Genomic DNA, 144179 nt, shown 5'->3' on the forward strand with positions numbered 1-144179 from the left:
ACCCCAAAACTTAACAATTGTAAATATTTCCTCAGTCCTTTTGAGATGTGTGTGTTTCTGCTGCAACCCAGGACGATTTTTCTCAAAGACCTCAAAGCCATTCCTTTCTTTTTTTAATTTTATTTATTTTTTTATATAGGCGGTTCAAAGCCATTCCTTTTAAGTGTCATCATCAAGAAGGACAGGGCCACCAGCTCCCATTCGCTGTAGGAGGGCAGAAGCCTCACTGAGAACTGCCGATTAGTGGACACAGCTGGCCTAATGGCGTTTACACTGACTCTCTCACCAGCTTTTTTTTTTTTTTTTTTTTTTTTTTGCGGTACGCGGGCCTCTCACCGTTGCGGCCTCTCCCGTTGCGGAGCACAGGCTCCGGACACGTAGGCCCAGCGGCCATGGCTCACGGGCCCAGCCGCTCCGCAGCATGTGGGATCTTCCCGGACCAGGGCACGAACCCGTGTCCCCTGCATCGGCAGGCGGACTCTCAACCACTGCGCCACCAGGGAAGCCCTCACAGCTATTTGTAACGTTTCGCTGCCCTGACTCTGCTTGAGCCCAGCCTGCCGCTCCCCCGCACTCCCGTTCTCCCTTGACAAGGCGCAGTCATCCCTGGCAGGTCGAGAGGAGCTCAGCTGTTTCCCCTTGATGTGGGAAAGCGGTTAACCAGATACGCTGTCTACTGAGAGAAGCCAGGCGCAGAGCTGCGGAATACCATCATTTGTTTAAAGGGGGGAGGGGCAAGTTTTATATACAGATTTCCCTGTGTACACAAAATCTGTGAAAGTCACGCGAGAAGGTACTATAGCTCTTAAAGTTTACGTTTGGAGAGGGGAATTGAGTAGCTGGGGGGATGAAGGGGAGTGAGATATCCTTTCAGATCTTTTGAATCTTGAAACATGTGACTAATAATATTTCCAGGGGGAAAACGTTTAAATAGAAACAAAACAGAATGAGTAGGGCCAAAATTGAGAAGGGAAGTCACAGAAATGCAAAATTCTTTTATCTTTTTAATTGAGATATAATTCACATATCTTGAAATTCACCATTTTAAAGTGTACAATTCAGTGATTTTTAGTATACACAGAAAGTTGCGCAACCATCACCACTGTCTAATTCTGGAACTTTTTCATCACTCCAGAGGGAAACCCCTTATCTGTTAGCAGTCACTCCCCATGTCCCCTCCCCCGAGTCCTTGGTAACCGTTAACCTGCTTTCTGTCTCTGGATCTACCACCTATGGACATTTCAGGTAAATGGGATCATACGATATGTGGTTCTTTTCGACTGGCTTCTTTTACTCAGCAAAATGTCTTCAGGGTTCATCCATGTGGTAGCATGTGTCAGAATTTCATTCCTTTTTACTGCTGAAAAATATTCCATGGTACGGACATACCTATTTTGTTTACCCACTGATGGACAGCTGGGTTGTTTGCACTTTCGGACTATCATGAATAATGCTGCAGAAATGCAAAATCTGATCCATACTGAAGTCCAAGATTTCCTAATACTCAGTATAAAAGCTGGGCAGCGTGTCCAGCTACAAAGTGGATGTTTTCTGTACGCATTTTAATACACATTTACAATACATTCTGGCGCAACTGTGAAAAGGTCAAAATTTCATTTAAGTCAAATCTTCCCTTTCCCATCCCTTGCATTCTCACCCACCTGCCTTGTTTCTTCCGTCCTTTCCTTCCCTCCTCTGTCTGCTGCTACCCTCTCTCTCTCAGAATTCCCAGTCCCTCCCCGTTCTCCCTCCCGAATAACCAACCTTTCTTCCTTTACTGGGCATTTTTTCATTCCCCCTCTTTGCCAACATGTACAATCATCGTTTCCAAATTAATTCAACCTGGAAAAAAAAATCTAAAAGCTGGCACCCGGGAGCTTTCTTTGAATAGTCACATTTGCCATTAGCGCTTTATCTGCAGGCCAAGAGGTTTGCTGAAACCCACGCTGCTCCCGCGAGTGTGAACTGTGGTCTTTTTAAGTCCAGGTTTACTGAGCTCCAGAGACTCTTGTAACAGAGATTACGATCAGCAGCAACTGGACAGTGTTTGGCTGCAGATAAGATCTGGAGAAGCCGGAGGGAGGTCTCACACACACACACACACACACACACACACACACACACACACACACACCCTCCAGAGCAACCTCTGTGCCTGGAGTCTCTCCTGGGAGTCAGAGTAAACACCAAAGATAAGGGCTCAGACTCTTCTACCGCCATCTCTGTCCCTCCGGCCTCCAGAGAGAATTCCTAGGAAGACAGGCCTTGTTTACCAGAGAGGCGTCCTTGGGAGTCAAAGGTCAGAGCTTCAGGTCAATCCTTGCTCAGAAGCTTAGGTCATTCTGGTAAAGCCTGAATAAAACTTGTTTGGAGTTTAAAATTATGTCACTGTCCCCTCAGTGGCTAAAATGCTCTTTAGGGGAACACAGACACATATCTCTTTAAACTGTATCCCTGCCTCTGTATTCGCCCTGTGGGAGCGGCCAGCATCCTACCCCCCGGAATCCTGTTACAGTGCTCACTGCTCTCTGCCCCCTCCCCTCGCCCTGTCCCCTCTCCCACACAGCGACCCAGGCTGACCTCTGCCCCACATCTCCCTGTCAGTCCCCTCCCCCTGTCCGCCACCCCCCACCCCAACCTGGTATGAGCAGGACAACATCTCGAGCCTCAGCGTGATGCACGGATATGTAGGACGTGGCCCAGTGGGGTCCGCATCTGCCCATCACTGTTCTCTCCCTCAACGCCCTCTACCCCAGCCAGGCAGGTTGACTCGCTCTCTCCTCTGAGCACCCCAAGCGCTTTCCAGCCTCTGCTCAGCCCACACTCTACTCTCTGTCCACAATGCTCTTTATTTCCTCATTCAACAAATATTCACAAAGTCCCCACGACGTGCCACGGTGGGACTTCACGGGGACGCAGCCAGTGAGGGCGGCAGGCAAGGATGCAGGTTGTTGCAAACGCAGTGTGAGCAGGGGTTTGGGGTGGGGGGACAGGGAAGAACATCAGGCACACTTAACTTCGTGCTTTCAACAGCTGTTAGGGAGACAGAGTTACACCCGTTCCAGAGCAGAGGAGGCCGAGGGCTAGCACACAGCAGAGGCCACTCTGCTGTATCTCGCTCCCAGGCCGTCTTCTCCACCAGCCTCCCCAGGCCAGACAGACCTAACACCAGGAGCTCCTACCTTCTGCCTTTCGCTTTGAGAACAATGGCCTAAGCCTCGTCTCGGCAGCGTTTTTAAACTTTGTGCGCATGGCACATCTCGTCTCCCCGGCTGGCTGTGTCCCCGAGGGCAGGGCAGAATTTCATATACACGATTTTGTACAGGGTAGGCAGCCAATAAATATCTTCTGAATCAATAAGTGAGTGAATGTACTCCTAGCACCTGATTATCTATCCAAAATCATCTGTCCAAAAAAAATAGCTCCACAAAACGGAGAGGATTGCTCTTCCCTACTTTACAGGGAGCGCCGAATAGATTAACTCATTTGTGTCCCTAATGAGGCCTGGAATCTTCAGATCAAAACTACTAAATCTTTAGCAGACTCACAGATATAGAACACAAACTAGTGATTACAAGTGGGGAGAAGGAAGGGGGGAGGGGCAAGATAGGGGTAGGGGTGTAAGAGGTACAAACTATTAGGTATAAAATAAGCTACAAGGGTATATTGTACAACATGGGGAATATAGCCAATAGTTTATAAAAACTATAAATCCTTAAAACTGTGAAGCACTAAAAAAGTCGTGAGTCACTATATTGTACACCTGTAACTTATATTATACAGCGACTGTACTTCAATAAATATATATATATATGATTAAGAACCCCCCCCACTAAATCTTGGTGGCTGAAAAGAAAGCTTAAAAAATAAAATATATTTTATCTCATAATAGGGGGCCTTGATTACCCTCCATTAATAACCATAAAGGCCCATTTAAACTGAAAGCACAAAGAGCGGAGAGCATAGGATATGGGGAAAAAATGTATTTTTTTCCCTTTAAATGTCATTTCTCTTTTTCGCAGTGTCTAGAATGATTACTGAGCCCTGGGCGTATCCTGCCAAAATCAGAAGAAATGTATACGGCAATGCACAGCTCAGAGCTGGCCTCTTCCCAGAGGCTGGAAAGCCCAGTTCCTTCAAAGCCAGGACACCAAAGCTTTGCAGGAGCTTCTCACTCAGCAAAAGGCTGAGGGAGCTCCACCCAGACCCCAAGCACCTGCCAGCTTTTGTCTCTGGGAGAAAATGCTGCTGAGTCCTGACAGAATCTGCAAGGAGATTAAAAATAATTGAGGGAGATGCCCAGCTCTGCTCTCCTCCCTTCCCCTCTGGGCACGTGGCCACCCGCTCCCAGGGGGCCTTGGGGGAGAGCGGGGCTTGGATGAACACACCCTTCTCCTTCCAGGCTGTCCTCGTCTGTTTGGGGGACACTTAACCCTTCATCTTCCTCCCGTCCCTCTGGTTGCTCCTGCTTGCCACGGTTCCTGTGTCCTCCACCTTCTTCCACCCCACGTGCACTGTCCTGCCTGCCTTCAATGTTGAAAGCAATGTTCTCTTCCCGCGTCTACCCCTCACACTCTGTTGGGCAACTCACTTATTCCTATCATGTCAAACCCTCCTCTTTGCCCCTCCCCCAAGTGGCAACTCCCACATCGCCACATCGACTTACACACTTGCAAACTCATTATTCCCCCAAAGTATCTTGTTCCGTCTCCCCAAGCCTGATCGTGTCCTGATTCTCCATCTTGGTGGCTTGTGCCGCTGTCTCCCCTGGCACCGTCAGCGCTGGAAACCTGGGAGTCAGTGAGTTGCTCTCCTCCCATCCCTATGGCTGCATCTTCATGGGCTGTCAAGTCGAATCCTCTCCATCCCAAGTACCACTGCCTCCGAAAGGCCCACTTTCTCGTTAGCCTCCAAAGTGGCTTTTCTGTCTCCAGTCTCTTGCCCGGTCCAACTTCCACATTGTGGCCAAAGGGATATTTCTAAAATGCCAATCTGTTATGTTCTCTTTCTATTTAACATTCCTTCAGTGGGACTGCACTGCCTAAAGCAGTGGTTTCTAAACCTGGTTAATAGACCTGAGAGCTTTTTTAAAAATGGAGACTCAGAGGACCCAAGAAAGGCCAAGTCAGGATCTCCAATGAGTGGTAAGAGGGTAGCCCTGCCATGGACCTGATTTTGAAATCAATTTAAATTCTTTTGAAGCACCTTGACACCAGAACTCACCCTACTCTTCAGCATCCTTAATGATTTCATTTCTCACCGGGATGCCCCTTCTCTGAGCTATCTGGATACCCTCTCCAGACAAAGGTTTCCTGTGCCCCCAGGCAAAATCGATACCATCCTTCTCTGGGCCTCCTATGGACTGTGTAGTTGGGAAAACCCCTACTATATCACGTTTCACATGGTACCTCTAGTGCATTTTTTAAGAAGATGTCTCTCTCTCCAGCTGGACTCCAGACTAACTCCCCGAGACAAGTCTTAAGATAGCTTTGCATCCCTCAAGTCCCAACACAGGGCTGGCACACAACTGGTTCTCAATAAATATGTATTAAATGCATGACTAATTGAAGAAGAATACAAGGAAACACATTCTTTCCACGTTCAGAATTTTATAGAGATGAAATAATATGAAGAACCGCCAACAATTTTTAGTTCCTGAAGTTTTAAAATTTCTGAAAGCCCAGAAACTTGCCATTTTCTGCCTGAAGTCTCAAATCTCCACATCATCACTACACGTCTCTTTTCCCAGGATCCTCAACCAGAACCTCCAAGCAGTGGTTGTCCTAGGAGAGGGAGACATTAGCGAGGGTACAGACAATAAGGGATGGGTTTGCCTGCAGACTTTAACGACAATAATAAGCCAATTAAAACTCCCTCTGCTTTTTATTACCAGCATGTGCTGCCAATTCTAAGCAATGTGAGTGATAAAATTCAGCTGGTCCTTTGCCCACCAAGTAACCCTGTCCTCTTGTGATCCTTTTTTTCCATTGTCGTAAGTGAAAATATGTATGATCTTTAAAATTTTATCAATTAAAAAGAGAGAGAGAAAGAGACCTGAAATCTGTCCATGATGAATGAATACTACCTCTCCTTGACCTTCCCTGGCCTGCTTTGAAAAGATTCTTAAGATAAAAGAATCACGCATTCATCGAAATGTAATATTTTTATTTCCTTTTCTCGTAGGGGCTCACACCAACGAAATAAAAGATTTCCAGGCCATCTCTGCTGTTCGTATATCCTTCATTAAGCAAACAGTTCTGTTAGAATCTGAGATGCAGTTCAGGGTAAAGATACATGATGAGCACACACAACTCATTTCATTCCTCCTGAAGTGCTAAAAACCAAAGAAACAAAACCGGCACATGGTCAGGGAGAACGAGAGAGGAGACAAAATAAAACTCTGGAAGCTGGAAAACAGATGGACGGTGGTAAGTGACTTTGCCGACCTGAAAAGACTGAGTAACCAACGGGGGAAGCCGAGAACAGCTTGACTTACAGCCCAGAATCCTTAAAAGATGCGGGGAGTGGCAGCACCGGGGGTCCCAGGAGCCAGCAGTAAAGAAGGTGTGACTTCCCTCCTCGGGAGGTCGAGAATGAAAGCTGTTTAAGAAGCAGTCAGATCCACGGATCCCCTCCCCCACTCCACGACTGCTCCTCCCCCATGGCAACAGCGGGGAGATCTATTGCCAGGGGAAGGTGAAGGAGAGGCTCTCTGGACCGGGGGACACCAGGCACAGTTAGGGGTCAGGAGACTGTACTGAGGGCAGAGGATGGCTTGAACGTTCACACACTGAGGGATGAAGCAATCAAAGCTCCCCCCTTGCGCGAGGCTTCCCGATGCTGGCAGCCAGCGTGTGTGTTTTATTCCATAAGAAAGCAGTAACTTTAAGGGCAGGAGCTATAGTATAAATCCTGTATATCTCTCAATAGCATATCATCAGTAGGTTTAGAATAATATTCAATTCAGAAAAAAAAAAAGAGGGAGAGAGAGAATGAACTCTATGGTTAGTGTTGATTTTCACTGACTTTCTATTTGCAGGAAGATTCGTTCGATGGGGGCATGGATGTCAGAAAGAGAATCCAAGGTATGCAAATCTCTGTTTATTGTAAAAATTTACTGCCCTCTGTTGGGACCTCAGACTGGACTCTGTGTGGTCAAGGCCTCCCCAAGAATGGAGCTTGAAAGGTCATAAACCAGAGCAAGGAGGGCCCTGGATGGTGTTTCATTCAGCTGTTTACATTTCCTACTTCAAAAACCCAACACCACACAACTCAGAACAGACTCACGGATGCCTCAGAGGCCTCTGAGCAGCTGCGTGGCCTGCGGAGGCCGGGAAGTAGCCCCAGAGCAGCCCAGACACTCACGTGGGAGGGACAGTCAAACTGCCGCAGCTGGACTGTCGTCCTCAGAACCAGAGCAGGGCTGACCATCACATCTAGGACTTTCCTCCTTCCTCTGGTCTTCTTGGAATTGTGTGTGGCAGAGAGCATCTAAAACCCCTCCAAGAGGGCTTCTCTGGTGGCGCAGTGGTTGAGAGTCCGCCTGCCGATGCAGGGGACGCGGGTTCGTGCCCCGGTCCGGGAAGATCCCACGTGCCACGGAGCGGCTGGGCCCGTGAGCCATGATGGCCGCTGAGCCTGCGCGTCCGGAGCCTGTGCTCCGCAACGGGAGAGGCCACAGCGGTGAGAGGCCCGCGTACCGCAAAAAAAATAAATAAATAAAACCCCTCCAAGAAAGATCCTTACAGGCCATGGGAAAGTGGATCCAGTTTCTACATCCAGGGTATAGAGTCTACGACAGCCCCGCCCGGAGCTGGGGATGACAAAGTGGGCCTTGGCCAGGAGGTGTCTCAAAGCTCTTCCCACGGCCTGATCTTCCTCATCTTTCTTGCCTGCTTCAAGGAGCTGGTCTGAAGAAGGGGAACACCACCACTAAGAGCAGCCGGAGAGGACAGACAACCAAATCCCAGACTGCCTGATCCTCAACCACCTCCATCCACCTAGCGGGCAACCCCAGCTATGTCGGGCTGGCCTCTGTCTGCAGGTTCTGCTACTGGGAACGTCCACAGACACTGGCCTCGCACATTCCTAAAAGGCCAGATGGATCCTGCACCACCCCCGTCCACAGGCACTGGGTGCCCTTCTTCATTGTCCTCTATTTTCTGGGGACACATGGGTTTCCATCACGTGCAGGCGGTGCTCACGCTGCCTCAGTGTGATGTAGCTCCGGCCAGCATCCAGCTCCAGCGGCCTCAGGCAGCCTCACCCACACCCAGCCTCCAACAGCTGTAGCCAAAGCACCCCTAATGTGTCTACTCGGATTCTTCTCCCCCTCGATCCTCACGGTCTGGAAAACAGACTCCTCTGCATGCTGGGATGCTGATACTGGCTGGCAACGTGCCCAGCATAAGGTGTTTGGACTAGGACAGCCCACTGAGGCTGGGTGGGGCCTCCCTTGGGCTTGAAGATAGAAGCAGCTGAAATTTCAAACCCCAAATACAACCATTCGGAGATCTTTTCTGTTGCTTGCCTTCTTGTAGGGACTTGCCCTTTCTTTGTTACAAAAATGTTTTCCCATTGTTAAGATCCTTGAAGGATTTTTTTCTTTTTTTCCTGGACTAACAAGCCCATTCCAGTCAGAGAGCTGGATTTCCATCTCTGTGACACCTTGAGAAACTGCCTCATCCTGGAGAACTGTCCCCAGAGAACCTGCTCTCTGTTCCCTGAGCCCAGACTCCAGAGGCAGGAGGATTTCAGCCCCCTCTGGGCCATCCCAGGGCCACAGAACCATGCCCCAAGGTCAAAGGTATTTCAGAGAGATGCTGGGAGAGTGAATCCAGCTAATAATGGCCGAGACTGCTCACTGCTTTTCTGGCCACTTTCTTCCCTGGCGAACACAGGCTAAAAGCAGCAAACAAAGCAGACTCGTTCATAAACTGGGGAAGAAGCAGCGAAGTTCCTGCAGGAGGGGACAGAGAAATCCTAACCAGAGTGGGCTTCCCGGTGAAAGCAAGGGCCACCGGCTTTCCACTTTCCATTAAGCCGGGTAACTAGATGCTCCACAGGCTGCCATGAACCTAAAACCAACCAAACCAAACAGAAAGCAGCCAAAAAGGAACACCAGAAAAACGACCATCCCCCAAATCAACCCACGGCTCTCCTGCAGAATCCTAATTACAACATGGCCGGCCTGCCCAGAGACGCTCGGGTCCCGGGGGGCGGGGAGTCCAGCGCTCAGCTGATCTCACAGCCGCAGCCCCAGCCCTGCCCCTGGGGTGAGCACGCACCCCTTCACCTAGCTGGGAAGGCCGGCCTCTCCTGCTCAGGTGCTAGGGTGGGTGCCGAACCAGCGCCACCTGAGCCTCCCAAGCATCACGCAGAGATCCCAGGCCCCAAAACAGGGAGTGGTGATGAGGCCGACTCCGCCCACCCTTTTAAGCTAGGGCGGGGCTGGCACAAGTGAAACTGTCCAGGCTGGGAGTTTGGCTTTCGGACTCCTCCACCCTCCCCTTTCTACCCATCGCTGCGCTTCCCACCTCACCCCTCCGGCAGTCCCCTGCCCTCCGCCTCGTCGAGGTTCCTTTCACAGAAATTCACCATGTACATTTGGTCCTCATCTGCTCCTTTTCCAGTAATTTGCTTATAACTAGATTCCCCTCCCGCATCCCCCGCCCTCTCGCTGGCCAGGGATGGAACCCGTTCCCCCTGCAGTGAAGGGCGGAGTCCTAACCACCGGACCACCAGGGAATTCCCACCCCTCATCTGCTCCTAAAACCCTATTCCAGAAGCAACCTGTTGGTGGTGAAGGTCATTTTCTCCTCACTTCTCCAAGGGCTGTCCATGGACTTAGACGACTCGCTCTGGAATTCTCTGTTTTTAAGTTCCCAGTTACCCTGTCGGTAAAATAAAACGTATTCCTTCTGGAAGAGGGAAACGGAGCAAGAAAGTGACACTGCGAGGGAACTTGCCTTAGCATTTCCTCGAATTCTTAGGGGAAACCAATATTAATTGAGTACCATGCTCGTTTCAGATGAAGGAGCGAGTTCAGAAAGTTTGGCTTGCCCAAGTTTGTCCAACTAGCAAATAGTGGAGGTGGAATGTGAAACTAGGCTGACTTCACATGCCAACCAGGTGGCATTTGAAGTCAGGCTGTCTGACTTGTAAGTTCAGTGCTTAGGCCTTAGCAATCACCCTCGTTAAGGAGATGAGACAAGGGCTTATGTCAAATGACTTTTCCAAGCCCAACACACGAGGAAATTCAGCCAGGCAACAAGTATATCAGCCTATATGTTGTTGCTGTATTCACTTCTCCTTTCCTCCAAACGGCTTTGTTCCTTTTATCGATAGTATTGAATATGCTGTTTACTAAAGACCATTTAACAGTTCTTCATAGACAGGGTATAAGTTATAAATAAAAAGGAGGGCTTCCCTGGTGGCGCAGTGGTTGAGAGTCCGCCTGCCGATGCAGGGGACACGGGTTCGTGCCCCGGACCGGGAGGATCCCACATGCCACGGAGCGGCTGGGTCCGTGAGCCACGGCCACTGAGCCTGCGTGTCCGGAGCCCGTGCTGCGCAACGGGAGAGGCCCCAACGGTGAGAGGCCCGCGTACCGCAATAAATAAATAAATAAAAAATAAATAAACAGGAGTAGCAGATCCTGGACTAAATTTCAGGGTTTCTTAATTCAAATCTGAGACTTTTTCAGTTAGGACACATGGGCTCCTACTAACACCTGCGTAAATGTGAACAAAACTGTAAATGAAACCTGTATCCCACTGGTATAATGGCAGTCCTGATACAATGTTGTAACTCGATGTGAGCCATCCCAGTGCAGTCAGCATCCTCTAAGGAAACGGCTTTAGCCTCTGTCCTTCATTTTACGCGGAACGGCACCTATTAGGAACCAAATGAGAATAATAGCCAATACTTATATTTTGGAAACATTTAGTGTGTACTGAATGACTTGTCTGCATTATATCTCATTTAATCCTTACTGCAATATAATGGACAATTTACAAGCAATAATCCTGCTACACTATCCTCACTAACAACTGACTTTAAAATGAAATATGATTATGATGGTCCTGATGTGGACCAAGGAAACCTCGGGTTACACGTGAGGCACCACTTCCTGGAGTATCGATATTACTTGATGGTAATTTAAAACTTTTCCCCAAAGTTCTTAACAGAAATTCATTATGAATGCAAAACTCACATGGATTTTGTCTTTTAAGCTAAAATCTCTTAAGCTTTAAGAGATTAAAAAACAAAGGACTGCCTGGAAGTGGAGTGGAAGGCATCCTGGGGCCGTGTTCTTCTGTCTCGGTGAATCCCTTTCGGTAGGAAAGTTTGAGGAGCAAACCAACAAGCGCACAAAATACTGTGGGGAGAAAACAAGTATTTAACGTCTCCTTTTTTAAGTTAATTAATTAATTAATTAAATTTTGGCTGCGTTGTGTCTTCGTTGCTGCTCACGGGCTTTCTCTAGTTGTGGTGAGCGGGGGCTGCTCTTTGATGCGGTGCGCGGGCTTCTCACTGCGGTGGCTTCTCTTTGTTGTGGAGCACGGGCTATAGGTGCACGGGCTTCAGTAGTTGTGGCACGCGGGCTCAGTAGCTGTGGCTCGCAGCCTCTAGAGCTCAGGCTCCGTAGTTGTGGCGCACGGGCTTAGTTGCTCCGCGGCATGTGGGATCTTCCCGGACCAGGGCTCGAACCCGTGTCCCCTGCATTGGCAGGCGGATTCTTAACCACTGCGCCACCAGGGAAGTCCTAATGTCTCCTTTTACTTGTTTATTTTTAAAAAGCCCTATTGTCCCTCATACACCGTATATACGATCTGTATTTAAGCCAATTAGAATGGCAATTTTGCCCTCAGAAATAATATATTTTTGAATGTGAAATATTAAAACCCTCTTGTAGAAGAAGGGTTGAGATAGATTCTGGGGAACATCTTGCTCATTCCTTCCTTTGTATGTTCCTGTGTCCTATACACCACATAGTCACATATGTCATTTAAAATTTTCTACCCCACAAGAAAAGTAAACATAGGTGAAATTAATTCTAATTTATTTTATTTGACCCAATACATGCAGAATATTATTATTCCAACAAGTAATCACTATCAAAAAAATTACAAAGTTACTTTATATATATATTATTTTCATACTAAGTCTTCAAAATCCGGTGTGTATTTGACACTCTCAGTCCAGACTAGCACCATTGCAAAAACTTAACCGTCACACGTGGCCCGTGGATACCACGTGGAAAATGCAGCTCAAGAACGATCACAGGCTTCATCTCCCCGATGTCATCGTTCCACAGATGAGGAAACTGAGGCCCAGAGAGATGAAGTGAGCGTCACAAGTTAATAACAGGTCAGATTTCCAGTCTAAGGCTCTTTAGGAGTCTTTTTGTGTGTGGTTGATATTCTTTGCTTCAAGTGTGTGTCTAATTTTAAAGTAAAACGAACAACTCCTGATTAAATGAATTACAGCTTCTAGGAAATGTTATTGAGGCGCTTTCTTCAGGAGCTCTTGCGAAGGATTAATTTAAACATCAACCACCAAACATGCACCTGCTGTCATAAGGATCCATTCATCTAATCCTTTAAGGAGAAGGTAAAGACATGAACTTGACTAGTCTTATGCCTCCTGTGCAATCAGTAGTCCACGGGCCATTATTCCTGCAGCTCGCAGGACATTAATAAGAACTTAGGCAAATATCTCCCTCCAGAGGAGCAAAAATTATTGCAGGACAATGAACAGAATTCCCATCGTTAAATTCAAACGGCACATGGTAAAGAAAATAAAATTGCCTTATGAGACTATGATACAGGTAAAAAGCAAACCTGGCCTGTGGGATATAACTGGCACCTTAAACACACTTATTGTATTTTAATAACCAAACTGTTTTAAGAGATGTAATTCTAACCTGGTCCTTTGGCCTCTGAAGGGCCTTTTCTAAATCATTGATATGCTACTTTTTTTTTTCACTGTCAGTTGCTTTATTAACTTTATATAAAGCCAGAAATCATAATCAGAAATAGATAACACACAATGTGCAGTATCCATGAGAAAAACTTCTTTGAGCACGAAATTTGAGGCCTTTGGGCATCCTGATAAAACCACAGCACTTTGTTTAGCAATACCCAGGACTCCTGTAAAACACAATTTTTTTTTTTTTAACGATCAATGGCTGTTATTTGCCCTCACACGTGCTTTCTTTATTTTTCATTCTGTATTCTTCTTCAAGCCTTCATCTGAGACCCCTTTCCTTCTCTCTGAAAGTTTTTTTTCGTTTTTTCATGCCATGCCTCGTAGCTTGCGGGATGTTAGCTCCCCGACCAGGGATTAAACCCGGGCCCTGGCAGAGAAAGAGCCGAGTCCCAACCACTGGATGGCCAGGGAAGTCCCAAAAATACCTACTGGCAACTCCTTTCAATAAGAGTCATCTGTGCTACACGGTTTTTTTTTTATTTTAATTATTTATTATTTTTTATACTTATTTTTGGCTGCATTGGGTCTTTGTTGCTGCGCGTGGGCTTTTCTCTAGTTGTGGTGAGCGGGGGCTGCTCTTCGTTGCGGTGCACGGGCTTCTCATTGCAGTGGCTTCTCCCATTGCGGAGCATGGGCTCCAGGCTCGCGGGCTCCAGAGCACAGGCTCAGCAGTTGTGGCACATGGGCTTAGTTGCTCCGCGGCATGTGGGATCCTCCTGGACCAGGGCTCGAACCCGTGTCTCCTGCATTGGCAGGCGGATTCTTAACCACTGAGCCACCAGGGAAGTCCATGCTACACGTTTTAGAATAATAGAATTGTAAAGCAGAAATTTGATGGCTATCTGGTCCAATTCCCGCAATCCACAGACGAGAAATCTTCCCCCAACAGCAAGTGCCTTATCCATTCCTGCAACTTGCCCCGGCTAGCCTTGACCATGTTCACGTGCCCAGCAGCAGGAGGGAGGCTCCCAACATCACCGCCAATATTGGTATCATCTACTGAAAAACCAGGTTGGGCCAGACCAAGCACCTACTGACAATCACGCCCACCCCTGGGGCTGGGGTCCTGTTTTATGCCCTGTTGACTGTGCTTCTCTGTGGGAGTTGGTCAGCTTCTCAAGGAAGCAGAGGCCTAGTTCAAACTCAGAACCATCCCTCAAGGAGGAGGTCAAGATGGTGGAGTAGGAAGTGGAGCCCACCTCCCCCCACAAATACGTCAAAAATACATCTGTTGGGGCTTCCCTGGTGGCGCAAAAAAAAAAAACCGCAAAAAAAAAAAAAAAAAAAAACAAACATCTGTATCTGGAACAGTTCTCACAGACCACCACCAGAACCATCTCTTAAGATCAACTTGTTTTCAAAACTTTCAGTCCATATTTGGGAAGAGTTGGCAAAATGCGTGACATAAGCCTAGGCTTCTATCAGGTCTCCCATTCTCCCACATTATGGTGATTTGGGATTGAAGAACTCATCAGTCAATGCACTGTTGCCCAAGCACTTTGGATAACAGTCAAATGGTCTCACGTGGTCAAAGTCAAAACAACAATCCAGTTTAAAATGCACCCGTTCCATTGGCTGGAGAGCTGCACTGATGCCGAGGGTCTGAGGACAGAGGGCTGTGCAGGGGCAGCGCTGTAGCCCCCAGGCGTAGGTCGGTCACCTTACAGTGGGCACCCCCGGTCACTGAAGGGAGGGCTAGAGGGCACAAGTCAATGCACATCAACCTCTAGTCTTCATTTTTATCCTCATGGGGTGGTGGTGGTGTGTGTATCCAGTTGATGTCACAGCTCCACCTTTAAAAACACAATGTATTATTCCCTTAAATATTTATTGAGCATTTATGGTATTTCAGACACAATTCTAGGTGCTGGGATACAAGACTGAACCAAGATAAAAATCCCTGCCCCTGTGGAGCTTACATTCTAGGAAGAGGTTGGGAGGTGAGGGAAGACACACAATACGTATGAGAAAACTCAGCATGTTAAGTACAGGCAGAGCTCGGACATACCGTGGGCTCGGCTACAGACCACCAAATAAAGCGAGTAGCGCCGTAAAGCGAGTCACATGGATTTTTTGGTTTCCCAGTGCATAAAAAAGTGATGTTTACACTAGACTGTAGTCTATAAGTGTGCAATAGCATTGTGTCTAAAAAAGGTGATTAAACAATCCTTTATTGCTAAAAGAAGTTAACCATCATCTGAGTTATCAGCGAGATGTAATCTTTTTGCTGGTGGAGGGTTTCAAAGATTTTGAGAACTATCAAAATATGTAACACAGAGTCACAAAGCGAGCAAATGCTGTTGGAAAAATGGCCCAGACACGTGATCAACAGAGGGTGCCACAAACCTTCAATTTGTAAAAACCGCAATTACCTGTGAAGCGTAATAAAACGAGGTCTACCTGTACGTTAGTGAGAGGAGCTTTCGAAAAACTATGCAAAGCAAAGGCAATAAGGCGTGTAGGGGCCTTAGTTAAGGGGGCAGACTGCAAATCCAGACAGAGTGGTTAGGACAGGCCACTGAGAAGGTGACATATGTTAAAACAAGGGTCAGGCTTGGCAGCACTAAAACTTCTGTCAGCATTTGTTCAATATACAAGTTCTCGAACTGCCTTCACATTCAAGTGACATTTCAAGTGACACTGCCGAGCTGGGCCAGTACCAGAAGCCATCACAGTTCTACCCTAGACCTACTTCTTTGGCCCAGATGATTAAACCTTGATGCCTGGGCAAAAAAAGTTACTTAAGAATAACGAGTAAAATAAAAATATAGATACTTGTGTAATACGGTAACTACTACGTGACAAGCCCTGTTTTAAGTACTTACTATATTTACTTTGACTCAGTAAAAAAAACAAACCCTTCTTTCTTACAGAAACTGTTACAGAGACAGGAGTAGAGTAAATCCCTACATACCCATTCCTCTGCTTTAGCAACTACTGACCTCCTGCTATTTCTGCTTCATCCACCACTTTCCTTTAGGAGCTGGTCAAGGATGGAGAATTTTGAAACAGTCACAGGCTTTCTATCCATCTCACCCATAAAGACTTCAGTCCATACTCTGAGAGAACCACTTTTAAATATAATACCACTATCACATCCAGTAAAATGAACAATCCCTTACTATCATCTAACACCTCCTCCACTTTTAGGTTTCCCTATTTGTCTAAAAAGAAAGCCCCAAACAGTCCATCTTTTTGCAGTTGGTTTGATCTAATCAGGATCCAAGTGAAATCCACAGCATTGGGAAATATGTCTCTTAGACCTCTTTATCATAGCTCTCCCTCTTCTTTTTTTTCCCCCTTATTCTGAATTCGGTTGACTCTATCCTCCCAGCATCATTTATCCTGTTCCTGTGAGCTGTATACTTTGTAAACTGCTGACTACAGCTGGCGGCGACATGGGTTGAGGTTCAACGTTTCTGGGGGGAGGCAAGATACCTTCTAGGTTCTGTGAACCTCTTTTCACATCACTGCAGGAACACCAAGGGGTCGGACTGTTCCATCTTGAATGTCTGAGTCCGGGTTCACCAACCTGATCCAGCCCTTGCCAAGCTCCCCGTAGCTCTCCTGTGTCCTTCACAGTAACTCCACGAGGCAGGCACTACTCTTTATCTCCATGTGCTTGTGGCATTTGCCTACTTAACGGGGTCAGGTCCTCAGACCCAGAAGCATCCAACCCCACAACGGGGCTTTTCCTACTCTTCTCCATCCTGAAACACTCCCCCCAGTGCCGTCTGGAACCCACGTGGGGTCAGACACCAGCAAGAAGCCTTGTATCCTCAACGTCTTCTCTGAGGGTTCCCCTCTCCTTGCCCCATTTAAACCCTGGCTCTCCGGAGGGCACTGACGTCGTCCGACACCACTCACCTCCCCACTACATTACAGGCGTCCGCGTCACCTCTCTCCCAGCCCACTGAGGATTCAGGCATGTCACTCACTGACACTCTAAAACTAGGCCCTGTCCTAACATAGATGGTTCTTCCAAAACCCTGGCCTCAGTTCCCTGACCTAAGCCTCTGATGCTCCCCTATGCAGCCACTCAAGCCCACGGCTGTAGTGCAGTTGCTACCCTCAAGGGCAACCCCCATGCATACTTTAAACAGCCCATCCTCTGCCTGCCCGCCTCTCCAGATGCTGCACTGGGACCCCAAGGACCCACCACTTTTTCACTGACAAGTTTAGGACTCCAAGGCAGCTATGCAGAAAATGTGTAAAGGTTAACATTTCACCCCGAGATGATTACGTTGCTCGGCCTTAAAATTATTAAGGTGCGTTGATAAGGGGTAGAAAGCTCTCAGAGAGCTAGAAATAGCTGTGCTCACACACAGATGATGCCCTTGCCATTCTGGGAAAAAAGGAGAGAGAAAGGATTTTGTGGGTGTGTGGCTATTCCAGGCGGTACGAGGGCCACCTCCTCACGATCGCGGCCTGCCAGCAGTCAAAGCAGGATGTGGAGTGACACAGAAAATGAAGGAAAGCCAAAAAGCAAAAATTCCGCGAGTTCATGTCTCCATTCTCCAAGTTCAAGCCCAGAGGTTCCCACAGCACCACCAACCGTGACTAAGATCTCTGGAGAACACAGACGCAAGAAAGGTACTTTTTCTTTGGAAACTAGCTTAAATGATTTCAGACACAACACTATAATTTCCCCTGGAGCACTAATAAAAGCCCTGATGTCCAAGGTAACACAAACCCAAAGGATATGGAAGTTAAAAACTCCAACCAAGGGCTTCCCTGGTGGCGCAGTGGTTGAGAGTCCGCCTGCCGATGCAAGGGACACGGGTTCGTGCCCCGGTCCGGGAAGATCCCACGTGCCGCGGAGCAGCTGGGCCCGTGAGCCACGGCTGCTGAGCCTGCGCGTCCGGAGCCTGTGCTCCGCAACGGGAGAGGCCGCAACAGTGAGAGGCCCGTGTGCTGCAAAAAAACCCCCAAAAAACAAAAAAAAACCCCAAAACTCCAACCAAAATGGATTAGGAATGTAATAACCTAATCCAATTCAAGAGACAGAACATGGAGAGCTCTTGTTTTATGATCACCAAAGGTTGAAAATCTTAGCCATTTGATGTGGTCACAGGAAATCTTCACAGGAGACCATATGTACCTTGACCATACCAACAGACCATACCTGCTGATTCATGCGACCCTTTCATCATCAAAAAGTAAACCCCAGAAGTCAAAGTCAAGCTCTGAATGAATGTTCCTGGTCTTTACTTACATGTGTATAAACAACTAAAAATTAGAAAATCTGTCAAGCTCTTGAAAACCAAAAGGATTTTTAGAAATGTCAACATTCAGAGCCCATGACATTTGAGATGTCCTTCAAGTGAATTTTTACCAGCTTCTAGAAGAACATCTTCATCTCTTCATTTTGAGCCAAAAGGTGAATAAAATCATAGCCACAAAACAGGATAGGCCTGCAACCAAGAAACAAGCTGCTTGCACAGAATTCAGCAGAAACCCATGAAAAGGAGAGCTCTTCTCCAACAAGTCTTAGTACCAAACTACAAAGTTCTTCAACCGATTGAGTCCGTCTTCATCAAGGAGTAGAGAAAGCTAAAGAAAAAGTGAAGTCAGCCCCAAACGTGGATTCGCATTTGATCAGACCTAGGCAGCCAGCTGCCACTGTGCCCACCTGTTCACTCCAAGGCCAGGCTCAAATGCTGGAGCTCCTGGGCCAGGGCAAGTTCTGTTCCTAAACTGCTTCATCAAAGGAAGAGTAAGTAGAGGCGCAGAGGAAATAGCTGTGATTTTGTGCTTCAACGAAATCAACCAGATTCCTCACAGTAAACTTTTAGAAACACCTGCATTTTTGTTTTTGTTTTGTTTTTGTTTTTGTTTTTTTTTCCGGTACGCGGGCCTCTCACTGCTGCGGCCTCTCCCGTTGCGGAGCACAGGCTCCGGACGCACAGGCTCAACGGCCATGGCTCACGGGCCCAGCCGCTCCACGGCGTGTGGGATCTTCCCGGACTGGGGCACGAACCCGTGTCCCCTGCATCGGCAGGTGGACTCTCAACCACTGCGCCACCAGGGAAGCCCACACCTGCATTTTTGAAGGGATTAGAAAATCAACAAAATAGGACAGAAAACCAGATACATCAGTAACCGACAAAATGATGTCCCAGCCTTTGGATCAAGAGACCCCAAAGCTCACCTCTCCAAATGGAAAGTCACTGCACAACCAATAATCCAGGGACACTAAAACCTGTCAAGTGCTCAAAATTCTATTGCAGTCAAAGCCAGAAAGTAGCCCTGTTAAGTTTGCCTACAAAGAGGCTCCTCCAGACCTCCTGGCAAGAAACAAACAAGGCAAACGGTTTCAGACCAGTTTGGCAAGAATGCTACGAGTGGTTCCCACTCAGCCACAGCTACAGCCCAGAACCCAGACGGGGAAACAGCCACATGAGCAAGCTGTCAGAAAAAGGCTCCTCAAATTAGAATCCCCCACAGTCCCAAATCCCGGCACGTCACAAGCCACTTCCTCCCGGTAGCAGGTAATGAGTGTCCGTCCTGCCGACACCACTTTTGCCCCGTGAAACTGAATCCAAGCCTAGTGATTGCATTCGATTCACAAAAGATGGCACTGCGGAGCCCGACAACGTGATTCAAACACGCCTGGCTGGAGGTAAGACCCAACCCATGAGAGAACCGGGGGCTCCTGAAGATGAATCCCCCAAGGTGTACTGGATTGCTCCGCCTAATTTTTAGTTTTCTCTTTGGTTGTGTTAACTGTAGAATATTTTAGAGGACATACAATTGTGTTTCACTGAAATTATACTTCGTATTTTGAACTTGTTTCAAGTCAGGAGGAGAGGCTATTATGAACGTAATAAATTTGACTTAAAACTTTAAAAGCTCAATTGACCCCCACCCCCCCTTCAATAACCCACAGATTCTCAAACAAGCAGGTGCAAGCTTCAGTTTAAGGGAAACTAGGTTTATCTATGGAAATTGCCTTTGATTCAAGGACTAAAATCGGCACTTCTCATGGCACATCCAGTTCACCGTGCCTGCTTTACCTAGAATCCAACCGCTTCTCTCCATGTCTACTGCTACCATCCTGGACCGAGCCTCCGTCACCTGTCACGTGGGTACCACGGTACATACCCAGCCGCCTGCCCATCCCCACCCGTCCCATAGTCCATTTTCCCTGGAAGCCAAAGGGATCGCGACCCTTTCAAAACAGAAGTCAGATTACACCATTCCTCTGCTCAAAACCTTCCAGGCACATACCACCACGTGATCTACTTCCCCCCGTGGTTACGATGCTCTAGCTCCCTGTTTCTGGAACATTTCAGACACACTTCTGCCTCGGGGCCTTTGCACTTGCTGTTTGCTTTGCCTGGAATGCTCTTCTCTCCCGATATGCACATGACTCACATCCTTCAAATATTTGCCCAAATATGGCCTCTCAGCGTGGCCTGTTTTAAACCTGCACTCTCCCACCGCCCCAGGCATTCTCTTCTCTACATTATTTCTTCCCCTCTCCTGGAATATATTACCTGCTGATAGACTACTTTTTACTTATTTTAATGCCTTGTCTTCCTATTAAAACGCAAACCAGCTGAAGGTAGTAACTTTTGTCTGCTTTATCCAGTAGACCCGCCCCTCCCTCAATAACCCACTGACTCTCAAACAAGCAGGTGCAAGCTTCGGTTTAAGGGAAACTAGGTTTATCTATGGAAATTGCTTTTGATTCACTGCTGTATCCCTCGCACCTAAAATACTCAAATATTTGATGAATGAATGAACAGATCTCATAGTTGAATGTGAAATAGCTTATAAACTAGGAGGTCCTAGCTCAAAAAAGAATATGAAAGATGAAGAGTAACTTATTGTAAATAATCATCAATATACATAGAACAAAGTCGTGATGAACGATTATATCAACAACTGAATTCTCTAAATCAGTGAAACCCCCTTTTATAGAAACCGTGGCCTTATGATCAAATGATTTCATATGGGTCTTTGGCACGTTACAAACAAAGCAAAAACAATTTGCCCAAGTTTGTCCAAAGTGCCTTTACATAACTGCTCAATACATTTAAACAGTTACGATGCTTCAAAACCCAAACTGCAGGAGAAAATATATACAAAAGTGAAATTGTATGAAGTTCTTCATTAAAATAGTAGCTTAAACAGTCCTCTATCAATACCATAAAGAGCTAGGGACTAGACCTAGACACTAGAGCTTAGAGCTGTTTACATAATTACAGGAAAACACGTGAATCCGTCCACGAGGACACTGCAGTAATAACCATTCAGTTAAAATCAATAACCCATCCTCCAGATGCAGCTCAGAGAGCAGGTGATGGGAAATCACTGCATGTCATACAGTTCTGGTTCTATTTGCCCCTTTTCGTCTTGGCTGTCTTCTCCTTTCTTTTTTTCACATGTTTAGGAACTTTGTTTTTTCTTTTCTCTCTCTGGGCTTCCTTGACCATCTTTTTTCTTTCCTGTAAAAACAAAAACAAAAAGTAAAAAAATTTGCAAATTTAATTCACTCTGAGTATTCATATTATTACAACTAAATTTTTTAACAAATTAATTAATTTATTTTTGGCTGCGTTGGGTCTTCGTTGCTGCGTGCGGGCTTTCTCTAGTTGTGGTGAGCAGGGGCTACTCTTCATTGCGGTGTGCGGGCTTCTCACTGCAGTGGCTTCTCTTGCTGCAGAGCACGGGCTCTAGGTGCGTGGGCTCCAGTAGTTGTGGCACGTGGACTCTAGAGCACAGGCTCAGTAGTTGTGGCGCACGGGCTTAGCTGCTCTGCGGCATGTGGGATCTTCGCGGACCAGGGCTCGAACCCGTGTCCCCTGCATTGGCGCAGGTGGATTCTTAACCACTGTGCCACCAGGGAAGCCCCAGAACTAAATTTTAAAATATATGTAAAAAGGTAAAAAGTGAGCATCACAGAAAAAAAATTGAAAATGATAATGGTTTCGTGGTAGAATTTGGGATGAAAGTTATCTTTAAGATTTCTTAATAGAAATTTGAAGAGAGCCAAAGAGAACGTGTGCTAGGGAGTTGGGTATGTCTCTCAGAAGTCTTGGAACCCTCACTCTATAAGGTTTAAAGGATCAGGCTAAGACTAAAGAGTAACAGTTAGCCATTATGGACTGTTTCATCAGTAGCATCTCTTATATCCATGGCCAGGAGTGGAAGAAACAGATTCTGGAAACAGGGAGCTGGGCTGTAACGCCCCTGAAATGGTTTTTTGGTATTTCACCATGGGGCAACTCCAGCATCATTTGTTCTTCAAGTGCATGACCATCACTTTTCATCAATGCACTGAAACTAGTGTGCCCTCTCTCTAGGCAGTGCCCAAGGAGCTTTTAGTAGAAGCCCAATCTCTAGCTGATGTTACCACCAAAAGCAAAGTTCACGCTTGGGAACTAAAACTTCAGGTGGAGGGACTTACTGACCAATGTGTTCAGCAACTATGATCCAGGTATCTGAGCAGAGAGCCTTGAGGGGCTGTGCTGTCGTACTGACAAACAAGGGAATCTAAATTTGTGGCTAACCTTTTTATCAACTTCAAGGTCAGCGGTGGGCTTTCTGGAGCAGGCGTTGTCTCCCTGGTCTTCAGAGTCTGTGTCAGAACACTGAGAGCTTCTGGCATCTTCTGAATCAGAACAAGTCTTTTCCTTAACTTGACTTTCCTTAATTTGATTTTCTAGGAGTGCAGGGACCTTGAAAATATCAGAGGACCATGTTATTCTAAACCAGTCAGTTATCTATTGGTATTAAATGTGTTAAGGCCAAAAATCAGATTTTAGCCTTACAGACAGACTTTGAAAAATGACATCCTGTATTGAAACATCAAAACAATGGAATCAACATCAGGGAGGACGCCTCAAGGAGCCGTTCCCGGACGGCTCAAGGACGTACCCAAACACAGGGACTGGGGCTTCACTGGGTGACCTAGATCAACAATAGGACCGCTCTACCTCCTGCAGGATATCAGGAGGGTCGAGCTGGGATTTGGAAAGAGGCGAAATACACATAGAAGTAAAAAGTGAAGTTATTTGGATAACTTCACAGTCGATTTCCTACGAATTAAATTTCATTTAACACTTGTTAATCCAATCAAGAGGGAACACGATATTTAAACAAGAGAAACATTCACTTTTTCCCTGAAATTTAGCAGTTTCTAAAATAATTAATTAATTAAATTTTTGGCCACATTGGGTCTTTGTTGCAGTGCACGGACTTCTTATTGCGGTGGCTTCTCTTGTTGTACAGCACAGGCTCTAGGCGCAGAGGCTTCAGTAGTTGTGGCACACGGGCTCAGTAGTTGTGGTTCACAGGCTCTAGAGTGCAGGCTCAGTAGTTGTGGCGCATGGGCTTAGTTGCTCTGTGGCATGTGGGATCTTCGCGGACCAGGGCTCGAACCCATGTCCCCTGCATTGGCAGGCGGATTCTTAACCACTGCGCCACCAGAGAAGTCCAAATTTAGCAGTTTTTAAAGCAGGAGGAAGCATTTTTAAAACCACGAGGTTTTCTTTTCATAAGGAAAAAAACAGATCTTTAAAAGGCGATTGTACAGAAAGGCTTTCCAGCCAGTTATAGCACCATCTTCCTGCTCTGGAATTCAAAGCACACCTACCCCATCACACCTGCTGCATAAAACCCAAAATTCTCCTAGTCCAATTCTTCCCACCAAAAAAACACACTCAATTTTCAGAATGTAAACCGTGATCCTTCATGTTCAAGCCTTTCATTAAGAATATTAAAAGTGGGACTTCCCTGGTGGCCCAGTGATTAAGAATCCGCCTTCCAATGCAGGGGACGTGGGTTCAATCCCTGGTCGGGGAACTAAGATCACACATGCCGCGGAGCAACTAAGCCCGCGTGCCACAACTGCTGAGTTCACGCGCCTCAACCAGAGAGCCCACATGCCGCAAACTACAGAGCCCACGCCAAAACAAAAGACCCCACATGCTGCAACTAAGACCTGACGCGGCCAAATCCATCAAACAATCGACTATTTTTCTTTTAAAAAAAGAATATTAAAAGAAGTAAGAACTACCTTTATTATTGCTTAAATAAGAATCAATCCCTGCCGTTTGAAACTGTAAGACAAAACAAAGTTGCTTTAAGAGAAAAACACTACAGGAATCTGCACTGGGAGACAGCATGACTAGCCCTTCAACAGCCTGTGTGCTGGGATGAGACCAGACCTCACTGTTGCTTTAAGTTGGTTGTAGAAACATCAACAAGCACATGGTTATTTGTTAATAACTTCACAAATGAAGAACAGGATACAAAAGAATCGATGCCTCAGCTACAATAACAGAGCAATTCAGGGGCAGAATGAAGAATAAACCACGCATTCCCACATTTCAGTCTCATGGTTAAGAAGAGCGAACATACAAAGGGCATTTCTGAAGATGCCCATGGGCTTTGGAAGCATCTGTACTAGTAACATCACACCTCTTGTTAATCCAATAATACCTGACATGAAATTTTATATCCTTCGAAAGAGTTTTCAAGTAAATGAACAGTAACACATGTTCTGCATACCTTCTGAACTCCTGACAAATCCTTCTTCAGTCCCGTGACAGTTTGGTATAGAATCTTGAAACCAAAAGGAAAAAAACAAGAATCAACATAAAACTGGACACGGAAGTACACGGCGATACGAAGAAAGAACACTGTGGTCTAAATGATACCTTGTGTGATTATAAAAAGGTGCCTAACATTTATCTCATGGGACACAGAGAGTGTGTAGCATGGGTGTGGTTCTCACCCACAGGCACAGCGGGCGTCAGCAGACTCTGGCCCACAGGCCAAATCTGACCTGCGGCCTGGTGGTTTGTAAGGATAAACAGTTGCAATCAATTCGATGATAGAAAGCCCTAACTCTGAATCTCAACTAAATGTAATGTTTTCTCCTCTCCCCCCAAATAACTCCATTCTTCTCTCATTAGTAGACCTGTATCATGAAAAGTTGTGTGTTTTCAATTATTATTAAAGTATTTTTAATTTCATCAAAAATTTGGGGGAAGTTTTTTCTCTCTTGTTATATAACAACCCACATAATAGCCTCAGTTTTGCTTCTTGGCCTGCGAAGCCTTAAATATTTACTATCTGGCCCTTAAGCAGAAAAAAATTTTCCAGACTCTGAAACACGTGTTAGTGAAGCTAGTATAATAACCATTTATAGCCTAGACTTCTATACAAATCTTCCTTTTCCTGCAATTATAGTCTGTTGGACTCATTCAAGTGTGTCATTTCCTTTCACAAAGACCAGGGGATTGATTCCCTTTACAAGCAATGTGCGCAGAGGGTTTGCTAATGTGAAGGGAATGAGCCGTCGCGCTAGCTTAGAGGCCGACACTCAAGACGGCAGGTCTGGGCTGGCAGCTTCCGCGGTGAGCTTACTTGCTGAAGACAAACCAGTGACTCACGTTGTCCTGCTGGGCGTTCATGGCCATGTCCTCTTCCTTCAATTTCATCATTATATCCACATCCCTCTCATAATTCTTCACTTCATTCAAGGTTCTAGGAATATAAGCTCGCTTAAACACCTAACAGACGCAGAGGAAAAGTACAATGGAGACTTATTCACATACTTCTCCCGTGCACTCAGCATCCTCACCCCATCAAGTCACAGAGGAACTTATCACCGTCGTCACCCTCAGCTCTGATATACGGTTACCCTTAGAATAACACTGCTCTCCCCTCGTCTGTATTCCATAAAGCCTTTCTGATGGGAGAGAAAGGAGTTGCCGTGAGCAAGCACTCCCTGGCTATGCCTAACAAAGGAAGGGGCTCTTTCATGGGAGCACCATCTACCCTGCGCCACAGCTGATGTGTATCGGGTATCTTATATTCACCCATCACACCACACACGATAGCTGTGAGAATTATTATTTTTTAAAAGCCTACTATGGATCACCTTCACAAAAAAATATACTGACTCCCAAGATTTTAAAAAAGTCTTCCTTTTTACCAAACATGAGTCTTTAAAATCTACAGTGTTACTGAAAGCAACATTTAAATCACTTAAAAATTCACATTAGCGGGCTTCCCTGGTGGCGCAGTGGTTGAGAGTCCGCCTGCCGATGCAGGGGACGCGGGTTCGTGCCCCGGTCCGGGAAGATCCCATATGCCGCGGAGCGGCTGGGCCCGTGAGCCATGGCCACTGAGCCTGCGCGTCTGGAGCCTGTGCTCCGCAACGGGAGAGGCCACAACAGTGAGAGGCCCGCGTACCGGGAAAAAAAAAAAAAAAATTCACATTAGCAAACTAAAACAGGCTCTTCCTTCTTGAATCACGTCCTCCAAGGGGTTCTGTAAAAATGTTCTCCACGCAGGACGAGGGGCTAACAGGTCACTGAGTGGAAGGATGTAATGGGATGTAAGTTACACAACCTCGTGCGGCTGAATCGTGTAACATGTTATGTCTCAAGGAAATACCATCATTTAAAAAAACTGCTTATCTATTAAAATTAAGATCATGCCCCAGCAATATAAAAAAAGACCTCAAGACACAAGTGTTTCCTAAGTCAGTAAACAGATAATACATCTTACCTCTTCATCCACATGATCTTGGCTGGACCTTTCCTCCTTGGTCCTTTGAGATGCTATTTCCATAGCCTTGGAAAGAAAACAAAAATCACTTTCCTTTACTTTCAACCCACATCCATTCCCCAATTTTAGTGGAAAGCTGTTCTAGCCTCTCTGGGTACAGCCCTTCACCCTCCGTGTCCTCCAGTGGTACAGGTTAGCTCTCCATGGTAGAGCTCACCAAAAAGGCTGTCATCGAACCCAGAGCTTAACAGTATAAATCAAACTCGTCTAGCCTCAGGGCATCCCTAGACTCTTCCTCAAGAGTAATACCGTTTTGACTAATTTTTAAACGATCAACAAAAATATTTATTAAAGGAAAACTGACACCGAAAGCAAGAACCCTTCCTCAATTCTTGAGCTGTCCACGAAGGGGATCACAGAGGAACGGGAGGGTCCGCTCACCTTGAGTCCACGGCTCTAATGCCGCCGCACGACAGAACCCCAAAGAAAGCTCTTTGAGCAAACAATGACTGACACTAAGAAGGTGACAAAGATTCTATAGATTCTTTTGGCTTGTAAAACTTAAGATTTGTTCTCTAACCTATTTAGAATACACAGAGGAAAGCAAACAACAGTGATACTAGAGTTTTTTAAGTTCACACATTAAAATTAGTGCTAAAGAGTTTAAGAAGGGGGCTTCCCTGGTGGCGCAGTGGTTGAGAATCTGCCTGCCAATGCAGGGGACACGGGTTCGAGCCCTGGTCTGGGAAGATCCCACATGCCGTGGAGCAACTAGGCCTGTAAGCCACAACTACTAAGCCTGCGCGTCTGGAGCCTGTGCTCGAGGCCGCGGTAGTGAGAGGCCTGCGCATCGTGATGAAGAGTGGCCCTCGCTTGCCGCAACTAGAGAAAGCCCTCGCGCAGAAACGAAGACCCAACACAGCAAAAATAAAATAGTAAATAAATAATAAATAAATTTTTAAAAATTATATAAAAAGAAAGTTATGTTTAAAAAAAAAAGTTTAAGAATAAAAGTGACGTGATATTTACTTATTCAATTAACGTGATTATTTCCTCTGTGCCAGGTACTGAGTAGCTACCAGTGATACAGAATAAAATCTTGTCCCTTAAGAGTTCATAGCCTAGCAGAGGGTGACAAAATTAAAAAGAACTTAATGTGATAAGCAGGATACAGTGTGACTACGTCTGTTACAGAGTTAGATAATATAGAAAATATACCTATGGAAACAATGATTTCTGCCTGATTTCTCCTCGAGAGCTTTCTGAATTGAGCTTTGAAGTTCCCTAGGCAGAGCAAGACAAGCAAAGGTAGAAATGGGAAGGCGTTCCAGGGAAAGGGGAGAGTGTGAAAAGGTGGGATGAACCTGAACACCTGTTCAGGGGCCATGTGTTCAGTATTCTACGATTGAGAGGCAACAAAAGCAAAAACAGATAAGCTGGACATCAAAACTAAAAACCTCTGTGCATCCAAGGGTGTGGTCAACAGAGTGAAAAGGCAGCCCATGGAACGGGAAAAAAACATCTGCAAATCATATATCAGACAAGGGGTTAATAATCTCCTAAATATATAAAGAACTTCTATAATTCAACAACAAAAAAACAATGTAATTAAAAAATGGGCAGACCTGAATAGACATTCCAAAGACATACAAATGGCCAACAAGCACATGAAAAGATGCTCAACATCACTAATCATTAGGAAAATGTCAATCAAAATTGCAAGACCCCACCTCCCATCCATCAGCTACTCAAAAAACAAAACAAAAAATAAAACCAGAAAATAACGAGTGTTGGTGAGGATGTAAGAACATGGAGAAACTGGAACCCAGGCAGCCTGCTGGTGACAGTGTAAAATGGTGCAGCCACTAGGGAAAACGGTATGGCGGTTCCTCAAAAACTAAAAGTAGAATGACCATATTATCCAGCAATCCCACTTGCAGGTATACACCCAAAAGAACTGAAAGCAGGGTCTTGAAGAGATATTTGCACACCCATGTTCACAGCAGCGTTATTCACAACAGCCAAAATGTGGACACAACCCAAGTACACATCAAGGGATGAACAGATAAAATGTGGTCTATACACACGATGGAAGATTATTCAACCTTCAAAAGGAAGGAAATGCGGTGCCATGCTACACCATGGATGAACCTTTAGGGCATTACGCTCAGTGAAATAAGTCAGCCAAAAAAAGACAAATACTGTACGATTCCACTTATACGAGGTACCTACAGTAGGTGTCATACACGAAGCAGAAGGGGCTTGGGAAAGGGAGGGACTGAGAGTTAGTGTTTAACGGGGACAGAATTTGTTTTACAAGATGCAGAAGGTTCCATGGATGGATGGTGGTAATGGACACACAACAGTGTACTTAATGCCACTGAACCACACACTTAAAAATGGTCAAAATGGTAAATTTTATGCTGTGTGTATTTTACCACAGTTTTAAAAGTTCTGGGATGCAAAAAGACCTCTGAGAAACAAGGGAAAGGAATGAATGACCCAAAGCTAACAGGTTTCTTACTATCCATTCACAAATTTGACAGCCTGTGTATCTTGCTGATGGTTAAAGTCAAGAAACCTGGCTTTACCAACGGCTTTTTACTACAGCTTGATTCCCCACCTGTGAAATCAGGAGACAGTCTCTGGAAGCTGTCATGATGAATAAAAGTCATGCCTAATAGCCCTGAGTCCCTCAGAAGTGCAATCGTTACCGCTATTGTCTGTTCCTCCCGTCCTGGCCCCACCTCACCTTTGCCAGATATGCGTCCACGTTCTCGTGTGTAACTGATGGATCCGTGATGAATTCAAAGAGCTCTCGCACAGTCATCACGGCGACCCCATGCTTCAGAAAGAAACCTGTCACGGGAAGACATTCGTGAGAGCTTTGCGAGGGAAGAGGTTGTTAATCCAGCCCCTTCATAGAAAAACAGATAAAAATACCCCATGACCCACACTGGTGTCAGTATCACTGCATCAAACGATTTAGTGCTAAGATTCTCTATCAACGGTTTACCAGAGTGAAAAGCACCGGCGCAAACAAGTTGGGGGACAATCCCAGTGTCCGCTCACCGTTGACGTTGGCGCAGTCCTTCCTCAAGAACTCCAGGGCATGCGGGTGGTCATGCTCCACGGACTGAGAAACGTCAATGATGCACACGCCTCCGCCCTGGTACCTGCGGGCCAGGCGCGCCGGGGGTGAGCTGCATGCTGCCTCCAGGCTGGCATGAGGGCCGGGCACGCGGGGCTAGGGCGCACCACGGCTCGCCCACACTCTCGTTTAAACATTTCTACTTTAGTAGCAATGGAAATAACTAATAAAATGAATGAGGTGGGTAAGAAGAGCCACTTTGACTAACAAGAGATGAAAACTGAGAAAATTTCCCAAGTCCTTTAGCTCTGCTAACCATCAGAGTGGTCAATTCTATGACTGAGGCCACCAAAGGCAGGGAACACATCCTATCCCGTGACCCCGTGGAAGCCAACTCTACAACTGGGGAATTTAGCAGGACTTCTTGGACGGGGATTTAGTTCATTTCCCCAAAGGACATGAGGTGACTGCTGGGAGGTGCGCGTGGGCCACACACTCACAGCATGTTGAATTCACTGAGATCCGCGTGCACGAGCCTGGCGTCCTGGTACATTCTCCTCATGTACTCGATCACCTGCGCATACAACTCCCGAGCCTTGGATTCTGATAACTGGACGTTTTTCAAGAGCGGCGCTGGCCTTGAACAAAAATAAAGTGAACAACTCAGATAAACGGACCCAGAACAAGTCTTCTTGCTTCCTAACATTGTTACCCGTTATTTTCTTCTACCAATCATCACTGAACAATGTGCTTCGCTCCAGAGATACGGTTCTATCAATAAAAAGCTGTCCACAAACAGATGCTTTTCCAGCTGACTGTATGAGACATTCCCCCAAAAACAAGGTGAGCTTTGTTATTCTGAAGCATTTTGGGACTTAGAAACAGTAGAACAAATTAGTGACTCTATGCACTAATAGAGTGGGAAAGATTCATTAAAAATATTACAAGATGCAAGGAGCTATTTAAATGGGAAATATTCTCATGTTGGATAATTCAAAGCTCTTAAAAATACAGTTCTGGGCGTGTAATTATTAGGTGTCCTACACACTCACATGTCGTCTTTGCCGATGAAACTCATGACGAGAACGTGACTTCGCAGCAGGATAGGTTCTGGGCACGGGATCTCTGCCGTGTTTAGCCTGTGATACAAAATCAGATAAACGAAAAGCTGAAACAAGTCATCGAAGACGACTTACAACAGCTGCAGTGCACAAGACTAGCAGTGCCGTGAGGAAACAGCACCCAGGCCTCTCGACCGTATTATTTTATTTCATAAACTCTAAGGCACCCGTGATTTTAAGCGGCACCGTTGCGCGTCACCAAGAATGGCAAAACACCAGCAATTCAACTAGGACATCCCATAGCCTCCATGGCACAGTTCGATGCCAGAGATGTCAAACTGTGAAGAAACGGGCACCTTAGAACCGATGAAATACAGCAGATATGTCTGCAATTATCTTTTGAGTTGATCAGTGTCAACGATGATGAATAAAAATCGTGAACTCATAGCCAGTCGCAAACGGAGCATAAGGAGATTTCAGAAGGACTTTCAAAACAAGTGACCTTTGCTGAATACTACTACAATATCCAACGTAGGGCACCTATGTATAGCATATAAAAAGTTAAAAGATATCTGAAAGGGAGAAAAAAACCTTCCAATTTAACACTTCAATTGAGGAAACTTGATCTCAGATGCCTTTACTTGATACAAAGGTGCCAATGCAAACAAAGAATATAGAAATGTGTCCAAAATGGGACTGAAGAAGAGGAAACTACGATAAAGAGCTTAGGGCCTAACAAAATTGCCTAAAACTCCAACACCTATAAAAAAAATGACACGTTATTCTCACCACCTGATTGTGTCACTTCCCTGCTTCAAATCCTGTAACGGCTATTTATCATCCTCAGTATGAATTCTAAACCTTTTCACACGGCTCCCAAGGCTTTTCACATGACCCAGCCTTGCAGAATAAATGTAAGTCGGGGCACGATTCTCCTGTAATGGGTTCGTAAAACAGGAGAGAGAAGGTAGCTCCTATTCGCTTGGAAATGCGTTTCCTCTGCTCACCTCCGCAGATCTAACGGAGCTCTGTAAGACCCTATCTTTGGACTGAACCACACCAGGACCTGCTGGGAGGAAAGCTCTGAGGCTGACATGCAGACACAGCACAGACACACACGCCCCGGACAGTCACCTGATTAAGTTCCTCATTTCCTTTTCCGCCCACGTTTTCACCATTTTCCTGGGGTTGCCTTTACAGTAGCCATGACGAAACCTTGAGTGAGAAAAATATTTGCTATTTCAATCATTCCATTATTCTAGTTTTTATTTTTAGGATACAGAAATCAAGTCACCTGGGGAAGAAAAAAAAGAACCCTGAGCTCACCTGAATTCCCCACTGACATACTTATCCCGGTCTTTGAACACCAAAATAGAAGTTTTATAAATTTTGATTGCTCTGCTCTCTCCGTTTGCTGTGCGAGCATGATATACATTAGCCTATTTTAAGTCAAAAACAAAGAAACTTAAGTTTGTGTTAAATAGCTCTAAGTAGTATTTTACTTTTGCAATCTATTTGAGTCTATCCTCAAAGGTTAAAAAAAAAAAAGTCAAGTGAACCGAAATTCTGTGCGTAAGGAACTGAAATTCTGTGCGTAAGGAACACCATCCTCTTCTGAATATGTGAATTAAAACATAAAACATCACACCAAAAGGTACAGTAAGTATACCTCCAACTTGCATGTATAGTAAAGGCCGATTTAAACACACGTGAGACAGACACAGAAAACAAACTTACGGTTACCAAAGGGGAAAGGTGGGGAAGAGGGGGATAAATTAGGAATTTGGGATTAACAGATACACACTACTATATATAAAACAGACAACCAACAAGGACCTACTGTAGAGCACAGGGAACTCTACTCGATATTTTTAATACCCTATATGGGAAAAGAAACTGAAAAAGTATATATATAAAAATATATATAAATATATGTGTGTGTGTGTATATATAACTGAATCACTCTGCTGTACACCTGAAACTAGGACAACACTGAAAATCAACTATACTTCAATAAAAAATAAATAAATATACACATACATACATACATACACGTGAGAAGTGCTTTCAAACACTTCTGTATTTCAAGTACGCGGAAAATATCTGAAGACATTCTTACATCTCATGATTTGTAAAGTGAATTTTACTGAGAACTGCTTCCCACAGAATGAGTTGCTAATAGAAAAGCAGCATGACATACATAAAGAAAACAATGAGAAGGACATTTCTTGGCTAACAGAAACTAGACCATGACCCCCTGTCCCAGCAGTAACCGTCTGACCATCTGAACTCACTGCTGGGAACACCTGGATGGACTCCATGACCCAGGACCAAAGTCCTTACACGCCCAATTTCCTACCCGGCCATAAACATTAATAAAGCCATTTAAAAAAGATTTTTATTGGAGTATAGTTGACTTACAATGTTGTGTTAGTTTCTACTGTACAGCAAATTGATTCAGTTATACATATATCCCTTTTTTTTAGATTCTTTTCCCATATAGGCCATTATAGAGTATTGAGTAGAGTTCCCTGTGCTATACAGCAGGTCCTTATTAGTTATCTATTTTATATAGCATGTAATAAAGCCATTTTTAAGAAATGGCACTGATTAAACTATCCTGGCTTGTATATGGGGTTTTTGTTTTTTCTTTTCTTTTTAAAGGCACGATCTATTTACTAAGTGCCTTAGTTTCACCTGGTACCTGAAATCAGAAAACTAACATGGAAGCATCAGGCATCCCAAGGATTGCTCACTTCTTTTCCTGTGCTAATGCAGCCATTGATCTCTGATATGATTCCTCTCGTCAACATCTTGAACAGTATCATTCGTGTTCTGGGATCCAACACCTAAAAAGAAATGCAAGAAATACAAAGTTCAGAGAGTACCAAATATTTCTCACTGAAGCGCTAGACAAGAGACTGAAGAGCAAGGGCACTATGCAATCCTGCTCGACTAAAGAAGAGTGACTATTGCGGTGCTTTTGTTCAATCTCATTTTTAGTGAATAAAATGTGAGGTGAGACCAAAGGAACCAAAGAGACAAGAAACCAGCAAGTTCATTCAGTCGTGCAATCAAAGGCTACCAAGTCCAAGAGAAGCTGAAACTGACTCTAGACCAATGTTAGCTAACAGAAATACAATCAAATCAGAGGAAATTGTCTTTTCCAGTCCTCGGTAAACAGGTGAAATTAATCTGAATAGATTTTATCTAACCCAATACATCTGAAACATTATCATTTCAATATGTAATCAATAGAAAAAGTTATTAGGGAGAGATTTAACACTCTGTTTTTTACACAAACCCTTCAAAACCTGGTGTGCGCGTGCATTTCTAGCACGTTGCAAGTCATGCTAGCCGCACCACACAAGCTCCGTGGCGGCTGCACTGGATAAGAAGCTTTAAAGCGGCAACCAGCATCCTACAGTTCACAAGTCAAATCAGCCACAGCCTGTTTTTCTATAGCCTGAAAGCTGAAAATGGTTTTTAATTTTAAAAATATTTATTAAAGGGACTTCCCTGGTGGCACAGTGGTTAAGAATCCGCTTACCAATGCAGGGGACACAGTTCAAGCCCTGGTCTGGGAAGATCCCACATCTAAACCCGGGAGCCACAACTACTGAGCCCGCGTGCCACAGCTACTGAAGCCCTGGCGCCTGGAGCCTGTGCTCCACAACAAAGAGAAGCCCCTGCAATGAAGAGTGGTCCCTGCTCGCCGCAACTAGAGAAAGCCCACGCGCAGCAACGAAGACCCAACGCAGCCAAAAATAAATAAGTAAAAAAAAAAAAAATTTATTAAAAAAATTGTAGCCCACAACGTCTAAAGTATTTATTATTTAGCCCTTTAAAGAAAGAGTTCACAGACCCCTGCTAGAGATGAGTAGATCAGGGAAAGGCTCTCCTTCAAAGTCAGAGCAGTCAATCTTGAGTACAAAGGACCCTCAAATTCTCTTTGACAAACGGAAGGCAACGAATTTAAAGCCTGAGGCTGTTCACACAGGAAACTAAGGCAGCTGCACATTCACATGCAATTCCCAGGGCCAGCGCCAGCGGCTCCTTGGGCGCAGGCAGCCCTCCAGCTCCAGGCAGGGGACAGTGAAAGTGGCCAGAACTAACTATAGTTCAGGGCCTACCCTTCAACTGAGGTGGCTGTGGACGCACAAGAAACCTAAGGTTAACAGAAACAAAACAACCTTGTAAGACTGGAGGACTAACAGCAAACTACAACCACGGCAACTAGAGCAGGATGAAAGGAAAGTGAGTAAAGAGGCAGTAGCTGCTGCTCCTCTGAGCACAGGTAGACAGAGGGCAAGTAAGCTGGGTGAGCGGGAATCTGTGCAGAGACCTGGGCTTCTGCAAGATCGCTGGGGAGCCAGGCGAGAGGCCCAGGAAGGAGCAATGGGCCCAAAGAGCTGAAAACAAAATAGGGGAAGAGACACAGGAGAGGCAAGTCAACTTACAAATACAGATTTTTAAAAGACAGTTTAAGACTCAAGATACAAACTCTTGTTCAAAATTAATTTCCCAAGAGAAAAAGGATTTCAGGGTCTTTGAAAATGAAAGCTGCCTCATCTCTCTGAGTTGGACCACACTTCGTTCTCAGTCACAAAATACACAAAATAAATAAATCAGAGGAAAACAAAGACACAGATCCCAGACCTGACCTGCTCCTGCCAGACTGAGGGTGGAATTCTTCATTTGCACAAATGGGTTGGAGCTCAGGTTGGGTGTGACTCCCTTGGGATGGAGGTGGAGAGAATGCGTGCTTGTGTCTTAAACCAAGAACCTGTAGGGCGAAGAGGCTACTATTCGAAACGTGTTTGTGCATATATGTACGGGTCGGGGAGCGTGGTAGGCAGCAGCAGCAACGTTCTGACCTCTTTTATCACTCTCTTCACAACCAAAATCTGGGCCAATCCTAATACCCAATTACAACCCTCGACCTGTGGGAAAATCAGGGGCTGATTTTTCCCCATTCGTGAATAAAGAATAAAACAAGCACAACTTCTAAACCAAGTAAGGGATTCTAATTGAAAATTTGAAGGCATTATCTGTCTACCCCCCTCTCTCTCACACACACACGCTTTGTGGGTGATACCTGACTCACCACCTGGAAAGGCTCACAAAATCCCTGCAGACCTTGTTTAAGACAAAAGAAAAGATTCCTGGTCTTATAGTCAATTCTGCTTCCCCCCAGAAGATGAAAGCATTGCGTGGTGGCTTCACAGGGCCACAGAAGGGGGGCATGATTCTAATTTATCTATTAATAGTCCTATTAGAAATAAAGCAGAATGTAGCTCTCTAAACTCAAAGAAGGAGCAATTTTACATAGAAGCAGTTCTAGGTGACATTAGCATTAAGCAAGAAGAATGAAAGCAAATTACAACTCAAAGACAGAAGAAATGCTACTTTAAAATAAGAGCTTGCAACACATTTCAACTGTACCTGTTCTACAGTTGCTCTGTCCGACTTATCTTTGATGCGATACCTAAGGCAGAACCAAAAGAACAGAAGTGACACTCAAAATTCAGAGAAGCCAAAATCAAAAGTTTCTAAATGTACATCGTTCCATGAAATTCCTAAGCAGGTAGTTCCTTCAATAACACGCTTCATGACCTCATCATAGTTTCATCACTTTGTGAAACTTCATTTCCCCTTAATGAGCAATTCAGTTCCCTAGGGGCAAAAGGAGCATATCTGCAGTAAAAAAAAAAAACGCCATCCATGTTTCAGAAGCATTAAATAAGTAGAGCAGTGGGATAAAGTGAACTATGTCAGAAAAAAGAAAACATCAAGTCTGTAACTACTGTCCTTAGACCTTTAATGATTATATTAGTATAGAATTAAAGTCATATACAAGGCTTTCTCTTCAGAGTCCTTTTCTACAAAGACACAAGTTTTTATCATTTCAGGACAGTCACTGCATTAAAATGCAGGCTCTGATGGCTTCGGCTCACCCTAAGTGACTCAATTCACAGACTAACCTAAACTATTAACAAAGATTCAAACAGACACTTGAATGAAATAAGAAATGCTGTTTCTCAAAAAGCTGGTATCCCTTGGGCATGACAATAAACTAGAAGAAAACTGGTTTTTAAGTTCAGTTCTAACACTGCCATTTATATGATCTTAGTGTCACTTTCTATAGTATACTGTTAATGCCTTAGAGCCATTAGCAATAGGTTAGCCAGATCTTAAACATTTGGCTTTGGGAACAGAGTTGTAAATGAAAACTGTTCTCTGTTGTATCACTATTTAGTTTTAAATCTGCCCTTACATTTTAAAAAATATTCCATGGAAGGGAACAATTCTTAATAAGTTCTAAAAAGGGAACATTTTTATACTCTAACATTCCAGTTCAAACTGTAATGTACAAACACTGTTCCCCTCCTGAGAGCACATTTGTGAATTTCACAAGATTATAGTTTTAGCACAGATTTCTTAAGAAAACTCATGTAATATTTTCAACCTACAAAGGCATAGGATACCCTCATTTAAACTTAAAAAAAAAAAAAAAAGAATTGGTTCAGGTACACAAAGGAACATCCTTTGCAAAAGAATTATGACAAAGATGCTACTACTTTGTCTAGAATTAGTTCCTACCAGCCAGGCTTTGTTTTATTTATTTTATATACTTGAAATATTACTTACATATCTGCTTCCTTTTGTCTAAACTTTCCCGTGACTTTGTTTATGACAGAATCAGTAACGTTTAGTTTTTCTAAAAAAAACAAAAAAACCCCACAACATAAACAACATGTAAGACAAAAGTTTCTGACTAGCATACTTTCCACCTTCTCCATTTTCTAAATATTTTATTATACATAGTATCTATTGTAGTAATGAAAAAAGTGTTTAATGTTTTTAAGGGCAAGCGCTAAGTTGTGCTTCCTTACTATCAAGAGTTGTCACTTTCATCACCACAGCCGTCATTTCTGAGCCATAAAAATCTAGATCCAGAAATCTCTCAAAACTCCTTTACCTGCGTATGTTGAATTTCAGACATTTTAAAATGTTTTGTACGACTAACATAGATAATATAACTGCCTGTATTCCAAGTTAATTTTTTAAATGTCAGTTTCATTTCAAATTACGGGCCTATGATAGGCAATGATGAGATATGAGAGATGCTGTACCAGGTCTGTAATAGTCAGCGTCTACGAGAGAAAGATGACCCTGCATTTCCCAAGTGGCTTCAAATCCACATTCTGATTCCTTGCTTTCAATAGCTCACTAAATGATTAACGCCACACAAAAAGTTTCGTGTAAAACAAAACGTAATTATACCTAGTGTTTTCAACATCCTACTACGAGATAATCTTACTACAAAATCTAATACAAAACAGACAATAACTTGAATGGGTATCTGTAACTTCGTATTTCTACAACAGGAGAGAAAACACAACTAAAAATGTATAAGTTAAAGTCTTTCCTTGAAGCCATGTTTTTAAATGACTAAGTTTTTAATCTTCTCTAAGCATTGGTATTTAGTCAGTAACACAGAATATATCCATTGCCTAATCTAATAAAATTTTATAACACTTTGTGGTTTTTGAAGAATTTTCTCATAGCCCAGTGAGGAAATGTATCTTAAAAACTCACCTAGATTAATTTTATTCTCAAATTTCCGTAAGACCTTGTCTGATGGAGTAGACATTTTGGCTGAATTGCAACTGGGAGTCTGTCGATTTGCCTGGAAGAAATGAGTTCCAGAGACTAAAGCTCTAATTATAAGTACAAGCCTAAGGTTCATAACGTTTTCTCCCTTAGTATTAATTAGTTAATTAATTAATTTATGGCTGCGTTGGGTCTTTGTTGCTGCATGGCGGCTTTCTCTAGTTGCGGTGAGCAGGGCTACTCTTCGTTGCAGTGTGTGGACTCATTGCGGTGGCTTCTCTTGTTGCGGAGCACGGGCTCTAGGCACGCAGGCTTCAGTAGTTGTGGCACGTGAGCTCAGTAGTTGTGGCTTGCAGGCTCTAGAGCACAGGCTCAGTAGTTGTGGCGCATGGGCATGTGGGATTGCTCTGAGGCATGTGGGATCTTCCCTGACCAGGGATCAAACCCAGATCCCCTGCATTGGCAGATGGATTCTTAACCACTGCACCACCAAGGAAGTCACATAGTTAACTATTAAAGTATCAATACTTAGGGGAGTACCATAAGGGAAGGGAAGGATCAATCAAATTTGCCCAAGAAGTTTTTTAAAAAGGCATTTGAGGGTTTCCCTGGTGGCACAGTGGTTAAGAATCCACCTGCCAATGCAGGAGAGACAAGAGTTCGAGCCCTGGTCCAGGAAGATCCCACATGCCGCGGAGCAACTCAGCCTGTGCGCCACAACTACTGAGCCTGCGCTCTAGAGCCTACGAGCTACAACCACTGAAGTCCGTGCGCCTAGAGCCCGTGCTCTGCAATGAGAAGCCACAGAAATAAGCCCGCACACCACAACGAAGAGTAGCCCCCGCTCGCCGCAACTAGAGAAAAGACCGCGTGCAGCAACGAAGACCCAATGCAGCCAAAAATAAAGTAAATAAAAAAATAAATTTATTTTTTTAAAAAAGGCATTTGAAATAGGACAAAGTCACTGGCTAAAATAAAGTCTATATAATCTGCATTTTTGCTTTTGTTTCTAACCTCTCTACAACATATTTTTCATTATTATAAATAACAAATTAAATGCATTTTTCTAATTTGGTTTCTAGATTTAAAATGTGAGAATGTTCATTTACCCCCAAGTGTATAATAAAGAGCCAAGACCAACGTTAAACTGGTTCCAGGAATTTCATTTTGGGCTTAGTGTCTCAAGAGAGGGAAAGGTTAAGTACAAGGCTTAGCACTCAGACTGGTGCAATGCACAAACTGAAGTAATGGGAAAAAAAGGGAAGAGAGGGGAGACAATATCCAGAACCTGTAAATAAGAGAACAGAGATTAAAAGGGCCTGTCACTGGGCTTCCCTGGTGGCGCAGTGGTTGAGAGTCCGCCTGCCGATGCAGGGGATACGGGTTCGTGCCCCGGTCCGGGAAGATCCCACATGCCGCGGAGCGGCTGGGCCCGTGAGCCATGGCCACCGAGCCTGCGAATCCGGAGCCTGTGCCCCGCAACGGGAGAGGCCACAACAGTGAGAGGTCCATGTACCGCAAAAAAAAAAAAAAAGGGCCTGTCACAAGGACTGATTCAATCCTGGTATCTAAGTGTGAACTTGGAGGCTGAGTAGTTTCTTATTTATAGGGAACTTAAAAATTGTTTTCTATTAAATATAACTTAAAATAATACATGTTCACAGTAGAAACCACAGGTAAAATTTTAATTACCTACAAGCCCAGCGCCCAAAGATTAACAGTTAACATTTAAGCATATATATTTTTCCCCCTAGCTTTATTAAAAGAAATTCCACTCTATGTTGAAATTGCTCAGTCTCACCAATGAATCAGTGAAGGAGTTGCCAAAGCAATACCACATGTAAGTGTGAAATTTCTTTGGTCATTCAAGAACGTATGCATTCTAGGCCACGATATAGCTGTTTTAATTTTCAAAGAAATAGTGCTGCTTCCACCACTCCCTATCTTCATGCTCCAGGAACCTTTATGTTCCAGGAAGATGCACCGTCTGGACCCTCTGGTTCTGTGCACTCCCAACACTTAGTCCTTGCAGTTTGAGGGGCAGGCTCTACGCGGCTTGGTAACCTGCATTCTGCACTTGGTAGAAGATGGCAGATTGGGAACATTTCTCTATGTCATTAAGACAGTTTTCCATGGCAACAGACTTTATGGCTACATAATATCTCGCTATGTGAACCAGTCCCACTGTAAATTGAATCAAGGTCGTTTCCAACATTCGCCTGCCAGAAACAACAATCCAGGATCATTCTTGTAACTAAGTCTTGGGACCCTCCTAGAAGAACTGCTGAGTCAAAGCACTTACTTTATTAAGCTTTTATCACGCACCAATTTATCCTCCAAATAACTGTACCCATTTATTTGACCATCAATTACGTATTTTGTGTCTCTGTCAGTTCATAAGTGAAAAAAAAAATCTCTACATACTCTCTGCTTTTCTTTAATTACTAATTAAGCTGAACTTTTTCTCTTGTTTCCTAACCATTTGTAGTAATCTGCCTTTTTGTGTCTTTTCCCAGGCAGATTTTTAGGTTCATTATCTTATGACAATTTAAATAACTTTTGAAATTTACTGATTATGGAACAAATGTACATCATTATCAGAAATATGGAAAGGGTGAAGAATGAAAACCAGTAAAGGCTAGGGCTATGGTGTAATATAACTGGTGAAAACCTTTCAGTTACTCAATTCTAGAACCACAAAAAGTCCTTTTAAAAAAGAAGACATAGGGCTTCCCTGGTGGCGCAGTGTTTGAGAGTCCGCCTGCCGATGCAGGGGACACGGGTTCGTGCCCCGGTCCGGGAAGATCCCACATGCCGCGGAGCGGCTGGGCCCGTGAGCCATGGCCACTGAGCCTGCGCGTCCGGAGCTCCGCAACGGGAGAGGCCACTGCAGTGGGAGGCCCGCGTACCGCAAAAAAAAAAAAAAAAAAAAAAAAAAGAAGACATAAGCAAACAATGCAAAGATGTACAGGATGGTTCATCAGATACCTGCAGGTTACTCCCTCCACCTGAGGCTGAGCACCTGACCAGTTTTCCAAATCCATCATCGTAGTCCCAGTCATCATCGTCGTCATAATCCTCCTCTTCCTCCCTTTCCATCTCACCTTCACCCATCTTCTCATCCACGTTATTCTGAAGGTCTTCAAACAGAATATCACCTTCCTCTTTGACAGTCTTCAAGTCAATGTTTTCACTGGAAATAACAATGTTTTGGCATGTTTACACATACTCTAATTGGACTTGCATATGTATTTATTTATGATATAGTAGGCTACATCTATACCAATAAATCTAAAAGGTTCCCTTACAACATCTCCCAATAAACTCAAACCTAACACCAAGTTCTCCTGTTTCTCAGGTTTCTGTTCCAGCTGTTCACTTATTCTCCAGGTCCTACCACGGAAGAAGTACATAAGGTGGTTAAATCCACCCCTGCTTTAATGAAGTTAGAATTTATATTATTATCTTCTCTCCTGAATGAACTAACTCTGATGTGTACACCAGACCTGAACTTCAGGAAAACCATTCACAGAGCTGCTTTAAGAGGGGGTGGGGGAAACTTTCTGACCAAACTTGGGAATAAGTCTAAAGCCTTATTTCAAGCCTTACCTTGAACTCAATTATCATTCTGCAACAAAAGGAGCCGTATCAAGACTTGTGTTACACAAAGAACTTCAAATCACCCTTGCTCATGAAGGGAAGGACGGTGAAGAGAAGCAGCACAAATGAGAGAAGAAAGCTGGGTATAATTAAAGAGGAGAAGCGGAGACTGTCAAACCCAGAGAACTGGCCCAGAGTAAAGGGAGCACAACTAACAGGGTCTTTTTATGCCACGTGAGAATTCAGACGAGTGTTACTGTATCTTCTAAGTTTTTCAAGAGAAGCCAGATCTCTGGGTTTTTGTGTAAAATCTCCCACTTACCTGGTATATTCAATTTGAACAAACCACTGGGCACACCAAACACAACCTGTCTGCAGGTCAGATTCCAGAGGCAGTACTACCAGTTTTGAGCCCTCAGGTGGAGAACGAGTACAGAAACCACATAAAACACGTGATGATATGCCCTACCAGATTAAACACAGTCGGACAGCGGTTTCAGTAAATTCAGATGATCGATCCTGACTCATTAACTAGCCAAGGCTTAGAGGGCTCCAAATCTCCACGGGTATGGGTGGGAAGAGAACAAATAATCAGTAAACCCCTGTTGTTGACTAGGATTTCATAAACACAATCCATAAGTCGATCCTTCAATTGCCAATAACCTAGAGCGGCATGAGAAAGCTATACCTTCATTTGTACCACGGCTCACCCACCTCAGCTGGACAATCCCTTGCTGAGGGCGGTTGTCCTGTGCCTCAAGCCTGTTCAGCAGCATCCTCTGGTCCCTGCCTTCCAGACGCCACGAGCGCAACCCCCCCCCCCCGCCCCGCCAGCTATGACAAACAAAAATGTCTCCAGAGTCCCAGGAGTGGGCAAAATCCACCGGTTTCTATCTTCACAATGTCTAGTGTACACTCATGACCGTTAACTACTCACCAGCCACACTGGCTGTGTTTCTTCTTCCCACTTAACTTAGTTCCTAAGGCCTTCTGTACGCTCATCTGAAAACGTGGTTCTGGATGCCCTTCTCATTTCTCTGGCTAAATCCTACGTATCCTTCCAGTATTGACCTACTATCTTTGCTCAGGAAAGTCTGCCCTGTTCTTTACCCACTTCTCCTTTTTACTACTTACCCAAATCTAATACAAATAATTTGTCTAATTATTCGATATGCTTCCCCTGGTAGAGTACAAGTTCTGTGTCATTCAGGGGAGTATTTACCAATGTATCAAGATCAACTAACGAGATCTGACAGGGCCTCCCTGGTGGCGCAGTGGTTGAGAATCTGCCTGCTAATGCAGGGGACACGGGTTCGAGCCCTGGTCTGGGAGGATTCCACATGCCGCGGAGTAACTAGGCCCGTGAGCCACAAGTACTGAGCCTGCGCTCCCCAGCAAGAGAGGCCACGATAGTGAGAGGTCCGCGCACCACGATGAAGAGTAGCCCCCACTTGCCACAATTAGAGAAAGCCCTCGCACAGAAACGAAGACCCAACATTGCAAAAATAAATAAATTAATAACAATAATAAAAAAGAATAAGGTCTTTGAATGCAGAGAATGTGCTTTAAAAAAAAAAAGAGATCTGACGCACAGAAAGTGATCAACCTATATTTACTGAAATTAATAAAATCTGTGTGTAGTGAATCCTTACTATAAAGTAAAAACCATTTTCTTGGAATTCCAAAATGAACTCTATGTTTCATTTTGCTCTCAAGTAGGAGTTATCCTTAATTCCTTTTGCTTCTCACTTCACATCTAACCTACCATTACACCCTGTCCCTTCGCCCTCCAAAACATCCCTAGCTTGATCCCATCATCTCTGAACTCAATTACCTGAAGTACTTTTGAACTGTGTCTACCTTTGCCCTCCAAAACCATCTCCTCCAGAGCAGAATGATTCCTTTAAATCATACATCAGGTGATGTCACTGCCCTGCTAAAAGCCCTCCTGTGGCTTTCTATAAGACCTAGAATAATATCTCAAAACCTTACCATCACTTGTAATGCTCTTCATGCTCTGGCCCCTTCTCACTTCTGTATCATTACCAACCAATCTCCTCAACTACATGCACTGTGCTCTAGGCACAATGGCTTCTAGATCTTCCTTTCACAGCCAAAAGGGATCCCACCGTAGGGCCTCTGCACCTGCTGTCCCCTGTCCTGAATTGCTGTTCCCGCTGCTCTTCCTGAGTCCTTTAGATCTGGACTATTTATTCATTCACTCATTTTGGCTGCACCGGGTCTCGGTTGCTGCACGAGGGATCTTTGTTGCTGCGCGCAGGATCGTTAGTTGCAGCATGCGGGATCTAGTTCCCTGACCAGGGATCCAACCCAGGTCCCCTGCATTGGGAGCTCGGAGTCTTAACCGCTGGACCACAAAGTAAGTCCCCAGATTTGGACTTAACCCTTCCCTTACAACTAAGCCACTACTTAGGTCTATCAACCGATTTTAATTGTTTGCATGGTAAATATGTCACCTGGGTTTTTAAAAAAAATATATCTCTATGTACCTAATGGTGTGCCCTCCCTCCCAAGTAGAAGGCAGAACTCAATGGCAGCAGGGCCTTGATTTGTCTTGTTCATCGCTATCTTTAGCGCCGAGGACAGAAATAGGCACACGATAGGTGCTCCAATATTTTTTGAACGCTAAATGTAGTTAAAGCTCAAATACCTGTTACCCAATCGCTCTCTCCAACTCTGCCTCTCAGCGATGCTAACAATCTGGGAACCCCGGACTCTCCGGACAGACAAGCGGCTTTCATTAACTCTGCCGGCACCTGAACAGAAAGACCTGGCTGGGATGGAGAAAGCAGCAAAAGGCTGTGAAAAGAGGCCCCGAGGGATGAATCACCAGACTCCCTCCAAACCACAAACAAGCGTCAACTCCCCAAAGGGACCGCGGCGGCGGAAGAGAGCACCGTGCGCACAGCGTCGGTGTACTCAAGGCGGCCTACCTGTCCGAGGAGTCGGCATCGTCAAACTGCCCCGGAACCACCCGACTCATCAGCAGCCGCCGGTAGTCCATGACGGCAGCGCGCCGAGCCTCAGCGCCACCGGCGGCCGCTCGCCCTGCGCCGGAGCAGGAACGGCACAAGAACGGTTTTATCCGCCGATCCAACAGCCTCTGCGCGTGACGTCCGCCTAGCAAACCGCTCAGAAGCCCCCGCGCACAAAGCGCGCGCCACGTGCGGGGGGATGGAATTCCAAGCCTAGCAACCGAGCCACCCGGACAGGAAGCCCCGCCCCGAACGGAATTCGTCTTCCCACCGGAAGCCCCGCCCCCGCGCCGGGCTGAGCGCCGGAAGCTCGCGTCCCGCAGGACGCGAGAGGGACCCGAGGTGTGTGGGCTGTTCGTGTTCCCGTTGTTCCCCGCCGAGCCTGGGCTTACTGTTCCTTCCGGAGCTTTTCGAGTCGGCTCCCCGCTCTGTGTCCTCCCTTGGAAGGACTCATAAGCTAGCCCGGGGCTGCTGGACGTGGAGGGTCTCATACCGTGTAACCTCCCAGCTCTGCGCATGGAAACTTCGAGAGGGTCAGAGGGCGCGGGAGCCGGGCGAGCGCCGTTGCGGCCGCGAGGGGCGGGCGCGGCCGGGCCGACGTCACACTGGGACGTTCCAGCGCTGCCGCATCCCCGCTGCGAGGTGTGAAAAGCCGTGCGTGGGCAAGGTTGAAAGCGTTCTTCCCCCTCCCTCGTTACCCAGTGCGGAGGGAGGCCGCCCGAAATCCTTACTGTGGAGCCGAGCAACTATGATCCCTGGAAGTGAGCACACTTGTCCGACCTGAAAAGTTTGTTGCGTTGTTGGGAGGTGAAAATAAGACAGTTGCTTTTCAGAAGTTTAAAATTTGACATACGACTGAAAATTTAAGGGAAAAAAAACATTTGAGAATTTTTGCCAGTACCCCCAGTGACACCTCTTTTAACACCCACTCTAAAACAGCTTAGGAGTGTCTTTGGAATATCTGTCCAAACATTGGAACAAGTTTTTTTTTTGTTGTTTTTAAGTCTAGCATAAATCGGGTAAGGACAGAATGAAAGATGAAAAAAGGAAGCCTAACTTAAAAAAAAAAAAGGAAATTGGTAGATTATGCCAAATGAACAAAGTTGTAAGAGTGTTATAATTGGGAGTTCTAGGTTCGCAAACGAAAAATTTTGAAGGAATAAGGCCCTGGCGGTTTTTTGCATTTGGAAAACAAAAGAAGGATGTTTCAGACCCCCTTCCCCACGTCCCAGGCAGTATTTATGTATTTGGAAGACAGAGGAAAAGGTGAGCATAAAGTCTGGCCTCTCACCAATCCTGCCCAGCCGGCTTGGCTCCCTGGCTGTTTTTATATTGATCCTTAACCAAATGATGACAGGTTTGGAAAAAAAATTAAACCTTGGTAAGTTACTTATTAATTTGGTAATTCAATAAAATACCCCAGGGGAGTGGTTAAGTGGCTGCAGATTGAAAAGTTTTAATAGAAATAAATCATTTAAGTGCAGGATTTATTCGATATATTCTCTGAACAACACTGGTTGGTTTGCTGTAGGGGATATTGAAAAACCGTAAATGGGCTCCTCCTGAGGTCTGTATAGTATGTGAGTGCAGACACTAACACCCTTGAAAGAATGGTGAAAACTAAAACAGTCAACGAATAGGTGCTGACTTGTGAGATGGAAGTTTAGACTAAAGACGTTGTAGGAATTTAAAAACTGGGTGAATGGGTAAATAGGAAAGTTTTAGGAGGGAGAAGCACTTACCAGGGCAGACTACTGAGATGGTAAGGAGCGTGATCTATTTGCAGGGAAGGAAGCCTGATCTGACTTGAGCAGAGGAGGACTGGGGAAGTAATGTGGGTTCAGGCTATGGAAGACCTAGGAAGTCAAGCAGAAGAATTGGACTCTGTGTTTGGACCTGTTTTCTACTCCCATCCCCTGACGGACCTGAGGAGGTCATGAGAAAATATGGACCAGTATGATGCCGTAGGGAGGGAAAGAAAGTGTGGGTTATGAAGAACATTTTTAAAGGAGAATCGGACAGGACTTGGTAACTGAGTAGCCCATGGGTGATGAGGTAGAAGGATGCCAAAGATGTCTCCTGGTTTTCAAACCCAAGTGCCTGAGAGAATAAGTGTGGCATAGGGAAGGGAGGGAAAACTGATGTTCAGTGTTGGATTTGACTTGATAATGAGGTATTAGAATAGAAAGTATCAGATAAGTAGAAATACAGTGTTTTGTGGACCCTAATAGGTCTCTGATAATATTTTGTAAATATCTTTTGATTAATTGAGAGATCCCTTCACCTTCTGGGTCCCAAACCTTTTAGGAAATCACTGGATGGTAGCCACACATACTGACTTCTTTTTGTCCAAATTAGTATTTACTACCATGCAAAGTTACCATGACTTTGTAACATACTCAGACTAATTTTATATTTTTCCAATGACTTCACAAATGATATTTTAAAATTTAGGGTAGTGAACTTTGTTGCCTTCTTAATATGAAGAGGGAAAGGGAAAACAGCTTTTTGTTTGTATATCTTTGTTGCTGCGCGCGGGCTTTCTCTAGTTGTGGCAAGCGGGGGCTACTCTTCGTTGCGGTGCGCACACTTCTCATTGCGGTGGCTTCTCTTGTTGCGGAGCACGGGCTCTAGGCACGGGCTTAGTAGTTGTGGCACATGGGCTCAGTAGTTGTGGCTCGCAGGCTCTAGAGCTCAGGCTCAGTAGTTTTGGCACATGGGCTTAGTTGCTCCGCGGCATGTGGGATCTTCCCGGACCAGGGTTCAAACCTGTGTCTCCTGCATTGGCAGGCGGATTCTTAACCACTGCGCCACCAGGGAACCCCCCAAAATTCTTAAATTAGTGTACAAGGAAATGTGTATAAAGATGTTTACTGCAGTGCTGTTTTTAATAGCAAAATTAGAAACAAATATCTAACAGAAAGGGAATAAAGTGTAATCCTTTAGAATGAACTAGATCTACATGTATTTACATGGCTAAGTCTGAAAAGCAAAAATTTAAGTGAAATAGACATTTATATGGATATATATAAAATGTGTTATTTATATAAAAATTTAAAACAAAATAATGGTGTATATACCCACAATTTGCCCAGGGTGCTGCAGGATATTTTGAAATTTGAAGAAAACAGTGATACTGGACATCTGTTGGACCCCACAAGCTACTAGCTTAAGATAGTTCACTATTTCAGTATAAAAACCATACTATAATCCTTTCTATACTGCCTTGTTTGCAAAGATGGGTTTTTGGAGGTTGCTGTGATAGAAAGCAAGTACTTCCTGAAAATCAGGGTGAAGTCGGAAGTGAGGGTTGGCTTCCAGCTTAATTCCAAGGTTTGAGACATTGTGCTGTGCTTAGTCGTGTACCCAACTAGCAGGCAAGTTTGGTTGTTTAAGAATGAAATAAAATATTTTTCTCTTTCAGCTTATGTGTATTTTTAAACAGCTACTAAGTTGTTAGGAAAAATAGTTAAGTTGTTTGAGCTTAACTACTTAATAAATGGAACTGTTAAGTATTTCTTTTGGTCTACGGGTGCTGTGAAAAAATTACAGACTTTAAGGTGTCACAAAATGAGAAAGTCTGGGAACTTGATATGTGTTATTTAGGGTACTTAAATGAGTAGTAAAATTAGAAAAATATGGATGGGAAGAATTAATACTTACCAGCTTCAGTATAGTAGTTCTCTCAGGGGAGGGGAAAATGAGGGAATTTAGGTAGAAGGGAAGGGTCATTTATTAATTTTGTAACACTTCTTTCCATTTTGTCTTTATTTGCTTCTGATTTTTTAAAATGTATTAAATCTGGGTAATTTGTCATATTGAGAAACAGTATAGCATAGCATTTAGAAATAGTATTCTGGAATCCCAGATGCACTGCTTACCAGCTCTGTGACCTTAGGCAAGTGACTTAACATCTCTTATGTTTCAGTTTTCTTATCTGTAAAACAGGGGTAATAACAGTACCTAGCTCATGAGATTGTTGTGAGATTAAATGAGTTTATGTGTGTTTGCTATTATACTATGTGCTGTGTGTTTGTATTGTTTTGAAACATTTAAAAATTACAGTACGACGAAAGAATTTTGAAGATGCCTTGGAATTTGTTGCAATGGTATTTGACAAGAATGATATATAACAAGCTTTTTTGTAGCAGTCCCTCGATGACTTCTTCCTCCACGTAAAAATGTTTTGTTGTATCCGCTGGCACAAACACACTCAATGAAAAAGGTTGAAATATATATAATTCATAAAAGCCTCCAACAGTTGATTTCATAAATGTAAATGTAACTGTTAAGTCATAAATTTCAGGTCAGCTAATTCTTATTTTCATCTTTCTCTTTCTAATGAGATGTCAACATTGGAAATTACTCACAGAATGTATTAACTCAGCCAGTTGACACCAGCATTTCTTCCTTCAGACAATTTGAACCCCTTTGCAAATTTCATCAGACAGAAGCATTTAATAATAAAATGGTAATATTTCAAAATCTGACAGAAGACTTATCTTATACAGAGGAGCCAGAATTCCAACGTCATGTATATAATTATGCAGAAGACACCAATATACAGGAAGATTCATTTAAGGAAGAAAATCCAAAGGGAACTAGCACTTCCACAAATAAAGATCAACTTGTTCTTAAGTGTGTCAGACAACCTCCTAGAAGGCCACCTCTAATCCACTTCAGTGGAGAGATGCTGAAATTCATGGAAATGTCACTGGCTAATAGTACTGCCATGGAATCTTCCCTCAACCCTAGTCAACCTCAAGGCTTCTTGTGTGAGGAAAATTTACACAGTGATGTTGAACAAGCACTTTATAAGGAGAATAGCTTTAACCTGCTTGATCTGAGAGTTAATTATAAAACAGAGGAGGTAAGATTTTTAATGGTTAGTACAGCCTGTAGGGTATTAAAGGATGTGTTTTTAAAAAACAAACAAAAAACACTATGTAATCTGAGATTTTTGTAAGTAGTGCTAAATCATCTGATCAGCATGAGGGACATTGCTTCTCTGGGGAAAATGCCTTCTGAGATCTTACTCAATTTAGAAACAATTTTTTCTAATAAAATCAAGTCCATACTTGGGGATTAGTTCTACCAAATGATAATTTCTTTGAGGGTCAGGGCTCTGTCTTACTTATCCCTTTATGCACCCTAGCATCTGCATGATGCCTTGAATATACTAAGCTTTTATATTTGGTGAATCATATTGATTGGAACTCAGAGTTTACAGTAAGGAAAAGGTTAGAAGAGGAAGAAGTACCGAGGTATTAATTAAATTATTTGACAAAAGTTTATGGTTTTTCTATCATGTGGGATTTCTACTGACAAGCAAAAAATGTTTATCTTTCTACCAAAGTGAAAACATTAATTTGTCTTTGAATTGTTGATTCTGGGTATGTAGTATCCTAGGACCGCTGAAGATGCCAACAGTATAAAGTCTATGTACGCTCTGAATAAAAAAATTAAAAATTTAAGAATTTGTGTGGGCAAATAGATAAAAATCCAAGAGTAGCATAACCAATGCCTTATCATTGTGAGTTTGGTGAGAAAGCTATAGCTGTTATGTATCATTTACAAGTATAAGCAGGTTTTTTGTTCATTTATTTGGAAGGAGCATTTACAAGAGAACTTTATTTACCTGTTTTGAGTTCTGGAAAAGAACATTTTAAAACGCAGTTTAATTAGGGTTTCTCAAGATTGTTCCTTCCTATTTCCCATTGCATTTAGCCATTCAGTCAGTCAATAAAAACTTCAGGCATCTATCATGTCCTAGGCCCTGTGCTATGTGTTGGTTATAAAATGGCTGAAAAAGAAAACCAAAACCAAAAGGTTGTGGGTTTTGTCCTCATGAAAAGAACACCCTAGTAGAGGAGATAGACTTAAATAATCGTATAAGTAAATGTAAACTTTCAACTGTGGTAAGTGCTGTGAATAGAAGTTACATATAAATTGTATATAATGTTATATAAAATTACATATAAACTTGCAACTATGATAGGTGCTGTGACTAAAAGTAAGATGGGAGTCTTCCTGTCCTGGTCAGGGAATTTGGGTAGGGCTTCCCTGAAGTGTAGTGGTAATTGAGCTCAGCTCTGAAGGATGAGTGGGAGTAGTTAAGTAACAGTAGGTGGGAGAGCATTCCATGCAGAAGTAACAACAAGTGCAAAAACCCTGTGGCTGCAGGGAGCATGGTACCTTCATTCATGGATCTGAAGGAAGCTTAATGTTGCTGGGTTGGAGGGAGAAGAGGGATGTTGTTGATGAGGATGGAAAGGTAGCATGGATTAGATATCAAGGTCAATATCAGGACCTTGTAGGCCTCAGTAAGGATAGTTGTCTTTATCTCAGAACAATGAAAACAACACTAAATATAAGGTTCCAGTATCCCTAAATTCTAGAAAGTTATTTAGCCCACCCCTTCAGAGATCTTTTACTGGGTTGTTATGTTCATTTTAGTGTTTTCTTACTACAACTTACTGTCCTTTTTTAAACCCCCCAAACTGTATTGTAGGCAGAAAGTCAATCATGAGGTATGTTCGTCTGACTTTCTAATGTTCACAGGAGTCATAGCATAGTGAGGTAATGGTTTAATGAGGAATAAAAAAGTCTTTATTCAAAAGAGGCCTCACAAGAGAGTGTCGTCCACATCATGGTGGATTGAGCCCTTCAATCTACAACTAGTAAAACATCCACAACTCAACAAACATGCATCTGCTGAACATACCAGGGTGCTGGAGAATTCCATGCAGCTGTACATCTAAAGGAGGGTGGACTGGAATGCATAGAGGAGGCAGAACTGGGGGAACAGTGGAGGTGGTGCCTGCAATCCTGGTCCCCCAGCCATGGTGGCTGAGCCCATGGCCTCAGAGAACCCAGTAGCAGCAGGAGAGGCAGCACACATGACTCAAGCCTCCTGGCCACAGTAGCACTAGCCAACCATAGGTGACTAGGCAGCAGTGGCAGTGGAGCCCACAACCTCATCTCTCCAGCTGCAGAGGCACCCATAACTCTGCCCCCCCAAATCCAGCCCGCAATGGCAGCACCCACGAACTTGACACCACCAGGCACAACAGGGTGCCCATGATCCCCACTGTCTTCCCCTCCCCCCATGTTGGCAGAGCCTGCGACTCAGGGGATCTTGGGTGTGGCAGAAGCACCCACCACCATCCCGGTGCCCCAGCAGCACCAGCAGCAGCAAGGCACCAACCACCCTAGAGGCACAAGCAGCAATAGCAAGGGCACCTGTCAGAGGCCATGGAGGGTGGAAAGTGCCAGCTCTCAAATGTAACCAGAGGTAGCACAGGTAAGAGAAACCAAAAACTTGTGTTATGTATGCCGCCTGCTGGAAAACAAAAGAAAGACCTCTAATTGCTAACCTATTGAATCATTAGAATCAAGAGAGGGCAAAAAAACTTTAAAGAAGAAAGGTATTTGCTACTTCAGATGCACTGGCAGAGGAGCAACTCATCAAGCACCAAGGAAGAGAAGAGCCACAGTAACACTGTATCACAAAAAGAAAATGATAATTCTCCAGAAACCAAACTTAAAGTCATGGAATATTGAGATCTAACTGATAGAGAATTCAAAATAGCTGTCATAAAGAAACCCAAGGAGCTATGAGAAAATCAGGCAGTCCAATGAGCTAAGGAATCAAATTGATTAACGGAATATTTTACCAAAATATTGGAACTCTAAAAAAGAATCAAATTCTGGAGCTGAAGGACTTAATAAACAAGATGAAGAATGCATTAGAAAGCCTTGGAAATAGAGCAGACCCTATGGAAGACAGGATTAGCGAGCTTGAGGATAGAAATCTAGAAATGATACAGGTAGAAAAAGAGAGTTAGTCTTTAAAAAATAAGGAAATTCTATGAGAGCTATACAACTCTTTTAGGAGGGACAACAGTAGGGTAATGGGTTATCCCAGAAGAAGAAGAGTTGAAGAAGGGAGCAGGGAGTTTACCTAAAGAAAGAATAGCTGAGTGACTTCCCTGATGGTTCAGTGGTTAAGACTCTGACCTTCCACTGCAGGGGGCATGGGTTTGATCCCTGCTCAGGGAACTAAGATCCCACATGCTGTTCAGGGCGGTCAAAAAATAAATTAAAAAATATATATATACCCGTGGGCCTTTTCCCTTTGGGAAAAGGCACAGGGGGAGAAAGATGGTGGCTACACAGGTACTTACTTTATTACTGTTCTTTAAACTCCAGTGTTTTGTGCATGCTTCTGTATATAAGGTATATGTCACAATTAAACAAAAATAAGTGGAAAAAAATAAGATGATGTCTTCAAGTGAATAGGAAGTTCAAAGAACACTTCAAGTTAATTTTCTTTACCTGGCTTAATTTTCTTGGAGATAAAATAAAGATTTTTTCAGTTTTCAAAATATTAATCATGACCAAATTGTGATGACAACAGAGATTTATAATTGGAGCATGACTCTTTGAATTTTTGCTCATTTTAATTCTAAAATTAACTGCTATAAAGAGCCCTGTTGGAATAAAGATTTTTTTCAGAAAAAAATAAATAAAAATAAAGATTACTGAAACCAACAGCATATCAGGGATGTAAAAAGATTAAGGTTTAAAAAATAATTATAATAGCTGAGAATTTTCCAAGCCTGAGGAAGGAACTGTACGTACAAATCCATGAAGCCAAGAGAACATCTAATCACCTCATTGCAAAAAGGTCTTCTCTAAGACACATTATATTAAAACTGTCAAAAGTCAATGACAAAGAGGTACTAAATACAATGTGATATGCTGGATTGGATCTTGGAACAGAAAAAGGACATTAGTGGGAAAACTGGTAAAATCTAGAGTTTAGTTAATAGCAATGCAATTGTGTTGTTTTGTTTTAATTTTAACAATGTGCCATGGTATATAAGATGTTAACATTAAGGGAAACCAATAAAAATTTTATTAAAAATACAAAAGAGTCAATGGCAAAGAATTTTAAAGGCAACTAGGGAAAAAAGGATGGTTACCTACAAAGGAACCCCCATTAGGCTATCAGCAGATTTTTCAGCTGAAACTCTATAGGCCAGGAGGGAGTGGAATAACATTCTCAAAATACTGAAAGATTAAAAACTGTCAGCCAAAAATACTTTATCCAGCAAAGTTATTATTCACATATGAAGGAGAAATAAAGGCTTTCTCAGACAAAAGCTGAAGGAGTTCATCAACACTAGACGTGCTTTACAAGAGATGTTGAAAGGAGCTCTTATGCCAAAAACAAAAAGGAAAAGTATACAAAATTTCGAGTAAGGTGATAAATAGAATCAGAAAATTGCAACTCTATGTTAGAATAGATTGTTAACACTGTAATATAGCAGAAATATCAAGGGAGAAAAAAAGCAGAAAACATAACGATACTTACTTCAATTTGGTAACAGACTCACAACATAAATAGGGATAATTTGAGACAACAAAAACAAGAGGGGAAGAGGAAAAGGACAGAACCTGTATAGGCAAATGAAGATAAGATGCTATCAGCAGAAAAAAGACTGTCTTATCTATGAGATGTTTTACACAAACCTCATGGTAACCACAAAACATAAATCTAGAGCAAATACATGAAACATAAAAAAGAGAAACATCATAGAAAACCACCAAAAAAAAATAGAAACACAAAAAAAGAAACAATGGAGATAGACAGCAATCAGAAAACAAAAGATAAAATGGCAGTACCAAGTCCTCATCTGTCAATAATCATCCTAAAAGTAAATGGATTTAATACACCAATCAAAAGACATAGAGTGGTTGGATAGATTAAAAGACAAGACCCTCCCCCCCAAAAAAAAATATATATATATGAAAAACAAGACCCAACTATATACTCCCTCCAGGAGACTCACCTCAGCTTTAAAGATAAACATAGGCTTAAAATGAAGGGATGGAAGATGATACTCCAAGCAAATGGGAGTTAAAAGAAAGTGTCTCTATATTCATATCTGACAAAATAGACTCCAAGCCAAAAAAGGTAACAAGAGACAAAGATGGACATATAAAAATAATAAAGGGGACAATTCATGAAGAAGATGTAACATTTATTAATAGGTATGCACGTAACATAGGAGCACCAAAATATATAAAGCAATTATTAATGGACCAAAGGGAGAAATTGACAGCAACACAATAATAGTAGGGAACTTTAACACCCACTTACACCAATGGATAGATCATCCAGACAGAAAGTCAACAAAGAAACATCAGCCTTAAATGAAACATTAGACCAGATATATTTGATAAATTTGTACAGAACATGCTGTCTAAATGCAACAAAGTACACATTCTCAAGTGCACATGAAGTTTTCTCAAGGATACACCATATGTTGGTACAAAGAAAGTCTCAATAAATGGAAGAAGATTGAAATCATATCAAGCACAATGGTATAAAACTAGGAATCAACTAGGAGAAGAAAGCTGGAAAAAATCACAGATAATGTTCATGACTGAACAACATGCTATAAACAACTATTGGGTCAATGAAGAAATCAATGGAGAAATAAAAAGTTACATGAAGACAAATGAAGATAAAAATACTACATATAGGGATGCAGCTCTTAAAAGAAGTTTATAGCAATGCAGGCCTACCTCAAGACAAAAGAAAAATCTCAGGGAATTCCCTGGCGGTCCAGTGTTTAGGACTCCATGCTTTCACTGCAGAGGGCATGGGTTTGATCTCGGGTTCAATCTCTGGTTCAGGAACTAAGATCCCACAAGCGGCACGGTGCAGCCAAAAAAAGAAAGAAAGAAAAAAGCCCTCAAACAATCCAAACTTACACGTAAAGGAACAAGAAAAAGAAGAACAAACAAAGTCCAAAGTCAGTAGAAGGAAAAAAAATAATAAAGATCAGAGTGGAAGTAAATGAAATAGACTAAAAAGACATTGGAAAAGATCAATGAAACTAAGAGCTGGTTCTTTGAAAAGATAAACAAAATTGACAAACCTTTAGCTAGACTCACTAAGAAAAAAAGAGAGAGCACTCTGCTAAATAAAATCAGAAACAAAAGAGACTATTAACAGCAGCTATCACAGAAATACAAATGATTATAAGAGAATACTAAGAACAGCTATACATCAGCAACCTAGGAGACATGGACAAATTCTTAGAATCATACAACCTTCGAAGATGAATCAAGAAGAAATAGAAGGACTTCCCTGGTGGTACAGTGGTTGGGAGTCCGCCTGCCAATGCAGGGGACATGGGTTTGATCCCTGGTCTGGGAGGGTCCCACATGCTGTGGAGCATCTAAGCTATGAGCCACAAGTGCTGAGCCTGCACTCTGGAGCCCGCGAGTCACAACTGCTGAGCCTGCATGCCACAACTACTGAAGCCCGCATACCTAGAGCCCAAGCTTCGCAACAGGAGAAGCCACTGCAGTGAGGGGCCCGTGCACTGCAGCAAAGAGTGGCCCCTGCTCGCCGCCCCTAGAGAAAGCCTGTGTGCAGCAACGAAGACCCAATGCAGCCAAAAAATAATAAAAATCAATAAACTTTTAAAAAAGGAACTAGAAAATCTGAATAGACAAATCACTAGTAAAGAGATTGAAACAGTAATCAAAACCTTCCCCCCCAAAAAAGTTCAGGACCAGGTGGCTTCACTGATATATTCTATTAAACATTCAAAGAAGATTTAATACCTATTCTTCTCAAACTCTTCGAAAAACTTGAAGAGGAGAGAACATTTCCTAACTCAATCTATGAGGCCAACATTACTCTGATAACAAAGTCAGACAAAGACAACACACAGAAAAAGAAATTGCAAGCCAATATTTTTTATGAACATAGATGCAAAACTCCTCAACAAAATATTAGCAAACCAAATACAACAATACAGGAAAAGAATCATACACCATGATCAAGTGGAATTTATTCCAGGGATGCAAGGACGGTTCAACATCTGCAAATCAATCAGTGTGATACATCACATTAGCAAAATGGAGGATAAAAACTGTATGATCATCTCAATAGATGCAGAAAAGCATTTAACAACATTCAACCCCCATTTATGATAAAAACTCTCAATAAAATTGCTATAGAAGGAACATACCTCAATATAATAAAAGCTATATAAACCCACAGCTAACATCATACTCAAATTTGAAAACCTGAAAGCTGTCCCCCTAAAATCAGGAACAAGATGAGAATGCCCACTCTTGCCACTCTTATTCAACATAGTGTTGGAAATCCTAGCCAGAGCAATTAGGCAAGAAAAAGAAATGAAAAGCATTCAAATAGGAAAGGAAGAAGTAAAACTCTCACTATTTGCAAATTACATGATTTTATAGATAGAAAATTCTAAAGACTTCACAAAAAAACCTGTCAAATAATAAATGAATACAGTTACAGGGTACAAAATCAACATACAAAAACCTGTGGTGTACCTATATATGCTAACAATCAGTTAGCAGAAAGGGAAATTAAGAAAATCTCATTTACAATTGCAACAAAAAGAATAACTACCTAGGAATAAATTTAACCAAGGAGGTGAAAGATCTGTACACTGAAAACTATGACATTGTTGAAAGAGACTGAAGAAGACATAAATGGAAAGATACTCCATGCTAATAGATCAGAAAAATTAACATTTACCTAGAACAATCTACATGTTCAATGCTTATTATTCAGTCCCTATCAAATATTCAGTCCCTATTAAATCCCAAGGATATTTATACAGAAATAGGTCAAACAATTCTAAAATTTATGTGGAATCTCAAAAGACCCCAAAGAACCAAAGCAATCCTAAGAAAAAAGAACAAAGGTAGAGGTATCACACCCAGATTTCAAACTATATTACAAAGCTATAGTAATCAAAACAGCATGATATTGGCAGAAAAATAGTTACATAGATCAATGGAACAGAATCCAGAGCCCAGAAATAAACCCACACGTGTATGGACAATTAATTTATAACAAAGGAGTGAAGAATGTACAATAGAGAAACAATAATCTCTTCAATAAATGGTGTTGGGGGCTTCCCTGGTGGCGCAGTGGTTGAGAGTCCACCTGCCAATGCAGGGGACACGGGTTCATGCCCCAGTCCGGGAAGATCCCACATGCCGCAGAGTGGCTGGGCCAGTGAGCCGTGGCCACTGAGCCTGCGCGTCCGGAGCCTGTGCTCCACAATGGGAGAGGCCACAACAGTGAGAGGCCTGCATACCGCAAAAAAATAAAAATAAAAATAAATGGTGTTGGGAAAACTGAATAGCCACATGCAAGAAAAGAAAAAAAGAAACCACTATGTCACACCATACACAAAACTCAAAATGCATTAAAGACTTGAATGTTAGACCTGAAACCATAAAACTTGTAGAACAAATCATAGGCAGTATACTCCTTGACATTGGCCTTAGCAATATCTTTCTGGATATGTATCCTCAGGCAAGGGAAACAAAAGCAAAAACAAACAAATGGGACATCATCAAACTAAAAAGCTTTTGCACAGTGAAGGAAACTATCCACAAAATACAAAGACAACCTGACGAATGGGAGAAGATATTTGCAAATCATATATCCAATTAGGGGTTAATATGCAAAATATATACAGAGCTCATACAACTCAACAACAAAAAAAATCCAATTAAAAAATGGGCAGAGAAGCTGAATAGATATTTTTCCAAAGAAGACGTGCAGGTGGCCAACAGTTACATGAAAAGATCCTCAACATTGTTAATTGTTAGAGAAATGCAAATCAAAACCACAACAAGGTTATCACCTCACACCAGTCAGAATGGCCATCATCAAAAAGTCTACAAATAATAAATGCTGGAGAGATATGGCCCAGCAATCCCACCACTGGGCATATACCCAGAGAAAACCATAATTCAAAAAGACACATGCACCCCAATGGTCATTGCAGCACTATTTACAATAGCAAGGTCATGGAAGCAACCTAAATGCCCATCGACAGACGAATGGATAAAGAAGATATGGTACATGTATACAATGGAATATTACTCAGCCATAAAAAGGAACGAAACTGGGTCATTTGTAGAGACATGGATGGATCTAGAGATTGTCATACAGAGTGAAGTAAGTCAGAAAGAGAAAAACAAATATCGTATATTAACGCACATATGTGGAACCTAAAAAAATGGTACAGGTGAACCGGTTTGCAGGGCAGAAATTGAGACACAGATGTAGAGAGCAAACATATGGACACCAAGGGGGAAAGTGGTGGGGATGGGGGTGGTGGGATGAACTGGGTGATTGGGATTGACATGTATACACTGATGTGCATAAAATTGATGACTAATAAAAACCTGCTGTATAAAAAAATAAATAAAATTCAAAAAACAAATGCAGGAGAGGATGTGGAGAAAAGGGAACCCTCCTATACTGTTGGTGGGAATGTAAATTGGTGCGGCCACTATGGAAAACAGTATGAAGACTCCTCAAAAATAAAGAATAAAAACTACCATACGGTCCAGCTAGTCCACTTCTGGGTATTTACCCAAAGAATACGAAAACACTAATTTGAAAAGATATATGCACCCCTATGTTCATCACAGCATTATTTACAGTAACCAAGATATGGAAGCAACCTAAGTGCCTGTGAATGGATGAATGGATAAAGAGAATGTTTTATATGTTTACAATAGAATACTACTGTCATATAAACAAGATGAAATCTTGCCATGTGCAGCAACATGTATGGGTGGATCTTGAGGGTGTTATGCTAAGTGAAGTAAGTCAGATGGGGAAAGACAAATATATGATTTCACTCATACATGGAAAAAACTCAAAATAAATGAACAGAATAAGTGAAATGGGTAAAGGGGATGAACTGTATGGTGATGAATGGAAGCTAAATATTTGGTGGTGAGTATGCTGTCGGGTATACAGAAGTAGAAATATAATGTTGTACACATGAAACTTACATAATATTATAAACCAGTGTTACCTCAATAGAAAATAAACTTTTAAAAAAGACTTTGCAGACTAAGGTGATGGACAAATCTGTTTTAATTCATTTGAAGTCAAAGAAAGTTATATGTATTCAGAAAAGTTTGTGTCATAGAAAATGGTGAGAGTACCCAAGTTTAATTTTTCCTCTGTAAAAGTAAGTGTAATACATATCTCTATCATATACCTACTGTTTGTGCTCTGCTGTGCTATTAGGTGCTGTACATACATTCAGCAATTAATACTTAAGTATTTTTGTTAATTAGACATCAGTATTGGAAGTAGATGTTGTCATTGTTATTTCAGAACTGAGAATACCAAACTAGGGATCTTGGATTCAAGGCCAGACCTCAAAGCTCATGACCTTTCTACTCTTTCATACTTATTTTATTTACTATAATTTACAGATTGCACATTCTTCAAAAGGAATACAGAATTCTACGGATATTCCTGAGATGTCAGTCAGGCACCAAAAGGAAGTCGCAGTGGAGGGGAGGGAGAGTCCAGAGATTGTCTCAACTTGGTCTCCGACAGGCATTTCTTGGAGTGGTGGAGCATCTTGGGAGGACTGCATGACACCCGACAGAGAGCAGAGCTTGGAAAGCTCAAAGCCTCTGGAAGAGGACATGGCTTTAAACGAAGTCCTACGAAAATTAAAGCGTACTAACAAAGAACAGCAAACTCTGATCCAAGACCTACAGCGTCGTAACATGTATTTAGAGAAGAAGGTTGAAGAACTGCAGAAGAAGACAACTAAAGAGCACGTGTTCGTGGACATCATCAATAAGCTAAAGGAGAATGTTGAAGAATTAATTGAAGACAAATACAGAGTAATGCTAGAGAAGAATGATACACAGAAGACATTGCAGAATTTGCATGAGATTTTAGTTAACACCCAAAAACATCTTCAGGAATCCAGGAATGAAAAGGAAACCTTACAGCTAGAGTTTAAGAAGATCAAGGGCAATTATGTTAGTCTACAGGAAAGGTACATGACTGAAATGCAACAAAAAAATAAAGCTGCAAATCAGTGCATGGAGATGGACAGAGCCTTAAGCAAGAAAGAAGAAGAGGTAGAGAGGCTGCAGCAACTCAAAGGAGAACTGGAAAAGGCCACCACTTCTGCTCTGGACTTGTTGAAAAAGGAAAAAGAGACCCGAGAACAAGAGTTCCTGTCTTTACAGGAGGAATTTCAGAAACATGAAAAGGAAAACCTGGGTGAAAGACAGAAACTGAAATCTAGACTTGAGAAATTGGTCGCTCAAGTTCAAACATTGCAGTTCATATCCGACAATGAAAAGGCTAAGAATACAGAACTCCAGCAGCAGATCAACAAAGTAAAAAATGAAAACTCAAAACTTCAGCAGCAGGTTGCATGGAGTGAGGAGCAACATTATGTTCCTCAATGTGAGACAGCTCAACTCAAGGAGAACTTAGAGGAAGGAACAGAGTCAGATATGGCAAAGGTATTATCACAAATTCAGAATCTCTAATGCAGAATTTCAGGAGTTTCTAGTAGCCTTCTGATGCATATTTGGGCATGGCCCACATACAGATTTGTTGGCAGAGAGTCATTAACGAAAAAGAGAGAAAGGAAAATGCACCACAGGTTTGGAGAAGTTTCTTTGGTTCTTGGGTACTCACATTAAAGAACAGCCATTCCTGGCCTCTCGTGATGATTTTGGTAATGGTGAAAATTAATGTGGGAATTTTGTGGGTTCCTATGACCAGTCATCCGGAGCATCCTTTGAGAAAAGATTTTCTAAGTGGGGGTCGCAGTCTTTTTATACCACATCTACCTATTCAACAAACTAAATAATACAATTGAATATTTGGTTTACAAGGTAAAACAAACCTGTATTGTATCACATAGTAATTTTGTAAAGTTATAAACATTCTTGTTGAGATGTAGTTGACATATAACATTATACTGGTTTCGGGTATACAACATAAAGATTTGATATTTGTATAGCAAGATGATCATCATGATATATCTACTTAACATTTGTTAAAAACAACATGAAAGCCTCATATCAATGTGTTTGGAAAGGCTGTAATTTTGTATTTGCAGTTCAAATGTATTTTTTGGCAGACAGCCTGGAAGCATGGCCTGGTAGTGATAATCTTCACAAGCCAGAGCATATCTGTTCTATTTCAGTTTTGTAGGCCTGCCTTAAAGTATTTATAGTATGCAATCTTATTAACTCTGACTACTTAGAAAGAAGGCTAATCTAAACTACAAAAATGCATGTTTATTTTTATATTTGTCGTAATAACTTAGGCTGAGCTGATCTGTTGCTTGAAGATGTCCTTAGGGGACTCTCTTTCATGAATCTGTAATCAGTATAAGTATTGCTTGCAAGTAAATAATTCTATTATTTTTAATGACTCAGAAAAATATTGTTCTCTTATTAAAAAATTCTCTCTGTGATCTTTTCTCCAGAAAGAAGGAAGGACTGTCTAAGCCAGTGTGGTTCTCAAACTTTAGCATTCATCAGCATCAGCTGTGAAAATGCAGATTGCTGGGGTCCACCCAGATTTTCTGATTCAGTAGGTGTGCAGCGGGGCCTGAGAATGTGCATTTCTAAGAAGATCCTGGATCTCACTGATGCTTCTGGTCCAGGGATCACACTTTGAGAACCACTAACCTAAACAAAGATGACCTTAAGTTTAGCTGTTAGCCAAATCACGGCAAGTTTTGAATTAGTAAACGCTGAGTAAATTACTGTAACTGTGCAGAAGTTTATCCAGTATACAATTTTTTCTTGAGCTTTCTTCTTTAAAAAGCAATGAAGTTCCTTGTTCTATCTTGACTAATCAATTTCTTTTTTTTTTTTTTTTGACTAATCAATTTCTTTACTCTGCTTTTAGTTTTGCTTTTCATTACCTTTAGGTCCATTCTCCCAAAGTGTGTTCTGGGAGTATCTTTGAGGTCAAAAGCATTTTCATGGTAATAAATACGAAGACATTAATGCCTTTTTCATTCTCATTCTTTCACAAGTGTACGGTGTAGTTTTCCAGAAGCTATGTGACATGTGGTGGTGTAATTGCTTTTCAGGGCTGATGGAATGTGGGAAGCACATATGAGAATCCAGCTATCATCTATTAAGCTAGCATTAAAAATATTTGCAAAAAGTGTAAACACTGCCACTCTTTTCACTAATTTTTCATTTTGGAAAATGTGCCAACTTTGTATTGTTACTTACATTGACACATAATAGATTTATTGTTATTTGAATTAGTAAACAAATATTTTTGAATGTTCTCAGTTGTAATTTCAGTACAATAAATATTGACATAACTGATAAATATAAATATTGTAATTTCTAATACAATAAGTATTGATAGTTATAACCTAGTAAACAAAAAGTTTTGGGGATCCTCAATAATTTTTAAGAGTATGAAGGCATCCTGAGAATCAAAAAGTTTGAGAACCCCACTGCTCTGAGTTTTTAAGAGTGGTATTTTATTCAGCATTTTACCTAAAAAGTAATCCAGCTTTGTCTTTATTGTGACAAATCTGAATTGTGTACATGTAGGATGCAAAGATGATACATTCTAATTTGTTCCTGAATCACTCACCTTGTAAAGAAGAGAGCCCGAATCCCCCAGACGTGAAAAGGACTTCACAGCTGACTTCCAAAATTCGCAGTCTTCTGGCTCTGATGGTACGACTTCTTATGTGCCAGGTAATTATAAAAAATCATATTTTTTACTGGGAGAAGAAATATCAAGGTTGGACAATTAAGTTGTGAACGAAAAAAAATGGAAGTAAAAATACAGATCCTTAAACCAACCAATCAGCCCTTCCTTCTTCCCACTGCTTCTTTCTTCAACACCTAATTCCCACAAATCTATAGTAAGATGATAAGATTAAAAAAATAAAAACGTGAGGCCAAACCCTTCCCTCAGTGTTTTCCACATTTCAGGAAAACTCCCTCAGGGTAATAGTCTTGTGCTTCAGGGCAGCCTGTGATGAGAGATTGTTCACACAAATGAGCTGTTTACCCGATCTAAAAATACAGCTTTGGGGCAGGGGTCGGGCAGTGCAGAGCTGTGTACATTAATTAGTAGAATGAAAAATGAAGTTAGTGTCCGGTGAATTCAAGGCATGGCTTCACCACCTCACTGCTGTGTGACCTGGCCAAGTAAATTTTCCTTTCTCAGCCTTAGCTGAAGTGATATTTGCTGCTGCCCTGGGAGGTTGCAAACACTACATTTGAATGAGAGAAACTTTTAAGGGCATATGTGACGCTTGATAGCTTCTCAGTTATTGAGCTGTGTTTCTTCCTCTTCCCTCTGATCGTTGTACATTTCTTTGAGCTTCAGTGCACTCCTCTGAGCCAAAATTTGGGGACATGAGTTTGCGATGTTCCTGGTCCAACACAACCTTTGTTCCTACTTTCTTTTAGCTAAAATTTGCTGCCAAGCTAAGCATTTTTAGCAGTGTCCACAAACTGGTGGCCCATAGACTGTATCCCCCTGAAGTTTTGTCTTTAATATTTGAATTTGAATATGGCACAAACTCTTTGCTGTAACCTTTTCCACCCCACCTTGCCCCTTCAGACATCTGCTTTCTTATCATATTTGCTTGGCTTTTCTCCTGTCTCACTGGAGGCTGCTGTTCTTTCTCAGGCTTATTTGCTGGCTGCTGCTTCTCTACAAGACCTCTCAGTCAGGGAGTGAGTCATCAGCCCTCTTCTTAGGAGATCTCATCCCAGGCCAAACAGATATCTGTTTGCTTAAGCCTTCAAGAGCAGAGACTCGATATGTCAGATGCCCTCTGCCTAATGCAGGGTAGGCCCTTACCAGGCGCTCAAAAACTATTTGCTGACTTCCCAACCTGTCCTTGGAGGCATTTAAGTTGACCCTGCTTTTCATGGGTTATCTCATTCAATTCTTACACCATTTTTTACATTATCAGACTTTTTTTTTTTCTAACACGGAAAAACAAACTGAGGCTCAGAATTACTCAGTTTCTTGTCCAAAGTCAAGTGGTTAAGTGACAGAACTCAGATGGTTAAGTGACAGACAGCTCAGATACAAACCCAAGTAGTCTGACTGTAATGCATGCACTTTTGACCCTTAGGTTATATTGGTACAAGTATCTTCATTCTTGTGGAATGTGGGTGCCACTGAAATATCTAGAGTTTCAGTATTGTTGAGGATGTCTGATTGTTCTGGTGTCAGGTATAACAATTTGTCTAAAATTTGGATTTGTAAACTGACTAGGCTAAGAGCAGATGTATGTATAAGTATATAAGCATGTGTAGTTATTAACTTCCCAGTGATTATACTAATTTGTCCCAATAACAATTTACATATAAGTGTGAATCTATATGAATTCTTTCCACATTAACCCTTTATTAGATGGCTTATGATGAGTAACTGAAGAATTGAGTTCAATATGATTCTATCTCCTTTTGTTTAGCCACTTATTTTGGAAGGGAGATTTCTTTCATTTGTGTTCTTTCCTTCCTCCTTTTAGCTTTCCTGATAACTTTTTAATATAGCTTCTCAAAATGTTACCCTTAGGACATCACCAATCCTGATGCCAGACATTTCAAAGAGAGTGAGAAAGTTAATGATATGCTACAAAAATTGAAGAGTTTTCATCTTAAAAAGAAAAAATTTGATAAAGAGGTACTGTATGTATTCTTCATTCTAAAAATTGTATCATTTTTAGTGAAAAAAGACAAAGAAAAAGGTCACGTAAAAGTATAAAGAAGCTCCTAAAATTTTGGATTTTTAAAAATTATTTTTGGGGACAAGATTAGCTTTACTTTGGCCCTCACTAAGGCGATACACTGTTCAACATTTGACTTGTTTTATAACATAAGTATGTTAGAAAATCTCATTCATCTACCAAAAAACTGGTATGATTATTTTTTCACTTTTATATGGTACTACTGATTCCTGAAGAAGAGAGTATTTTGATATTTCTATAGTGATTACAAACTTTATCACTTGGAATAATGAATACATTGAAAACAAATTTTATTTCTCAAGTGGGACAAAAGTAAGGGAAGAGGCTCTTGGAATTTCTTCAATCATTCTTTTCTTGATGTAGTGGTGCAGAGATGGAGAGAGAGAAAGAAGAGAGTCAGTTATACAGAGAAAGTGGTAACAGGACATGAAGGTGTGTGCTTTTAATCTGAAAGGAATACAGAAGTGACTAATTTATCTGGCTAAAGGAATAAAAACGTATTTAAATCTGGGATTCAATTTCAGTGCTGCCTTATCAGGAAATGACTTCTCTGAACTGAGGTGGCTAGAAAATTTGTTGCAGGTATTCTGCGGAATCTCTGTCTCTTAGCTAACCTCTAGAGAAAAGGACTAAGGAATAAACAGACATGCAGAGAAATTACTGGCCTCTACTTCTTAAACTAGTCTTCAGAAATAAGCCCAGTTGAGGATTCGAGCAGGATGTTACAAAAATACCATTTCAGATATTTATGTTCTCTTGGTAAATTTCTGTGTCATTCCTGTAATACTGGCAGATGAAATAATATGATGCGTGTAATTTGATTCAGTGAAGGGAGTTGCAGGGAGGAGGAAGTGGCTGGGGTATTAACGATACAAGGCTGACCGTTAACTGTTAGTAGTTGAAACTGGGTAATAGTTACATGGGCATCCATTAAAGTTTTTCCTCTTTTTTGGAAAGTGTTCATAGTAAAAAAAACTATTCTGTGCAGCCCTCACTAATATTTGGAGGAGTTAGAATATTGAATGTTACAACTTATCGTTATTACATGAAACAAACAAATGAACAAAGAAGAAATGACTATAAATTGCATCTAGAAAAAGTTGGCTAATTTTTTTTCTTTAAAGAAGAATTTTAATAGCCTGGCTGTAAAATCAATTGAATATTAGGATAAGCTCTCTGGAGATCCCAAGCCCACGCTCAGGTTTAATGATTTACTGGACTCACAGGACTCAGCACATAGTTGTTCTCACAGCTATGATGTATTATTACCGTGAGAGGATACAGAGCAAAATCAGTAAAGGGAAAAAGCACGTAGGGCGAAGTCCAGAGGAAACCAGATCCAAGCTTCCAAGAGTCCTTTCCCAGTGAGTCACACAGGATGCAGTTCCCTTTCACCAGCAGTGACCTGTGCAGCATGCGTGAAATGTTCCCGGGGATGCTTATTGGAGACTGAGTGTCCAGGGTTTTGATTGGAGGCTGGTTGGGTAGGTGCCCTCTGCCTGCCACGGACCAAAATTCCAGACCCTCCCGAAGGAAAGGGGTGTTCAGCATAAATGTTCTTTGTACAAATAGGCACAGTGAGCCTTCATATCAGGAAATGATGGAAACCCTCCCACAATCCAAGTTCCTAGATGCCAGTCAGAGGGCAGTCTGGCGAGCAGGCCTTTCTAAGGACAGCAGTCTCAGGCCTGCTGTGTGAACTCTCTGCTACACAAGCGCTTTAAAAACAAGACACCTTTGGAGACCAGGGATTGGACTGTGCATGGTTTGGTGACTTTATTATAAATGTTACGGAATGTAGTTTTATTTCCTCTCCTTCTCTGAAATAGAAAATGCTTTTTTCCTTAGCTACTGAAACATAAAGACAGAATCGCAGCTTTCAGAGAGTTAATTGCTAATGAAAAATCATTTCAAGATCAGGTTGCAGAGGTGAGTTAAACATTCACTATGTACTGTCTTTAACATACAAAAATACAATTTTAGATACTTAACATTGAAGTCATTCTGACTCCAAGTTCTACACATCTGTTATTGAAACCACTGGCGATCTCTCTGGTGGTTAAACTAATAACATATTCATTGTCAAATGTTCCAAGGAGTGTGAACATACTGGAAGTGAGTACAAATATGTTTCATCTCAGGTTACAGACTTGGATTCAAATGAAGCCAAGAATGCCGGAGAGGTACCTGTCTTACTGGGAGCCAAACTGGATCAGTACCACCACCTAAATGAAGAGCTTGATTTCTTGGTAAGAAACACCTTTTGCTGCTTTGCTAGCATTTTTCTATACAACACCATTTTATTAACAAGTTCAGGAAATTACCAACCTTCAAAAATTTTGCTCATTGAAATGGTCACACACTGGCATAGTAGCAGCATTATTCACCCACAAAAATATACAATTGAAGTTTGCATTTTCAGGTTTTGAAATTTTAAATATTGTCCCACCTGATTTCTGTTTAATCAGATTTTTTTTTCTTTCAAAATGCAGAAGTTTTCAGATATTTGCAGTTTTTCATAGTGGATGGAGCACATTTATATTGCTGCATATGCTACCACTATTCTTATAGCAGCAGGTGTCTACAGCAATCATGATTAAGGGATGTGCTTTGGAAAATGGCACTCATACTTTAGATGGCATCTAAAGATAAAGGCATCACAAGGAAAATGGTAATTATGTGGGGGGATGGAGGTGTTAGCTAAGCTGTAGTGGTAATCATTTTGCAATATATAAGTGTATCAAATCAACACGTTGTATACCTTAAACTTACACAGTGTTATATCAATTATATCTCAGTAAAGCTGGAAAATTTAAGATAAAGGCAGATAAAACAGGAAAAATACGTGGGAAGAACATAAAAATATCTTGGTATCTAGAGAGTTACAGCCCATTTGGATCCCACCTTAATTAAAAAGTGGTTAACATAATTTATTTTTTAATAGCTAGAGAAGTCTATCATCATATTTCTGAATTATTAAAAATCAGGGAATTCCCTGGCAGACCAGTGGTTGGGACTCAGTGCTTTCACTGCCAAGGACTCGGGTTCAATCCCTGGTTGGGGAACTAAGATCCTGCGAGCCGAGCAGTCTGGCAAAATAAATAAATTAATAATTAATGATAAATTAATTAAAATCGGCATTCTGTACTAAATTCATTACATACCCATTCATCTTTAAGAGAGAAAAAAAAGTCCAACATGGTGAGGGCTTAAAGGTTTCTTCTTTTCTAATTTGTTCATTTTTTTCATTAAATAATTGTTGACTTCCCACAGAAGGTTGAGCAGGGCTAGTCGCTATGAAGATAGAAAGATAAATCAAGCATGAGTTCTGGGCTTCCCTGGTGGCGCAGTGGTTGGGAATCCGCCTGCCAGTGCAGGGGACACGGGTTCGAACCCTGGTCCGGGAAGATCCCACGTGCCGCAGAGCAGCTAAGCCCTTGCGCCACAACTGCTGAGCCTGCACTCTAGAGCCCGTGAGCCACAACTACTGAAGCCCACGCGCCTAGAGCCCGTGCTCCGCAACAAAAGAAGCCACCTCAATGAAGAGTAGCCCCCACTTGCCACAACTAGAGAAAGCCCGCGCACAGCAAAGAAGACCCAATGCAGCCAAAAATAAATAAAATAAATTTATTTAAAATAAAAACACGAGTCCTGCTTCCAAGGAATCTGGAAAAGTAGATGCAATACATAGGTAATTATTTACGAGGACTAAAGGGAACATTTTAAAAAAGAGATATACAGTGACAAGCATCCGACAGAGGAGATCAGAGGAGGAACCGATGGCATCCTGGTGGGAGAAGCACAGAGGACGGTGACCGGACTGTTAGTGGGCGGATGAGAGGAGGGCACGCGGTAAGCTCTGACTCCATCACCAGTTTCAGTGCTTCAGGCATAAAAAGGATGGGAGTGGACCTTGATCTTCCCCGGTTGGGAAGCTGGAGTGAGGAAAAGACACAAACGGAAGCGCTCAGACACACTGTGTCACTTTTAACATGTGCTGCAGACTTCCTTGTACAAACCGTATCTCAGAGAAACCAAATAATTGATGAGGGAGAGGTCTTCATGGAAGAATGTAAGCTATTAAAAGCAAGAGAAGACACACCTGCAGAAAATTACATTTTGCATCCCTGAATAAAATAAGGAATCCAGGCAATTACAATGCCTGCCAAAACCTGTAAGTTCAAGGCTCATAGGAACCTGTTAATGACCAACACCAGAGCCCCCTCATCTGCCTCAACCGCACGAAAGGTGAGACATGCCCCCAACGGGATGCAGGAGGGAACGGGGCACTGTGCGTGAGGTGTTCTCACCTGAACTACCTGTTCTTAAAGCAAGCTTCTAGACCACACGACCAGCTGACAGGATAAAGAACCATATTAAGTTGACCATGATAAAAATCCCGAACGTGAGAAATTCTAATCCATAACAGTTGGCACGAGGAAGAGGAGGGAGAGGAGAGGAAGAGCTGTTCTAGACTCAGAGGTTAGAGACTTGAGACAAATCAAGCAGACACATCGTGTGTAGATCCTGGCTTGAACACACCCACTTCACAAAGATATTCGTGAGATAGCAGCAGCAAACCGCTAATGCAGGGGACACATTTTAATAGATGTGATAGTGGTATCATTATGTTTTTTATTTTTAACTTTTTTTCTTTTTTGCGGTACACGGGTCTCTCACTGCTGTGGCCTCTCCTGTTGTGGACCACAGGCTCTGGACGCGCAGGCTCAGCGGCCACGGCTCACGGGCCCAGCCGCTCCGCGGTATGTGGGATCTTCCCGGACGGGGGCACGAACCCGTGTCCCTTGCATCGACAGGCGGACTCTCAACAACTGTGCCACCAGGGAAGCCCCTCATTATGTTTTTAAAAGCCCTTGTCTGTTAGTGATACATACTGAGAAGTGTTTATGAGTGAACTAACATGATGGCTAGCTTTGCTTTAAAATACTCCAAGAAATTTAAAAGGTGGCATAGTGAGAGTGGGGGGTGGGAAGTTGGAGACAGATGAAAAAATACTGGAAAAATGTTGATAATTGTTGAAGTTAAGCGATGGGTACATGGAGGTTCGTTATACTACTCTCTCTACTTTTGTATGTGTTTTGGAATTTTCCAAAGTAAAAAGGGCTTTAGTTTTGTTCTTTGGTTTTGAAATGCCGAAGTGTGTTCTAGAAGGCTCACTCCTCATTCTCCAAGGAACTCTAGGCCAGGAAGACTAGGTCTGCCAGAGTTAAATTTGGTGGCTTGCACCTCCTCTCATGCTTTCTCAGGTACTGCTCCTGTGGTCCTTCTGACCCCTTGCCTTTGGTTCTTCTTCACAATTCTGATCTTGTTGGCTGTTCCAGGAACCTCCTGACCTCCTCCATCCTGAGACAGGACCCCAGCTTTGCCTTCCTGCTGGCTCTAGCCAGCTGGATGTTTAACTTTCAAGTGCAAACTGTCTCCTGGTCCTATAAGGCCTTGGTAAGGTACACCAAAGTCAGGGATTTGGTCAGAGGGGAGAGGCAAGAGTCCAGTTTACACTGCTGACATTCCGGGTTCAAGGGGAGCTAATAAGATTGACCCCTCAAGTTCCTCCTAGATCCCATCTTCTGTAAAATAGGAACCTTTTAATAAAAATAAGATATTCTTTTTTAAATTTTTATTTCATATTGAACTACAGTTGATTAACAATGTGTTAGTTTCAGGTGAACAGCAAAGCAATTCAGTTATACATATACACGTAAAAAATAAGATATTCTCTAACCAGTATTATAGAAGATATCCTTTAACCATTGTTGTAGAATAGTTGAAGATTAAAAACTAAAATACTATCCTAAAATGCACCACTTCACTATAACACTCGATATATTACATAAAACATTTACCTAATTTGGACTTCCCTGGTGGTGCAGTGGTTAAGAATCTGCCTGCCAGTGTAGGGGACATGGGTTCAAGCCCTGGTCTGGGAAGATCCCATGTGCTGTGGAGCAACTAAGCCCGTGCACCTAGAGTCTGTGCTCTGCAACAAGAGAAGCCACTGCAACAAGGGAAGCCACCACAACGAGAAGCCCCTGCTCACCACAACTAGAGAAAGCCTGTGCACTGCAACTAGAGAAAGCCCGCGCGCAGCAACGAGGACCCAATGCGGCCAAATAAATAAATAAATATATTTTTTAAAGAAAGATATTCTCTAACCAGTATTATAGAAGATATCCTTTAACCATTATTGTAGAATAGTTGAAGATTAAAAACTAAAATACTATCCTAAAATGCACCACTTCACTATAACACTCGATATATTACATAAAACATTTACCTAATTTGGACTTCCCTGGTGGTGCAGTGGTTAAGAATCTGCCTGCCAGTGCAGGGGACATGGGTTCAAGCCCTGGTCTAGGAAGATCCCATGTGCTGTGGAGCAACTAAGCCCGTGCACCTAGAGCCTGTGCTCTGCAACAAGAGAAGCCACTGCAACAAGGGAAGCCACCACAACGAGAAGCCCCTGCTCACCACAACTAGAGAAAGCCTGTGCACTGCAACTAGAGAAAGCCCGCGCGCAGCAACGAGGACCCAATGCAGCCAAATAAATAAATAAATATATTTTTTAAAGAAAGATATTCTCTAACCAGTATTATAGAAGATATCCTTTAACCATTATTGTAGAATAGTTGAAGATTAAAAACTAAAATACTGGCTTCCCTGGTGGCGCAGTGGTTGAGAATCCGCCTGCTGATGCAGGGGACGCGGGTTCGTGACCCAATCTGGGAAGATCCCACATGCCATGGAGCAGCTGGGCCCGTGAGCCATGGCTGGTGAGCCTGTGCATCTGGAGCCTGTGCTCCGCAACGGGAGAGGCCACAACAGTGAGAGGCCCGCATACTGAAAAAAAAAAAAAAAGCTAAAATACTATCCTAAAATATACCACTTCACTTTAGCACTCTCTATATTACATAAAACATTTACCTAATTTGGGCTTCCCTGGTGGTGCAGTGGTTAAGAATCTGCCTGCCAATGCAAAGGACACAGGTTCAAGCCCTGGTCCGGGAAGATCCCACATGCCACAGAGCAACTAAGCCTGTGCTTCAAAACTACTGAGCCTGTGCTCTATAGACCGTGAGCTGCAACTGCTGAGCCCGTGTGCCACAAGTACTGAAGCCCATGCACCTAGAGCCTGTGCACCGCAGCAAAGAGTAGCCTCTGCTCGCCACAACTAGAGAAAGCCTGCACGCAGCAACGAAGACCCAGCACAGCCAAAAGCAAAAAACAAAAAACCCATTTACCTAATTTATTATTTTGGTAGCCTTTAAAATTAGAAGTTTGTTAACTTAAAAAGAAATACTCAGAAGGAAGCATCATATATATATATATAATTTTTATTTTCATGTTATGTTCTATAGCCATAAAAATAAGAAAACAACAAATATGTAAAGCAGAAAATTACTACTCTAGGAAAATTTTTCTAAGTATTCCAAAAGAAAATAACCGTAGTCCCTTGTCTCATGATCCCTCTGAACTATGAACCATACCTGCCAGCTCCTGGATTTGGGCACAGTCACCTTGAATATACTTTACATTGGTGTTACCAATCTCCTGAGGAAGGGTCTAGGTTCACTAGGATTCAGGTCATACAGGTGAGAGGGCTGTCCCACCAGGTGGAACCCCAGCTCCTCGGTTTCTAGAGAAGATGTCAACCTTACCACCTATTTCCTTGTTTTCCCAAGCTCCCTGGGCATTCCTCTGATGCTCTGACCCTATTCCTCACCTTCCTGGTTCTGATTTCCCTAAATCCTATTCTAAAGCCAGTGCAAGAAACAATATTTGCGCTGAAGACCCTTTTCAGAGGATATAACCTCAATCTATCTGCCGACCAGCTCTTAGGAGGAGCATGTGTAAGGACTCCTGTATCTCTGAAGGGTTATGTGTGCCAACTTGTCATTCCTCTAGCAGTAACCCGCAGTAAAAACACATTTTACATCTTGATCAGATGTAAACACACACAGAAGAAACACCAGTTTCATATTCTGTCCTGTTCTATTCCATTTTTTGTGTGCGTGTTGTTCATATATTCATTTCAGTACTTATCGAGTCACAACCTGGATCATGTTTGTTACCGGAAAGCTGCTCCTTGGAACTCGCTATCTTGGCCCTCAGAGAATTGCTTTTACTGAGTTGTGTCTTGGTGTTTTATGCCCTCAACAATCCTAGGAAACATCTTTTTCCATTTGTTGTAAAAAGATTGCTGCTTCCCTTAGTGCCACTTGGATGAGAACGTCCTTTGAGACTTCAGGCCTACTAGGGAAAGCTTTTCTTAGAAACGGTTGCTTTCATCGCATGAAAAATGAAAATCATGTAACTGATCAGGTTCCTGTTTGCTTTGGCTACCAGGAAGTTTAGTTCCGAAAGCATGGTGCTGTAGCTCGGGGCTTAACTGGCTTCATATCCACCTGTTGTTCTTTACCTGTTCTGTACATTCTGGTTTAATTATTTATTATTTCTATTTTTTCTTTTTTTTTTTTTTGTGGTACGCGGGCCTCTCACTGCTGTGGCCTCTCCCGTTGTGGAGCACAGGCTCTGGACGCGCAGGCCCAGTGGCCATGGCTCACGGGCCCAGCCGCTCCGCGGCACATGGGATCCTTCTGGACCAGGGCACGAACCCATGTCCCCTGCATCAGCAGGCGGACTCTCAACCACTGCGCCACCAGGGAAGCCCTGTTTATTTTAAATTTCTATTTTATTGCATATATTCAATCTCAAAACTTTTGTGTAAAGAATTGGGGAATCAGTCAATCAGCCAGCCTTCAGATATCCCAGTCTCCAGGACTGTTCATAATGAGGACTGATGCACTGCTGTCATGGTATTATTTCTACCTTGACACACTTTTTCTTTTCTTTTCTTTTAATTAGAGTAAAATTGCTTTACAATGTTGTGTTAGTTTCTGCTGTACAGTGAAGCGAATCAGCTATATGTATACATCTACCCCCTCCCTCTTGGACTTCCCTCCCCACCCCATCCCACCCATCTAGGTCATCACGGAGCACCAAGCTGAGCTCCCTGTGCTATACAGTAGGTTCCCCCTAGCTACTTTGACACACTTTCTCTGTGAGTTGACACTAGCAGTGTAAGACAAGCAAAAGCCTCTTAGGAAACCTGGAATCATGAACTAGGTAGAGCCAGATACCCTGACTGTATAGGCCAGGCTGTTGAACCTCAGGTCACAGCAGCCCTCAGTGCCCCTCTCTGGGGTGTGATAGGCACAGTGATGGCCTCCCAAGATGTCCATGCCCTATTCTGGGAACATGCAAAAGGGACTTTGCATCCCTTAATGAAACAAGGAAGCTAGCAATTATGGCAAAAGGGACGTTGCAGGCATGATGAAATCAAGCACCTTTAGGTGTGAAGATAGACTATCCTGGATTATCAGGATGTGCCCACTCTAATCACAGCTATCCTTAAAAGTGGAGAAATCTTCCCAGCAATGTCATAGAGAGACATAGCATTGCTGGCTTTGAAGACAGGGAGGGACCCAAGCTGAGGAAATGTGTGCAGCCTTTGGAAGCTGGAAAGTCTCCCCTAAAGCCTCAGAAAGGAACCAGCCCTGCCAACGCTTTGACTTTAGCCGAGTGAGACACCTGTCAGACCTCTAAGCAACAGAACTATAAGGTAATAAATGTGCATTGTTTTAAGCCACTGAGCTTGTGATCATTTGTTATAGCAGCAGCAGGAAACTAATACACGATATGCTGACCTCATTTTCTTTAGTGATTTGGATTTCAGTGTCCCATAATATATTGGGGCAAGTCCATATATTATCAACATGGAACTATGTCCACAAATCTATAATACGGGGGACCACAGAGAGGACCCATTCCAGGAACTCCTCCTCTACAGGAATTCACATCTGAACAGCCCGCCTGGACCCAGCGGACCTCCTCCCAAACCAGCAGCCACTGCTCTGCTGCCTCTCAGTGCCTGCTGTTCTCACAGTGCAGGGGGGCAGCTTTCCAAGAGGACTTACTCCTCCACTACGGTCAAGTGCATGTTGCTTTGGGCAGGGCCAGGCACGTGCTCTTCCTCCACCAAACTCCACCCTGCCCTGGGAACCCGCTTCTCCTAGATGACTGACAAGGCCCATCCCAACTTCTGTGGGTCTGCATCTGCACCATGGCCCCGGCACTCATGGGCAGACCCCTCAGGAAAGGGGACCAGGGGGGCTGGGAGAGAGTGCTGCCACACCTGCTCTCAGCCCTCAGGCACCCCGGGGTTGGAGGAGGTCTTGTTAGACCTTGTTTATTAAAAAGTGCCTTTTTTGGTTAATAGATCTTTATTGGAGTACAATTGCTTCACAATACTGTGTTAGTTTCTGTTGTACACCAAAGTGAATCAGCCATATGCATACATATGTCCTCATATCCTCTTGAGCCTCCCTCCCACCCTCCCTATCCCACCCCTCTAGGCAATCGCAAAGCACTCAGCTGATCTCCCTGTGCTGTGTGGCTGCTTCCCACTAGCTATTTTACATTCGGTGGTGTATATATGTCAATGCTACTCTCACTTTGCCCCAGCTTCCCCCTCCCACCCCGTGTCTTCAGGTCCATTCTCTATGTCTACATTAAAAAGTGCCTTTTGACATGCTTTCAGAAAAATGTGTTAGACTTTTCCAGTGATTTGATTTTAATAGACTGTCTTCCAAAACTTTTCTATTTTGAAATACTTTTTTTAACGTTAAAATAATGAGCTCTTAATGAAAAGACAAGTCATGGACTGTGAAAAAATATTTGCGTATCACAGATCTGATAAAGGACTTTTATCTAGAACATATAAAGACTCCTTGAAAACAAACAACCAAATTTTTTAAATGGGCAAAAAGGTTTTAACAGACACTTCACTAAGAAGATACATGGATGGCAAATGAGCCCATGAAAAGATACTCAACATCATTAAGAGGCAAATTAAAACCACAGTGAATATCACTACACACCTGTTAGAATGTCTGTTAAAAAGACTGGCCATACCAAGGATTGGTGAGAATACAGAGCAACTGAAGGTCTCATCCACTGCTGGTGGGAATGTAAAATGGTACAGCCATTTTGGAAAACGTTTTGGTGGTTTCTTAAAAAGTTAAACGTGTACTTACCATCATTCTACTCCTAGGTGTTTTATTTACCCAAGAGAAATGAAAGCCTATGTTTATACAAAGGTTCCTAGCTGCTTTATAATAGCCAAAAACTGAAGGCAACTCAAATGTCTATCAACAGATAAATGGATAAACAAATTGTGGTACATCCATACACTGAAATACTACTCACTAATGAAAAAGGGGTGAGTTGGAGATTGGTTCAAGATGGCAGAGTAGAAGGACATGCCCTCACTCCCTCTTGCGAGAGCACCGGAATCACAGCTAACTGCTGAACAATCATCAACAGGAAGACACTGGAACTCACCAAAAAAGATACATGACATCCAAAGACAAAGGAGAAGCTGCAATGAGATGGTACAAGGGGCGCAATCACAAGAAAATCCTGTAACTGCTGGGTGGGTGACTCACAAACTGGAGAACACTTATATACCACAGAAGTCCATCCACCGGAGTGAAGGTTCTGAACCCCACGTCAAGCTTCCCAACCTGGGGGTCCAGCAACGGGAGGAGGAATTCCTAGGGAATCAGACTTTGAAGGCTAGCGGGATTTGATTGCAGGACTTCGACAGGACTGGGGGAAACAGTCCACTCTGGGAGGGTGCACACAAAGTAGTGTTCGCATCGGGACCCAGGGGAGACTGAACCAGACCTACCTGCTAGTGTTTTAGGGTCTTCTGCAGAGGTAGGAGGTGGCTGTGGCTCACTGTGAGGACAAGGACACTGGCAGCAGACATTCTGGGAAGTACTCCTTGGCGTGAGCCCTCCCAGAGTGTGCCATTAGCCCAGCCAAAGAGCTGGGTAGGCTCCAGTGCTGGATCACCTCAGGCCAAACAACCAACAGGGAGGGAACCCAGCCCCACCCATCAGCAGACAAGCAGATTAAAGTTTTAAAGTTTTACTGAGCTCTGCCCACCAGAGCAACACCCAGCTCTACTCATCACCAGTCCCTCCCATCAGGAAGCTTGCACAAGCCTCTTAGATAGCCTCACCCACCAGAGGGCAGACAGCAGAAGCAAGAAGAACTACAATTCTGCAGCCTGTGGAACGAAAACCACATTCACAGAAAGATAGACAAAATGAAAAGGCAGAGGACTTTGTATCAGATGAAGGAACAAGATAAAACCCCAGAAAAACAACTAAATGAAGTGGAGATAGGCAACCTTCCAGAAAAAGAATTCAGAATAATGATAGTGAAGATGATCCAGGACCTCGGAAAAAGAATGGAGGCAAAGGTCGAGAAGGTGCAAGAAATGTTTAACAAAGACCTAGAAGAATTAAAGAACAAAGACCTAGAAGAATTAAAGAACAAACAAACAGAGATGAACTATACAATAACTGAAATGAAAAATGCACCAGCAGGTATCAGTAGCAGGATAATTGAGGCAGAAGAACGGATAAGCGACCTGGAAGACAGAATGGTGGAATTCACAGCCGCGAAACAGAATAAAGAAAAAAGAATAAACAACAACAACATTCGCATTATAGGGGTCTCAGAAGGAGTGGAGAGATAGAAAGGACCTAAGAAAATATTTGATGAGATTATAGTCAAAAACTTCCCTAACATGGGAAAGGAAATATCCACCCAAGTCCAGGAAGTGCAGAAAGTCCCAGGCAGGATAAACCCAAGGAGAAACACACCGAGACACATAGTAATCAAATTGACAAAAATTAAAGACAAAAATTATTGAAAGCAACAAGGGAAAAATGACAAATCACATACAAGGGAACTCCCATAAGGTTAACAGCTGATTTCTCAGCAGAAACTCTACAGGTGAGAAGGATGTGGCACGATATATTTAAAGTGATGAAAGGGAAGAACCTACAACCAAGATTACTCTACCAGTCAAGGATCTCATTCAGATTCGACGGAGAAATCAAAAGCTTTACAGACAAGCAAAAGCTAGGAGAATTCAGCACCACCAAACCAGTTCTACAACAAATGCTAAAGGAACTTCTCTAAGTAGGAAACACAAGAGAAGAAAAAGACCTACAAAAAACAAACCCATAACAATTAAGAAAATGGTAACAGGAACATACATATCAATAATTACCTTAAACATGAATGGATTAAGTGCTCCAACCAAAAGGCACAGGTGCGCTGAATGGATACAAAAACAAGACCCATGTATATGCTGTCTACAAGAGACCCACTTCAGACCTAGGGACACATACACACTGAAAGTGAGGGGATGGAAAAAGATATTCCATGCAAGTGGAAATCAAAGGAAAGCTGGAGTAGCAATATTCATATCAGATAAAATAGACTTTAAAATAAAGAATATTACAAGAGACAAGGAAGGACACTACATAATGGCCAAGGGATCAATCCAAGAAGAAGATATAACAATTATAAGTATATATGCACCCAACATAGGAGCACCTCAATACATAAGGCAACTGCTAACAGCTATAAAAGAGGAAATCGACAGTAACACAATAATAGTGGGGGACTTCAACATCTCACTTACACCAATGGACAGATCATCCAAACAAAATTAATAAGGAAACACAAGCTTTAAATGACACAATAGACCAGATAGATTTAATTGATATTTATAAGACATTCCATCCAAAAACAGCAGATTACACTTTCTTCTCAAGTGCGCATGGAACATTCTCCAGGATAGATCACATCTTGGGTCATAAATCAAGCCTTGATAAATTTAAGAAAATTGAAATCATATCAAGCATCTTATCCGACCACGATGCTATAAGACTTGAAATCAATTACAGGGAAAAAAATGTAAAAAACACAAACACGTGGAGCGTAAACAATACATTACTAAATAACCAAGAGATCACTGAAGAAATCAAGGAGGAAATCAAAAAATACCTAGAGAAAAATTACAATGAAAACATGACTATCCAAAACCTATGGGATGCAGCAAAAGCAGTTCTAAGAGGGAAGTTTATAGCAATACAAGCCTACCTCAAGAAACAAGAAAAATCTCAAATAAAGAATCTAACCTTACACAGAAAGGAACGAGAGAAAGAAGAACAAACAAAACCCAAAGTTAGTAGAAGGAAAGAAATCATAAAGAGAGCAGAAATAAATGAAAAAGAAACAAAGAAAACAATAGCAAAGATCAATAAAACTAAAAGCTGGTTCTTTGAGAAAATAAACAAAATTGATAAACCTTTAGCCAGACTCATGAAGAAAAAGAGGGAGAGGACCCAAACCAATAAAATTAAAAATGAAAAAGAAGTTACAATGGACACCACAGAAATACAAAGCATCAGAGACTACTACAAGAAACTCTATGCCAATGAAATGGACAACCTGGAAGAAATGGACAAATTCTTAGAAAGGTATAACCTTCCAAGACTGAACGAGGAAGAAATAGAAAATATGAACAGACCAATCACAAGTAATGAAATTGAAACTGTGATTAAAAATCTTCCAACAAACAAAAGTGCAGGACCAGATGACCTCACAGGTGAATTCTATCACACATTTAGAGAAGAGCTAACACCCATCTTTCTCAAACTCTTCCAAAAAATGGCAGAGGAAGGAACACTCCCAAACTCATTCTATGAGGCCACCATCCCCCTGATACCAAAACCACACAAAGGTACTACCAAAAAAGAAAATTACAGACCAATATCACTGATGAATATAGATGCAAAAATCCTCAACAAAATACTAGCAAACCAAATCCAACAACACATTAAAAGCATCATACACCATGATCAAGTGGGGTTTATCCCAGGAATGCAAGGGTTCTTCAATATACGCAAATCAATCAATGTGATATACCGTATTAACAAATTGAAGAAGAAAAACCATATGATCATCTAAGTAGATGCAGAAAAAGCTTTTGACAAAATTCAACACTCATTTATGATAAAAACCCTCCAGAAACTAAGCATAAAGGGAACTTACCTCAACATAATAAAGGCCATGACAACCCACAGCCAACATCATTCTCAGTGGTGAAAAACTGAAACCATTTCCTCTAAGATCAGGAACAAGACAAGGTTGCCCACTCTCACCACTCTTATTCAGCATAATTTTGGAAGTCCTAGCCATGGCAGTCAGACAAGAAAAAGAAATAAAAGGAATACAAATTAGAAAAGAAGAAGCTAACTGTCACTGTTAGCAGATGACATGATACTATACATAGAGAATCCTAAATGTGCCACCAGAAAACTACTAGAGCTAATCAATGAATTTGGTAAAGTAGCAGGATACAAAATTAATATACAGAAATCTCTTGCATTCCTATACACTAACAACAAAAGATCAGAAAGAGAAATTAAGGAAAGAATCCCATTCACCACTGCAACAAAAAGAATAAAATACCTAGGAATAAACCTACCTAAGGAGGTAAAAGACCTGTACTCAGAAAACTATAAGACACTGATGAAAGAAATCAAAGATGACACAAACAGATGGAGAAATATACCATATTCTTGGATTGGAAGAATCATATTGTGAAGATGACTATACAACCCAAGGCAATTTACAGATTCAATGCAATCCCTATCAAATTACCAGTGGCATTTTTTACAGAACTAGAACAAAAAATCTTAGAATGTGTATGGAGACACAAAAGACCCCAAATAGCCAAAGCAGTCTTGAGGGAAAAAAATGGAGCTGGAGGAATCAGACTCCCTGACTTCAGACTACACCACAAAGCTACAGTAATCAAGATAATATGGTACTGGCACAAAAACAGAAATATCAATGGAACAGGCTAGAAAGCCCCAAGATAAACACATGCACCTATGGTCAACTAATCTATGATAAAGGAGGCAAGGATATACAATGGAGAAAAGACAGTCTCTTCAATAAGTGGTGCTGGGAAAACTGGACAACTACATGTAAAAGAATGAAATTAGAACACTGCCTAACACCATACATAAAACTTAGCTCAAAATGGATTAGAGACCTAAATGTAAGACTGGACACTATAAAACTCTTAGAGGAAAACATAGGAAGAACACTCTTTGACATAAATAACAGCAAGATCTTTTTTGATCCACCTCCCAGAGTAATGGAAATAAAAACAAAAGTAAACAAATGGGACCTAATGAAACTTAAAAGCTTTTGCACAGCAAAGGAAACCATAAACAAGATGAAAAGACAACCCTCAGAATGGGAGAAAATATTTGCAAATGAAGCAACTGACAAAGAATTAATCTCCAAAATATATAAACAGCGCATGCAGCTCAATATAAAAAAAAAAGCCCAATCAGAAAATGGGCAGAAGACATGAATAGACATTTCTCCAAAGAAGACATACAGATGGCCAAGAAGCACATGAAAAGCTGCTCAACATCACTAATTATTAGAGAAGTGCAAATCAAAACGACATGAGGTATCACCTCACACCAGTTAGAATGGGTATCATCAGAAAATCTACAAACAATAAATGCTGGAGAGGGTGTGGAGAAAAGGGAACCCTCTTGCACTGTTGGTGGGAATGTAAATTGATGCAGCCACTTTGGAAAACAGTATGGAGGTTCCTTAAAAAACTAAAAATAGAACTACCATATGACCCAGCAATCCCACTACTGGGCATATACCCAGAGAAAACCATAATTCAAAAAGACACATGCACCCCAATGGTCATTGCAGCACTGTTTACAATAGCCAGGTCGTGGAAGCAACCTAAATGCCCATTGACAGACGAATGGATAAAGAAGGTGTGGTACATGTATACAATGGAATATTACTCAGCCATAAAAAGGAACGAAATTGGGTCATTTGTAGAGACGTGGATGGATCTAGAGACTGTCATACAGAGTGAAGTAAGTCAGAAAGAGAAAAACAATTATCATATATTAATGCATATATGTAGAACCTAGAAAAATGGTATGGATTAACCGGTTTGCAGGTGAGAAATAGAAACACACATGTAGAGAACAAACATAGGGACAGCAAGGGGGGAAAGTGGCTCGGGGGTGGTGGTGGTGGGATGAACTGGGAGCTTGGGATTGACATGTATAAAATAGAAAACTAATAACCTGCTGTATAAAAAATAAAATTTAAATGATAAAAGAAGAAAAAAGAGAAAAAGGTGTGAGTTACTGATACACGTGCAGCTAGATGAATCTCAGAATAATTATACTGACTGAAAAGAGCCAGATAAGAGTAAATACCCCTTGGTCCAGTTACGTAAAATTCTAGAAAATACAGAGTAATCAGTCATGACAGAAAGCAGATGGGTGTTTGCCTGGGGCTAGCATAGAGTATGGGAGTGAGGGAAGGACAGACAGGCAGGAGGGAGGGGTTATCAAGAGGCAAGAGGAAACTGTGGTGCGGTGGGGGGGGGGCAGGTGGATATGTTCATTATGTTGATTGCAGTGATGGTTTCACAGTTGTATTCATAGATAAAAACATATCAAACTGTACACTTTATAAATATATGCAGTTTATTGTATGACAGTTATGCTCTTAAAATGGTTAAACCCTATACTCTTTAGCAGAAGCTTAAAATTTTGGATTACTTTTCACTGTAATCCCCAAAACTGGCTTTTACGGAGCAATTCTTTTATCGCTAAAATAAACAATCTTTAAGAACTCCTTTGCCCTTCTTTCTTTAATCAGAGGCTAGCAAATTTTAAAAAATCAATCTGAGGACTTAAAAGGGTTATTACTTTGATCTTGAAAGCCAGTAAAGAAATTCAAGATGTGCCATTAAGTCTGTAATTAAAAAAACAACAACAAAAAACAAACAAAAAAAACAGAAGTGAGAAGGAATTCCATGTTGCTTCAGTAAACTGTCATGAGGTATGTATATAAAGCTGAGAGAGGAGGCCCACCTTCCAGGATGCCGCAAGGAGATGCAAAGGAATGGAATGGGAAAAGCCCAATGCTAATAGTTGATAGGTAGAGATTTTAGTCTTTTCTACTTCTAGACACGTCCTTTAAAAAATCTTTTAAATTCTCTTTACCTTGGGTCTGTTAACCTGAGGTGACATCTATACTCCCTACCTTAAATAATGTGTGTTGTCAGAGGACTGGGACCCCTGATTTGATATTGTCCCCATTAATATATTTACGTAAAGAGAAAGAACAAGAAAGCTGCTGTGTCTGCGCAGATTTGTTTTGCCATTGCTTGCTCCAGGGTATCTCACTACAGACACGTAAGCATATGTAAATAAGAATATTTAAATAAGCAGTAGAAGATTGATGGCCATTATTATCATTGTTATTTAATGCGAACATTTCTGTCCTTTTCTACAATTGCTTTGAAAATTAAGGTAACTGTTCAGGGACTTGTGAATACCTTTTCCTGATTATTAATCCTAGATGTCACTTTTAGAAATACAATTTTTAAATTGTTAAAATTTTTTTTGCAAATAAAAATTGGACCGTAAGTCAGAATGTGACATACATTGAGCAGAACCTTAAAAAAAACCCTCTCATTTATGCATATTTGAAAATATTTATCAAACCTGAAAATGCATCATCAAGCCCAACATCAGTGCTTTGCTTCAGAGAGAATCAAATATGTCTACATTGTTTATATATGGAAAGAAGGTAATGAAAATTTGGGGCTAATAAGTATTTATATTCACTAACAGGCGTTTAATTATTTGCAAAGCTGTTTCATGGTATTAAATTGTAGAAAAGCTGAAACATCGTTTCAATTTCTGCTTATCAGTTCTAAGTGCAATCAAACTTGGACCTGGTTCATAGCCTCTCTTGATTCACCTATGGTACAAATTAGGTTAAGAGAATATTGGAATAAAGTATAGTTCACTGTTCTGATTTGTTCTTAGCATCCACACGTGGTTTCCATGGACGTTTCCAGGTTAGTATTTTTACCGGTGTTTCTCCATAGATTGCAAAATTGGGAAATCTTCTAGAGTTAAAAGAAGACCACCGCAACAGACTCATTGAAGAAAATGACAAGTATCAAAGACATTTAGGCAACTTAATAAATAAGGTACAAATTTTCTTACATAAATATTTGTCTTTTTAAAATGGTGAAATATTAAAACGGTAGAATTTTGGTGCTAAAAAGGATCTGAGGGATGATGTAATACATTTGTATTGATTCCTTTCACTTCATAATGACCTTCCATTAGCCTTTTAGCTGAAAGCTAGCAAAGCACATTGTGTGTATCTGTCCTTGTGCTGTCAGCATTTTCAGGTCTTAGTATTGCTACTTCATTTTGAGGGTCACTCTAAATCTTGCCAACATAGTGTCCTAGTTTACCTTTTAAAAACCGCATTAACTATAACCAAGTGGGCTGTAACCCTGGGTTGGTACATACGCTACATGTGTGGGTCATAGCTGACTTGCTACAGTTGTCCGTTTGTTGACACTTCACTTTTTCTGCATGATGAACGGGCACATTACAATTCTATTTCTATTCATATTCCTGATTTCAAAATGTAAGGAAGATGTTCTGCCTATTGGAAAACTTTCATTCATGGGAGTCATATAATTGAACTTGTACAGATTCTTAAAAAGCAAAATTAAATAAGCATCCTAGAATTTATCACAGAATAATTGTTGTAGCTAATGTTTTTCAAGGTTACGTCATGCGAAGAAATTATCGAATGTGAGGACCGAAGGCTCATGATACCGAACTCCCAGATTGCGCAGTAAGTTGAAAACACTTAATTTTTTTAACTTTGTAAACATTGGCTGATATTTTGCTCTCTGGCTTGCTAAGTTCATTTTTCAGACTCCTAGAAAGAGGAAAATGTGCTGTTTTGTAAGTCAAGACCATTCATTCTTCAATGATATGTTTAGTGTGCCGAATGTCTGGACTACTTGAACAACCGGAATTTCATCTTCCTTTCTCAGAACTCCCTTTGACTTGGGTGGAGGGGCGAGGTTAAGAAATTACAGAGGGCATCCCTGGTGGTGCAGTGGTTGAGAGTCCGCCTGCCGATGCAGGGGACGCAGGTTCGTGCCCCGGTCCGGGAAGATCCCACATGCCGCGGAGTGGCTGGGCCCGTGAACCATGGCCGCTGGGCCTGCACGTCCGGAGCCTGTGCTCCGCAACGGGAGAGGCCACAACAGTGAGAGGCCCGCGTACCGCAAAAAAAAAAAAGAAATTACAGAGAAACATCCAAGAATTTTAGAGGATATTACCATGGTATTTAAGTAAAGTAACATTGCTGTGCTTAGAATTTATTCGCAAAAGTTTTTGAATGCACCCCAAATGAAACATATCAAGTACCAAATAAACTTTTTCATTAGAATGAGATTCAGGAACTGCCCTGGTGACGCAGTGTTTAAGGATCTGCCTGCCAATGCAGGGGACACGGGTTCGATCACTGGTCCGGGAAGATCCCACGTGCCACAGAGCAACTAAGCCCATGTGCCACAACTACTGAGCCTACGCTCTAGAGCCCGTGAGTCACAACTACTGAGCCCGCATGCTGCAACTACTGAAGCTCGTGCGATTAGAGCCCATGCTCCGCAACAAGAGAAGCCACCGCAATGAGAAGTCCGTGCACCACAACGAAGAGTAGCCCCCACTCACCGCAACTAGAGAAAGCCTGCGCACAGCAGCGAAGACACAAGGCAGACAAAAAAATAATAATAATAATTTGAGTTGCTTGGAAGGAATTCCAGATTCCCATAAAGCAAGATGGATGGATGATGTATAGAGAACTAGACCACCATGAAATTTATCTACTCAAATCCTCCAATAAAACTAGCAAAATGTTAGCCTAGAAAAGTCCATTTTAGTCATAAAATTCAGTTGTTTCTTCTTTCAGTTTAGAAGAGAGAAATAAACATTTGGAATATTTAATTAGAAGGCCCAGAGAGAGCACCAGAAAACCAGGGTAAGTTGTTTCTTTTTCTAAATAATAATGTCTTTAACTTTAGAATATATGCATAATAATGTTATACATTTTTTAAAAAACCTTTTCCTTATCTCAGTTTAAGTTAAATTATATAAAAGTGCTTTGTATTTTGCCTAGCATAAAATAGTTTCTTTGATAGATGTTTTTTGTAGGACCTGAATTGAAAAGCCTGGTTACCTGCTCTCATGGAACTTATGATTATCTCTAAGAAAAATACTATACAGATTATGAGCTAAGATTTTGTCTACAATAAAACAGCTTACCCTGATGTAAATATATAGCAGACCAGATCTTATGATCAGATTTTCTTACACTAATGTGAAATCTTATAATCCGTTATTTTAGAAGACTCTCAACTCTCAGTATTTGATGCTACAAGATATATGCACAAACCCTATGGGGTTGGTTCAGACCATAGTAGGATGTTAAATTGGGACTCTTCCTGAGCTACTTCTTAAGATGCTAGTTAAATATTTACCAATTCCCAAAACGAGAGTGAGTTTGCCCGACGTGCAGAGGTTCTGAGGGAAATTTCAAAAGAATCTTTTTCATGACCCATATCCCTTGACCAGATCCAGTATATGAAACGTCTGGAGTGTGGGGAAAATTGCAGAAGAGATTTCTTTGACTCTGTCGTGTCATGAGCTCCCGTCACCCCCAAGTCATTCTACCTCTTTTACCTAAAGCCTTGTTAGGGGGTCTCTGGGAGATCACCTAAAGAACTTTGAAATGTGTTTCCTAAACACATTTAGGAAAGGGAGGATCAGTGACGGAGAAAATTAAAGCAAGGTGTGGCAGGCAGCACGACACAGGGGCTGAGTTGGGTGGCCTGTTCTCCCTGATTGTCGTCAGGACAAAGAATGTATGTGACAGTTTCTTAAGAACCACGCAGGTGAGGTCTGAGTCATCTTGGGCTTGGCTGAAGGCTGCCTTGTGGGATGCCAGCAGCAAGAAGGGGAAAGGGAGCAGCACATTCTTAGGGGCTGGTACAGCAGTATCAGATGACCACCGGAAGAGAGGTGCCTCAGCCTGGGCCCAGGGAACTGTAGGGCAGGGGTCCCTGGCAGCGGCAAGCTCCAAGAGAAAGAATCAGCCAATCCCAGAGAATGTGAAGCCACCCAGCCGAGTAAAAATGTCTTATCGCTTTACTTCTCCTCCCTCCTTCTGCAAAGGGAGGAGGTGGGGAGTGAAGAGGGTGCAGAAATTGACCTTCAGGGGCAGGTGGTGTCCACCAACTACAAGCCGTAGCTTAGGGAGAGGGGTGAGTTCTCCTGAGTGAAGATTGAAGGATCGATTAATATTTAAGACTGGGCATCGAACTGAGCTGTGCTTAATTCTTCACAGTGAGAAGGAATATGACAGGGAGCAAGGTTGGTTGAGTTTCATCTTCCTTGGTTTGGTTGCCAGCTGGCAGAATTACCTTAGAGCAAAAAAAAAATCACTGGGCCTGCTGCATATTCAGCCAACAGCAAAGGGGAAGAGCTCCCCTGAGTGAAAAAAGGCTAAAGTAGGGACTTCCCTGGCTGTCCAGTGGTTAAGACTCTGAGCTCCCACCGCAGGGTGTGTGGGTTTGGTCCCTGGTTGGGGAACTAAGATCCCGCATGCCAGGGATCCCACGTGCCATGTGGTGTGGCCAAAAAAAACACCCCAAAAATTTAAAAAAAGGCTAAAGTGGGGAGCAGACATGAAAGTTGCATTTTCATTATATCGTGGGTCATGTTTGTTCCGAATACCATTTGCAAATAGAACTATGTTTTGAAAATCAAAAGCCTTTAGAAGGTTTACACTATTATTTGCAAAGTGATAGTTTAACTATGATCTTCTCCCTAATATGAAAGAGTATGATCTGATGCCTGGCATATTACAGATGCTCAGTAATCGCTAGTTTAAACTGAATGCAAATCTCCTCTGAGTTGATGAAAGAAACTGTGGAATATTTTTTTCTGGAATTATTTTACAATAAGAAACTTTGCTTCTAAATTCACACATTTTACTAGTTCAGATGTTTGTTTACTTATACTTGGCCTATCTTCACAGTAGATTTGAGGCCCGTTTATATAGATTTAGAGTGGCCTTGAAGCAAAGGAGTGAGGTGGAGTGGAAGAGCTCTCAGGCCCTTTCTAGCTGAGAAGACCGTTTCTTAGAGAACTTCAGGCTTGCATCAGCCTTCAGCCCCGCACCATCCATGAGCCTCCCCTTGACCGATGGGCCTCAGTCAATTCAGCATGCAAACACTCTTTAGACCACCTCTGCATTGTCTCAGAATTCTGGTGCTGCTTTTGCCAGTTGTCTTCAGAAGTGGAAACAGTGAGAAATAGGGAGAGAAAAGTGAGCACTTTAATAGTCTCATGTCTTGTTTGGGCCTCTAGTTCCTTTTTTTTTTGTCCTCTAGTTCTTTATCGCTTCAAGGAGATTCATTAGGTTTTCAAGTCATAGCCAGAATCTTATCCTAAGTAAATCTAGGAGAATGTTAAAACGTAACAAGGCTGAGGCTCAATATTTTTATTTAATTGCAGTTGAGAATGATCCATATTCTACATACTGAGAAGCTTTATCTTAATCTTTTAGGGTCTCTTAGTTCTATCGCAAATGACAGTTTCTCTTTGAAAAGTGAGGAGAAGAAAATTTTAAATAATGGCATCCTTGTTCACTATGTTGCTATTTTAGTCCTCACCACCCCCCACTTGTTTGTTTGTTTGTTTCACATTGTTCTCCTTCTGTTCTCTGCAGACTGAGAAGGCATCCGAAGCCCATGACTGTGTAGATCATGCTGATGATCATTATAAAGAATGCTGTATTCCCATGTAATTGTCAAATTGCACAAAATTAAAGATGAGTTCCTAAAGTTACGCTTCAGTCACGTTCAGCTTGGCTTTCCCCTCTGCCCTCAGATGAGGGCCTCTTTTGCCCTGATTGTAGTTGGTTCTGTAATCGGGAGCCTTAATTTCATCCCCACAGCTCCTGCTTCATGTCAAGGCCTCATCGTTTTCATCTGACCTGTCACAGTCATCTCCTTCCTCGTGGCTGTGCCTCCAGTTCTGCTCCACCCTCCACGGAGTAGACAGGGTGACTGTTCAGAAACAAAATCTGGTTATACTGCCCCGCTACATGAGACCCTTCAGTGCTTCCCAGTTGCATTCAGAATCAAATGCAACTCCTCAGCTGGCATCCAGGTCCTCTGTGGTCTAGCCCTTGCCTTCCTATACAGGCTTCTCGCTCACTGCTTCCTCCTTCTCATCATACACCCCAGCCGCATCTAACACTTGCAATGTTTTGCACGTGCCATGTTACCTTTGTGCCTGCTGGCTACTGCCCGGGTAGCTCCCCCACCTGGAATGCTCGCTCTCAAGTCCTTTTCTCCCCGTTACTTCAGTCCCTGCCTCGCAGACACCTGCCAGCTGGAGCTCCGTCTGCTCCACGAAGCCTTTCCCACCCAGGTGGAGCTGACTTGCTTCCTCCCATGTGTCCTCATTGTACCCTCTGATAAAATAGCACCTATGGTATGTCATTACAGTTCTCTGCTTGCACGTCCCCTGACCTCACTAGAACTCTTCTAGTGCAGGAATTCTCATATTCATTTTGGCATGCCCCAAGCACCTATCCCATAATCGGTACTAAATAGGAGTCAAATATTAGACAGACTCGGGACCCAGGCCCAATGCTATCCTTGCTGGAGTAATTCCTAGTAGAAGATACACCTGCTGCCGCCCTGTCCCACGCCAGGCCATGGGTATGGGTTCATGAATACCATGGCCCATTTGTGACACAGCTTTGCAGAAGAGGGGGTACAGTCAAAGGGCCTGTCTCTATCTGTCCCACTGAGACCCAGCTGTTGTAATAGTTGAGTTATGAGGACACCTTAACACTATGAATTCTTAGTTATGCTGTGCTGATGGGTCACTTCATGAATTGTTCAGATCCTTGCTTCTGGTCCTTCTTCTTCATTCTGCCGGCTGGCAACCAAACCAAGGAAGATGAAACTCAACCAACCTTGCTCCTTGTCATATTCCTTAATAGGAAAAAGGTTGAAACAAACAAAAATATTGATTAAAATATAGTATTCGTATTATCTGTGGAGTTTATCTGTAGGTTTTCCTTGTGCCCCTTTTCCATATGTAGTCGAGTACTCGCTGCTTATGGAATAGGAATTCCATATGTAATCAAGAGTCAGCTCTTCTGTCCCTGAATGTCTTTCCTGAAAACTGAAGAAACAATTTTTTCCTTTCATTTTTATATGCCAGATATCTTAGAAGGAAATAGAAATGATTTAGATTAAACAGGACTGAAGATTAACAATTAACCATTTTTGTTAACCACTCCAGGAACAGAGTCATTACTAAGTATAGCACCCAGATCTGTCCATACAAGTGATACGTTAAAATCTGTATAAGTGGTGAAATTTTACATTCCAAAAAATGTGATTACTATTCTTCTAATTTCTTCCTGTGAACAATCAAACATATTCTAACATAACATAAACAAGCAAATGCAGTGGCTTCTTTTCCAAATATCTGTCAATTTTCATTCTCACAGAATACCACTCTTGTATCGCCAGGCCTTTAGTAACATATGAAAATTTCCTGTGTCTCACTCCAACTCTTTTTTCCTCTCTGGGCAGGCAGACTCTTCCTACTATCAACCAAATTTAAAAAGACACTAACACAGAAATCCCTTGGAATTAAAACCCAGGTGAAAGGAGGTTTTGCCCTTATAACTTCCACCTTAACATAGTTTTGAGGAATTAGTTCTGAGTTTAAACAAAGGAACCAGAGATAGCTAATTTTGTAAGATGTATCAGAAAAATGAATGACATAACATATTATCCTTTTGATAAATCCCAGAGCCAGGATGAAAGTATAATTATTGAATCAAGATATACCTTGAATGGAAGGGAAGAAATTATTCTATCTCACTGAAATTAGTTTTGCACTTAAATTAGTCAGGTAAGTGCAAGAGGGAAATATTGGAGAATCTACATCTGGCCCCAAAGGAAGTGCTGAATAAGTAAAAGCTATTACTATTGATGTTATTTTTGTTGAGGAATTCTATAAGATACATTTTATTATGAATTTTGAAGCAAAATTTGTTAATTTCTCAAATTCAAAAAGTTGCGATACGGTTTAAGACAAACCATGAGAAATGCACAGTAAATTACAGCTGTCATAGTGTTTCATTTGAAAAATTAAGCCCTGAGAGCTTTGGAAGTGATTCAGGTTTTAAAAAGAGACATTATTATTAGTTTCACGGAATTCTCTAGGGAAAGTTAAGATATGATAGGAGAAAGACAAACATTAAGATGGTTAATGCGGGGGGAGTTCCCTGGTGTTCCAGTTGTTAAAAATCCTCCGTCCAATGCAGGGGACGCGGGTTCGATCCCTGGTTGGGGAACTAAGATCCTACATGCCGTGGGGCAACTAAGCCTACGCGCCACAACTAGAGAGAAGCCCGCGTACCACAACGAAGAGCCCGTGTCCCGTAACGAAGGATCCCACATACCGCAATGAAGATCCTGCGTGCTGCATCTAAGACCTGACACAGACCCCACGCCAGAAACAAACAAACAAACGAAAAAGATGGATAATGCAGCGTCTGGAATCTGCACACGAACATGGTGAAATCGTTGGACTGGAAGGATTAACACAGTTTGTCCACAAGCAGGGCTGTGTGCATAAGTGCTACATTTGCCATGTGCGCTATTAGACATTTATGATCTTTTACCTACAAGTTGTCTCACAGTGAGCGTACCTCTTTTGGTGCACAGCTCAAGGATGCAGCATCTAAGTCAGTGCTTCTTGGAATAAACATTTAGTGACGTTCAATAAGCCACGTGACAGCCTCTGTGTTAGAGGCCAAAGGTACAACGAAAAACCAGGCAGAGATCACCAAGGACCATGTAATCTAGTGGGGGAGATAGATAAGTGACTCTTTCCTAGATTGGTGCATGGGTCTAACTGTCGGGGGTGCTCTAGAAGCATAGATGAAATGGCCCTGGACTAGGGGAGAAAACCTCAGGGCAGATTTTACAGAAATAATGACACCTGAGCCAGATCTTCATCACTGACTAGGTGTTCCCCAGGTAGATAGAAGGGGAAGCTCTTCCCACACAGCACAGAGGCCTGAGGTATCCTGTGATACTCTCTGAACCACAAGTAAAATCTAAAACCCATGTTCTTCATATGGCAGGAGATGAAGGTGATCGTGAATTGTCATATGTGCTTTGTGAAGAAGTGCGAACTTTGTCCTGAGAAGCTCTGAAGGCTTTTAAGTGGAGGAATGATGGGGTCCATTATGCATTTTGAGGGAATTCCCTGGCAGTCCAGTGGTTAGGATTCCAAGTTTTCACTGCCGGGGATCTGGGTTCCATCCCTGGTCAGAGAACTGAGATCCTGCAAGCCACGTGGCCAAAAAAAAAATTATGGGACTTCCCTGGTAGCGCAGTGGTTGAGAATCTGCCTGCCAATGCAGGGGGCATGGGTTCGAGCCCTGGTCCGGGAAGATCCCACATGCCGCGGAGCAACTAAGCCTGTGCGCCACAACTACTGAGCCCGTGTGTCACAACTACTGAAGCCCGCGCACCTAGAGTCCGTGCTCCACAACGAGAAGCCACCACAATGAGAAGCCCCACACCCCAACGAAGAGTAGACCCCGCTCGCCGCAACTAGAGAAAGCCAGCGTGCAGCAATGAAGACCCAACGCAGCCAAAATAAATAAATAAATAAAATTTAAAAAATTATGCATCTTGAAAGATCACCCTAATAGTGATATAAAGGGTAGGTTGATGGTGGGTGATGCTAGAATCAAAAGTACCAGATAAGATACTACTACAGTGCTCCATGCAAGAAAAACCAAGGCCAGAAACTAAAATAGTGACAGAGGAAATAATGAGGAAGTTATGGATGCACAGTGATTTCAGAGGCAAAGTGAAAAGGACAGGTAACTGTTAGCTATGGGAGTGAAGGGCAAGGAGTCTGGGAGTGAAGGGGGAGGGGTCTAGGAAGCCTGGCACGCGTCTGGGTGGGCGTCTTCACAGAGGTAGAGAACACAGGAGGGACCACTAGTTTGCGGGAAAGGATGAGGATGAGGTTGCTGTGACACCTGGGACATATTTAATAAGCAGTTAAATATATGCTGAGAGGGATCCAGTGGTCAGGGAGGTTCTGAAGACAAGGAGGAGAGAAGGGTCATTGATGACCGAGGTCTCAGAGGCAGAAAGAGGGCCTCGGGTCCCCAGAAGCGTAAGCTCAGACACCCCTCCCTCTGAGACTGGAGGTTAGGAAGGCAGCTCTGAGCTGTGCACGGTGTTGGAGACCCCGGCGGAAAGCTTGGCCCTCTTCCTGCAGGAGGAGGCTGGCGTGGCAGGAGAGGCGAGGGTCTGAAATAGCTGCAGCCCCTGCTCTCAGGGAGCAGAGCATGGGCTCTTGCCACGGGGTACTAGGAGGAGGTACAGTTTCCTCTCCACCTCACCGTTCCTCTATTTTTATCCACTTTCTTCTCCTCCCACCTTGTTCCTTGTTTCCCTGACTGTGACCCATTGCATCTTCTTGAGGACTTGCTCCATCGATCATTCTTACTCTCTCACACCTTTAATTTACAACTCTTTGTTGAATTCTTACCCTAGCCTTAAAAAAATCCTTCCTGCAACCCTCTTTTCCTCTAAAGCTATCATGTCTTATCTTAACCAAGTCTTTATTGAATTTGTTACAATATCACTTCTGTTTTAAGTTTTGTTTTTACGGCCCGGAGTCTTGTGGGATCTTAGCTCCCCGACCAGGGATCCAACCGGCACCCACTGCACTGGAAGGTGAGTCCCAACCACTGGACCGCCAGGGAAGTCCTGTGATTCATAGTGTTTCTGATAAATATTTTTCAATATTGCCGGTCTCAACTTGCTGCTCTCATTTTTAAAGGCTGCGTGATATTTCATTATATATAATTGAAATAACTTATTGAATTATACTTTGTGGACAGGGTTTCCAGTTCTTACTGGTAGCCCAGAAGTCACTGGCCCCAAGTTAGGTGCATTTGCCTTTGCCCACGTGGTTTCCTTGGCCTAGAATGCCCTTTCCTGCCCCAACTAAACTCTCTTCTCCACCTCCACCACCCATCTCCTCCTATTTGAAACATGTGCATCTTTCAAGCCTTAATCGAAATGTCACCTTCATCCTTATCTGAAAGTAATACGTATCTCCTCTATCTGTGACTTTCTAAGGGTTCTTAGCACGTTCTTCCCTAAATTATAGCTCGTGGGTGATATCAGGCCGCAGCACAAAGAGCACTCGACACGGAATCGTAAGACTTAGGTTCCAGGGCTTCCCTGGTGGTTCAGTGGTTGAGTCCACCTGCCAAAGCAGGGGACGCGGGTATGAGCCCTGGTCCGGGAAGATCCCACATGCCACGGAGCGACTGGGCCTATGCACCACAACAACAGAGCCTGCGCTGTAGAGCCCGCGCGCCACAGCTACTGAGTCTGCGTGCTACAACTACTGAAGCCCATGTGCCACAACTACTGAAGCCCGTGTGCCTAGACCCCGTGCTCTGCAACAGAAGCGACTGCAATGAAAAGCCCGCGAACCGCAACGAAGAGTAGCCCCCGCTCCCCGTAACTAGAGAAAGCCCACGCGCAGCAACGAAGACCCAACGCAGCCAAAAATAAAATTAAAAAAAAAAAAGACTTAGTTTTCCAGGCTCCTCCATGCTAGCTGCTGTGAGAACTGAGTTCACTGTCACAGCATTTTAAGAAGAATTACAGGACTGCGCTTATATCAATGTCAAAATGTCAGTATTTTGTACATTATGTCTATAGTTAAAAGACTGTAACATTTGCCTGTGTAAATATAACTCTAGGGACGAGTGAGTGAGAGGTAAGCTGTGAAACTGGACAGGGGTCTTCCCGTATTTCGGAAGCGCAAGCTTGCAACAGCAACTAGAATACACGTTTAAGAAATCCTAGCGAGCACCCTATGGTGGAAACTCGACGGTTCTGTAGCACAGTTGGGGATTCCTATAGGGCCAAGGTCAAATATGTTACAAGAAGAGAATTTTCAAGATTTCACAGCACAGCTACCCCGCTGATGGGTTCTGCTTCAGTTTGGACTAGAGGAATTGAACATCCCTAATCGAAGACCTTGGTGCTGGAAGAATAGTGTTTCGGGAAACTCCGTTTTCTCCCTCCTGTGTTCCTACTCTCACTCCCCGACCACATTCACAACACCTCTGACGCGGGAGCATGCTGGGTTTTCCCCCACAAGCTATTCTCTACGACACCAGCTGGGGGTCCCACAATTTAACTCAATCCGGACACTACCTGAAGGTAGCATCAGATCCCACAAGACTGCTCCCACCCACTTCAGATGCCAATGGCAAGTCCTGGTTGTCACCTGTGCCTCTAATAGATCAGCTGTAAATCAGAGGCTCCCATGACCCCTTCCTCCGAGTCCATTAATTTGCTAGAGCAGCTCACAGAGCTCAGGGAAACACAGACATTTAACAGTTTATTAAAGGATACAGATGAACAGCCAGATAAAGAGAGACATAAGGCGAGGTCTGGGAGGGTCCTGAGGACAGGATCTTCTGTCCCCCTGGGGTTGGGGTGTGTCCCCCTTCCAGTACTTGGATTCTGTTCACCAACCTAGAAGCCCCCTGAATCCTGTACTTTGAGAATTTCTACGGAGGCTTCCTGACATCATCATGATTAAGCATTAACTTCATTTCCAGCCTCTCTACCCTCTCTGGAGAATGGAGGGTGGGGATGAAATTTCCTTCCAGTGAGGTGGAAGGAAAACCAGGAGAGTATGTTGTCCTCCAGCCTCCAGAAACAGGTGTTAAAAAAGGGGGTGGAGGGACTTCCCTGGTGGTCCAGGGGATAAGACTCCGCGCTCCCAATTCAGGGGGCCCAGGTTCGATCTCTGGTCGGGGAATTAGATCTCGCATGCACACCGCAACTAAGATCCTGCATGCTGCAACTAAGACCCGATGCAGCCAAAATAAATAAATAAATATTAAAAAAAAAACTTTTAAAAGTGGGGAGGGAGGCTCAGATGAGGACTTTCGGATTCAGCAAGATGAGATATGGTAGTGCAGTGGTGAAAGTAACAGCCCAGTGGAATAAGTGGAGAAGAAAATCGAGAGGTGAGATAGGGAAGTTTTACTGTGTCTGAGGCAGACAAGCGAGGCTGTTGCTGAGGGTACCAGCGGCCACGGAGAATTTTTTTTTTTTTTTTTTTTTTACTTTTTGGCCACACCGCCAAGCATGTGCGATCTTAGTTCCCCAAACAGAAATTGAACCCACGCCCCCTGCAGTGGGAGCGCTGAGTCTTAACTGCTGGACCGCCAGGGAAGTCCCAGAATTTTGTTTTTTAAGATGGGCAATATTATAGTGTATTTGTATGTGGACGGGAGCGATGAATCGGAGAAGTAGAAATTCATATGAGGTAGAGGAGAGATGACTATTTTCAAAATCACACGGTTTTGAGCAGGAGATGAGATCCAAACCACAAATGATGGCTGACCTTTGATAGGCCCATATAAGTTTTTTCTTGGAACGGAAAGGAGGGCAGAGCATGAGTGTACAGTTGGAGGAAAGCAGTGAATGTGATTTTGTCTGTTCTTTTCCGGGAGCTGAGCAAGGGTGGGCAGGGGAGTCTGTGAGTTGTGAAGGAAGAGGACCAGGTTGGGGACAGTCTCCCCTCCCACACCCCCATAGTATTCCTTTTACATAAAGATCACAAAAGAATTTTTTTCTTTCGGAAGTAAAGTACAAAAACCATAACTCTTTTTAGCCCTTGCTAGGAGAAAGAACACAGGAGTCTTTGCTGGCATACAATAAACACAACTTTTTTTTTTTGCCTGACAGTTTTTCATTTCTTATTAGGTCTACAAATGAAGTTAGATTGCAAATTTGTGGGGAAAAATGTAACTTATAACAAATTCAACAGATATTTTCTGAGTGACCACTGGTGTCAGGCGCTGTTCTATAACATTGACTAAAGGCACAAAGATCCCTGAAGTGTGACAGACAGGAGATGTAATAAACTATATATTGTGTTAGAAGATAAAAAGTGCTATAAAAAAGAGAATAGAGAGTACAAGGGAGGGGCTGGGGGTTGTAATTTTAAACTGGGAGTGAGGGTGAGCCTCATTGAGGAGGTGACTGTTGAGCAAGGTTTTAAGGACATGAGGAAGTTCCTTATCTACTGGGTTACCTGGGGGAACACCCAGAACAAAAACTGGGGCTTAATAGACACATTTGCTAATGATGCTGAGGGAAATCTTAAGAAATTCAAGGAAAAGAAAGCTCTGCTCTTACAAATTCCAAGGAAGTAAAATGACAGAAGTGGAGAATCAAGTGTGGGTTTGCCTGAGCTGTAAGAATGAGAATAACCGGGATGTAGTATATTTCTGGAAAACACAGATCTACAAGGAGATAAATGCAGAGGTGAGAGAGAAAAAACATGGAGAGGGGCAGCAAGGGGGAGAGCTCTCGGTGGGCACCCAGGGAACGCTGCTCATTACAGGGAGAATGGAGATCACAGTAGTGCAGAGTGGGCACCAAGACCAGGGCAAGGGTTTTACTTCCCTGGGCTACCGCTTTTGATTTTTGTACTAATTGGACAGTCACACAGGTCTCTCTCTGTTTTCTGTTTGTACGTTTTCATTTTCACATCAGTCCCGTCCTGAGCAGGCACACTTTGTTCCTGTTGCCCCTTTAGTGGCTGGCTGTCTAAAATTCAAGTCCCAAATAAAATCTATTAGTAATCATTTAATAATAAAACTGGAGTGGAAGTCCCAGTTTAAGCCTAAACTGGATTATCCTCATATGTTCAGGCTCTATCTAAACATGTTCTGAGAACTGAAGAGACTACTAGGAATCTCTTTAACATAAGGAAGGAGGATCTTACTCTGCCACAAACTAGCCCTCTGAAGGGAAGAGGGAGACAGCCCTGGCCCAGTGAAAGAGAGAAGAGGTGATTCTGTGTGTACAGCATGATTACATGTATATATCTCCTACTGCAGTCCACAGCAGATTCTTCCCGGTGCTGGGAGAGAGCAGCAAGTTAAATAGTAGGACGTGTTTTTCAAAAAAACCCTGGCAGGCATCAGGAGCTCAGAGCAGGTCTGATTTGAAACTCATGGAAAAGAAAGTGCCTCAAAGTTGGGGAGGGAGAGTCTTCCCACGCCTGTAGAGAACTCAGCAAGGTTCAGCCACATCAAAGTGGTGTGCGCAGTCGTGATGTCTTTTCGCACAGAGTGGCAGCTTTGGTAGACATGCGCAAGCGTGGAGGCAGCAGCTAAGTGGGAGGAGCCTTCTCAGGGAGACCCTCCCCTTCTGCCAGGTGCCTTAGGAGCAGCAGCCCTGGCGGCACTGGTGGAGCGGAGCTGAGTTGGTTCAGCCCAGCACTGTCAGGTTTAGCAGACAGAATTAGATGGTGCCTGCGGCAGCCACAAGCTGCCTTTCCAGGGGCCCCGGGGCAAGGAGGCCTTGAGCAGAGCCAGTGCAGGAGTAGAGCAGCAGAGGTCCTAGGCCAGTGGAGCACGCAGTCTGGAATCAGACTGCCAGGTTCAAATCTTGCATCTGTCATAGACTAGCTTTTAAGCCTTGGGGAAGTTACAAAACTTTCTGTGTCTCAGTTTTCTTCCCAGTAAATAATACCCAGCTCATAAGGATTTTCAGAGATTAAATGACAGGAATTGGCAATAGTAAGCACACCATGTGTTAGCTTATTTGTTTCTTCATTCGTATGACATCTCACGCTGGTCTAGCGCAACAGTACCTGGAATTCACATTGTTTAATTGCATGACATACCAGATTACTGGCAGCAACCCGAAATGCACATTAGATGAGAAGGAAAGTGTCCAGCCATTGCCGTCCCCATTCTGTGTTTCCTAAATGCTTACTCTAGTCCAGGCCCTGTTCTAGGTGACTTAGAGCTCTGGAATGTCAGGTAAGAAGTTAAGAACTGTCACTATTTAACTGTGGGTGAGGGTGTCTGCAGAGGGGGGACAAGAGTTTCCACTGTATACTTTTTATGCTTTGGTTTTTTTTTCTTTAACTGTTATATATATTCCAAAACATATGCTTGCTTTCCAGTGCCACACACTGGCAGTTCATGCTCCTTATAAGGCCACAATTTAAAATTACACGAAGACTTTATTGCGCCGGTCACCCGGCGGATCGTCATTCAAATAAAGTAACCACTAACGACGCTAATTAATTGGAAGGGAGGGACGGAGGGCGGGGCGAGCGGCAAACGGCAGGTCACCAGCCCGCGACTGTAACTGAGGCGGACTCTCGCGGGAATCTCAGAGGCCCTAGCAACCGGCCACGTGACTCCCGGGGCCGGCCACGTGACTCCCGGGGCCGCCCAGCTTCCCCAGGCTCCGAGCCCAGCAGCCACGTTGGCGGCGTTTGTCTGCCAGGGGAGGGGGCGTGGCGAAGGCCGTGCGTGGTACGTGCCCCACTCCTCCCCGCCCGAAGCCCGGATGAAGAGTAACGCCATTACCGCCGGAGCCGCCGAGACTCGTTGCGGACGGCGACTGGACGCCGGACCGGCCGCGCCATGAAGCCCTTCTGCCGCCTGCTGCTGCTTCTCCTGCTGGTGTTACCCGCCACTCTCTTGCTCCGAGGCCACCCTGGAGGTGAGGCGAGGGGAGTGGGTGGCGGGGCTCGGGCGGGTGGGTGGGAGACGCCGCGACTGCAGGTTTGAAGCTGGAGGCGGCGGCGGCGGCGGCTGCGGCGGCGGCGGCTCCGGCTCCTGGGTCCGGCGTCCGCCTCGCCGGCCTCTCTCCGCGGCCCCCGACCCCCGGCTCGCAGAGCGGCCCCCAGCGCGCCAGAGCCTGCCTGGCCCCCGCCTCCTGCACGCGAACGCTGGACGCTGCCGGCGAGCTTGCTCGGGGGCGGCGGGCGGCTCGTGGCTCGGGCTCGCGCCTGCAGCCGCGGCCTCGGCCGGAGCGAGGAACGAGGGGCGGCGGACAGGCTGTGCCCGAGCGCGCTGCGGCCCTTGGCGCTCCAGCGGCCGCCGCTCCACCCCGTCCCCGCCCCCGCCCCTCGGCGCTGGGCTGACGTGTCTTTAGCGTCCGCGCCAGGAGTTCTCCATTCATTTGCTGAAAGCCTTGTTTTCTGCTAGCCTGAACTCTGAGCCGTGCTGCTGGTCCTCTCCCCGATTATCAGCACATCCCTCTGTGCTCCCAGGTGTGTTGATTTCCCCAGAACTCACCCGCCTGTCTAGCCTTGCTCCCAGGCGGGCTGAAGAATTCCTGGGCATGTCCGGTACTTGAGCCCTCCTTTTGCCCTCCTTTTTTTGTAATTATTTTTCCCGTTTTGTTTTGTGGAAGCATCGCATTGTCCTGAAAAAAATGTAGTCTCCTTCGAACTGTACGTGTTTGTTTGTTTGGTTTTTTTGCGGTACGCGGGCCTCTCACCGCTGTGGCCTCTCCCGTCGCGGAGCACAGGCTCCGGACGCGCAGGCTCAGCGGCTATGGCTCACGGGCCCAGCCGCTCCGCGGCATGTGGGATCTTCCCGGACCGGGGCACGAACCCGTGTCCGCTGCATCGGCAGGCGGACTCTCAACCACTGCGCCACCAGCGAAGCCCGAGCTGTACGTGTTTTATCTAGGTTTATTCCAACAGTTAACCTGGTGTGAGAATAGGTAGGACGTCAGAAATGTGGAAACTTGGCTTCTTACCCTGGTTCTATCGTGAACTTGCATTTTCTCCTCTGTGGAATTCAGTCTGACTAAATGATCGCTCGAGTTCCTTTTATTCTGTAACTTTAAGCAAGCTGTGTGGCAAAATGAACGATAGTGACAGGTATCCACGAGTTCTTTTGCAAAGAAAAGTGAACTGACTGGCTTCTGTTTAACGGATAGAAAACCAAGTGGGAGAATTAACCAAAACCGTTAATTCATTTGCAGGTTTAAATAGGAATGCTTTTCCTTTAGGAGTTGCTTGCTGGTCGATGTTTTCATTTTCTTTAAGAAAATTTGGTAATCGTACTTGTCTAGAATCTAAAGTATATTTTTTCAGGCTTTCTTTTCTTAAGAAACATCAGTATCTAACTGGGTATCTTTGAACACTTTTTGTGCAGAATGGCCTGTCTTTCAAAAGATGTTTTCTCTTAATTTTTCCAATGTAAAAGTGTAAGTTTTTTTTTACGCACAAAATTGTTACTGGTTAGCATTAAAACATTGTTTTATAAATGTAGGGTGAAAGCCATTGTATATATTGAGAAGTCTTGAAATTTAACTGAGTACAACTTTATTATGTCAGTTGTAGGTATTCTTACCGGTTTCACAAAATGATTTGTAAATTATAAATGCACTGTTTAGTCTGTTCAGCCAGCAGCTGAAGCTGATTTTCAGTTCATAAAGTGTGGTTCAGTGTTCTTTAATATTTGGCATAAGTCTTAACGGGCAGTAAGAACTCAAGGAAGTGGGAAAGACTTAAAATGCAGTCCCCTTAGTATATACTGTTTCTCCTGAGTATTACAGCGTGTGCACGTGCTTCCTTTCCCATATTTTTTTTCCCTCTACTTAATTGCCACATCATCATTCTTTCTGAGAAATGTTGGAAGAGTCACTAGAACTTTGAAATTTCTTTTGAGGGTCTTGCCTGAAATAGATTTAATGTGACATGTACTTTTGCCTATAAAATTATGATGTATAGTTTCTTGGCGTTATAGTTATGCTTACTTTCACTATGATGTTAAGTGTAGGGGAAATAAAAAGTATCTTAAAACATGTTTGAAGTTGTATGCAAAAATAAATGCATGCTTTCTCAGCTCTCAAACTTGAAATTACCAATATAGTTTTTACTAAACCAAATGTGTTTTATGAGAGCTAGTTTTCACTATGGATGTCATACAGATATTTGTTCCTTGGAATTACATGCTATCGAGTACTAAGAGTTTTGAGCTGTAGTCAACTCTAGTAACAGGATTTCTTGCCTAGATATTTAGATTGCTCTTTTCCTTTAGACCTGGATTTTTTTGGTTTGTTTTATGTGGTTAATGATAGAGTAAATTCTGGAGTTTCTTACTTTTAAAACAAACTTACTTTCTTTAATATGCTTAACAGAGTTGCTTGACTTTCTTTATTTGGGCTTTAAGGCATCTTTAGTTTTAGCAGTTCATTTTTCCAGTTGCTTTTTAAAATTAAACAGCATTTCTCACTAAAATTAATGTGCAATTGGTAAGATTAGCAGTAAGATAAAATCACATGAGTATTCTTAGACACGTTGTAATTTGGCATCACTCGAGTGAGCTGGGAGATTGAGTTATTCCGAGGGAAAGTTTTCGCTGCCTGTACACCTGAGATTTAGAAACATTGGTAAAGGTTTCCAGGGTAAAGGTTTCCAGGGTAGAGGTTTCCAGGGTAAAGGTTAACTGCTTGTTCTTTATTTTACTGTTAGGCTCATTGGCAGCGGCTCAAGATCTTACAGAAGATGAAGAAACGGTGGAAGATTCTGTAATTGAAGATGAAGATGATGAAGCAGAAGTGGAAGAAGATGAACCCACAGATTTGGTTAGTGCTGTATTTGATTTAATACATATATATAGTGTATCTCTCTATATATGTATTTAGCCCTTATATAGACAAATTTGGTATTAAAATTCTTGCTTTTAGAGGTTTATTACTGGGATCAAAGTGGATTGAATTTGGGAGAATGGGGCCAGTCATTGAGGATGATACGTAAGTATTTTCTGGCGCAAGGAGGGAGACGTGAAACAAAGAACAGTTCAAGGTGATATGAACGTGAGTCTGTGAGGGTAGCATTATAGTAGGACCACTGGACCATTTGTTGTTGGGTTTGGGATACAGACTACTTTGCTTTCTGGTCTTGGGCAACTTATCTTTCTGGGTCAGTTTCCTCTTCTTTTTTTCCTTCACTCAATAAGCAAGTATTTATTGAGTTCCTACTGTGTGCCAGGCACTGTTTTAGATTTCCCCGGTGAACAAGCCAGAGATTCTCTCTGCTCTCATGGAGTTTATGTTCTTGGGACAGTGTGTATGCATTTTGGTGGCAGGGGGTGAGGAGCGGACAATAAACAATATATAAAGTATGTTCTGTGAAGATTCCGCTTAGAAGGAGGGCTTGGAGAAGATCTCTTAGAAGCTAACGCTGAGACTTTTACTATAAAATTATAGTATGACAGTAAGAATATTGGGCTAGAATCAAGATCATTGTGGCATGCTTCTAGCTAATTTTATTTTCTCTCTTAGACTACTGTAATTTATCCTACATAGAATTGGTTTTTAACCACTTTTAAACTCCAAAATCAGTCCTCTGTGAAATCTTAGCAACGATATTGTCTTTGATATCAGAAGGTGAAGGCCATCAAGTGTGGACTCTGTCAGATTTTCTACATTCTACTTCTGAATATATTATTCACTCATTTTTTTCTACATCTCTCCTTTAACAGTGAGTTGTCTTTACTCTCTTCTAAGGCCGGCCCTACCACCACCACCTTCTCCCCATCTGGTCTTGTGAGATCTTGTTTATTATCCTCTTTCTTTCTGTAACTTCAAGCATTGATCCTTCTCGGTGACTTAATTCTGTTAAGCTGCAGATGTGCTTACATCCTCCACTTTGTGTTCCTCCACCTGAAGTTGCTACACGTTTTCTTTTCTTTTTACCAGCACAGTTCTTGTAAGAGGAAATTGTACCACTTTCTCTTCTGCTCATTTCACATTTGTTCTCTAACAGTGCTTGGTCTGGTCCCATGTATCTAGTAAAACTGTTCTCGCTAACTCACCAGTGACCTAACTGCCAAATTCCTGGCCTGGAATTTCCATTCCTCCCCTGTTGGACCTCTTTAGCCTTTCCAGAGTACCCCTTCCTTGAGTCCCCTTGTTGACCTCTGTGGCACCCACATCGGTTCTCTCTGTTCAGCGGCTGCTGCCTGGTCTCTACTGCCTTCTCTCCCCCTGCTCACTCCCTTAATGTTGATGACACCTGTGGTTTTAACAACCACCACCTTACGTCGATGACTTCCAGATCTCGTTTCTAGCCGCCTACCTTACCGAGCTCCATTCCTCTGTTTCCAGCTCTTTATGGGATAGCACATCTGGATGTTCCATAAGTACCTCAAATTTTATCTGTCCAAAATGGAATTCAGCATTTACCATCCATCTTACTTCCATAAATTAATTCTGTTTTGATAAGGCTCCGGTGCTTCAAGCTTTTACCTTGTTGCTTTCATTTCTTTTTATTACACAACCTGTTAATCAAATCTTAGGGATGTTTTCTCTTGTTTCTCAAGTAGATCCTTTTCTCCTTATTTGACAGCTTATGGTTCCTACCTTCCTGTTTCTGGTCTCTTTTCCTGTTTGTGGGTCTCTTTTCCCAAAAGTAGAAATTCACTAAGTCTTTGTAAATGAAGGTATCATTAAAGATACTTAAAATATAACTTATAATACAATTGAACGAATTGTACAACAGTCACTGAAGAAATGTTTTGAGTGCCTTAAGCATATGAGGTGGGTGTGGAGAATTTTTAAAATGTAAGACAGGCTTTGCTCTTGAGAGGTCTGTATTGGGAGAGAGAGTATTTACATAAATGAAAAGTTAAATGCCAGTAAACAGTGGTGCCCTTAAGCATCTCGATTTATTAAGGGCCTGGACATTTCAAATACAAGAGTATCTGTAATTCTCATTGATGCCTGGAGAAATGCTGCACTGGGGTTTAAAATTTTTAGTTAAAGTTCGTTGACATTTTTAAACAATTTTTTTTTTTTTTTTTGCGGTATGTGGGCATCTCACTGCTGTGGCCTCTCCCGTTGCGGAGCACAGGCTCCGGACGCGCAGGCTCAGCGGCCATGGCTCACGGGCCCAGCTGCTCCGCGGCATGTGGGATCTTCCCGGACCAGGGCACGAACCCGTGTCCCCTGCATCGGCAGGCGGACTCTCAACCACTGCGCCACCAGGGAAGCCCATGGGGCAATTCTTAATTGGAATGGAAAGACCAATAACCAGGCCCTAGCACGGCTCGGCAGAATGTGGATGCGGGACAGAGCCAGCTCTGCCCCGCCCCGTGTTGTCCCTGGCTGCTTTCGTGCTGCCCCCGCAGTTGCATAGTTGCAGCAGGGACCTGTGGTCCCGAAAGCGGAAGACACTTGCTACCTGCGTCCTCAGGCCAGCGCCTCCTTTGGAGTCTCCTTCCCTTTGCCCTTTGTCGGGGAGGGGTGGCATGAAAAGTGTGTATGAGACTTCTTCTTTTCCCGGAAGGTAGTATTCCTGGCATTTAAACTAAGGGGAAAAGTAAGTACTACCCATTTTAACTAGAAACTAAATGTCCCTTTGAAAAATACTGTTTTTAAACTTTTTTCAAACTTTACAGAAAATTTACCAACCCACAGTCTAGAACCTCGCAGTTCAAAGTGTTATCTAAGTACCAGCTTCATGGGCATTTCCTGGCACGGGCATTTCAGATACATACAGAATCTCAGGCTTCACCCTATGCCTGAGTCACAGCTGCAGAATCCCCAGGGGATTAGCATGCACATTACTCTTTGAGATGCACTGCTCTTCAAGTTTTATTTTCACTGATGAGTTACAATGAAATTCGTTCCACTACTAATCCCAACACAGCCTTGGAGAAGCAATGTATATATTGTCCCAAATCTAGTGAAGTCATTATTCTTAAATGATGTTGTTTTTCTTCCATAGTAATCTGCTTTTAACATTTTTCTTAGGCTGAAGATAAAGAGGAAGAAGATGTATCTGGTGAACCTGAAGCTTCACCAAGTGCAGATACAACCATCCTGTTTGTGAAAGGAGAAGGTGAGAGGGGAATGTTGGTTGTAATTCAAATACAGGAATTTTATAAATGGCTAGCTCAGTTTTGGGGGAAGCATTAATAATGATTAAGGTCTTTATTTTACAAGTATAGCGTAGACACATTTTGGGGAAAAACCCACTTACATGTATGAATACCCATATCTGTAAGGTAGCATTTCTGGCATTTAAACTACGGGGAAAAAATAAATACTATCTATTTTAACTAGAAATCAAATGTCCTTTTGAAAGATACTGTTTTTAAACTTTTTTCAAACTGCCACAGTAAAAGAACATTCATATTTTGAGTGTAAACATTAGTGACATATTATATCTTTACAGTTAGGCCTTGATTAGAGCCTGTGCTGCATTAGAAGAAGATTACCTGATGGCTTATATGGATTGAGAACTATGGGGCAGGCACTGTTTTCAATATTCTGCATGTATTATTCACTCCTCGTAGGAGCCCTAAGAGGAGAGTTATTGTTGTTGAACTGAGGTTTAGAGAGGTTACGACGTGAACAGGGTTACTCAGTTAGTAAACAGATTCTGAAGACAGGATTCAGACCCAGATGTGTCCGACCCCAGAACCTGTACTTACTGGATGAAGCAGCTCTGTAGACCACAGGATAATTATCGAAGACTTATTATTTGAGGTTATTCATTCTCTAGGTCTTCTCAAGCTTTCTGTTTTATTCCCACATACATTCTGGCTCTGTGCCTACAGAAAGTATGATTTGGGAGGTTTTTGTTGTTGGTGGTTTTTCCCGTTTATTTTTGTAGCTGCCTCCTTGGGTCACGTTTGTTTGCATTTTGACTAACTGCAAATAAGGATTGCCTGATTGATGTTTTTCTTTGTTATGTTTTAATAGGTATTACAGTTTTCAGGTGAACCTCTGAGACTTTACCTTTCTGTCATTTTCCTCTCCGTTATCTGCACAGGTTGCAGATACTGAGTTGGAGGTGAAGGTGACTTCACCAAGACACGTAGCCCCACTGCAAGATAATCTCACTCCTGAAAGTATACAGCGCCTTCTTAGACATACAACTTGGAAGTGATCTGGTCTGAAATTGAGGTGCTCAGTTCAACTCTTAAGTTGGAATGCTGCCATGGGGACAAGGGTTTCAGCTTCCACACGAACTCCCAAGTTGCTCGTTAGTGGGTGGCTGGAGTGCTCTACTGAAAAGGGTTCTGAAACCAAATCCATACATAGCAGGAAAGGATGCCAGAATCCGTTTGTAATGTCTGCTTATTTTGTACCCTGTGAATGTTTTCTAATCTTCCTGTCTCTCTTTTGTTTCTTAGATTTTCCAGCAAATAACATTGTGAAGTTCCTGGTAGGCTTTACAAACAAGGGTACAGAAGATTTTGTCGTTGAATCTCTAGATGCCTCATTCCGTTACCCTCAGGACTACCAGTTTTACATCCAGAATTTCACGGCTCTTCCTCTGAACACTGTGGTGCCGCCCCAGAGACAGGCGACTTTTGAGTACTCCTTCATTCCCGCAGAGCCCATGGGTGGCCGGCCCTTTGGTCTAGTCATCAATCTGAACTACAAAGATTTGAACGTGAGGCTCTCTAAACCTTCTTCTTCTTTTTTTTTTTAAGTTAAGAAGGGATGAGGACAGTTGACATTGTTTAATGAATATTCTTATGTTCATTCATTCAGGTGCCTATTTTGTGGTTGAAAATAGGCAGCAGGGAGGCAGAGATAAATTGTACACCTCTGTCTTCAAGTCTATAATCCAGTGGGGCAGATGGTTGTAGACAGACAGCATCACAGCGTAAGTGATACATACTAGAGACAAGTAAGCGCAGGGGTAGGAAAGTGAAAGTGACTCCAGCTGGATCTTAAAAGGAAAAGGAACGGTAAGCCGCACAGTGGAATCTGCTCCTTCTTCAGATGTTAATATATATTAAGTAATTTTTGTACCTCCTTTTGTTGCTTGCATTTTGCCCGTTTTACTGCTTCTGTTGGTAAGTTTTAAGGACTTTCTGTGACTATTTTTATGTCATTTTATACACTCATAGAGAAAATGTAACCAAATTATTTTTAGGATGTTAGTAAGGTTTATGGTTTATGAGAACCAAATAGCCTAATATAAGCTCTGCTGTCTTTCTTAGGATATTTTACTATCTTTCTATAGGATACATTATCCAGTGAATGAATGAGAGAAGCCCACTAGAATTTTACTGCTGGGAGTTGACCTCTAGATGCCAACTATCGCGTCCTCCTTCAGATAGAAAGCACATGTAAACCATTCCCTGTTGAAAAAGTTTTCTGAGAAGGAAATTTCATCCTCTCTTGGAAGCTTATTCAACCTTTTCATCACCCCAGTATCAACATATTTACATCTGAGTTAAATTTCTCATGCTGCAGTTAAGTTTTCCTTTTGTGTCTTTTTTAAAAACTACTTAGTGGAAAGTAGGAAAGAGTTTTCATCTTTTTTTTTTTTTTTTGAGGGGGGGTGGTGCATACTGCACTGCTTGTGGGATCTCAGTTCCCCGACCAGGGGTTGAACCCAGGCCCTTGCAGTGAGGGCGCCGAGTCCTATAACCACTGGACCACCAGGGAAGTCCCCATCCTTATTTTCAGAACAATGTATTAAGCCTCCTCAACTTTATAGTTTAGTAGCTTGAAGGATTGTATATTTCATCAAGTTTTCAAGGAGAATTAAACTTAATCCAACAAGCATATATGTAGCTTCAGTTCCATTTTGAATGTTTGTTTCATCTTGGAATTGTCACTAGAGGAATGCTAATTGAAAGATCTTGGAATAAGACTTAAATCGTCACAGTTCAGCAATAAGCGGTGACAGTTTTGAAAAAGTACTACCTCGATGCTTCACACAAAACACAATACAGCTGTGTGTTGTCCCAGTGATTGTCATGTATTTGAAAACAAGTTGTGCTGAGCTGACAGAATCATTTGGAGACCACCACAGAGAAAGATTTCGATACTGAAAGTCATCAACCCGTTTAATATAAACTGATTTCCAATCCATTGCCAATTTAGAACACGAATTTGACTTTTGTTCAAGTCTAGTTCCTAAAATGATGTTCTCTGGAGCTCCTGTGTGCGTGTTCATGGTCTTCCTTTCCCGTTTGGAGGATTACCTACAACAGAAGCCAGGGCTTCTAGCCGAAGAGTATTCTGTGGGCTCTGTTTCTTTCTGCAAGTTATCCTGTTTTTACTTTACTTCCTTGGTTTCTCACACCTCTCATCCCCGTCAAAGAAAGTGGGGACAACTTTAGCAAAGTTGGAGGCCTTTTTTATTGTTGAGGAGAAAGTAACATCATAACGTTGAGTCCCTGACGTTGAATTGGTGCACTTACGTATGACCCTGTTGAGTCTTACTGATGTTCTAAGTGATGAGAAAGTGGTACGGTATCGGTAGGGTATCTGTAGGGTAACAGTTTTAAGAAATCTTGTAAGCTTTCATTCTTTCAACACATTTCCGATTTTTGTGATTTATTTTTTTAACAGGGCAATGTTTTCCAAGATGCTGTCTTCAATCAAACAGTTACAGTTATTGAGAGAGAAGATGGGCTAGATGGAGAGACGTAAGTGAAAGTCACAGTGTGTAGGTCTTGGTCTCAGAAGGTAGGGCTGGGAGGCTTGCTTCCGTCACTGTAGCTTTTTTTTTTTTTTTTTCGTCACTGTAGCTTTTAATGATGGAAGATTAGGTGTAGATTGGGTGGAATCCTGACTACTTAAATTCATACTTTAGATGATTCTTTCAACTATTAATACCAAGTTAGGAAAGATAGTTAAAACTGACAAAAAATTGTTTTAGAAAGTTTGCGTTTTGTTCTTCCCGTCTTTAAATTGTTTTCCACCCCGTCCTCTTAAGTTGGTCATCAGCCTCATCTAAGTTGCATGGCTCCAAAATTACTATTGAAAACATAAACCATAAGATTTTATCTTGAAAAATGTGTCCTTTGCGAATGATGAATCATTTTTCACTATATACTTACATAATTCACTAAAAGTAACTTTCAAGTAAAATCGTGCAAAGTCTAATATTTGAGGAAGACAGCACCTAATGCAGCTGTTTAACTGAGCTTTGACTATAACAAATTATGAAGTAATTCATTGTAGGTCATATGCCTTTTTTGGGGGGTGGGGACTGACTGTTGTTAAAGGTAAATTTATAAAACTGTTACCTGGATCTACGTTGAATTTTAAATATTTTGTTCCTTTTCCCCACAAATTATTTGGAAAATCTATATTTTGTTAGAATTATTGTAATTAACTCATACCTCTTAGGAGTTTAAGCACAATTATGGTTTTAATTAGCTGTGGTATTTCTTATGAACTAAAGCCAGGTTATATTTTCTCCTTTTGTATCAGAATCTTTATGTATATGTTCCTTGCTGGTCTTGGGCTTTTGGTGGTGGTTGGCCTTCATCAACTCCTAGAATCTAGAAAGGTAAATATCAATAAACAGCTCTTATAGCCTTACTTCAAAAATGGTTACAGTACTGAGTACAGTCTAGTTATTTGTGGCTTTTTGCTCTCACCGTGGGTTTGTAGATTACAGGTTTGTTGTACCTTTTTTTTTTTTTTTTGCGGTACGCTGGCCTCTCATTGCTGTGGCCTCTCCCGTTGCGGAGCGCAGGCCCAGCGGCCACGGCTCACGGGCCCAGCCGCTCCGTGGCATGTGGGATCTTCCCCCTGGACCTGGGCACGAACCCGCGTCCCCTGCATCGGCAGGCGGACTCTCAACCATTGCGCCACCAGGGAAGCCCTGTTGCACCTTTTTAAAATAAAGCCTGAATGAAGTGAGAGTAGCACGGACATATATACGCTACCGAGCGCAGGCTGGTTGGCTGGTGGGGGGCATCAGCATAGCCCAGGGAGATGGGCTCCGTGCTTTGCGGTGACCTGGAGGGTGGGTCCCGGGGGGTCGGGGCTGTGTGGGCACGTGGCTGATCCGCTTTGTTGTGCAGTGGAAACTGGCACGCTATTGTGAAGCGGTTGCACTCCAGCGAAGACCTATTTAAGAAGAAGAACAATAAAAATAAAAGCCTGTTCCCTGGTGGCGCAGTGGTTGAGAGTCCGCCTGCCGATGCAGGGGACGCGGGTGCGTGCTCTGGTTCGGGAAGATCCCACATGCCGCGGAGCGGCTGGGCCGGTGAGCCATGGCCGCTGAGCCTGCGCGTCCAGAGCCTGTGCTCCGCAACGGGAGAGGCCACAACAGTGAGAGGCCCGCGTACCGCAAAAAATAAATAAATAAATAAAAGCCTGAAGAGGAGACCTTGGGTGTCTGATTCGGATTTGTTTAGACTCTGCTGCCGTGCAGTTGGTGTCCTTTGTCTGCATTCTCCAGGATGACACTTGCCTTCTCACTGTTACGTAACTCTATAGTCTAGACTTTTTATTTCTAAAACTCAGACATTAAATTTCATTCTTCTGTTTATCATACTCTTTCATGGATATGTATTTTATCTATAAGTAATGCAGCTTTTATGTATTTGCTTTAATACTCTTGACTATAGGGCTGACTTCTGATTAGCAATTAAATGAGTCTTCATTTGAAAAAGAATGAATGAATTTGGCTGTATTTAAGCCAGAATTCTGTTTCCTGTTAGAGTTGTAGAGTGGCAGCATTGAAGCACCTGGTGTAATCATGGTTTCCTGTCTCTGAACTTGGTAGCTAATCCTGCCACTGTATCCTCATGTCCCTCTTCTCCCCTACCCTGCCAAAAAAAAAAACCAACCCCCAAACAAAATAACCTGTACTATTCCTCTCAGTATATAAAGTGATTTGTGTCAAATACACTGATGTGAACTAGACCCTAAACAATTGCTGGACATTTTGGTTAATCTTTATTTATTAAGCAGTAAGTCAGGCAATCAAATCTATGTAAAATTAGCAGTAAATGTTATTAATAAATCCTTTTTAAAAGAAAAATACTTAGTGCTTGAATGTTAATTTTCATGACTTTCTTTACCTTGTTTTCATAATAGTCAGCATTTTTGCTATATGTATTAGGTATAAGCCAGTTTTTCAGTTATCTCTGTGTATTCAGAGTCCAATTTTTGGACTTTAAAATTAATATTCTGTTTCTTATGTAAATAATTAGGTGGGTTTTTTTGTTTTGTTTTGTTTTTTTAAAGAATAGGACCAGTGGAATTGAATCACCTTACTTTCTAGCAGTTTGGCTGCAAATACTCAAGGAACAAAGTTGGAGGTTGTTAGCTTAAATGGGATTGTATGTTTCTCTTTTGTTTTATTTATGCCAGCTGTTGAAGTGTATTTAGCTAATAATGCAGGGATCTGCCTGCATGCAACATTTCAGTAATTATCCCAACTTTTGTTTAATGTGGAAATAAGTTTATTCTTTAAGATTTGATTCCCCAAATGAAAATCATTGTAAAAGTAGAAGTTCTTGGTCTACCAATTGTATAATAACATATGAAGCTTTATAGCAGAGGAAAAGGCCGTTAGAGACTGAAAATAAGTAATTGTGCAGATTTATTCCTTATTCTTTATAATTGGTGTAGACATGATTTTCCCATCTCGTTAAAAAAATATTTGAGGAATATGTTTTAGGACTAAAAGAGAACATGTTTATTAATATATTTAAGTGGGTAGCTTGATGGGCGGTTTTAATATTATAGTAAATAATATAATGGAACTCCTTTACAATAATGTTTTTATGTTCTCTTAGCGCAAGAGACCCATACAGAAGGTAGAGACGGGTACCTCGAGTCAGAGTGATGTTGACATGAGCTGGATTCCTCAGGAAACTTTGAATCAGATCAGTAAGTACGCTTACAGGCTCGCCTGGGAAACTTTTCTCTTAAATGGAAATTAAGTATCTTAGATTTGGCAAAAAATGCTTGGTCAACACTCATCTTTTCATGGCTTGTACGAATCTAATATGATGAGCAATGAATGCATCACATTTTTATTCTGTGCACTGTATTTATGCTTTAATTTAGAAATGCTTCCACATCTGCAGTTTGTATACAAATGTGTGAATTCTCTATATTCCTAACCTTTTTCCTGTCTCTCTTCTTTCCTGTTGCTTCAGTGCAGAGTAGGAGAGGTGAGGCAATTCATCTTTTTAATGGTGTTTGTTGTGGTGTTGGGAGCTGTTGTTTGTGAATACTTTACAGTAAGTTTATTGAATAAGGGAACAGTTTTCTATCACCATATTTATTAGAAAAACTGCCACCTACCCACTATTTTTGAAAGAATAACCTACAGTACTGCCTGATAGTTTACCTAACGTATATTTCAGTTTTTATTATATATGCAGTTGGTTAAATATTAATCTTTATAGAAGAATATAGATTTTTTTCTCCAGTTGTAGTTGGACTTTTTAAAAACATTTACCATAAAAGCAGTATGGCTTCATTGCTTTTTTTTAAACAACTTTAAAAAATTTATTTATTTATTTTTGGCTGCGTTGGGTCTTCGTTGCTGCACGTGGGCTTTCTCTAGTTGCGGGGAGCGTGGGCTACTCTTCGTTGCGGTGCTTGGGCTTCTCGTTGCAGTGGCATCTCTTGTTGTGGAGCACGGGCTCTAGGCGCACGGGCTTCAGTAGTTGTGGCACACGGGCTCAGTAGTTGTGCCCCAGGGGCTTACTTGCTCCACGGCATGTGGGATCTTCCTGGACCAGGGCTCAAACCCGTGTCCCCTGCATTGGCAGGTGCATTCTTAACCACTGTGCCACCAGGAGGTCCTGTCTTTTTTTGGGGCGGTGGGGGGAAGAAAAAAAGTTCAGAGATAACCTCCTGGCTCCACGAGTCCCATTTTCCATAAATAATTGGTACTTACATGTTAGTCTAAATGTTTTCTATACGTGTACCAGCTCATATGTCTATTGTGTCTGTGTGTTTGTTTACACAGATGGCATCATGTGACACAGTTCTACAACCCGGGTTCTTGTGCCTTGGATGTCTTTTTTTGATAATTATATATTTATCTTATTCTTTTTAATAACTACATAGTATTCTTTCACAATTCTTTTATATAAATGTGTCAGGATTAAGCCTATTCTATATTGAAGGATGTTTGTTATTTCGTTTTTTGCTCTTAGGATTAATACTCTAATGAATATTACTAATATATAAAATGACAGGCTGATTTAAAAATTAAGGTGTAATTGACATATAACATTAGTTTTACACGTACAACATAATGATTTGATATTTGTATAAAATGTGAAATGATTACCATATCGTCTAGCCAACAGCATCCCACACAGTTACGAATTTTATTTTTCTTGCGATGAGAACTCTTAAGATCTGTTCTCTTAGCAACTTGCAGATATACAGTACAGTGTTGTTAACTATAATCACCATGTTGTATATTAAATACTTGTGACTTATAACTAGAAGTTATCAGTTTTGACCCCCTACTCCTATTTTGCCCACTCTCCTGCCCGGGATAATCTTTTTTTAATTAATTAATTTATTTTTGGCGGCGTTGGGTCTTCGTTGCTGTGTGTGGGCTTTCTCTAGTTGCGGCGAGCGGGGGCTACTCTTCATTGCGGTGTGCGGGCTTCTCGTTGCGGTGGCTTCTCTTGTTGGGGAGCACAGGCTCTAGGCACATGGGCTTCAGTAGTTGTGGCTCGCAGGCTCTAGAGCACAGGCTCAGTAGTTGTGGCGCATGGGCTTAGCTGCTCCGTGGCATGTGGGATCTTCCTGGAACAGGGCTGGAAACCGTTGTCCCCTGCACTGGCAGGCGGATTCTTAACCACTGCGCCACCAGGGAAGTCCCTAGGATAATTTTTTAAAAGTAGAATTGCTAGGTCTAAGATTATGCACATTTTAATTTTTAGGGAAAGTGTTCCATTTCCTTCCCGAAAGGTGGTGCCAACTTACATTCTCAGTAATGTATAATATTGCCTGTTTCTCCTCCCCTCTTACTAATCATTCTCACGTGTTAAGTATAATAAAATGTTTTAATCTGCCAGTATGTTACAAAATGGTATCTCATTTTCATTTACAGTTAAGAATGAGGTTTGGCTTCTTTATGCATATTTATTGGCTACTTATTATTTCTTTTCCTGTGAATTGGCTGTTCATGTTCTTTCCAGGTTTATAAATTGACTTGTCTTTCTATGTTGAAATGCAAGTGCAGTCTGGTAGGTGCTTTAGTAAGAGCATAGGAGGGGCCTTCTCCAGGTAAGAGGGTAGGGAGATCATTCACAGAAGGGGTTGACATTGGCCGATTCTTGAGTTCTGTGAGGGGGAGTCTTTTTTATGTGCTCTGCTACAGCCTTCTGACTTTCCTTCTAGCCAAATGGCAGCCAAATAACAAATTCGAGTTTTTTTTTAAAAAATTATGTGATAGTCTCATGGAGGCTGACTAACAAGTGGGAGCTAGTGGACCCAGGGATACCAGCTAGGTGATTTCAGCCAAGCATATGAGGAACCATTAGGGCCTAAGCTAAGGCAGAAGTGAATGGGAATAAAAGGGAAGAGAAAGATATTTCAGAAGTGGAGCTGGTTGGGCTTTCAGTGGCATTTTGGTAGTTGCAGGAAGGGAGGAGTCAGGGTGCTCTGAGTATGGGCAGCTGGATGGAAGATGGTCCCATTAACAACAGCAGGGACTCTAGGAGGAGGAGTGTCTGTGCACAAGGAGAGAGGGGTGTGCGCTGGATGTGCTGGGTGCGAGGAGCCCGTGCAACCCCAGTGAGCGTGTGGAAGCGTGTTCGGAGCACAGGTGGGCCAGGATGCGGAGACGCTGGTGCAGAGCCTAGGCGACAGGTGAGGGTCTCTGCAAGGACAGGCTTCCCACACCAACCGGCATTCCGTGTGGCGGGAAATGGAATTGGGCGGAAGTGATAGACCATGGCCTCTACAGTGCAGCAGGATTGCTTGTGTAGACTGGGAGACTGGTTTCATAGTATCTTTCTCCCTGACCTGTTATTCATGAACTTAAAAGCTGAGAATTATTACACTTACAGAGCAAAATTCCAATCATGTATAACCGTACTTTCATTCAGTAAGTATTACCTGCAGTGTCATAACACTATGCTAGCTTCTGAGTGGTATGTTAAAAAGAAGCTAAGAATACACGTATTACTGTTTTTCAGAGTTTACATTTCTGCTTGAGGAAAGTAAAGCACATATGAGAAATAGTATGTGATTATGTGCTGGAATGAATAATGTGGACAACTTAAAAGTTAGGAAAGGGGGATCATGTTTAGAGTCAAAGGAAGTCTTGTTGAAGGAGAGAATATCACGTGTTCAGGTGGTGAGTCTCGTCCGGAGTGTGAAGGAAGAGGGGTGGTCTGAAACAATTGGAGCCCATTACTAAGAAGTTTTTTCTTGCATGTTTTGCATTTCAGAGTAGGGTGCTTCAGCTTCCCTGAGGTCTTTTGACTGTAAGTGACAGGTTAGCTGATTTTAATAGAAAAATTATAGGATCTTCGCTAAATGTTGTTTCATACGTGTACATAGGGAAACCTTCATCAGAAGCTATAACTGTGAAGTCTTCTGTGTAATGTGACTTTAACTCAGGGATCTGTTAGAAAACTGTGACATGTATCTCATTAAGTAAAAAGAAATCCATCTGAAAGTTATTTATATAATATTTCCCCACAGGTGAGGTAGGAAATTAGATTATGCAGTCCGAGAAAGTGGAAAGGGACCAGTTTAACTTTCTGCTAACATCTTGCCTTTCTCTTTTCTAATATGAAAAAAGTTGCAGTGAGTTACCATTTTACTACAATTTAGTCTTTTTTTAAATGGGCAGGGAGGCATTTTCGGATCCGCCCCATTTATTCAATATGAGACATCATGTTTAAGGTTTTCTGGTTTTTTTTTTAAGTTTTTTAGGGGTTTGGTTTCCTTTGATGACTGAGAGCACCATTATACACATTTCGTTGTTCTTTGCTGAAATGAAATGCCACTTTCTAGGCTGTTGAGGCATTTGGAGCCATTTTCCCCAAAGCTGGATGACTCCAGGCTGCTCTCTTGTCTGTCTCGTTTGTCTGCTGCTTTACTCTGATGAGCTAGACATGTGGGAGGGGAAGGTTTTAGACTCACTGTTAAGGTAAGTTGGATCGGCTGTCTTCCTGATGGAGTGAAATTCATGTGTGTTGGACGAACAGGCTTTGCAGGTTCTCCGAGGCTCTTTTTTGTGTATTCCTGTATTTAAAACCCTGCTGCAGGGGGTTGACATTGTTGGGAGTCAGTAATGACCATTTCACATCCATAGTAACAGCTGTGTCCACACAGGTGGCTGTTAGATTGTGAAGCATTTTTTGGAAAAAAAAAAAAGATTATTCAGCTGCTGCTTATATTTAAAAATTATTCAGGAGTAGAAGACGCAGTAATTCGTAGGCGAACCTTTCTGAAAATTTGATGAAAGTTGTAGGCTTTCTTTGTCAGAACAGTGCTTCTTCGCTCAGCTTTAGGCGCTGGAGCCCCCAAAACACATCATTACCAACCTACTTAATAAAGCGCTGAGGCCGGCTCTCACGTGATATTTCAGTCATTAATTCTTAAGCAGTTTTTTAAAAAGAATTTTTAGCTTCTAAATATTCTTGGTAAACATTTACTGTATATTTTTTTAAGCTGGAAAAATAATTGTAATGTGTAACTTATTCCGTAAGGAACTTACATTCCTAATAGGTTAGGTGCTCCTAGAAAATATGAAAAAGACAATGGTCAGAGAGAAGACAGTCTTTCACTTTTTAAAGAAACTTCTAGATGACTCCTTACTGGATAGAAGTGGAAGAAACTCACCACCAGTTTATTTTTTGCTTCATAGACCACACTAAGACTCTAACATAAGAGGAAAAAGTAAAAAGATACTGCTTACGTGTGTAGGATGCTTTTGATATTGATGTACTGTATAATTTCTTTTAACCTGTTCATTTCAGGTAAATTTATGAAATTACCAAAAGTTATGCAAACTACATGGCGCTGCCTTTATAAATATTAAGTCTTTAATTTAATTTGTAACCAATATAAAATTTTTATGCTATTTGTAAAGAGTTTACTTATGCATGTGTCATGTATAAACATGCTGAGCTGTAGAATTCAGGAAGATGTTGTATGGTAGCTTCAACATCACAGTGATCAGATTAGATCTTTTCCCCCCCAATTGCAAAAAGATTTAATTGACATATAATGAATGACACATGAGTTCCAGGTATACAACATAACAATAGATAACCTGTACACATTGGAAAGTGGTCACCACGGTAAGTCATCATCTGTCACCATACAGAGTTACCAAAAGTATTTTTGTGTGTGTGATGAGAACTTTTAAGATTTACTTAGCAGCTTACAAGTATGTAGAGTTTCATTTTGAGTTACCTCTTGAAGGATTATTTTAAAGGTTAGTTAAAAAACCTACGCTAGGTAAGAGGCATTTATTATTAGATGGTCTTCTTGCATGTGCGTCGTTTTCTTAACGGTAAAGTTGAAGGAAAATGCTTTTGAATTGAACACATACATGACAGCCAGGCAAGTCAGAACTTTCTCTTTTCTTCCAGATAAAGCTTCACCCAGAAGGCTGCCCCGGAAACGGGCACAGAAGAGACCGGTGGGATCTGATGAGTAAATGTTCTTTGTGCAACAATTCGGTCTTTACTTAACCCGCCCTAATGTTTTACGGCCTGATGGGAATTAGTGCAGAGAAGCCATATCACCATAGAAGGCAACCTCCTACTTATGTGTGGACTGAGCAATCAGAGTCTGTGGCGGTAACATTGCTGAAAATGCACTGCATTTATTTTTCTAAAGTAACAAATTTGGTTTTTTTAAAACCATTAAAATCTGTGTGAGCGTGTGTGTATGTATGTGAGCAGTTGGTCTCCCCAGAATCATTGTTGAGCTATCTGAAGCGTGCCTTTAGAACACTAAATACAGTGCTCTTGTCTCTTCCTCTTGGACATTTTCTGGCATTTTCCCCCAAAACTCAGCATTTGCCCGGTATGACTGTAGACGTCCTGCCTTGGACTGTTTTTAAAGAAAACAATGTTTCTTCTTTAGAATAGCGCAAATCCCGCTTGATGGCACAAATTTGCATGTTGTTGCTGTTCTACAACTAGTATTCTAAAGGCACGAGCCGGCCTAGCTGCTTCTTGGCAGTAGAACTGTTTTGGTATTTTGCTGCTGTTTGTTTACTATAATGCGCACCTTCCGAAACCTTCCCAAATAAGTTCAAGGAATTTGGGGAGCTCTAGCACCAAAATTGTGAAACATGAAAATTCTGGTTTTGATATATAAAACCAACTTCACTCTCTTTTTTTATAAGAAAAAAGGTACATACGTGGAAACTGAGTTGTCCACTGTTCTATTTCTGACCCAAGAGATAAAGCTCTGGGATTTAGACCACTCTGTTTTTTTAAGAGAGCATTTTTCTCTCCTTAATAGAAGCATCTTGCTTTAGAAGTGTTGCCTTGGTCTACAGACTAAGCGAAATTCCAACTAATCCTAAACCTGTTAAAGAGTTGGATGACTTTTAATGGTTAACCAGTTGTTAACCGATTGTTTTTTTATCTAATCTTTGGGGTATTTTGGTTGTTGATTTTTTTTCAAGTTAATCTGAAGAACTCCAAAATTTTAAGCACTTAAGATATCAGAACCAAAATTAATTGGGCGTCATAAAATCCCTCTTAGTTGCCCTTGCCCTAGGTAGTAAATTAAGTTTGGCGTTACTGTCAGGCTGGATAAGCAGAGTAAAACAGTACGCACACACCCAAGGCTTTTCCCTGTCCTCAAGTCATATTCCCCCACATACATTCTGTAAGGGAATGGTAAATGAAATTTTAGTAGCTGTGTAATTCCTGATTGTCTTCATTATAATGAACTGATCCCTCTTTGCTATAATCCCCACCTGCACCCACGCCCACACAAAAAACAATGAAGCAACACAAGTGAAAAACCTTTCCAAGTTGCTTAAGTCCTCATCTGAGCCAAAGACAATGACAATAAAAACAAGTTACTGTAGGGCTTCCCTGGTGGCGCAGTGGTTGAGAGTCCGCCTGCCGATGCAGGGGACACGGGTTCGTGCCCCGGTCCGGGAGGATCCCACATGCCGCGGAGCGGCTGGGCCCGTGAGCCATGGCCGCTGAGCCTGCACGTCCGGAGCCTGCGCTCCGCAGCGGGAGAGGCCACAACAGTGAGTGGCCCGCGTACCGCAAAAAAAAAAAAAAAAAAAGTCACTGTAAAGCTGTTGACCGCTTTGCAAGTAGGGCTAAGGTGTCAAATTAACTATATTGGCAATGCTGAGCTAAAGAAGCTTTCTATACCTGTAATATAAAGTGTTTTGAGTTTTTAATTGGGCTGTATGATCAGTAGTTTATTTTGGAAAGCTCTGTGAGCTCTAAGAAACTGCATGGTTTTTATTTGATGTAATATAGGAGACCCTCCACCTTCTCAAGGAATATTGATATATTTCAAAACATTTTTGTGAATGTCCAAATTTGTGAAATTACTAGGACATAATGAAGTAAGGTGTAATCAAAAATTTTAAATGACCTCTACAGAGCATTTTATTGAATTCCTGGTGATACTTAGGCAATGGGAAAGCCACGCTGAGTTACAAGTGCCAGGCCTTCTGACTCCTGAGTAATCTGCCTTATATGTGCTAGACCTTCCATATCTGAGGTTCAAATTAGCGCACAGAAATTATGTCATGTTTTATTTTTTAGCATAGATTGGGAACACTTAAATTCTTGAGTCCTCAGATGCCAGGGGTCTCTGTAGTGTCAGTGTTTAACAGAAACTAACTCCATAATGAATGGAATTCAATTCCACACATGGTTTGTTCAAGCACACTTACTTAATAAGTAGCCTGTTTTTTAAATGTCTTTTTTAAATGTAAATATTTGAAGTTTTTATTTGTTTTGATATATTAATTTGCTACACCAACTATGGTTTCAGAATTCATCTTCTGAACAACTTGGTTCCAGAGTCTGTAAAATGAACTGAGAATCTTGTGTATTAAACCTGTCACTGGGACGTGTGAGAATAATGTGTTCATAAAGCATGGACCTCACCTTGGTCGTGCAGCTGCATCATTCATTCCATGGTCTTACGCAGTAAGTGACTTGTAAGACTGTTCCTGTCCCCCTGAAGAGGGAAATGGTACCTCCAAAGTAGAAGCCTGAGGAAAACAGAAATCAGAAGGAAAGGATCATTGACTTGACTCTAGTGAAGTTTTTCATTTTAAATAAACTTCAGAAAAATAGTGACTTTGATAGGAGGAAAAGGCAAATTTAGATCTTAAAAAAAAAAAAAATTTAAAAAGCCACTGCCCTGAAGGTGTATTTGCAGTCCATGAGCCTGGAAGTGTGTTTTGGCTCTGTGGGGAAGAAGCAGACGGTGGTGATGTGATGTTCAGGCCTCTCCTTAATGACTGGTGCTATTTTGGAGGTACAGGAGTACACAAATGTAACAGTATGTGAGGCCCTTATACAGCATTCATCTTTTGTGGTACAATGATATCCATACCCTTGGGATGAAGGAAAATTTATTTGGCTAGAGCATTTAAATAACGTAATTTGTTTTTTAACCAATGAGCTTGGCAGTACACATCATTTCTGCAAGATTTTGATAAATTACACCGTTGCATTTGAAGACATTTCCAGATACACTTGAAGTAATTTACCACAGTTTTGGATGGCATCGTTTATAAGCTGTAAAATGAATAAATTTGCTCTAATTTTATTAAATAAAATCTTACTTTTTTTTGACTAACTAGTATCTCCAGCTTAGTGAAGAGCAACCTGACACATAAACAAGACCCTGGTTATTCAAGTGAATGGAATGTAGGTTCTGTTGTCAGGCTGATCTGTATTTGTTAGATCATCATCCTTAGAAGAGAAAAGGAGGGAAGAACAAAACTTGGGGACTGAACATCTAAATAATTTCTTCAGGACTCCTTTTTCATGTCCACAAAAGGCTGGACTTAAATAGTAGTTAATTACATAACCTGAAGTTTTAGAGTTTTTTTTCTTTGAGATTTTGGAATCATAAAGGAATATGATCAGGGTTTGGGTACCATTTAGCTGCTTTTTTATTTTTTTTTAAGGCAGCAGGAAAGGAACTCATTTATTAAACATCAGCCATGTACTGTGTTCCATTGGGCCTTTCCATTTATCATCTCATAAACCTTCACAACAACCCACTGAAAGAAGGTGATACTGTTTATTTTATACACGTGGGAAAACCCCGAAACCTCTGAGTTTAAGAAGCTTGTGCGAGGTTTCGTACTAACTGGATTCAGACCCGTCTTACTCTGGATCTTACACATTCTCTTCCCTGCACCAGGTTTAAGATGGAGACTTTATGAAACCAGGCATTCGGGCAGCTTAAACAAAACACTTGGTTTTCTAGAATCCAGCAACTAGCAAGTTCAAATACCGCATGGTTATTCCAAAATCATGGTTAAAAACATTTTCTTAAAGGTGGCTTTTCTAGTTTGATTGAATTTTCAAGGACTGAAAGACTCACCTTCGTGTTAGAGGTGAGAGTGATGAGCTCCCTGTTCTTGGGCTACACACACACAGGGGGATGGAGCTGGGAAGCGGGTTAGGCATCTGTCGAGTCTTCCTGTTCAGACAGCGGTTTCCCTCAGTAGGGCAGAGTGGAGCATTGAAAAGGAAACCTAGCATCACCTGGAGAACACAGGAAGGACAGCCCTTATTTAAAGTTCAGAAATCACAGCAAGAGATGATTTGGCTGGGCCCTTCTTGATCCCCTGCTGCCCCTCACGTAGGTTTCTGTTACGGTACCTGTGAACGATTGATCACCTCATCCCGTCTCGTTGGCCTGTCTGCTGGGCCGTGATCTTTGTCTTGCTGGCCTTTTGTCCCCGGCTTCTAGCTCACGGCCCTCACGTGGAAACCTAACACAAGGGTTTGAAGAAGACAAGAAAACGTGGGCCAGTGTTTACTGGCCGTCTTCCAGAGGACTGGACTCCTGATAACCCAGTATCTACTGTTGGCAGTTCTGTGAGGTTGAACAGAGACAGCTGGGGTCGTGTGTGGTGTGCCGGCCTGGGGATCAGGACGGAGTCGGCCCTGGCCAGGAACCAGTGGTGACGGTGAGAAGGCAGCTCATCTCTGGCGTCTCGGTGTGTTTTTTACATTGAGAAATACCTGGAAGTCCCAGTTTGATTCGTACCTTTGCCTAATACAACGTTAAGTGGTTTTTCTCCTTAAATCTAGTTTACTTGGCAAAAAGAAATAGGACACGAATGGACTCGTGTCGGTCTGCTTGGGTTCAAATCCCAGCTCCCTCTTCTGAGTTGGAGGCACTGGGCTTCAGCCTGGGGTGCCTGACCCCTGGGGTTACCAGGTGCCGAGGACACGGCCTGGCACGTGGGTGAGTGCTGCCACGAACGCCGTGTTGCGGGAACAGCCTGTGAAGCGCGCAAGGCAGGTGCGGGTGGTGCCTTCTGGGCTTCGTTGTGGAGTGATGGTTAAACTCGACCGAATGGAAAAGTGAAACAGTATTCGTTTTTAATGGAAGAGTAAACGCCTTAAGATGGACATGTAAGGGGGCCAGCTCTAATAACGGGTGTACTAATGAACCAGCGTTACGGGGCTGCCCGGGGCGTTAGAACCTGCACACGCGCTTCCCGAACACTTGGGGAGGCTGCACGCGTTCCGGTGATGCCATCGCCCGCCGTTCAAACATTTATGAAACGCCTGTCAGAATTTCTTACAGCCTCAGACTGAGCCACCCAGAGATAATCGGTCTGGACGTTTTTTCAGAAACCCAGTGGTCCGAGCATCCATCTGAATCACATTTGTCAAAATAGGTGCCTGCTCAGGCTCTAAAAGCACATCAGGAAGGAGTGTGGGAACGCGCTAGTGGGGAGCGGACGCGCGTCAGGTCGCCACGCTGCCGCTTCCGCACGCCTGCACGCCTGCTCGTTCGTCCGCCCAGCCCGCCGGCTCCAGCCCGCCGGCTCCAGCCCGCCGGCTCCAGCCCGGACCCTGCAGAGGGGCTGCACCGTGGGGGACGCACAGGGTACCTGACCGCGTTCCGGTCGCGCCGCGTAGAGATCTTTGCTCGGTAGTTCCTCTCTGAGGTAGGTCATTTCGGTGGAAGTCAGGGTACCTGTCAAGCGCACGGGACCGCCCGGCCGCCGGCTCGGGCCTCCCGAGTACGCGCCGCATTGCCCGCGGGGCAGGGTCCTCGGCGCCCCGGAGAGCGGGCGGCAGGCGGCAGGCCTGCGGCCCCTGGGGCGCCGGGCACTTCAGTGTCAGAGTTGCAGTACTTTCCGGTCTTGCGTGACTTTCTCATCCTGTTCACGACCGAGTGACCGTCTCACAGTTAAAGCACCGCTACGTTTTTAAAATGTGCCCCTGCGAGGGGTGGCCTCTGTCCCCACGGAGTGGAAGCTTGACCCGGGGCAGCTGAGGCTGCCGTCCTGAAGCTGCAGGGTGCACGGTGGCGCGAGGGTGGCTCCAGTGGGGGACCCGCCTTCGTCGCATTCCTCCCAGACAGCACACCCGGTGGCGCCTGAAGACTCTCCTTCCAGGGACCAGCGGCGAGAGGCCGTGGCCGCCCCGCCGTGTCTGTGCCTCGAGGGCTTTCCCACGCCCGCTGCCCGGGGCGCCTCTGTTCCTGGCGCCAAGTCCCGTCTGCAGCCCCTCGGGAGACTCCCGGCCTGGCCTCCGTCCCCTCGTCCCGGCTTCTGTCCTCCCGTGCCCCTGGGTGGAGACCTTCCCGTCCAGAGCCCGGCGTGTCCTCTTGCCCCTCTGGCTGTTCCGGTTCCGGTCCTCCTGGGCTTCGGGCTTCCCCTTCACTGGGCCTTCAGTCTTGTGCTTTTCAACCCAGCTTCTGCCCCAAAGGCCTCTCCTGGGATCCCAGCTCCCTCCTCGCCAGCCTGTGCGTGTCCGCTCCCCGGGCCTTGAGCTGTGCGTCTAGCCCCTGGACGCCGGCCCTTGGATCCCCCCTGCCCTTTTAACTGCCCGTGATTCACTTTCACTTAAATGTTTTACTGTAACCCCAAACCGACAAGGCACAGATACGTTTATTTCCTCCATGAATCTCTCAGTCTGACTTCTTGTCCTTCTTCAGTAACATGACTCCTGTTTATCCAACATTAAATCTTCAAGAGGCCCACCAGGTACAGTGATTTGCCCTTTAAGTATTTAATACATTCTTACTAATTCACCTCTGCTATGAATTAAGTTAGATTTCAGTTCTCTCCATTTCAAAATCTTAACACCTTAAGAACTGTAAAGAAGTCCGAATCTATTCAGTATAGGCAAAAATACCGCTGGTTCAAAAGCCTCCCTTCGTTTTACATCTCCTACTGCGCTGCAAGAGGTCTTGGGTGTTTGCTATTTTAATTCTAGCGGGCAGCGTATTTTAGTCAGGCTGTTTATGACAAAACGTTCTTCTGCAGTGTGGGCTTTATCTGGTGACTGTGAGAAAGTTATCTGGCCACCTTTAGGACTGACTAGTTAATGAAACATTTGAGAAAAGTTCCTGCTCAGTGAGTTATCTGGAAATCAGTTTTTCCAGTTTGGTAAACCCAAGAACACCCTTTTTTCTTGGTTATTTCCACTGGTCCAACCTACTGCCTAAACTCGTCTTCAAACGCATCTTTTTTTAAAAAAAATTATTTTGGGCTGCGTTGGGTCTTCGTTGCTGTGCGTGGGCTTTCTTTTTAGTTGCGGTGAGCGGGGGCTACTCTTCATTGCCGTGTGCGGGCCTCTCACTGCGGTGGCCTCTCTCGTCTTGGAGCACCGGCTCTAGGTGCGCGGGCTCTAGAGCGCAGGCTCAGTAGCTGTGGCGCACGGGCTTAGCTGCTCCACGGCACGTGGGATCTTCCTGAACCAGGGCTCAAACCCGTGTCCCCTGCATTGGCAGGCGGATTCCTAACCACTGCGCCACCAGAGAAGCCCCTAAAGGCATCTCTTTATTTGCATATCCCTAATTAAGGCTGATCTTGAAAGGATTTGCGTTCAATACAAAATGATTTGTAAAGCGCCCAGTGCGTTTTACTGCTACGTCTTCGTCTTTGCGAAGCACAAAGTGCATCTAAAATATTAAGCGAAGAAAGGAAGCTACGATCTTGATCTTCATTTCCCTCTGGAATTTGTAAAAAGCTTTACATATTTTCAACATACAAAATTTAGACATTTCAAGTAACAAGTTTTGTCTTAGAATGAAGAAGATTTAAGATGAGCTTTACATGTGCTGTTTGGCTGTGAGCTCTTTAGACTTTTCAAATGATGGTCATAAGACACCCCCCCCCCCGAGACACACACACACACACACACACACACACACACACACACACACACACACACGTGTGCGCATATTAAGTTTCGGTTCCCAGTAATTAGAGACTGCATACTCTGACCGTTTAAACGTTTTTAAGTAGGCAGAGATGCCCTCTCATCAGTATATCACTGAGTCAGTACCAAACATTTCCTTCTTTTCATGATTTTGTTGTAAGTGGTAGAGCTGAATTAACGTGTTCTTCATAGAAACAGGAACTTTGGATTAGAAGCTGTGCACACTCTGGCGACTTGGTCTTTGTAACTATGTAATATTTTTAGTCTTTGCTGAAAGGAAATGAATCAAGAAATATTAGGGCAGTGAGAACCAGCATTTTAATTGCTTCTCTACAATGTGCTTGAGACACTCAGTGTTCAGTAAACTTCAGGCTAGTCCAGAGTCTGAAAGGAAATACACACAATGCCAGAGCAGCTTTTGTGGTAGAGTGGTGGACTTTTTTTTCCTTTTCAAAGTGTTTGTAATGTGCTTATATTTTAGAATGGAAGAAATAAATACAAGTGTTAAATTTATTTGAGCCTCCTACGATGAGTATAATAATCGCGACGGCTGTGGGCAGCTGGGCTGTAGCCCAGAAAGAAAGTGAGCCCCGTTCGAAAACTTAAGATGTTTCTGTCGCTTTACGTACTCAGAGAAAATCAAGACAGATTGGTAGAAAATCCTCAAAAGATGTTTCCTTGGACGGCACCCAGGTTTGCTTCTCATCTGTCACGCCTTCACATTAATAAAGCACCTGCATCTCCATCTGGGCCTGTGCCAGCCTGTGCTCGGCGCTGCCGGCCCTCCCAGCCCTGGTGCCCACACGGCCCCGCCCCCCGCCGTGGCAGTGACTCCCTCTGCCCAGACGCCCCCCTGCATCGGCGCTCCCCGCAGCCTTGCGTCGTCAAGGGCGCCTGCCTCCCGACGCCTCGCACCACCCTGGGCGTCGGCCTCGTCCCTCCCCGCTCCCTGGCCCTTCTGCTGCCCGTCACCCCCTTTTCGAAGCTTAAGCTTCGTGACAGCAAGAATTTCCAGTTACTGGGTCCCCGAGCCTTGGGATGGTACCTGGCATGTGGTAGGTGTTTAATAAATACGAGTTAACCTCACAGCCCGGCAGTGAAGTAGGTAACACCCCCGTCTTGCAGATGAGGAAACAATGTATGAGTCCAGTGACGTACTGAGACGCGGTTGACTGAAGTGGAAAGCTGAGACTGGAACGCAGGCTGGTCTGTGTCCAGAGCCTTCACAGAATTCTGTTGCCTCCCTCGTAATACAGAGGTTCTCCCGGTGGCCGCCCAGTCCCCATTCACTGAAAACCCTGGAGAAAGGAGGTCGACTTGCCGGCCTCATGTGCGCAGTGAGGATTCTAGGGAGCGACCGGGGCTGCAGCTCCACCAGGAGGCATTTACCAAACAGAGCCAAGGAAACTGGCGAGCCCAGGAGTGCCCAGGAGTTGCCGGGAAGGTGGCTCAAGTGAAATCCCGTGGGCGAGTTCCAGAACAAGGAAGTGAAACAACAGGGGTGTCACAGCCGAGCTTCCCACAGTCAAGTTAGTTCCCCAATCGTGAGTGGACTGTAACCTTAAATAGTTTTCGTTAAACGTATAATCCAAGCTTGGCAAATTACGTCAAGTCGAGACAATGAGATAAGCTATCAGAGGTGACAGCTCCAAAAGGAGAGTTTCAAGTCAGGAGGCTAGCTGTGTCATTAAGACTAAAAAAAAAAAGTTGCTGATTTTCTTATAAGGGAATAGTTCACTATTTGCGTCATAACTTTAAATCACATGTAGCATTCCTTTAAAGCACATGTAGTATTCCTCCTCTGCAAGAATCCTCCAAATGACAGGGAAACATTTTAAAGCAGAACCCTAACTCCCAGGCCCCCTGCAACCTGTCTGCGCGGGTGTGTTCTGCTGCCCCCTGCTGCACACGGGTGGTACAGCCGCGACGGTTCATTCCCAAGGCATCGCCAGAAACACTTAGGAGTTGTCCTCCCCTAAAGCAAGCCAACTACTCCAGACACTGCAACCCACCGGCCTGCCCCATCCCCGCCCCAAACCAAACGTGGGACTAGAGTGAAAATAACTGCTTTTGCTAAGACGTCAGTGAAGTGACTTGGATTCAGCTGAGTGATCGTGTCACCCGGAGAGCTGGCCACACACAGCACGTGCTCTCTGGAGCCTTGTCTCCCACGAGAAACTTGGTCTCAGACAAAGCCACCGCCCGTCTGCTCTGCCTGCGTCATGTGCACGCACACACGTGTTTACTTCGGATGCACTCGTGAGATACTTTCTCTCATTGGACAGGAGTACGATGGTTGACAGCCCTTGTTTGAATCCAGACTCACCCACTTAGCAATCTTACACGAGTCGCCTAATTGGTCCCACCTGTTTCTTCTTCTCTAAAAGGGGGATAATTGTAACTAAAATTATTAGTTATTAACGTTCAATGAATGTAAAGCCCTCACTATAGGCCAAGTGTTTGGCTGGATTTGTTAAAGATACTGCATGCGAAAAGAAAGCTGATCCCAGTGCCTGGCCCAGAGTAACCTAATTTTCACTACTAGGAATGTATTTTTTTCCTCATTCCATAAACAATGTTCATTTGTCAGCCAACTGAATACCATCATTATCAAGTTTTTTTCCCTAGAACTGTGAAATTCTGTTTAAAAGGTGTGGTCCTGATATTTTTCCTGTACTTAATAGAGCCTCATATAATATTCGAGCTGGAAAGAATCCAGAGTCATCTAGGCCAGCTTTCTGGCCACCTGGCCAGGTGGCCTGTCCCATCTTTGGACAGCTCAGCTAGCAGACAGTTCTCGCTGGAGCCCAGATCGACTGCCTTGTGGTCTGTGTCCTAGTTCTGCCTTCCAGATCATCTTTAAAAAATCTGCTTTCTCTCCCTTACAACTGTCTCGTGTGTGTGTGTGTGTGTGTGTGTGTGTGTGAAGACCTCTATCACTCCTTCCTTTGTCAAAAATCTTTTATCCAGGCTCAAGTACAAAGTAATAATAACTACCTCAACCTAATTTTTTCCCAAGGAAACAGTGCCTTTATTAAAATGATGGGAATTGTCTGCCCATTTAAACTTTTACCTATTTTATTGAATAATGGAAATTAAAGGGTCCAAAATGATTGCTTGAGATAAAGGATGAAATCATTGCCATTCCTTCTCCCTCCAAACGAGCCACTTCAACAGTTATTTCTTGCTCTTAGGTGGCGTCACCAACCTTGCTGCCCATAGGATTGGGGGTGGAGGAGGGGGGGTTTGCTTAGGGCGCCGTGGCCAGAGCGGCCGATTTCCGCTCCGGGCCGGGGCCCAGAAATCTGCATTTTAATACCAGCCACCGGTGCTCCCACAACTGCACTGCAAAACAGTCGCCAGGAGAGTCTGGGTCTCGCCTGATGGTCCTGCTGGCTGCAGAGCGGTGAGCCGGCCTGCCCTGCTTGCCCTCGGGAAGCCCTGGACTAGCTTGTGGCAGGACAGCGCACGCGCCACAGCCAGTGGTGTCAGCCTGGACCTGAGTGGCCCCCCTGTCCTTGTACAGAAATGGGGCTGCTTCACTGCCCCGCCCCCCGCCGTTGTCTCCTCTCGTGTTGGATGCCTGAAGCCAACTGAAAATGGTGGTGGGACGCGGCCCTGCCACTCCCCACGGTCGGTGAGCAGGGGACACACGCGGCGCCCACGTGGTGGCTGTGCCTGCGGTGCCACCGCTGGTCCAGTTCCCCGAACCCCGGCCACGAGGCGCCACCGGGACCCTCGGCGATGGCCCGGTCCCTCCCACGGCCTGCAGGAGCCGGACCCAAACCTCTGTTGCGCGTCTCCGTCCGACCTCTGAACGCAAGCCCGCACCGCCCCCGCTGAGCTGCTCGGTCCGTCTCCGCCCCCAGCCTCGCACGCCCGCCCTCTGCCTACACGGGGGCGCCAGTGCCCTGCCCTCACCTGCCTGTCGGCACCGAGTCTGGGAGCTGCCTTTAACTTTCATAGTTTGGAACTTGGAGAGAAGCTGCGAAACACTGCAAAGGAATTCCCCACACCCTCCGCCTTCACCCAGATCCTCAACTGCTGACTTTCGCTACGGACACACGTGCATGAGGCGCGCACCGTCCCTGACCCCTCCCGGGAACAGGCACGCTCTCTGACCGGGGGACAAGCCACACTGCTGCAGTGACTGCCAAGCCACAGGCCACGGCCAGCGCTCAGCACCTGGCCCAGCACCGCCCCCGGCCCGTCCGTCCTCCTGCCTCGGGAGCCCGTCCGGGCTCACGCGTTCCGTGCACTTGTCACGTGTCCGTGGTCCCCTTGGGTCTGGACGATTCCTCGGCCTTTCAGGACACGGGCGCCTCGAGGCAGTGCGGGCCGATAGCTCCGCGTGTCCGCGGCTGGGCCTTGTGTGCTGGGTCCTCGTGACTGGGCTCAGGTCACGCCCTTTCGGCAGGAGCCACGCGGCAGGGCTCCCGGCCCTTCCTGTCCGTCCCTGGGACGTGGGTGCGGACCGCGGGCAAAGGTGGGGCCCTGCGTGCTTTCCCCGCCCCTCCTCCTCGAGGGAAGCTTCCCCATGCCCAGCACCGGGGCTAGGTCAGCGGCCTGGATCATCATGCCCCGGGCACCGGCCGCCCTGCCCTCCCTCGGGCTCCCAGTCCAGACCTGGCACAGAGCGGGTGCTCCACAAAGGTCCGCTGAGTGAATGAAAGAATGAGTGAGACTCTCCGGGAGCCGCTCTAGTTACAGAGCAGAGCCCTCCAAATCTCTCCGGACGAGCCTGGGTGCGTTTCTGCTTTACGCCTGGAGCATGGCTACGCTTCGGGCTTCGTTTCATGCCGAATTCTCACTCAGAGCATAAAAGTCTGACTAAATCCCAATAAAGATTTCTTCTGGGAGTCGCAGAATAGACTAATTTTAGAAACTGGACCCCAATCCGAGGCTTTTCCATTTGTTTCTTCATGGGGGGCGGGGTGGGAGGAAGGGGACTTTCTGGGGCTCTTGTCTTGAGAGGCATCTGGACCCGAAAAAGCAGCACGAAGTGTCATTCGCCCCGGCCTCCCGGCGCCCCCGACCCCGCAGGGAGGCCGCCCAGGAGCTGACCATCTCCCTTTGTTGTTTCAGACGCAGGAAGGGGGAGGCGCACTGATGTCACCAGCCCTCCCGCAGCGCTGCCATCCCTCGCCATGCGGGCAGGGCCCCGCCACCGAAGCTGCTTGCTGCCGAAAGACCCCGGCCTCCCTCCTGCACCGTTCTGCTCCTTGTGAAGGTTGGGACGGCGCTGGCCCCTCGGCGGGATCTGCGGAGGAGTCACCCGCCGGGCTGGCTGTGTGGCAGGGCTCAGCGGCCTCTGCGGAGCAGCTGCTGTGCGGTGTCGTCCTCTGCCCGCGGGAGGATGGGCCACCGTCCCCACCGGCGAGGACGCGTGAACCCGCGGACCCACGCCGCCGGGTCCTCCGTTTGGCCTGCGCTTCCACGGTGACCCGGGCAGGATGCCAGCCCGTGACGTGGTGGCTGGAACACACACCTTAGCGGCCGCCGGTGTCGACTTAGCGGATGTTCAGAGACGAGCCGGGCGGGGAGGGCTTGGTGCCTAGAGATGAGTGATGCTTCGTGTGGGCACGCGTCCAGGTGACGGGGCCCTTCCCCCAAGCGGAGGCCCGCGTCTGTGTGTTGGGCTCACAACAGGCTCTTATGCTGACGTGAACTGAGATGAATCGAATTGGATGGAAATAAATTGAACTGAAAGGCTACCGACAAGCACCCACCTCTTGCTGAGCCGGGCCCCGGGGGTCAGGGATGCACAGGACCGCCCCTGGTTCCTGTCTTTGCACCGGCCAGGCCGTAACTGTGCGGCAAGGGCATGCCGGGCCGGGGGTGGGCTGGGAGGGGGGCACGGGAGGCGTGGGACTGTTGGGGGAGATGCTCTGAGCTGAGCCTGCAATAGCAGAGCAGGGGGGACGTGCAGAGACACCCTCGCACGGAGGAAGCGCATCTCGGGTGGCCCGTAAACCTCACGTGTGCAATCACCTGGAACATCCCCCAGACCTACAGCAGAGTCTCGGGGAGCTTGGCCCAGGGATCTGCATTTTCAAACAAACTCTACAGGTGGATTCAAAGTTTGAGACTCGCTGAGGGGAGGGGGTGACAGGGGGCCAGGCAGTGCTTTTCAGGGGGTGGGTGAGTCGGGGTCATTCCCGAGCCAAGAGACACTTCAGAGCACGTCGGCCCCCCTGAGCTGCTAACTCTCTCCCACACTGCGCCTCCGCCCTGGAGTCTAGGTGTTTGCTTTGCTGATAAGCTCCCCGGTGGGTGAGGCTGCAGCTGGGACACAGGTTTGGAAGATTCCAGCCAGAGCGAAGGAAGCCCCATGGCTCTTCTCAGGCTCTGGGGAGCAGACAGTCGTGATCTTTGGGGCACTCGGATATGACCAGATGCACCTTCCTTCTCTCCACACCCATGCTAGGTCTCAGGCCCAGGAGCACGGTGCTTAATACAATCACGAAATACCTGGTGCTCCCGGATCTGAAAGTGACGCACCTGAGCCACGCTGCCCAGGGGTCCCAGCCGGGCAGCTGGAGGTCTGAGATCCAGGCGTCAGCAGGGTTGGTTCCTCCCGAGGCCTCCCCCTCCTTGGCACATAGATGGGCATCTTCTCCCCGTGTCCTCACACGGACCGTGCACACACATCCCTGGTGTCTGGGTCCAAACTTCCCCTTCTTATAAGAAGACCAGTCAGATCAGATTAGGGTCACCCTAACTTAATCACCCTTTGAAAGGCCCCTCTCCAAATACGGTCACATTCCGAGGCGCTGGGGGGGACACAATTCAGCCCATAACAGGCAGTATTTCCTTAGCTATGACCTTGATCATATACATGGTTAAGGGCTTTGATCGTCTAAGTACCATCTCTCAAGTTGAAGCTGCCATTCCTTTCCTCGTGGTCCAATTAGCTTTATCTTCAGATAAACATGTAGCATTTGCAGAAATTTTTAGATTTCTAAGTAGCTTTTTGGTGAGCCTCTAACTCTAGTATCAACACAAAATTAAACCCTGGGCCCAGAGCTTCCCAGCCGACGCCAACCGTGCAGTGTGACAATGCGAAAGGCCTTGCCCAGCACCCCTGGGACTCCAAAGGCAAACCAGGACCCTCATCAGCGAGCGCCCCTCACCCACGCACTGGGCCTCTGGCGTCTCCCGCCTCCCTCGATGGCTCCTCGCGGACCGCATAGGAGCCCAGGCCCCACCAGGCCAGCACTCAGGTGGGGAGCCACTGTCGGAGGGAGGGACGCGGTGCAGGCCTGGCAGCAGCAGTCCCAGCTGCGATGCCCCCTCCCCGACTCAGGGTCCCCGCTGCCTTTCAGAAAATGGAAAGTCTCCAAACGAATAGATGATGGATGACAATTTTGTGTAGTGTGTGGAAGCACTCACAAAGGTCACGTCCGGGAGACTATGAATCCTTTCCTCTATAATTAGAAGGAGGAGGAAGGCTTTTCCGTCCCCAGCTCCGTGTGACTACGGCTGCCACTGCCCCGGTCATGGCACCCTTGAAGGGGCCTCCCTCTCCCCACATGTCCCTGGTACAGAAGCTGAGGGTCTACTCGGTGAAGGCCTCAGGTCTCAGGGAGGCCTGGGGACTATTATTTTAGGCGGCTTCTATGTACTTGAAGCTCTGTAGGTACCTGATGTTTTGGGAAATGGGCACTTAACACCCATTCTGGAGATAAAGACATCAAATCGAGAGAAGCCGAGACACCGTGGGGCTGGGATTTGAACCCAGGTCTGTCTGGCTCCGAATCCCATCAGCTGTCCCTGTGTCGCCCTCAGGACACCCTAGGCTGGGCAGGTCCAGCCTTCGGCACAGTAGGAAGCTCTGGGGAGCTTTAAAAACTCTCCGCGTGGAGCCCCACCCCCAGAGACCGTTTAATGGGCCTCAGGTGAGGCCCCATCGCCAGCCGGAACAGTCTCCAAGTGACCGTAATGAGCCCGGCCTGCCACGCGCAGCACCTGCGAAGGTCGGAGCCACAGCATATGCCCCCTGCCCCCCGCCAGTGGGTGGACTCATTCACTGAGAACTCGCATGTCCACGTGGCCCGGGCAGAAGCCCCAGTCCTGGCACTGACCTGCTTGACGGATGAGACCCAAAACTGTGTCCCAGACAATATGGCCACAGGGCCTGCCCACCCGGGCTCTGTCCCCATCTGCAAAACGCACACCCCAACGTGCAGGCGCCGGGTTGAGGTTTGGAGGGGACACAGGATAACTGCCCCACGCGTCCTCCGGTCTAGCCGAGGAGACACAGCTCAGCTAAACAAAAGAAATGGGGAAAAAGGACAAATACATTCCACCATATAAAAAGAACCAAGCAAGTGCCCAACTGGGGGTGCCCCATCGGGTGTGTGGGCCCGAGCGACAGTGGGCACAGGGAGGAAGAGACAGGTGTTTGCTATCGAGAGACGGGCTGATTGTGAGCCCTTCCTGATCACACACACACACACACACACACACACACACACACACACACACACACCCCACCCCCACCAGGCTTCAGCGCGAAGTAGGTTAACCTTTTTGCACGGCCAGGTTTCGCGGCTCTGCTGGCACAGGGAGCGTGGTTTCTTTGCCCCAGGGGTAACCCCATAAAGCTGCTTGGAACCCCCTTTCTTCTCTCTCTCCCCCTCCCCAATGACCTCAGTGATCCCCAGAGCTTCAGCTCCCACACAGCTCAAATCCGGCTGCAGCGCTCCCCTGTCCCCTGAGCTGCAGACGCCCCACCTGGATGCCTGCCCACTGGACGCCCGCAGTGGGCCCCACAAACTCCCCCTGCTCCTGGCGACAGCCCCACCCCCAAGTCCTCCTCTGCGGAACTTTCCATCCGGGCAGCTCAGGGACAGCCGACTGGCCCTCTGCTCCAATACTGGCATGTGAGCCAGAGGTGGGCATGAGGCTCCGGCCAGAACGGGTCACTCCCGGGTCCCTGGTGAAAAGGAGCAGCGGAGTGGCTGAGCTGGGGAACAGGAGGGGGGCGGACGGGGGTCAGAGCGCGGAGAAGGCGGCTCTAGCACCGGCCCTGGGGTGCCTGCACCGCCAAGCGCCAGGAGCCCTCCCGGCCTCCCGGTGCAGCCACTAACACTGTCCCATGTCTGCATGAGCCGGTCCGAGCTGGCTTCTGTCCCTTTTTGCCATCAAAGGCTCCTCGAACAAGATGAGCCCACGGCCTCCAGGCCCAGCGACCAGCTCCTGGCCGGCCCCCCGGCTGCCATGGTGGCCGCCCCGACCCGCACCCCAGCGCCTCGTCCCCCCGCGGCGCCCGCGCCCAGCTGCTCCCCGCTGCACCCCTCCATCCCCCTCCAACCCCCTCACCTGGGTCCGGACGACTTCAGCCATTTCCTCCCTGGCCTCCCAGCTCCGCTCCGCCCTGCGCTCCGCCGCGGGATATTTCTAGAACCAGCTCTGATCCGACAATCGACCTTCATCGACCCCCTCCTGCCTCCAGGACCGCGCTCTCGACCACAGCTCTAATCCGCGGGCTCACGTGCGCTTCTCGCTGTCCCCGCCAGCGCCCCGGCCCGGGCCACTCAACGGCGTCGTCCCCTCCGAGGGCGACTGGCCTGCGCCTCCGTCCCCCCCGGGCCCCCCAGACCCCGGGGCAGCGGAGTCTGCGCCTCCCTCACCCTGCGGCTTCCTACCTGGCTCCGCAGGCCCCGGACGCCCGCAGGTGATGCCTGAGCGAAGGAAGGAGGGACCCACCCACCACGTGCCTCCCGGGCCCGCCCCGCCCCGCCCCTCCCGCCCGCCCCGCCCCGCCCCTCCCGCCCGCCCCGCCCCGCCCCGCCCTGCTTCCAGCCTCCCTCCGGGGCTGGAGATCAGCGTGATATCGTTGGGAAGCTCACCTCCTGGAAGCCAGTCCGCACGCCTTTCTGGCTCCTTTCTTTCTCCCCCAATTAAACAAAATCTTAAAAAAACCCCGCGGTATGGGGAGGATGACAAGGTGGAGCACCAAGGACTTGGGGGGAGTGAAACTAGTCTGTCACCTACTGTGATGGCGGATCCACGTCGTGGACGTTTGTCCAAACCCACAGGACGTCCGCCACCGAGAGTGAGCCCTCGTGCCAACCGCGGCCTCCGGGGGACAGGGACAGGGGCCGTGCAGGCTCATCCGCTGTAGTGGACGCCCCCCGCCCCGGCGTGCTGCGGGTGTGAGGATGGGGCCGGTGGGGACAGAGAGTAAAACCTTCCTCTCCGTTTTTCTGTGAACCTAAAACTAGTACTAAAAAAAAAAAAGACAATACGTAACAGGAAAAACTGGCTCGGGTGCAATTCAGTTTCAGATGAGGTGCTTCCCTCCTTTCCTGTTCACGCCACGCCTCCACCCACCTCTGCCCACACCCCGCTGCCTCTGCTTCCAGGCTCCAGTCCCACTGAGGCTGACGGGGCCCTTGTTCCTTCACTCAGGGTCACCATGTGGGCACCTTTAGCCCCACCTTCTCCGGCAGGATCCAAACTCTGGAGAGTCAGCACTTAACCTCAGGGGGAGCAGGGCTGGGCCCTGGTGCTGGTGAGCGGGGAGGGAAAGCAGGTGGGAATGATCTGGAAGATTCCAGAAGGACGTGGGCCAGGCCGCCGGCCCTGCTGCTGCCTGGTAGGGCCCTGAGGCCCAGAGCTGGGAGGACGGCGTCCCGGGGGACAGGGCACAGGCCACCCGGGGCAGAGCCCGGCTGTCACTAGGGGTGGGGCTGGGCTGTGGAGGACACGGCAGGACGGCGGGCAGCCCCCGGCCACTGCGACTGTGCAGAGCCCGGGGAGAAATAAGTGGGCGCTTGAGGCTGGGGGACAGCTGCCAGCGACCCGCGGCCAGTCAGCTGACACACAGCCCTGGGTTCTGGGCCCCTGGGGAGGGGTGGGGGGTGCTTAGGCAGGTGTTGCTTTAGGGCAGCGGGACTGGGCAGCTCTGGGGATGCCTTTAGCCATCTCCCGCCATCCCGGTGGACGCCGGCTCCCCACCGTGCCCCGGAGGCCACGGCCCCTTGGTCCTGGGGGAGGCCTGGTCGGGACGCGGGGTGTGTGTATGGTCCGCCTAGGGGTTGTGGTGAGGCCCCGGGCGCCTGGGCGCACCTGCCCCCCGCCAGGGTCCCCGTGCCAGAGGGAGCCCATCTTAAACAGCAAACAAGAAACACCACGGAGGTGGGGAGGAGAGAGAGAGAGGAAAGGAGAAAGGCTCTCCCTGCGTTTCGAACAAGGCCCCCCCCCCCAACCCCACGTCTTCGTTTTGCTCCGGGTCCCGCAATTGCCGGCCAGCTCTGGTGAAGGGACAAGCAGGTATCAGAAGACAGGGACCCGGAGGTCCAGGAGGGAGGCGCCTGCTCTCAGAACTCAGAGCTGCGGTCGGCCCATGCAGCACTCACGCAGCTTCGCTTCCTGGGCCGGGGCCTGGTTCCGGGGTGCGGTGGGGTCCTTGTGCCGCTACAGGTGGGTGGGTAGCTACACGGGCTGGAGAAGAGGGCAGGCGGGGTGTTGGAAGGAAGGTCCTGGCGCATTTCCTAGATTTCAGTTATTCCAGCCCAGACGACGGCCTCGGTGTTCCTGACGGCACAGCCGACGGGCAGGAGCCCGGGACTGTCTGTCATTCCTGGGACAGTGGTTTTCGAACTTTCCTGGGCTTCAGAATTCTCTGGGAATTCCCTCCTGAGAAAAATTTCTGAATCAGTAGGTCCGGAATTTTTAACGAGCGACCCAGGAACTCTCTTTAGTGGGCGTGGGTTGTCCACACCGAGGAGCTGAAGGGCCTCCCTATTGGAGGTTCCGCCCCGGCAGACGCCTTGTGGAGGAGAGATGAGCCAGACCTGCAGAGCCCTGCCACCCACAGAATCCTGCCCCTAAGTTCTGGTGTCACTTGCTTTGCAGCAAAGAAGCTGAAACCGTCAGGAATGCACTGAGTAACCTTGGGAACACATGGGCAGCACCCACATCGCATCTTCTTCCACGTCTGAGAAGCAGGTGCTCCCAGTTTTCTGGTTTCAGTGGACACCGCACAGCATCGCAGACCCCCACGGCACCCACCTTCCGTTTTAACATTTTTCTGGTGGGCAATTTCATTCTAACAAGGCCACCCATTAGCCAGCTGACCTGGGCAAGTCATTTCACCCTCGTCTCTGCTCCAAGGCGATAAGGATTTTTTTTTCCTTCCCAGTTCACTGGACGTGGGTGAAGATGAGAGACAAAACCCACAGGAAAACAAGTTGCAACATGCAACGTGCTGTATAAACATGTCCGAGAGTGAGGAAGGAATGGAAGTTGGGCCCGACTAAAACAGCAGCATTCAGTAAATAAAGACAGTGCTGAGAGGCAAGATGACCGCTTTCACTTTTTTCTTCATATTTTCCTGCAGCTCCCAAATTTTCCAAACTTTTACTTAAAAGAGCCGCCCCCGGCCCTGGACCAAGGCAGGCTGGGGAGCTGCCGCAGCCTCGCTGGCCTCCCTGACTCTTGCGGGCGAGGTGGAGGCTGCCCGCAGCCAGGCAGGTACCTCCCTCCCTCCTTGGGCTGTGGCTTCCTTCCCCGAAAAGCAAAACGGGAAAGGAGTGCCCGCTGGTTTCTTATTTAGGACACTGACTTGGCAGCCGAGAATTGGAGGGGCCTGTTTTGTCATCGTTAAAGAGTAACCTTCAATTTCAAGTTTAAAATAAACCCGGTCCTCTCCCCGGGTCCCAGCCTCCCCGGGAGCTGCTGGTGGAAAGGGGGCCCAGGCGGCCTGGCACCCAGGCGAGGAGCTGGCGGCGGGGCCGTGCGCTGGAGGGCCCTTCTCACTCCTCGGCCGCTTCAAGGAGCCTTTGGAATCTGAGAGTCGGGCACCAATGCAGAAACTCAAGCGAGATTTCTGGGTGGCTCGTGTTCAGGCTGTGGCTGGAGCAGTGCCTGGTGGGAGGAGACGCCAGAAGGGCCCAGAATCCACACAGTCCAACACCCGGCCTGGGCTTCGCCTCCCTCCAGCTGAGGTGGGGACCAGACCCTCACACCCTCCCACGCAGGTGTCGACTCCGCAGGTCTGGGAGAGTGACTTTCTTAGTGCTGGATGTCCTGAGACCTGTCAGGTCACCGCGCCCCCTCGTGGCTCCTCTTCCCTTGGACTTGCCTTGATTCCGTATCTTCCTGGTCTAGTCCGTTTGTCTCCCACTGTTACAAACCTTCGTTCCGCAGGGAAAGGAGTCTTCTGCCTTTTTCCTCACTGTGTTCTCCATGCTGAGGACAGTGCCAGGTGCACAGCAGCGGCCCAGGCTACACCTTGTTGAGTAAAGGCACCGTCGGGGTAACTGGATCCCGGGAAAAAACAAGCAAAACACCCCCAAAGCTCCATCCAGTTCAAGGCCTTATCCATGTTTTGACAGCTACAAAAGTAAAACTGATTTTTATACATAAACTCCTTTCATTTCCCCATCTTCTAATAGGGATGGTAAATCGCGAAGGGGGTTTCTAACGGGAGCAAGCCGAAGGTGAAGCACGGCCTTGGGGGAGATGTCCCTTGGTTCTCTGGGGTCACCTGTGCTTGACTGGGATTCTTTGAAGAGACAACAGAAGAGAAAACCCAAGCCCACGTGTTTACCTGATAAACGCATGACTCTTGGGACTTCCCTGGTGGTCCAGCGGTTAAGACGTCACCTTCCACTGCAGGGGGTGCGGGTTCGATGCCTGGTCGGGGAGCTAAGATCCCACATGCCTCGTGGCCAAAAAAATCAAAACCTAAAACAGAAGCGATATTGTAACAAATTAAATAAAGACTTTAAAAATGGTCCACATCAAAAAGAAATCTTAAAAAACAACAAAAAAGCGCGCCCCCCCCCCCCCCCGCACCGCCCATCATTCTTGATGCTAAGGCTCCTTATGTAACTCGCCATCAGAGCCAAAATATAAACTCTGCCAGAAACGCCCACTCTGCATGTGCCCACGGCCTCCCTCTTCCAGGACAGCTGCCTGGGCGAGCGGATGCCAGCCAGCCTGAGAGTCCTCCCCGTCTGCCCGGGGTCAGCAGCACGGGAGACTCAGCCTGGGGCGGGGGTGGGTGCCTGGGGGTGAGGTGGCCTGGGAGGAAGGGCCCGCAGCTCATTCCCCAGGGGGAGGGGGCCCCGGTTGGTTGGCTCACAGCTCCAAGCACGGGAGGTGACAGGGCAGATGAACTTCATCTCCTCTTCCTAAGTAACAGGCTTATTACTCTTTTGATAAATTCCATCTTTCACCTCCTCTATCCTTCTTCCAGCATCACCCAGACCCCCAGGGGTTGTACCCAACACACACAGACATTGGTGGGCAGAGGGGCATTTCCCTGGGGTCTGCACCCTGCGTCTTTGGCATCCTATTCCACAGGGGCTGCCCCTTTGCCCTTCACACTGACCACGCGCAGTCCCAGTTCCCTGCCAGGAATGACCCCACCCACGGGGAAGGGGAGGGGCTCTTAAGTGTGGCTCCTCGGTGGCTAGTGGCAACCCCACGCCCACGAGGGCTTGTCTCCTGTGAGCTGCTTGTTTATGTTACAACCATTCCTGAGTTATTTGGTTGTTTTATTAACACCGGTCAGGACCCCTCACTGGACCTCACCAAAGCCAGTCTGTCTCCTGGGGCTGCTGTGTGTATGGGGGGCCCGGAGGCCTTAAGGGCCAGAGCAATCAACTCTTGTCCTGCTGGCGCTCAGAACTGTAACAGGGTCAACACGCTGGAAGCATTTTCTGCAATCAGCTCCCCTGAACCCAGGTTCCTCCAGGGCTGCTTTGAGATCCACTGCCAGCTTAGAGGATTCGGGACTTTGCCCTTTTGCTGCTTTACGATGGCAGATCCCCCAAACATGGGTTCTGACCTGCTCTGTCCCCCAGCCCTGGGGTCACCATCCTTTCCAGGCCACTCCCCTGTCCAGACTAACTCAGGACTCCTCTGAGTTACAGCAGTTCTCCACCCGGGGACAACTCAATCCCGTGTAACCAGGTTGGAGGAGGAGGAAAGACAAAGTGGATCCCGGGAGCGGCTGGCCAGAAATACAGCCCCTGGCGTCAGTGGTCATGAGCAAGGACCGAGCTGCTGCTGCCGCGGCCCCGGAAGAGACCACCCTGGGGGAGCCAAGATGAGGGCATGAGGCAGCTTTTGGAGATGCCACCTGGGCGAAGGCTCTCATGGGTGCCACGGGTGCCAAGCTGGCGGCGAGCAGGCCTGAGGTTTCCCCCGATGGCCACGGACACCAATGACCCGTCCCCAGCAGGCTGCGGCCTGGGGGTGGGACAAGCTGACAGGATCACAGCAAATCAGAGGACGGGCCATGTGACCGGCAACCTGCCGTTTTTAAAATATAACGTTTATTGCTTAGATGGTTTGATACAGAACAGCTTTTCTTCTCACTTTGAATTTGGAAGTACTGTAGAACTGAATACAAAGAGGAGCGAAAAGTACCAAAACCAAACTTGTGATTCTGTTCACACGGCATAAACCAGTTCTGTACACAACATGTAGCAGCAGTTTTTAAGTTCCCTTTAGAAACATATGAATTCTACACATTTATTACTGTTTCCTGTTTAATGCATGGGCTGAAATCATTACGATCAACTTCCTTCTGGAGGAAAGAGAGGAACAGAGGGTGGAAAGAACGGCGAAACTTCCTGAAACCGGCATCCGACTGTCACATAGCTTCCCCAGGGCTGGTGGAAAAAACAGCCCTTTGGGTTATTTGTTTTGTTTTCACAGCCGGGAGTTTCATGTAGTGATTGAATCTCAGCATCGTGTCCATAAATCGAAGAGAAAAACAAAAGAGAGAAACTTGCACCTCAAAAAACTTTTCAGAAGATCCATATATATATATTTTTTTGTAAAAGCCCTGAGAGAAGGAGAAAGAGAATCAAACAAATGTATAGAAACAAATTAGCTGGACATGCAAACTAAGCTATGATTCACCCAGAGTTTAAACAAATCACAAATTTCACAGTTTAATATTGGGGGAGGGGACAGAACATCAAACAAATGATACATCTCTCAGCCTCACTAGAAAATGTGGCAAGACCTTATCGACTACGAGGGTGCAGACAAGGCTAAATAAAGCTTTCAGTCGATGGCGACCGCTGCGAGCGGTGGCCCCGGCTGGGCTGCGGCCTGGTGCCCGCTCCGTCTCGCCCCAGCGCAGAGTTAAGTCGTGGCCGCTCCCCACAACGTTCCGAATTTTAGTGTGGAGAGCTGCGAAGAGAAACAAAACACAAGCAACCCCAAGTAATAGCAACAACAAAAATAACAACAACAATCGTCATAAGAAATTAAGGGATGAATGAACTGGTTTTAACTAAGCACACCACGCTTGGTAGGAAGTGATGGTGGGGGAATCATTGGTTCTGATTCGTGCTCACGTAGAGTGAAGAAAACCTTTTGAAACTGGTTCACACATCCCTAATACAGTTAAAAGTCATATACACCTCAACCTTTTTCCTTTCACATGCAAAGAGATCACTTTTTCATCATGTCAAGAACACACATAGCTTCCTTTGAAGCCCGGGTGGTTGGCTTTTGGCCACCAGGAGTTGGTGAGGAAGTGGGAGGAAGGGGGTCCTTGTGGTGGACGCAGGTGTAAGGACAGAGGAGCCCTGGGGGCCAGAAAGGGCGGGGGTCCCGGGAGGGGTGGCACGGGAGGCCGGAGGCACTGAGGCTGGGGCGTCCCGGGCGTCTGGCGGGAGGACAGGATGCTCAGCACAGCCCAACTACAGTAGGATCTGTTTCTTTTCACTGCTGGCAGCTACAGTAAGGGGGTCTATTGCCTGCAAACGATGCTCACGCAAGAAAATCCCGCCTCTGTGCACCCAGGGGTTCAGGCGATTCAGAAACTAGACACAACATGTTTATCTTCGAGCACCAACCCCAAATCACAGGAAGGTAAACATACACCTATTTTTCCTCTTCAATCTCGCATGTGCAGTTTTATTACCAGTAGTAGTATTTCGTCGCTCCGCGAAGGGCAGGAGCACGGGCAGGTGAGGCCTGGGCTGGGCTTGGCAGGAAGACCGCGAGGGACAGGTCCTGCTGCCTGGCTTTCCCGGAAGCCCAGGCACGCACCTCGCCTCCTCTCCCCTCCCCGGCTGCCCCTCGGCCCCGCGGGCGGGAGGACCACACGGCCCCTGCTGGGTTCTGCAGTCACGGAAGAAAGGCTTGTCTAAGTACAGTAGAAGAGCCACCGCCCGGAGAGCCAAGGACAGCTGCGGGCAGACGCTCACGCGGGGACCTGGGGGCAGCCCAGGTCTCCCAGGACAAATATTGCCCATTTGTTTCTGCTGACTGCAGAGACCAGCAAACTGATGAACTACAAATAATAATAATAATAATAATAATATTATTAATACATATACCGAAAAGGGGGGGGGGAAAATCAGATACATGACACCTATGCATGTTTTCCATCAGTTCAGTTGCCAGGGGAACTCTTCTCTGTCTTGAAACTTGAACAGTAATGGCATATCTAACGCTGAGAGAGTGGAAACATGTACGAGGTTGAAGCTAGAATCTTTCCTGGTTTTGGCTTGAACCAAACTGGAAACCTTCATCAACCACATCCTGCAATATATCGAGGACCAAATTACAGCTCCACTATGTAGCAAACAGGAAAAAAAAAAAAAAAAAGTCTAGTTGAGAAATGAGCATCTTATCCACATTTCCTCTGGGAATTTACATGAAATTCACATCACTTTCTTCCAGTTATTGGCCATGGGTATCCAAGGGCATGTTTTTTTTTTTTTTTCCCTTCTGTTTCCAGCTCACAGAACAAATGTTACTATCACAGAAT

The 144179-nt window shown here is 44.5% G+C and overlaps 3 protein-coding genes across 4 annotated transcripts; 2 read left to right on the forward strand and 1 right to left on the reverse strand.

The window, feature by feature from the left end:
- Positions 1 to 21335: 21335 nt before the first annotated feature.
- Positions 21336 to 45039, reverse strand: RIOK1 (RIO kinase 1). Its single transcript, XM_065885550.1, has 17 exons — positions 44847 to 45039; positions 41281 to 41485; positions 38278 to 38368; positions 37327 to 37396; positions 36121 to 36163; positions 33432 to 33524; positions 32002 to 32114; positions 31810 to 31890; positions 30667 to 30753; positions 30115 to 30252; positions 29596 to 29699; positions 29276 to 29382; positions 26524 to 26589; positions 25401 to 25520; positions 24514 to 24567; positions 22512 to 22679; positions 21336 to 21446 (listed from the first exon to the last, which is right to left on the reverse strand). The coding sequence occupies exons 1-17, from the start codon at positions 44915 to 44917 to the stop codon at positions 21336 to 21338; spliced, it is 1722 nt and encodes a 573-aa protein (XP_065741622.1). The 5' UTR covers positions 44918 to 45039.
- On the forward strand, positions 44916 to 87652 carry CAGE1 (cancer antigen 1). Its single transcript, XM_065886018.1, has 12 exons — positions 44916 to 45022; positions 45397 to 45530; positions 49235 to 49678; positions 60217 to 61265; positions 63339 to 63488; positions 65335 to 65442; positions 67355 to 67435; positions 67648 to 67755; positions 84417 to 84521; positions 85116 to 85186; positions 86315 to 86383; positions 87577 to 87652. The coding sequence occupies exons 1-12, from the start codon at positions 44916 to 44918 to the stop codon at positions 87650 to 87652; spliced, it is 2502 nt and encodes an 833-aa protein (XP_065742090.1).
- Positions 87653 to 99856: 12204 nt separating this feature from the next.
- Positions 99857 to 118930, forward strand: SSR1 (signal sequence receptor subunit 1). 2 transcript variants are annotated; one of them, XM_065885065.1, is made up of 8 exons: positions 99857 to 100040; positions 102811 to 102923; positions 106095 to 106182; positions 107483 to 107745; positions 109665 to 109741; positions 110532 to 110610; positions 112856 to 112949; positions 118649 to 118930. In XM_065885065.1, exons 1-8 carry the CDS (start codon positions 99962 to 99964, stop codon positions 118714 to 118716), a joined length of 861 nt encoding a protein of 286 aa, XP_065741137.1. In that variant the 5' UTR covers positions 99857 to 99961; the 3' UTR covers positions 118717 to 118930. The 2 variants fall into 2 exon arrangements, with proteins under 2 accessions (XP_065741137.1, XP_065741138.1); XM_065885066.1 differs by having other exon boundaries at positions 99962 to 100040; positions 107687 to 107745; positions 118649 to 118734.
- Positions 118931 to 144179: the final 25249 nt, after the last annotated feature.

Source organism: Phocoena phocoena, chromosome 10 (genome assembly GCF_963924675.1).
Source record: "Phocoena phocoena chromosome 10, mPhoPho1.1, whole genome shotgun sequence".
NCBI lineage: Eukaryota > Metazoa > Chordata > Mammalia > Artiodactyla > Phocoenidae > Phocoena > Phocoena phocoena.

Coding starts and splice junctions, on each gene's coding strand:
- RIOK1 (XM_065885550.1), bottom strand. CDS start 44,917: ATGGACTACCGGCGGCTGCTGATGAGTCGGGTGGTTCCGGGGCAGTTT. Junction 37,397..38,277: donor TGAGAATAAAATTAATCTAG/GTGAGTTTTTAA, acceptor TGTTTTTTTTAG/AAAAACTAAACGTTACTGAT. Junction 36,164..37,326: donor AGACAAAAGGAAGCAGATAT/GTAAGTAATATT, acceptor GTTCTGCCTTAG/GTATCGCATCAAAGATAAGT.
- SSR1 (XM_065885065.1), top strand. CDS start 99,962: ATGAAGCCCTTCTGCCGCCTGCTGCTGCTTCTCCTGCTGGTGTTACCC. Junction 110,611..112,855: donor AACTCCTAGAATCTAGAAAG/GTAAATATCAAT, acceptor ATGTTCTCTTAG/CGCAAGAGACCCATACAGAA. Junction 112,950..118,648: donor GGAAACTTTGAATCAGATCA/GTAAGTACGCTT, acceptor CTTTTCTTCCAG/ATAAAGCTTCACCCAGAAGG.
- CAGE1 (XM_065886018.1), top strand. CDS start 44,916: ATGACGGCAGCGCGCCGAGCCTCAGCGCCACCGGCGGCCGCTCGCCCT. Junction 49,679..60,216: donor CTTGTGTGAGGAAAATTTAC/ACAGTGATGTTG, acceptor AGATTGCACATT/CTTCAAAAGGAATACAGAAT. Junction 86,384..87,576: donor GAGAGCACCAGAAAACCAGG/GTAAGTTGTTTC, acceptor CCTTCTGCAAAG/GGAGGAGGTGGGGAGTGAAG.